At 38.6% G+C, this 133,511-nt stretch overlaps 3 protein-coding genes across 7 annotated transcripts; 1 reads left to right on the top strand and 2 right to left on the bottom strand.

Moving 5' to 3' along the window:
- Positions 1 to 17,225: 17,225 nt before the first annotated feature.
- On the bottom strand, positions 17,226 to 56,279 carry LOC104379684 (sodium channel protein type 5 subunit alpha-like). Its single transcript, XM_086614835.1, has 25 exons — positions 56,007 to 56,279; positions 54,460 to 54,578; positions 53,113 to 53,202; positions 51,926 to 52,054; positions 50,495 to 50,586; positions 48,133 to 48,375; positions 47,486 to 47,549; positions 46,707 to 46,851; positions 45,213 to 45,407; positions 43,338 to 43,529; positions 41,919 to 42,021; positions 40,019 to 40,254; positions 39,752 to 39,904; positions 37,645 to 37,998; positions 36,506 to 36,958; positions 32,970 to 33,081; positions 31,685 to 31,839; positions 28,183 to 28,390; positions 26,047 to 26,135; positions 25,258 to 25,512; positions 24,266 to 24,319; positions 23,239 to 23,380; positions 21,129 to 21,229; positions 20,062 to 20,326; positions 17,226 to 18,376 (listed from the first exon to the last, which is right to left on the bottom strand). Exons 1-25 carry the CDS (start codon positions 56,277 to 56,279, stop codon positions 17,226 to 17,228), a joined length of 5,373 nt encoding a protein of 1,790 aa, XP_086470961.1.
- Positions 56,280 to 71,573: 15,294 nt separating this feature from the next.
- Positions 71,574 to 98,202, top strand: WDR48 (WD repeat domain 48). Of its 5 annotated transcripts, XR_015222274.1 has the most exons (20): positions 71,574 to 71,630; positions 79,069 to 79,209; positions 80,266 to 80,344; positions 80,629 to 80,711; positions 80,830 to 80,959; positions 83,909 to 83,997; positions 84,860 to 84,961; positions 85,353 to 85,577; positions 86,977 to 87,051; positions 87,387 to 87,489; positions 87,800 to 87,897; positions 89,944 to 90,051; positions 90,466 to 90,562; positions 91,089 to 91,184; positions 93,394 to 93,499; positions 94,625 to 94,712; positions 95,288 to 95,364; positions 96,158 to 96,350; positions 97,146 to 97,333; positions 97,570 to 98,202. XR_015222274.1 is itself a non-coding variant. In XM_086615220.1 (19 exons), the coding sequence occupies exons 1-19, from the start codon at positions 71,583 to 71,585 to the stop codon at positions 97,239 to 97,241; spliced, it is 2,016 nt and encodes a 671-aa protein (XP_086471346.1). In that variant the 5' UTR covers positions 71,574 to 71,582; the 3' UTR covers positions 97,242 to 98,202. The 5 variants fall into 5 exon arrangements, 4 of the variants coding, with proteins under 4 accessions (XP_086471346.1, XP_086471344.1, XP_086471347.1 ...); XM_086615220.1 differs by having other exon boundaries at positions 80,647 to 80,711; positions 97,146 to 98,202; XM_086615218.1 differs by having other exon boundaries at positions 97,146 to 98,202.
- Positions 98,203 to 103,340: 5,138 nt separating this feature from the next.
- On the bottom strand, positions 103,341 to 112,524 carry GORASP1 (golgi reassembly stacking protein 1). The gene is made up of 9 exons (XM_086614670.1): positions 112,465 to 112,524; positions 110,166 to 110,246; positions 108,891 to 109,094; positions 108,127 to 108,213; positions 107,645 to 107,775; positions 106,937 to 107,078; positions 106,267 to 106,411; positions 105,774 to 105,929; positions 103,341 to 105,048 (listed from the first exon to the last, which is right to left on the bottom strand). The coding sequence occupies exons 1-9, from the start codon at positions 112,522 to 112,524 to the stop codon at positions 104,765 to 104,767; spliced, it is 1,290 nt and encodes a 429-aa protein (XP_086470796.1). The 3' UTR covers positions 103,341 to 104,764.
- Positions 112,525 to 133,511: the final 20,987 nt, after the last annotated feature.

Raw genomic sequence — 133,511 nt, 5'->3', positions numbered from 1 at the left:
TCTCGTAATATATTGAGACAAATACTATTTTATTTTCTGTTGAATTTGGGTTGGTTGCTATGGCATCCAGTCATTATTAGCCAGCTGGATTGAGTTGAATATAATGAACTACTAATTAAGTAATCAGCTCAAGGTACCGACCCTGCCTACAAGAGGCAGGCCATTTCCTCCTGGCTGTGGAAGGTGCAACAGTGTCCTTGGTGCTGCAGCCCAGGCTGGTGAGCAACAGGTTGCCAATCTCATTCTATCTTTAAAATTATGTTCTTTCAAAGTATGTAGGACTGATAAATGGGGGAAAGACATCATGATGGTACACCATGTCTCTAATTTTGATATGTTAGTGAAACATTGCTGTCTTTTGGCAAAGCTTTAGTTCATTAGGCTCCAAGTTTAATGAGAGTGTTACTGTAGGAAGTTAAACTATGTCTTGCATGCTTTGGACAGGGCACTTCACAGGAGGTTTAATTTCATGGGAAGAAACACACATGTAATGATTGAGAAGACTATTCACAAATGAAATTATTAAATATCGTGGCAAGTTAAAACAGATAAGAGATTTATTAATCTGGCTTCACAATTGTCACTACTATCATACTTTAAAATAACATTACTTACAAAAAGTAGCATGTTCAAATCAGTCATATGAATCTCAGACTTCATGACACAAATTCAATTATATTATCTCTTGTTCCCTGTAAGCTATCTGTCTGCTATAGGTCTTATATAGCTCTAAAACCATCTGACATTAGTTTTATGAAATTTCATCTGTTTGAAGCTTTGCTTAGGTTTCCATGAAGACGGGTAAAGTTCACCTCCTTTGTATAAACATTGGCACCTTTCATTCATATGGAAGGGACAGACAAAAAGTAAGGGTGACTTTAAAAGACATTTATGCCCTCCAAAGAAGCATACGGAGGCCCAATATGATTTCCACTGTCTGAAGGACGTTACAATCAATGTGATTTAAGCTTCTAAGCACCTTTAAGAATGCCACTATAAAGCATGTCTCACATCAGTGACGTAGATAGCTTTCACATACATCTTCAAAGCTAATTTACTTGGATTTCACCTGAAGTTATAAATGAAAAGCAGACTTGAAATTGCAGCTAGTCTTGGTTTCCTGCTTATTAGCTTTTCTCCTCTGCTTTGGGGAAAAGATAACCTGCCATTTCTCGACGCAAGAAGGAATTATTGTCATCGATGGGTGAAGAAAGCAGGAATGGCATCTCATGTTTATCTCGGACTTTCCCAGGTTCTCGTGCTAACCTTGAGATGGGTAAGTTACTTGTCAGCTCTGGCTCACACTGAATCAGAGATAAGTTTAGCTCTCAGTAGTTAGAAATACGCCAGGGTGTTTTCAAAGGGCACTTTCTTTTACAGGTTGCATTCAAGGTATATTCCTTGTGTGAACTGAGTTATCAAGAAACGTTGACCACTGTTGTGGCTTAACCTCAGCTGGCAACTGAGCTCCACACAGCCCCTCACTCACTCCCCCACAGTGGGATGGAGGAGAGAATCAGAAAAGTAAAAGTGAGAAGACTCGTGGGTTGAGATAAAAAAAAATTAATAGGTAAAGCAAAAGCTGCACACACAAGCAAAGCAAAACAAGGAATTCATTCCCTACTCCCCATGGGCAGGCAGTTGTTCAGCCATCTCCAGGAAAGCAGAGCTCCATCACACATGACAGTGACTTGGGAAGAAAAATGCCATCACTCCAAATGTCGCCCACTTTCTTCTTCTTCCCGCAGCTTTATACGCTGAGCATGATGTTATATGGTGTGGAATATCCCTTTGGTCATTTGGGGTCAGCTGTCCCAGCTGTGTCCTCTCCCAGCCTCCTTGCTGGTGGGGTGAGAAGCAGAAAAGGCCTTGGCTCTGTGTGAGCACTGCCCAGCAATAACAGAAACACCCCTGTGTTATCAACAGTTTCCAGCACAAATCTGAAACAGCCCCATACTAGCTACCATGGAGAAAATTAACTCTACCCCAGCCAAAACCAGCACAACTACTCATGGCAAAAAGGTAAGTAAATCAGTTCTAACATTCAACCAGTTCCACCCCAATGATTCCTTGCAAAAATGGGTGTCTTGTATCATCTGTGCTGTGAAGTGGCTTTGGGTCGGAACTCCCTGTGTAGCCTGCAAAAGGCAGCAAACACAGGAAAAATGGAGAAATGTTGAATTGCAGTAGCAGAACAAAGAGCACCTTGAGTTGAAGGTGAGACGACCAGCTGTCTAGGCTCCATTGACTGTGCTGATGAAATCTCCCCTGAGTACAAATAGGAATTTCGATGTGTTCTATCTCCTTTTAAATGCATGGGGAGGTAATAGAGATTCCCTGCTGGACAGGGAAGGGTGAGGCACCTTTGTGGTGACTTTACCTTCCCTGTCCAAAATTTGATCCTCATTTCTCCCGTTGTATGCCCAGCAAGGCTATTTGAGTCCCCGCTCCTCCACTAGAAGGAAAAATGAAGAACCTCCAACCTTAGCAAATTCAAGTCAGTAAGAGCAGCTGGAGGGAAATAAACCTCAAGCTAAAAGAGATTTGGAAAAGTATAAATGTAAATGCTCCTGTGACAAAATCTCAACCTTGCTAAAAGAAAAAGAGCCAAAAAACATCTGTTTGTAAAGAAAACATGGGGAAATAGTCTATAAAAAATCTAGGTGTTTAGAGGGAAAATGTATAGAGGTATTTTAAAAGCTGAGTAATATCTGCATTTGCAAATGACAGAAATGGCTTAATGCAAGTGGGCAAATATTTGATGTTAATGGATATTTGAACTTAATAAAAATTAATACTTAAAGACAAGTGAAATGTATTCATATGATGTATGTTTGCTATTAGAAAAGAAGAATATTCATTAAATATAAAGTAGTTCAATCTACTCTAAAGCTGAACAGTCAGTTTAAAGTGAGATTCAAATTGCCCTTCAGTTTTACTCTCCACAGTGTAGCGATAACTTTGGGGTAGTGAACACTTACTTAAAAATAGTACAAAATAATTTCATTTCTTAGTTCTTTTAAAAATAACCACCAATGTTTTTCTGTATGTTTCCTGACGATGCTGTAATTGGTTTGTGTGCACATACCTGTCCGTTATGATGAAATACGCTATTTCATATGGATTTAAGAATAATGAATGGATGGTAGATTGTGAAAAATTATATATCAGGTGCAGCAATCAGTCAGTACCTATCTAGGTTTTTACACAGATTCCATTGCTATAGTAACAAGGACACAATAGCAAATACAATAGCAGCTTTAAGTGGCAGAAAGCAGATGAGTTGCCACAAGTTCAACCATTTTTGCATGTATTTCTGGAATCTTACAATATCACCAGGTTTACTAAAGATTAATTTGTGCTCCTTTTTTGAGAAGTTAGGTGTGATTTGGAAATCTTAACTGTAAATTCTGTTCACTATCATCTTCCTTTAAGGAAACAGTTTGAGTTTTCATTTTGTAACCAATCCTTGTTTTTCATTTCATAAAGATGCATCGATCAGAACCGTTTCAGCTGCACAATGTGGGAGAAAGGAGATGAAAACCAAATAGAAAATGTTAATATCTAATGTGTAAAAATGACCTGAATTCTTCATTTGGAAAAGGAAAAACGTCAGTGTACCATTACCTTTTCTTCACTGTTGCTGACAATATTTCATGTCAAAATTCTTTGACAGATGTCAGATATTCGATGTAGCATTACATAACCATTCATTGAAAGACCCTACATGCTCTGAGCACCGTACCTATAACTAAAATAATAAATGATAGCTTTTTGATTGCAAGTACTGTGATTTCTAATGCCAATCAACAGAGACTGGAAAAAATCAGTTTTGCAACTTCGGTGTATGTACTATTTCAGTATAATCATTTCGGTTAATTTAGAATTTCTTAACCAATCCGGTTTTAAACGGATAAATTAGGGACTATATCACTCATCTTATGCTTTCTCTTTCCTAGAAAGAAATCACCCTGGTGAGATTTATAGAATAAAATTTCCATTTTTTTGGGTTGTGTGGTTGATTTTTTTCTGTCAATGAAATTATGGTGTGGAAACTAACCTCCAAAATGCGTAACTGTCAGCTCAGGAGCTATTGTTGTCTGTACAATGTTCCTGTGAATTCACAAAACTAGAACCTTTTAAGTGTTTTTTTTTTTTAATAATGTTTTTATAATACAACAGAGACTGAGCTTCTGGTCAAGAGGGGAAATCCTCATAAATTGCTGTTTATAGGATAAGTATTAACATATGTGGGATTTGCAGTCCAGTCTGAAACCAAGGAAATGATGCTGCAGAGAGCTTTTAGTGATTTATGAAGGCGTTTTACTGCACAGAGATTAGAATAGCTTTTATAATATATTATATTGCTGCTTTATTTTAAAAGAGGAGCTGAAGCCATTTTCTGATTCACATAATAGTGAAGTCTAAATGGTATAAAGTAGTTAATTGGTGTCTGTCAAAATAAAGACCTAGTATGAAGGAATCTCATTTCCTTTTATCAGAGAATGAAATTATATAAAAAAAAAATCATGGTGATGTAAAATTCAGACTCTTTTGAATGGATAATTGGTATTACAGAGTAACAGGAAATTGCTTTCTTTGTAAGTGTGTATTAAAATCATTCTGTTACATACAGTAATCTTCAGCTTTCTAAATGGTCCGATGCACACTTCAATCAGGAAAATTTGCTTATCTTCTGCTCAAATATGATTCTATGATTCTATGATTCAAATGGAAAAATATGGATTGCTCTTTTCTCTCTCCTCAGTGGTCTATCCAAATAATGCTAAGAGAATTTTGGTAGTGAAGTAAATCAAGTTAGAAAATTAATATTCCTAATACTGTTTCATCAAGCAGCATTAAGCATATCTAGAGATTTCCCTGGCTGTAGCAGACATTGGATATTTACTCTTCGGGAATTTTTTTTAATCCATTATATTTCTGGTTTTTATAAAGAAGTAAAACACAAAAGTCTGAGTATCTGATGTAAATCAGAGGCAACTTTAGTTAGCTGAAGATATGCCCTGCAATGAAGGTCCAGGCTGATAAGAACAAACTATAGCCTTCAGGAGCAGTCAATTTTAAGGACCTATACACAGAGTATGAGTGGACAAGCTATTTAATACGTAATAAGATGATTGACTAAAGCGTCTGCTTGGCAGAGGATGGTGATTTAGAGACTGTATTATTCATCAGATTGGAATAGCTGAAAAAAATTAGTGTCAAATACTGTTTAGAAAATGAGGTCTTCTTTTGTGTGCAAAATAGTTGAAAGATCTAAGCTGAGCAACCCCCAATAGCTCATTGTGCCAGCTCTGCACTTTGAACTACATCTTTTACCCATTCCACCTTATCTGGAAGAGAGAAGTCTGTCACCGCCTTCTATCTTCAACAGTTTTCTGCAGGAATTTCCACTTTTTCCGTTGTAATATTGATAATGTAATTCTGTGTTTATTACATGTTTCTGTGAATTCTTTCTTCACCTCTTACTTTGTCGTTTCCCATCTGATGATGACCTCACCGGCATTTGCAGTCTGGTAGAAGACAACTGAGCACACAGTATTTTTTTTTCTAATTTTTGCACATTTTCAGTTGATCTTTAAACTTCTTATGTAACAGGAAGAGTACGAGCAGAGACGAACTTCACTATCACAATGCTTTTCAACCTGGTATCTCAAAACAGTTGAAGAGCCCTAACCCTGCTGATTTGAATTGAGCATGTTCATCCCATGCCTAAGTCCTGTGATTGAGGGCCCAAAGAGCTGCTCTTTTGTATGGTCTACCAGTAAATCTAGGAACAGAAATTATTTGGGGAAGGAAGAGAAGTTTAATATACAAGGAGCTACATTAATCATAGGATAACTACATGGGCATTTGCAAACTGAGAAATTGTTGTGTTTTTTGAGCTGAAAAGTAATTCAATTTGATTATATTAAAAAATAATTAGTTACCTTTTTTAATATATGGGCATTATTTCTTTCATTAAATTATTTTTTAAAAGTTATGCTTATGTGGAAATTAAGATCTTTTAATATCAGGTATCAAGAACTTTCTTTAAAGAACAACAGGAAATTATTAATACAAATATACAGTGAAACCATTTGGTCATTTACTCAAAGGAATCTTCCTCCAGCTCTTTAATGGACTAATGCATGCTGAATCGTAATGGGGCTAATTTTTTTAACACCTACTTAAGGAGCAGATGCTGGGATGCCTGATTTTTTCCCTCTCTTGGGTCTAAAAAAGCAATATATTGCCTACATGAAAGCATCTGTGACACTTTGATAGATACAGTGAGCTGCAGCCAATGCATAATTGGATGATGCTAAGAGAAGTGTCTGAAATTGCCTCTCAGAAGACATGCTTTAAAAGTCCATCAAATTCAACGAACAGAATGCAGAAAAATCTAGGATTTGTTTCATCACTCATCTCAGCCTCATCTTTTAAAGCTAAAACTAGAGCTTTGAATTTGTGGAAATAAGAACGCGTGTTTGGAAGGTCAAAGGCGTCTTCTCCTTCTATTGAAATGTGTTATGTTCTAAGCATCTGCGCTTTCTCAGCCACAAGTATTTTTGCGTCAAAATAATACAAAGGCCAGAGGAAGCAATAATCTGAAATAACATCAATGTCTCACCTGTGATAGTCATCTAAATATTTCTTGCAACATGTGAGCTTCATTATCCCCAAAAGAAAAAATTCAAGCAATCTCTGTACTGCAGTTGGCACTTGTTGTAACATATCATAAATACACACGTTTCACATATAGATGAATAGATTCGAGGTTTTTTTTCCATGTAAATCAAATGTTCTGTAACTGAGGCCATACTTTTACATTGTATAAGCACTTTCATTCTTATTTACTTACAAGAATACAAACACATAAGTACCAGACATAAAACACACAGAGCACAAGATATTTAACATTGCATTAAAAAAAATTGTGGTCAGCAGCTCAATGACCAAGTGGAGACCAGTGACAAGTGTTGTTCTTCAGCTGTTGGTATTGGGGCTGGTGCTATTTAACATCTTTGTCAGCAACATGGACAGTGGGATTGAGTGCACCCTCAGCAAGTTTGCTGATGACACCAGGCTATGTCGTGTGGTCAACATGCTGGAGGGAAGAGATGCCATCCAGGGACCTTGAAAGGCTTCAGGGTTGGGCCCATGCAAACCTCACAAAGCTCAACAAGGCCAAGTGCAAGATCCTGCATGTGGGTCAGGGTTAGAGGTGGAGAATGGGTTGAGAGCAGCCCTGAGGAGAAGGACTTTGGGGTGTTGATTCATGAGAAGCTCAACATGAGCCGGCAATGTGCACTGGCAGCCCAGAAAGTGAATCGTATCCTGGGCTGCATCCAAAGAAACATGGCCAGCAGGTGGAGGGAGGTGATTCTGTCCCTCTACTCTGCTCTTGTGAGATCCCACCTGCATTCTGCTCTGGGGTCCCCAACACAAGAAGGACATGGAGCTGTTGGAGTGGGTCCAGAGGAGGGCCACAAAGATGATCCGAGGGCTGGGGCACCTCTCCTGTGAAGACAGGCTGAGAGAGTTGGGGCTGTTCAGCCTGGAGAAAAGAAGACTCCTGAGAGAAATTAAAGTCAAAAAGGAAAAAAGGTAGGAAGACAAAAGGTGAGAGAGAAAAGAAAGGAAGTGCTTGTATTTATCTACAAGTTTTATACAGCATCTTATTCAGTAACTGAAACTGAATTTAGTTTCTTTTTTCAGTGAGGGAGGTTGACATTTAACATAAAGAATCTTTTTCTTTCATCAGTTCATAGTGCCAGAAGTGGTGCATTGATTGGGGATTAATTTTTAAGGAAGCAAAATCTGATCTTTTTCACACAGAAAAAGGCTTTATAGCAACCATTATTTTGAAACATTAAAAACTTTTATTTGTGAGGTGTTTGGCCCATAAACACTCTTCGACTTAAAATCCAAGAAGCTAAAGGAATAGTGTTAATAGCTGGGTTTGATTACATCAAAAAATCTTAAAAGTATTTAGATTCACAGGAACATGCAAGCGTGCTTCCACTCTTCACCTACAACACTGGGAAACTGTAGGACTGTTTTTGTTTATTAACTGAGGTACGTATACCACGTGTCATCCAAATGCTAATTCTTTGGGAAGGGCAGACCTTCTTACAAGATTTCTGGGAATTTAATTCTCTTCCTGGAGTCTGAGGCCAGTCAGAGACTTTTCTCTCTACTGTGGTAAAGGATTTGGAAAGTCAACTTTGCATTTAGTAGGACTGACACCAGAAAAAGGACAGCAGCATTATAAACCCAGAAAATGTCTTTATGGTCTTCAACACATAGAAAGATGGAATAAGATGAAAACCTTACAAAAAGGTTGGAATGACATCTGGTTATGAAGAAAAGAGATTTACCTTCAGAAAGCCAGAAACTGTCTTGTGAGGAAATGGCTTATTATTCCACAGACATTTACAGTGATCCTCTTTGTTCAAATCTATGAAATACGGGCACTGCTTAACCGGATTTGAACCATTGCATTTTCCCATGAGAAATGGCTCGTTGGACAGTGTGCACTGTTATAACATGAGTGGGGCAATGATGTTCCACTTGGAAATTAAAGCCTCTGCCAATCAAGGTCACGGTTTTCTCCTTTACTACAGCTGGATGTAGTATTCAAATCCACTAATCAGCATCATCCAACCAGGAAATATGAAGACAGACTTCACTTTACTTCTTATATATTATTCATGGCATGCTATGAAATGTTATGAAGTTAATTTAATTGCACTGCAATTAAAATACCTGTTTCTGAATACATAGATAAACATACAAAATTTATTACCTTAAATGAAGATGGCTGTGGTTACTGTCTCTATAATCATTAAGATGAGCGAATAGGTTCTAAAATTGCAATCTTTTTCTTTTACCATTGCCACATCTTTAACAAATAGAAAAGTCTTTCTCTAAATGTTTGCTCATTTATATTCTTGACTCTTGATAATTGCAGAAAAAAGAACAGTCATGCCTTGTTGGCAGAGTCCAATACTCTCTGACCAGATCCTTTTAGATATTCCATGTGTGGAAGATGTGATGTTTAATATCAGATTTACTTATCTGAAGATATTTGATGTTGCATGGATCTTCTGATTTAGCACCATCATGATGCTGGGCATCTCCATCACTGGGAAGAAGCAGGTGGGTCGAAGCAGCTCAAGTCCATTGCTTTCATTGAAATTCTTTTGTTAGTTGTTCAGGTTTTATACTCTCTGTTGGGCTGAGCCATGTATGTGCTCCTGTCATGCTGTTCTCACTAACTCAAGGAGACATTCCCTTTTAATGAACTCAGGGAGAAACATTTACACCGCCAGCTGATCCACTCAACTGTTGAAATAGCCCATTGATCTACTTAACTGTTAATAGCTGGATATTTAAAACAAAGGCCACCCTTTCAGTCCCCTTAGCATAGAGATAAGTTGGCTTTCTTTGCAATAGCTTGTGGTCCATCACACCCCTAAGTTATTCCCTGAGCTTCTTGGGCACATCACTCTTGCGGGTCTCCTCTGAGCACTCTTCAATTGTAGCGCTTTATTGGGCAGTTATAGAAGAATAAAATACCTTTGCCCGGGACTGAAAATGGAGTAAATGGAGAAAATTGAATTGGGTGATATCAGTTCAAGAAGCAACAAGATTCTTCTTTTTGGAAGCCAGGTATATTCATGCATGTCACTGTGCACATAATGAAACAATGTAACATAACAAAACAAAATAAAACCAAGACAAATTTTAATTTTAAAAAACAGTTTCTATTTCATTTGAGATGGTATCGAGTTGAAGGAGAATAACAGTTTAAGCATTTTAAGCATTTATCGGTTTAAGCGTGTTTCAGGCTGAAACTCCAGGCTGTAAACTGATCAGAACATACTGTGTGCAAACATACTTTTAGATATAGTATTCTCAAATAAACACCAACTAGTCAGATAAGCAGCAGAATTAAGAAACCTCTAGTTTTTCCTATGACTTTGTATTTTGTTGGTGGATTCCCAGGTGTATAGGAAAGTGCTGCTTGCACTGACTTTATCCATGCTCGTACATTAATACTCTGTCTTTCCTATCTGGAGTTCTCGTGTGTTTGCCATCTGGATTATTGGCTGTTTGTTAAGGGATGAGCCCCCTGCTCAGGGGAAGGTAGGAGACCTTAACTGTTACTCATTATATTTCATGGTCTTGCAGACATTGCATATTCTGACTTTTTAACAGCTGGCAGGCACGTAATTTATGGGAGAAAGCTGAAGGTGAGCAGGGTGGATGTAACGGACGTAAGCACAAGTTTTATGCTGAACGGGATGTCAGAGAGCCTGAGAAATGAGTGATGGGCACTTACATACGTGTAGGGAGGAACTGAGTGCCACTCTCCAAAGATGCCATGGTGGGGTCTTGTCGCTGATATTTGGATTAAAACTTCCTGTTGTTTCACTGAAAAGGGGGATAAATTTTCTACAGATGCTGTTCAGAAGGGGAGGTGGGGAGGGGGGAAGCAGCAGCTGGAAATATTTTGGTGAATTTCTGTGCACATATTGAAGAATCTATCTTCTTACATGAACACAGATTTCTGGCTGCAACAGTTACAAGCTTCACTAGTAGTAGCAGTAAACAACACATCAAGTGAAGAACAAAAGGATGACTTCCTATTTGCCTCGTTACGGCTGTTATTACTCCAGCCATAGCCACACAAGAAATAGATAATTGAAGTAGTCCTATGAAATCTTTGCGGATAAATTCTGCAGAGAATGCTGAGACTGGTAGCATGGAAGGACCGCTATTAAAATACTATCATCTCCAGTTCTACTCTCTTAATTTCAAGAAGGGTATGAATTTATAAAAGAAAATTTACCTAAGAGTTGATCTTTGCAGTGACTACTTTGTCTTTGGGGACAAATTCTACCCAATGTTTTGGCAGCAAGGTAGAGTGGCTGTTATCTTAAGTCTAACCCACAAACCTCCAACCTTTGAATGCTCCTGTGTGAGTCCATATTCCCTGGAACCTGGAGAGAACAGGAAACTGCATTGTCCTCAATCTGCCCAGAACTCTAGCAGCTCTGCATTAAGGTAATGACTATAATCAAAACCAGCTTGGCCTGTCTTGCCTTAGCTCCATGGAACCATGAAGCAGAATACTGCAAGGGATTTGCCCAAACGGCTATATTTTCCTGAAGGGGTGCCAAAACATCTCTATTGCTCTTTCGAAAGTCTCTGTAGATCAATAAAACCACTTACTAAGTGATGCCTTCACATATTTTCTCTGTAGTTAGCAAAGAGCCTAAACTTGTGCCACCACATTCAGCTCTGAAAACACTCAGTATCTTTATCTAAATATATATAATGGATGCGGGTACTGAAGAAACTCCCAGAAAGAAATCTGATGTGATGTTGAAGAAGTTACAGACGACTAATCATTTGGTTCCCAGGGGCAGACAGATAAGAAACTTCTTCTTAATTTGCACTAATTTGTCACCCTCTCTTACAGGGAGACTAGAACTGCATACCCAAAATACTGATAGGTATAGACTCAGACTCTCAGATAATACAAATGGCTGTTGATTAATGTGAGTAAGTCCTGTTTAGCCATATTTAAGTTTGAAAAGTGGCTACTTCCATGGAATCAAAGAATAATTTAGATTGAATAAGAGCTCTGAAATTCAACTAACCCAACTCAAGGCAGATACACCTTCAAAGGCAGATACACCTTCAAAGGCAGATTCAAGTTTGCAGCTAGATTAGGCTGGTCAGTATCTTGTCCAGCCAAGTTCTGTATTTCTCCAAGGACAGAGATGCCACAACATCTCTTGGCAATTTGTTCCAAAGTTTATCCACCCTCACTGCAGATTTTTTTCCTAACATCTAATCAGAATTTCCCTTGTTGGAACTTGTGCCTGTTGACCCCTATCTGTATCACTGTGTACATCTGAGTTTGGCTCTCACTTCTCTACAACCACCCATTGGATAGTTGAAGTCAAAAGTGAGATTCATACTTTCACCTTTTCTTATTAAGACTGAACAAACCAATTTTTAAGCTTTTCCACATGTGTCATGTGTTCCAACATCCTGATGGTCCTCCACTGGACTTGCTCCAATATGTCTCTTGTTTTGAGGAGCCCAAAACGGGACAACACTCCAGTTGCATTAACTTGCAACAGACACGGAATTTGTTTCTTAATCATTTATGATTACCACTTGCTAGTAGAGCACTAGAAAGTTGTGGTTGAATTAGAAAAAACTGAGATAAACTGGGACAGTGTCTGCCTGTTTAAAGCAAAGCTTAGACTATTTTGTTGCCAGATTGAGGATGAAGTAGGAACTTTCCTTCTGTTCAAAGTATTAGAAATATTAGACATTTTGCCTTCCAGTGTAGATAGAATCATTTTTTCTGGGAAGTGCTTACGTATTTCTTATGAATATAAACCTCGAAAATACTGGTGGAGTCTTTTTTTATGATATAGTTTTCACTTCTGGAACTAAAATCTTCTATTCATTAGGTGGGCACGGAAAGCATAATGAATGTTCTTTTCAACCTTCCTAGATTTAGCAGGCAGTATGTGATTGCCAGTGATTCCTGAAGTGTGCAGGCAACATACCAGATAGTCCTTTCTCAAACAAAGTTCATCTCTTTTCCCCATCCATTTCCGTTCTCTTTTCCAGAACTACTATTCCCTGTTCAAGGTTTCTTTCGTACCAGCTGTTTCCAAACCATCAATCCGACCTTTTAGTTGTACTCATTTCTTGTTCTTCTAATCTCTAATTTCAGGCTATCCTCCTCTTTTTAGAAATTGATGACACTTAGGGACACCAAAGGGGAAGGATCATTAGGCTGTTATTTGGTTAGTCATCACAACCTGCAGCACTTTCTTACCTTTGTCTTGCATCTGTGATGAGACACTGTGATAAGTGAATTGGCTAATGGGATTGCTGATACACATTTTTAATTTCCTGTTATGTTTCTGTATCATTTTTGGTGTTGACGAAATGCAAGCTGGGCAATGACCTTTTATAATGCTACTAAAAATATTAATAACTATGAATTTGTGAATTCAGCAACTGTTAAGCTATTAAAACTGAAAAGCGATATCCAAACCCAGGAATAACTGAAGAAACCATCTGATTCGTTCAAATATGAGAAGAATGGAGAAGGGAGAGATGGCAGAAAGTCAAATATTTCTTCCTTCCACACCATTATCTACATGGAAGGGCCAAGTTAGTTAACATGGATGCAAGTTTTGGCTTGCACAGGCAGTCTTTGCACGGGCTTCTACCAGACAGACCTCACTGATATTAAACAGTAAAAAAGAAGGAGGCTGGGAAACCACGGAAAAGGCTCGCTGGAGTGAGACCTGCCCAAAACGTGGTGATCCTACCTGCCAGGACAGCAATACACTTGCTGAATTAGGTCTCAGTAACTACAATATACCTCTTAAGCTCTCCAAGGTATCTCCAAGGCAACTCCAAGGTGGAGGGGACCAATAGCTGGATCAGCAGATACTCTGGGATAGGGTCTAGAGTGTTCGTACCGAAGGCAGTCCATGTTCTGAGGAGCAAAAGAAATGCTCTGCATGTACCAGGCCCATTTTATTGTTCATCTCTCTGAAGCAACTGGCAGAACCTCTCTTTGGCAGGTGAGAGAGAGACTTCAGAAAAAGAGCCTGTAAAGTCCATCGAAGCAAGTCTGAGTCAGACTTGCTATTAGCTGACAGTAGTTAACAAGAGTATTTAAAAACAATTCTTCCATCTTTGTAACTTTTTTCCTAAATATTGAACAATTTGTTCTACTCAGTTTCTGTTTAATATGATAGACCTCTTCTCCATCATTTCCACTAATAATCCTGACCTCTGCCTAAAGCTGCAACAGTCATTGAATGTGCTGTTCTTATGGGAACGTTCACTCTAAATAGGAGTTAGAAAAGTGCATTTTGGCATGTCTTCTTGCATAACATAAGTTGCAGGGATTTCTCAAGCTGAGACAGAATGTTTACCTCACTGATGGCTTTGGAAAGTGACATTGCAGAGGACACACTTGTCAAGCACAATAACCTTTGTTAGGTTCAGGGAAAAGATGCCATGATGAGAAGCCCTTTCTGGTAAATTTCGAACAATTTAACTAATACGAGGCCTCTTTGAGTCCTGAAGAAACACTATGGATAGTGCAAACATTGCAAGGTTAGCACTAACTGAAGAGTTCCAGAAAGGAAAAGAACAGTTTCCACAAAACCTTTATGAAGCTTGTTGTCAAGGATACAGGGCTATCGCAAAACTAGGAGAAAACTCTTACTTACCAGTGGTCCATTGCTAACTACTTCTACACAAGAAAGTGATAAATGGAAATGTAATGGAGTTCTGCACCACCACTAAGGAGGCAATGTTGCTATGTCTTATATAGCTGGCCCACAAGAATTCACAGTGTTTCCTAACCAGAGAGATTCAACATTCCTTTGTTTTTGCTGTTCTCTGATTCAAGTGTCAAATTTTATAAAACAGAAAGGAATATTCTTTCACTAAGTTCCAAGCACGCCTGACCACCTCTCATGAAGATCACATACGTCCAGGCAGTTCCAGTGAAACTCTACGTTGCCTCAGCAGCTGAATTGGCTTTGGGGCAATTCTAGCACGAAGAAGCTGCAACAGCTGGATATCACCACTCTCCTTTCAACCCTGCAATACTGTGCTAAGGCTACTTTAATGCTTAAGCGATACCAAAAAAATTGGTAGGACTTTTAAATTTTACTGTGGTGAATTCAAGTGCTTTTGTGCTTTTCTGAGGTAAAATAATCACAAAGAATGTGTTTATGCCAAGCATGATTCTGTCCAGAATTGCTACCCCGATGTGTTGGTTTTGGCTGGGGTAGTTAATTTTCTCCACGATGTATCCCTTGTTTTGCTTTGCTTGAGGGCACAGCTTTTGCTTTATCTATTAAACTTTTTTTATCTCAAGCCACAAGTTTTCTCACTTTTAGCTCTCCCCCATCCCACCGGGGAGGAGCGAGCGAGCAGCTGTGCGGGGCTTAGGTGCTGACGGGGTTAAACCACGGCTCCCTGAAATGGAAATAAAGTGTTCACCTTGGAAATATTGCCAATTCTGGACCAGGACACAGCACCTGCTGTTGAACTCAAACATTTTAAATAGTAAAGATAAGACTAATTATTTTTTAAATTGACATTTTATTACACATTATTAGTGTTCAAAATTCTTTCAGCCATTCATATGGCTTTCCCAGTACTTTTCCAGTATGCAAGAACAAAGCACTCTTACCTCTTTTCTAACAAACATCTCTTGCTACAGTGATATAGAGTTATGATTGAAACTACCCTCCTGGAAGATCCAAGCACAGAGGAGAATGTTTTTTTCTTTGTGGGAGGCAGTGCTTCACAACCATTAAGGTCTGCCAGTCTGTCACATGCAAAAACCAGACCAGTCGGTGAACAAACACCTACTGAGAACTGTGGCTAGCTTGAGAGCTCAGGAGAGAAAAAAAAAAAAAAAAAAAAAGTTATGACATTATTTTCTGGAGTTATTTACAATTAATTTACTACCTCCGCATTGACTGCCTATATTCTAAAACTTAGTAAACGGTGCCATCTACTGGTGTCTGATCGCCGAAGAAAAGCTGTCAGCTCCTTCCAGCTCACAGCAAACAGAATAAGTAGTTTCACCTCAAAACCATCACGATGCACCACAGGCACAAAAGCAATCCAAGCTGGACAGAGGTAGGTCTCAAGCAGACCCACCAAGACTCTCTGCATCCTGCTGCCCAGTGCTGCTGGCACGGAGTGCAAATTTCTGAGTTATCCCAAGAGGTCTGCAGACCCTCTTCGTCAGCTTTTTACTGAACACAAGCTGGTTCTGCAAGTAAAAAGCTCGTTCACATCGTACTGTATCTGAACTCTCCAACTCCCACAAATAGCTTAGATTTGACTATATCTGTCACATTTTAATAGTATTTAACATGGGAAATGACACTAAAAATTGAAAAATTACCTCATTACTCCTCCTATTCTTGGCCTGAAAATGCTAAAGCTTTTCTGATTCCCTGTAAAAAGTAAAACGTTTTCAGTTCTCTTGTGGTAACAGGTAGTTATTTCTGGAAAATGGTATTACTGTGGTTTTACCTCTCTAATAACGGATTATGTCTGGTAAGAAACTGAAACTGAAGATACCTCTTACAAAACAGACAAAAATGTGTTAAGCATCTGAACTTTTTATTGAAGAATCTAAAATAGTCCTATTTCATTGGTAGTTCTGAGGCCACCATGACACTTCATGTGACCAACCTAAACTGCAAAAAAACCAGTAAAAGTAATCTTAATACACATTGTTCTTACATGTTTTTTTTTTTTTTTCGGAACCAATGAAATCAATATTTCCACTAACTTTAATAAATATTGTCTTGTAAGATATACCATGAACTCTTTTTCAGATTACTAAGAAATACTTTCCATGACATTTGGATGAAGTATAATGATGAAATTTTATGTACAATAATTCTCAGGATTTTCTGGAAACAACACCTCTTGTATTTCATTCTTAGATTTTGCTATTATCATCATAATTTTCATACACCGAATGATACAAAGAACAAATTATATGCAACTTTCAATCACAGACACCTGAGGACAATAAGTTAAATCTATTTAGGTGCATGTGGAAAGACACCTCAAAAATTCTGAAGCATAAACAAATCCATTCAAAGGCATTATGAGGAATATGGGTCCAAACAACACAGAAATTAATGGCTGATTATACTCAAGTGTCTTGAGTGAATGCTTTTACAGAAAATGTAGTAATTATTTCATTTTGCCAAAATAACCAATTTTTCAAACTAGGCTTTATTTCTAAAGAGATACACGTTGTTCTACAGCCTTGTGTGCTTTTAAATCATACTAAAGTTACAATGGATCTTGTACAGATTTCTTCTGTAAACACAGAAATATGAAGCAATGAAAAAAATGGCAGCTGTAAAAATGAACTCATCTACTCTAGTAGCTGAGGAAAAATATTCCATGGTTTGATTTTCCTCTAATATTTATGACATAGTTGTTCAAATCTTAATTTTTTTTAAAGAGCATTTGTAAAATTGAACAATCACAATACTTAAGGGCTGCCATCATTATTCTAAATTTAGAGTATTATGTTCTGGGATCAAAATATTTTCTCCATCTGAAAATAACAAGAATTCGTTTAATCAAAAATGCTGCAACCTGTGGCAACCTTATGCGTCCACGTTATCGCTGTCTGTTTCAGCAATACCCTCATAAAATAACGGGAGAGATATGGAAGATGTAGTCTGTGATTTATCTAGCTTCCTACCAGTATTTTCATCAAGCTTTGATGCAATAAGCCTTTCCTTCTCATGTGTTTCTTCTTCAAAGACAGCACTGTTATAATGTTTACGATGGCACAAGAAAGATTTATTTTTAAAAGAGCGCTGCTTCAAATACTTCCTGAAGGCCCTTTGAATAATCAGAGCCGATACCTCCTCTTGTTTTCTTTTAAGGGTAGTAGTAATTGGCTTGCAAGAATCTTTAGATGGATTGGCAGCCATAAATTTTTCTTCCATGTGTAATTCAAGACCACCCAAATCCCCAGATTCTCCTAAGACCCTTTTAGTGAAAGCAAGCAAGATATCCAAGCAGTGGATCTTATCTCCACTAACTATAGGGAGGTCCATCGATATGAGCTGGATTTTATTAGGCTTTGGAATACGTAAGGGTTCTGCCAGAGCATCTGCAAAGTCTGAAAGAGCAGAATATTCAATAAACTGTGTTGCCTGAGGATCAAAAATTCCCCAGGTCTCATAAAACATATCAAAGTCATCCTCACAAAGAGGATGCGTGCTTTCTTCAGTGGCAACATTGAAGTTCTCTAAAATGACGGCTATGTACATATTTACAACGATGAGAAATGATATAATGACATAGCTTACAAAAAAAAATATACCAACCTCCCTATTTGTGCAATTTTTTCTCTGGCTATCTGTTAAATTTAAGTTGGGAGCACACGAATTAGATCCTTTTAATATAGGGACCAAAAGACTATCCCATCCAGCTGATGTTGTAATTTGGAAGAGACAGAGCATGCTACTACCAAAGGTTTGAAAGTTGAAAAGGTTATTAATCCCACCTTCCCAGCTAAGACAGGCAAAGTTTGTCATGCCCACAATGGCATAAATGAACATAACTAGAAAAAGCAAAAGGCCGATGTTGAACAGTGCAGGAAGAGACATCAGTAACGCAAAAAGAAGAGTTCGAATTCCTCTAGCTTTTCGAATTAATCTCAGGATTCGGCCAATTCGTGTCAAACGGAAAATTCTCAGAAGTGCAGGAGGGAACAAAGTTTTCAAGCCTTCGGAAAGTCCGATACCTTTGAAATGAAAAAGAAAATAAAATGTTGTCAAGTCATATCAGTGAAATTCCCATTTATGTCCATTTTGTTACATTCTGTGCTTCAGGTGTTGAAAGTATCCTTGATCATATTAGATCACTTTCAACAAAAACATCATCAATACTGCAATTGCTTACACAAGAGCTTAGGAAAAGAAAGACAAATTGTAATGCAAGGGGCCTACAAGAAAGCTGGAGAGGGACTTTTTACAAGGGCATGGAGTAATAGGAAAAAGAGCAATGGATTTAAACTGAAAGAGGGGAGATTTAGATTAGATATAAGGAAGAAATTCTTCCCTCTGAGAGTGCTGAGGCACTGGAACAGGTTGCCCAGAGAAGCTGTGGATGCCCCATCCCTAGAAGTGTTCAAGGCCAGGGTGGATGAGGCTTTGAGCAACCTGGTGTAGTGGAAGGTTTCCCTGCCCATGGCAGGGGGGTTGGAACTAGATGAGCTTTGAGGTCCCTTCCAACCCTAAACATTCTATGACTCTATGATTCTATAATACCTTTAAATATTAAAGAGATATCAAGACTATGTATAGTTTGGAAACTGCATTCTCCCAGACTTCTCTAATTCAGTGGATGAAATTACACATTGTTCAAGTACTTAAAAAATCCTTTAAAATCCATTCAGTTCCTGTGCTGGAAGCTATGAGGCTTGTCTCCTAGCAGCTGTCTGACTGCTCCTTCTTCTACAGGCTTAAGCCACATGCTAAATTTGAGACTTTCATTAATGCTTAGTACTTGAATGACATCAGAGCAGAGCAAGAAGAAAATAAATAAAAACTATATTTCAGTATTCATCCTCCATCAAACCTCATTCTACGATCCTACTATAAGAGTAATGAGTACCTCCAGTGATACAGTAGTAATGCAAATGACTGCAAGCAGAAGACTTAAGAAGTCAGCATTTTTCTGGGTTGCATGGGATAACAAATGGGTACCGTGCTTAGCGACGAAGTAGAGAACTCAAATCAGTTTTTCTTTCCCATCTTTTATTCTATGATATAACCTGAGTCTGAACAGGAAGCATTGACCAATTAAACTGTACAAGAAACTAAAGCTATATATGACCCTTTATAGAGGAAACAATAAGCATCTAGTCTTATTTGGAAGGCAAAACAAAACCAAGCCACTTTTAACAAGACTTTCCACAGTCACAAATAGTGGCCCAGATTTAGAACAGTGCTGGGCAATTACATTTTCCTGAGCTTTCTAAATCAGTCCTCAGGATCTGCCTTCTTAAAAGAAAGTCCTGGAAAAGGAAATAAATCTTTCCCATTTTTCATACAAATGCATATTTAACTTGAATGTACTTTTACTGTGAAAACAGCAGTTAATGTGATTAGATGTAAAACAAAAGCATAAAAAAATTAAGATAACTTAGAAAAGACGTTACTGCATTAAACTCCTATTCTGTTAATTACTCAATAAAGTTCACACTTAAAAAAAAATTTGAAAACTATCCATTTACCTTTTAGTACTCTGCAGAAATATAAGGGGAAAAAATTATCCTTTTAGAAGGAATCACCTAGCACATAGTTTGAAAAAGTAAAACGGATCTGGAATTTGTTCATCATATATATTTAAGTGGTTAACTCATACTGAAATTTAGCTTAGTATTGGTAAGACATATTACCTGATCTAATAACAATTGATACTTACTAATTAGGGAAAAGACCACAACCGCTAAATCAAACATGTTCCAGCCACTGGTGAAGAAGTAATGTCTTAGGGCCAGTATTTTTATGACACATTCCCCAGTAAATACCGCCACAAAAAAATAGTTTATTTTATTAAGAACACTCTTGGTGCTACTCTGGTCATTTTCTGCCATCATAACAACCATGTTTAGACAGATGAATGTCACGACGACGATGTCAAATGCTTTGTGTGATACTATATCAAACAGTAATCCTTGGAACATGTTCTGTGGAGAGAACGAGAGAACTGCTTAATGCTTCTTCTAAGACCCAGGTTACATTCAGATCTCAATCAGTAATTTGTGCTTAGAAAGAGCATTTAAGAGAAAATAAGTTTAACAATAAGCTACAGAAGCATTTTTAGGTTATTTCTTGAGACCTTCAAAGAAAACACTCATACTTGGCTAACTATTTTCTGGTATCAGGCAATCACATTTCATTAGAAAAAAAAATATACAGCAGGAAAACATTCAGAGTACATTGTGATTGCTGTTTTAATAGAAATACTTATTGAAGCAGACACTAGAGGATAAGCAATTCTAATTAAAATGTCATAAGCAAGAAAAATTCTGAATAGTTACTATGTGAAGCCAAGCCTGGAATCAAATTTAAGAAACTATAAGAAATAAAGCATAAGATTATTTAAAAGTAATTAACAGCCATGGGGCATTGTACTACTCACTATTCATTCTCACCTGCAATAATCCAATCTGGTTGCAGAAGCAATGTCATGCAACTTAAGTAACCAAGATCATGTTCTGAATAGCAAATACTTAATATGAACCTTTTTAAATAGGTTGCACATTTGAATAGGTGATAAACAGGCTGTAAATTTCCTTAAATTAATACTCACAAAGAACGACTGCATTAGATGGAATTAAGAAAAAGAGAGTAAAATGTAAATAATACATTAAATGAAGACGATAACAGGCTCTAACATGAAGTTTATTTCCAGATGCCTGGCTACTGAGCTTAGATATGGTCACCATCTTTATATCTTCCATCATATTTTACTTAAGACAATCTCACCAATGGTCTTGGGATGGGTTTTTGAGGTTTCTTGGATTCAAGTTTTTTTAGGGCATTATAGTACTTTTTCTGTTCCTCAGTCAAAAATAGATCTTTTCCACCTAAGTAAAGGGAAAGAATACTGTTGTTCAGCTGAAGTTTAAGCAGTCAGTTAAATAAACACCAGCAAGTTTATGTAAAAAAAAAGTAAATTAACAGCTGTTGTGAGTGGGATCTAAGAGACCAGCAAGATAAAATGTGTCTTCATAACTTCTCCTTTTTTGCTTTTTCTTTGAAGAGATGTACTGCAAAAAGGTGATGAGGGTTTGATCATGAAAGTCCAGTCTAGTCAGTGTTCTGAGTCAGTTTCCTCAAATGTGAGAGACTTTCTGAAGTTTTACAAATCTGTTTCATGTTTTTAAAATAAGACTCACCAACAAGTAAAATATTTTCGATTTATATTTTTGAGAAAGGTAGGAACAAAGTATATTGCTGGGCTAGTAAGTAAACGGAAGGCTATGAATAAATATTTTGGGACCAAGTTCTATGGGGGATTCCCGATAATGAATTTCTGGTACTCATCTCATTACCATCTATGCCACCTGTATTCCTGAGCAATCACTTTGAACTGAGTGTTCAGGAGAAGCTGCTCATCATAAAAGCACTGAATCATTAGCATTTTGTAAAACAAACATGTAACTGTTCAGTAGGGCACCTGCACTTTGAATCACTCTGGCAAGATCTTCGAAAATTCAATTTCACTTCACGGTGCTGAATTTCAGTGAAAGTATCAAAGCAGCAGCAAAGAAATAAAAAAGAAAAAAACACCCACTTACAGCATATACTGAGAAAGGAAAAAATTGTTACATCCACATGGACTTGTAGTAAGTGCTCAGGCTCATAGTTAACCAGCATTGTATCCGTCTGTTGGGATTATTATAACTGGGAATTTGTTATAAAAGGAAATCATTAGAGTGAAGTTCTGTTGTTCCTCAACCCCCATATATCCTTTCTCTGTTCAAATGCAGAGAGCAGAAGAATATCTCGTGGGCCTTATTGCCATCCATCTCTACCAAGGGCAGTAATTCTCTGACACTTATAAGTGTATAAGTCAGTCTATGGAAATAATAAATGGATCCTGTACAGATTCTGTCTTCCAAACGTGAACTTTGAGATTGTAAACATCCTGTTGGGGTCTGGTTTTGTGGTATGTTTTTAATGAGCAAGATGATTATTTGTTTTAGGACTTCCAAGTGGGTTAATTGACTCAATTTCTCTTGATATTCTGGATATTTTAAACCCCTAAATGAATCAGGGAAAGCACTCAACAAATAAGCTTGGCACAAAGAAGCTGAAGTACCAGGGAAGGCTGACTGTTGCTTTTCTTCGGTTGTTGCATTTTCCATTCTAAGATTTTGCCTTCCATTCCTCACTGGATAAAAAGAACAGGGGATCTAACAACTACGAAGAGAAAAGTGGAAGCAGTCAGGGCTTTCTGGGCTTTAAGAAGACTTTAAATTTCTAGATGGTCTCTTCCTGGGGCCACGGCTTGGATTTTAATACACAGATTTTTAAAAATCCCAGTAAATTAATCTGTAGAGTCACTTTATCGACAACAGGATTTTTCAAATGTAGCTACTGCTAGAAAAAGTTCTGATTAACAAGATCTTTTCAAGTTTTTTTTACCAGCAAAGCAGTGGTTACTTCTCCCATGAGCAGTAGTGTTTCTTGATTATCCTTATCACATTTGTTAGGTGTTCACTCTTAGCAAAAAGGGTTATTCTGTTCTCAAAAGTAAATCTTCAAAAGCAGAAGAAAATAATTCCACTCTCCCGTAGCAAAGTCTATATAACTTTTCTTGGATTCTCTTTTCTAAAACTGCCCACTCCTTCCTCCTTGTCCTCCTCTTTAGACCAAATTACAGACTTAGTATGAATATAGAATTTACAGGAAAATTACTAATAGTTTTGAGGAAAAGGGGACTCCTGTTTTCAAAACTTGGTACCTAAATATTATTTTAAATTTTTCCAGTCAAATAGTTATCTGAAAATAGTAGATATTTAGATGTCAAACTAGCATTCACTTAATCAAATCGGGGTTACAAGAGACCCTGAATTAGCTCATGTAATACTTATCTTTTTCCTTTGTTGGTTAAAATTGCTGATAACCACTCCAATGAAAAGGTTCAGCATGAAGAAAGATCCAAAAATAATGAAAATTACAAAATACATATACATGGCTAAGAACGCTTCAAACTTTGGCTGTTGATCTCTCTGTTGAAAAAATAAAAACAGAAAAATAATATCGGTAAAATCGGATAATTACAGCTTTATCTTTCCAATTTATAATAAAAAAATCTTTTTATTGTCAGGAGTGATGAATTATTTCTACACATTTGAACCTTTATTTAGATCTCGAGCAAATACTCAAGTAATAAACAGAAGTGATACTGCGAATGCCTAGATTAGAAAAACAGCTCCGACTAAAAATAATGGTGAATTGTCATCCCCTTGAACGCCATCCCAAACAAGAAGCACTTTTAAAAAGCCAGCTCTCCATGATCGGCCCTACAAGGAATGAATTTTCTAATTAGCAGCTATTTCACTACATTCAAGAGTACAGCACTTGAACGAGTCAAGAAACTGCAAGTTACATTAAACACAGAAAAGTTGAAACACATTGTACTAGTGAGAGAGTGAGAAACAACACCTGGAAATGGGGAAGAAATACTAAGGATGTCAAATATAGGGAAGAAAATCTCCAGAAATAACTGCTAAAGATGCATGCCACTTTAATGCTACTGCACACACTCAAGAAAAAAGGAAATTTGCTTCAGAGGCACAGTCCCTCCAAGATCTTCTGAACTCTGTTCCCAAAACAGACTTGTCCAAAACTTGCAACATCTTGCCCTCTGCATTCTTGATGCAGTAAGTTTTTGTGCAGTGTCACTCTATTTTGACTGGGTTTTTTTGTGTCTAAGTTCCAGATACTTAGTATTCCAAGCATTATTGTCTCACTGCATAGCTCGAAGCATTCATCCACTTGTTTTTCTGACTTAATATTGCAAACAAAGTTGAAAAATTAATTGTATAGATTGTATAGATAGAAAAGGAAAGAAGGAAAGGGAAAAGAACTAAAATTCCATTTTAGTGACATACCCCACGTGAATCCACTGCTGCATACATGATTTCCATCCAACCTTTAAAAGTTGCCTGAAAAACACACATTCTTAAGGTTATTATCACTAAAATAAAAATAAATAAATAAATAAATAAGGTATTGCTAATACAAATGTGTTAAGAGTTATGGAAAAATGAGTAGTGTGCGATAAAAAATGTGCACCACTTCCAAAGATCTGCTTGGAAGCATGATTCACCAGAGTTTGGTAAAGAGGAAAAAAAAAAAAAATTATTTCCTGAAAACAAAAAAAGTTGTCACGAATCCTGTGAAATGTGTTTCAGTGTTAACTCTTGTGAAACTGAAATTTTTGTCAATTCCCTACTTTTTCAAAAAGTAATAAAAGTTTCAGCTTAACTAGTGAATATATCCTAAAAGGATAAAAACAATTTTTCTAAGACAACAGCAGATGATTCCTTCCTGCAATTTTTAGCAACTCTGCAGATCATAGAACACTCTGGAGGACACAGGGCAAAGGAATTCATCTAGAAAAGATACAGGGATAACAGCCACTTTTTAAAATGCTTTTCTCTCCTTTGTTGTGCTATTAGGGAGATCGATACATCAGCATCCCAATACTTCGTGACTTATATAATAAAAGAAAATATTGAAATAGACATAAACTGCAATGTGCTGCTTCTTTCTCATCCACTGAACTAAATTTTATGAAAGAAAAAGAGAATAACTTTAAATCTTGCAACATGCAGACTATTTCAGGCTTAGTGCGTTAATCAAAATTAAAACGAAATTGAAAAGCCACGAAACGCAATGCTTGATTTTAACACAAGGTTTCTGATGCTAAAGTGTTCTTCAGGAGGAACTGAGCAGCTTGTAGATAAGAAAAATATTTATGGAAGCTAAAAAAGTCCCAATTTCAGGGAGATAAATAGAAGCATAGTGGTGTCGCATGGTTGGGCTACTCAACATATATCCTTGAAGAAAACAAAACCGAAAATGTTTTTAGAGAACTTACCACTTGCAGAAGAGCCAAGTATCCCATCCCAACATTATCAAAGTTTACATCACTATTTGTCCATGTTCCATTATAGACAATACAACTACTTTTGTTCTCAATGTCTTCGGTATCTCCTTTCTCAAGTGTGCATTTCCAAAATTTTTTTCCAACTAATTTTACTCCTGCAATGTTAAATAGGAGCCAGAAGACAATACAGACGAGCAAAACGTTCACGATTGAGGGGATAGCTCCCAAGAGTGCATTCACAACAACCTTAAATAAACAAAATGAATGAAAAGAATGAATTATTCACATTCAATAGAACACTTTCCCAGAACAATACTTATTTTCCTTCTGTATCTATTGAATATTCTCACCCATATAAAAACTAGTAGATGACAAATTTAAAGCCAGCCTTCAATCCAACTTCAAGCTTGTTTTAACATGTAATGCTACAGTATCTATCTTGCCTTTTTGAGGAAGAGAAACAATTGGCAACCAGAATTATCCTTGGGTAAAAGAAATACATAAAACAAGATTATGAGCCTGTAGTAGCCCCAGGATCTAAAAATCAGGTATAGGGAAATGGGTTGTAGGATCTGCATTTACTACTTATTTTATTTGTATTCATAAATTTCCGTGAAAGTGTTAGGCATTATTTCAAAATAAGAACAATAAGGTGTAAGTAGGCAATCTGAACCATCCTAATGCCATCAAGACCCAAAACAGAGATTCAAGTTGTAATTTTCACAAAAACTTCAAAGGCAGCTATTACAAAATACACACCCCCCACCCCGATATCCTCACCTTTATCCCTTCAAATCTTGACAAAGCTCGTAGAGGCCTCAATGCTCTAAGAGTTCTGAGCGACTTCAGGGCACTCCCAGAGGAACAAGGTGATGTGTCTTTGGAAACAGTAGTTAATCCCCAGGAAACGAATGACAGCTGTGTTCATTGAATTGAAACTGAGATTATTAAATGGTACACAAAAAATCATTTTATTTGTGTCAGTAGACAATCAGAGGCTAAATGTTACAATATCTTTGACCAGTAAGTCAAATGCATAAAATACACATTCAAAGTTATAATATAATTTTACTTCACTCTTTCCTAATATTTTTCAAATAATGGAATTCTTTCATTCTAATTTGAAACACTTGTTTTTTCTTTTTTTTTTTTCAAAAACAGTTCATATAATATTTTAGAATGCTAATATAACAACCAAATTGGTAACTAAGGTAATTTCATACACTATAAGACGAGAGAGGATTATTCAAACAAATAATTCCCATTTTCTGCATAGTTATTCTCAGAGGTGTATACAGTAATTCCTTATCATATCTTAAGATGGTGATGTGCAAATAAAAAATATTTTTAAAAAGGTATCCATTCTTCATTCTAAATTTTCGTAAGAGAGAAAACGAACAGAAAACATTAGAAATAATTACAGATTTTTTAGAAATTTTTTAGATTAAGAAATATTTACAGATTTACTTTTTTTTACAGATTTTTTTTTTTTTTACGAACAGAAAACATTGAATGATTACAGATTTTTTCACTGTTCATGTTTTGTCTGTTCCTTCCTATTTGAATTTGTTGTCTCATTGTCTAGTCATTGGGTATTTTCATGCTTTTGCTCTGGTTTGGACATCACTGCTATTAATATTACAGAACTGTAATTGCTAAAGTCATGCTATATGACAAAGATGATCAGAGGGCTGGAGCACCTCTGCTATGAAGACAGGCTGCGAGAGTTGGGGCTGTTCAGCCTGGAGAAGAGAAGGCTCCAGGGTGATCTTATTGCAGCCTTCCAGTACCTAAAGGGGGCCTACAGGAAAGCTGGAGAGGGACTTTTTACAAGGGCGTGTAGTGATAGGACAAGGGGCAATGGATTTAAACTGAAAGAGGGGAGATTTAGGTTGGATATAAGAAACAAATTTTTCACTCTGAGAGTGGTGAGGCACTGGAACAGATTGCCCAGAGAAGTTGTGGATGCCCCATCCCTGGCAGTGTTCAAGGCCAGGCAGGAAGAGGCTTTGGGCAACCTGGTGTAGTGGAGGGTTTCCCTGCCCATGGCAGGGGGGTTGGAACTAGATGATCTTTAAGGTCCCTTCCAACCCTAACCATTCTATGATTCTATGATTCTATGATTCTTTGTAAATCGTCATAATATTAGATTTTCCTGTTGAAATTTCCTATTACTTCATAACTTTCAATGCTGACTATTCAGAAGCTATCAAATAGCTACTTTGATGTTACTGCAAGTCAGCTGTTTAGATGTCCTTATTTTAAAATATTTAACTTCAGTATCTTCCCAGTGCACCGTTGACATGCAAAAATATTTCATTATTATATGGCAAGATTCTATTATTTAACTTTTTCTGAATTCAGAATAAATATGTACGTACTGAACACTGCACCTCCTCCACCTCACTGTTAATGATTCCAGCACTTCTCTTTAAAGCCATATAAAGGATTGCTAGGATTTCTTTGGTTGCAAAGCAAAACATACTTTCCTATATCTTTAACTCTCTGGTAAATTATATTTCCAACAATACTTTTCAACTCCCTTTACCATCTAAATTTCTTCTACTTAAGGAAGCAACTATATTGTTTTCTATTTCTAAATGCCAGAGCTGCCAGCAGTTTCACATTTTTCTATATTGTCTTAATTAATTTACTATATTTTTATTTCTGATCGCTAATTGCACTCTCTACATTCAAAAAGGTTTTTATAACCCATGTGGTCCTCAATGACAGTGATAATTCATAAAATTTTGTTAAGCAACTTCTGATTATTATTTACAATTTCCATTTAAAATTTGTCCTAAAGTCTCTTTTGACTGCAATTATTTTTTTCAGTATTTGGAAACTGTATTTTACACCTCTATTTACTCATAGTCAGATTTTACCTGTAGATCTCTACAGGAAAAATATCAAAATTCAAAATGTAAGACAAGCCAAATAGAATACTTACACATACAATGATGAAGTCAAGCCAACACCAGGCATTTGTGAAATAACTGTGCAAACCATAAGCTACCCATTTCAGAAGCATCTCCAGAAAAAAGACGTAGGTAAATATTTTATCAGCATACTCTAGGAGTATTTTCACATTTTTTCTCTCCTGCAGGTGAATATCTTCAAATGCCTGGAATTTCAGAAGTCAGTTTTAAAACAGATCAGCGGTTTTATGGAAAACTTTTAAAATTGCACAAAAATACACAGTTTGGCTTATTATAACCATTTCATATTAAATTATGGTCAACTACCACTTGTTTTTTTATACTTAGAAGTAAAAACCTAAATTCTAAAATAAGTGCAATCTCATTTTCAGATTGGTTGAAAAATCACATCATTTCAGTTGGTTACGCTCAATGCTTCTTCAAAAAATATCTGCTGAGGGTTAATTGTGCCTACCAAAAATCTTGGCCTCCCAAGTTAGTGGAAAATTTTGAAGGTGTTGGTCTAAAATTCTTCATAATAAAGCTTAAATTAAATACATTAATCACCGTCTTTCAGACCTAGATCTTCCAAAGGAGTCATCTTTAGTCAGCCTGCAGAGTTGTAATACAGATACGAAAAAATACGACAAACACCTTATCTGGAACTGTTCATTCCTGGAGTTTCATGTTTTTTCACCTAAAGTTTGACATTACTTTGATGTCGATAAGGGCTTAGGAAAATTTTTTATTGATTGTTGTAGTTTACTTCATTGTTCACTGCATTTAATATATTTGCTGCCTTGCTAACTTATTTTAAGTTTTTGATAATGCAAATCTATTCCAAATTCATTTAACACCTTGTATTATTTCCTCACCAAGCCTCTGGCAATGTCTTTATTCTTCCTTTCATCCATTTCTCCCCTACCTTATAGCTCCATCTCCACTTCACTTCTCTTTTGCTGCCAACGTTTCTAATGATCCATACATCCATTTTCACCACCACTATTTCCCTGTTACAAATCCATGTCTGTCAATACTTCTGATTAAAATTTTTCTTACTTATGTAGACATATCAGAAGCCACCCTGCACCACACCCTTTCCTATACCCTACAATTCCTAGACATAAATCACTCAACCTCCTCTTGACTCCTTCCTTTTCATGCTGTCTCAAAATCTCAGTGTCTCTAGAGCGCATCAGAGCATTTAACAACTTCCTTTTCTCTTACTCACATTCAAATCTGTGTCCCCTTCTCTGACATTGTCTCTGCAGCTGCTAAATCTTTGTCTTATTTCTTGCCACGAGACAAGTAAAAAAGTTGAAATGAGAATTTTAAGAGTGTGTCCTCTGAAGAGGAATACACCATTTGACATCCTCAGGATGTCGAAACACAACGTCTTTATTTGATAGAAAAGCAAATGAGCATAGAAAGATCAATTCATTTGCCCAAAGCCACATGGCCATAGCCTGTGACAAAGGTCAGGAGCCAAACAGAGGGTGTCAAAGCTTTAATCCATATCCAGTTTCAATCTGTATCAGCGCTTCACTTCACAGCTCCTTACCTGACTGTGAAATCTCTTATTCTGTTATTATTTTTTAATAAGCTCATTGAAAGTCAACACCCTCTAAGGAAATAGCAGGCTGTGTCACATGGGAGACTGACCCAGTCGATCCACAGACCTTTGGTTGAAGGGAACATGGTAACAAAGACATGTCAAGGGTTTTGCAAGATTTAGCTCAGCTACAGCAGACCTTAACAGCCGCAAGTTACCAGCAGTCACATTAAACCATTAAATGTTTCTTGCAGAAACACCTGAGTGCCTCTGCTACGTGTCTCCAGCGCTCTGGGAGAAGATGATTATTTAGGTATTATAGCAGACCTGATCTGCTCCCCTGCATTTACGATATGCTACATATAGTCTAACAGGCCACTGACAAGGGGGAGCAGGAGCACAACCAGGTGTTAGATCAAGTGAGACCTGAAACAATAACGTAGCATCATTGCTGTGTTTCCATTTTATATTCCCACTGAAAAACCACAGGGCAGAGATGCTCCTATATATAGTTACCAACAATCTGTTAGAACTCATGTAGTTCTGCTCTGCAGTAATACTGCTTCTGGAGCTAAGTGGTCTTTGAAGCAGTGGTCATTCAACTGTGCTACAATTAGGAGAAATGTCTACAGAGCAGAGCCATCACTCTGTCCACAGGGCTCATAATTTGAAACCGAGAACTCCCAGCATTCATGTACTAAACCTATTTACCATTCCCTACCTTTTTTCTGAGCGAGTTTGATAATTAGCATTGTCTTTTTCACTGTTTAACCTGGGCTACCTTGATTTCCATCCACTAGTCAAATCACCCATTCAGACTTCTAATTACTAACTCTTCCTTTGCTCTGAGCACTGAGCCCTCACCACGTACTTTTCTATATGTTCTTTCTATGATCACCATCTCATTTAATTTGCTTCCAAGCCATGGACATGCCTGATGGTATGGTATCCCTTCATTCTAGCTGGTTCAGGAAATTCTATATCAGCAAACAACTTTATAAACAAACAGAAAATGGACAAGTCCCTTTTAGAAAGAGGACAACAGTATCTTAGAAATATGAAAGTTCTCAACATTACAATACATCTTTGATGAAAAGAAATCATTATAGTTTCGTTATTTTGCATCTGGATACTAAATAGTTTTGTGTTCAACTTAGCTAGATCCTACAGTACATTAAATAATAACTCAGTTTCCTTCCCTACTTCAGTTTGGTTCCACACAAGTACAGAGGAGCCCTCACTGGAATCCCAGGGAGTTCCCTTGGAGATTTTGCCACGGAAATTTTAAAGCAGACAGTTCAAATCTATGGTTCAGTGTACAACCTAAACTTGCACACAGAATAGATTTTATTTGGAAAATTCTGACAGCTACCATATAGATCACTTTCACACTAGTTAGTTATGTTCCCTCTGCAGTACCTGTTTTATTTAACAAATTACATTCAGTAGACCTAGTGAACACATTTTCAAATCCAATAAAACTTCCTTTATTCTTCAGTAGAAATGGATAGTCAGAGTAGTAATGAAATATTAAGTCACCGACCAGTTTACAGCCATCTTCACTTTCAGATTCTGATTATCTTAATGTTTGGGTGATTTAAAATCTAAATTTTTACTGAGCACTTAGTCTGCTTTACAATTTAAGAAGTACTTTTATGTTTTAAGCTTTCCTAAGTAATTTCAGACCCTGATTTAGCTTTCCAATTGAGCACACAAGTGTGTGAGGAGTTTCTTCAAGTTTCATGAAGAACTACAAAGACTATGATCCTATACATTTAAATATCTTATCCAAGTCAGGGAGAGCCTTATAACTTCTAAGGGATACGTTCATTATACTCTTGTCTCCCCCTGGGGAATGTGAGAGTAGAAGAAATAAACTAAATACAATAATATGATTATTTTCCTTCACTGACAAACATCAATTTGAAATTTGAGAAATTAAATTTACCAGTGCCACGCTGCTCAATATTATCATAAAAATTATAAAATTTTCAAACCAGCTATGTTTAACAATTCTGTAGCAGGTTTTTCTAAATTTCCACCACGTTCTGCCTGGAAATTTAGTGATATCCACTACACAACATGGGAAACATTGCACACAACCTGAAAAGAGAAAGAACAGTATATTGGTTCCATGGAAAATGTGGAGACATGTAAAAAGTGTAAGACATCTTAAAATGAAACAAAGAATATGCTGTTTTACCTGTGAGGTAATGTTGTGACTGAGAGCTAAAGAAAAGCCAAAATTTGTACGCTGAAATAATCTCTTTTCATAGAGCAACTCATACATGGAAAAACCAAAGAAGCTTTGTGCCCACAAGCCCTTCTGCAAGAATTTAGTCTAAAAAGCCATTACTTCTGTCTAATGCTAACTTCTATTTTATCTTTTGCATTTATTCTTTTTGTTTTGAAAAGAGGTATTACCTTACTAGTGGTTTAGTAAATTATTATTTTTACTGATTATTTCACTTGATTGCACTGCAGAAACACTACAACTAGATTCTCTGTTCGCTGTTTTGCACCAGAAACACACTTCATTAATCTGCAAAGGCAATCAAAGGTAGGTGTCCGCATTGGGACAATCCTCTGAATTCCATCAGCTGTATTGAGCAACCTGGTGTAGTGGAAGGTGTTGCTGCCCATGGCAGGGAGGTTGGAACTAGATGACCTTTGAGGTCCCTTCCAACCCAAACAATTCCATGATTCTATGGTTCTATTACCTCATTAGTCATTCACTGCACTGAGAGCTCAGACAAATTCAGTTGAAGTGCCATTTAAGATACCAGGTTCTGACACAGATATCCTAACTGACCTCTAGCTGTCCCATCAGAAGTGCTTTGAGTGCCTTTGCTCATATACAAATACCTACAGTACGATGCCTCAATGTAAGACTGAATCACACTCCAAAGACGGAATTTTGCTGCCTAAACATTGGGGTTTAGAACCATTTTAGGCCTCTTCAGATATTCTACAGCTTCTGTGACAGTTCTGCCAGCAGCTTAACGCAGCTGTCTTGCATCATCTCAGGCATCCCATATGGTACTAAATGCCTGTGTTCAGGCATCCCAACCCTGCTCCAGTTCTGTCCTGGCTTCAGGTGTATTACTTTGAGTTTTTATGTTTATAAACTAGTGTCACAGGCAAACAGTATCTGCCAATTTGGAAATGTTCCAAACAGATATCTTTGAATACTGGTTCATTTGGTGTCACTGCAACACATACAAGATTCTTACTTTTTGCAAAACAATCCTTAGGTAGGTGTGTCTTTTTAGGCTGGGAAAACAACTCCAGAAGAACAACTGGATCCACACTGCTGGTTTCAGAATAGCTACTGACATCACACTTCTGAGTGGGAGAAGGGCAAAGAAAAGAATTCATTTGTATTTCATTAATCAGGTTACCAGATTTAAAATAAATGAAACATATCACCATTGCCCCCTGCAAAAAAAATCTGCAGTGCATAAATTATCTTCATGTTGCTGAACTACCAAAATAAAATTACAAATAACAGCACAGAAAAGGCTAATTCCTACTCTTTTTTACCATGGCTTTAATTTAATGTTTCTTGGTTTCTTCTAGTCGTCTACACTTGACTTGCAGGAAGGAAAATGTTTAGAAACTATTGTATTATGCTACAACTTTACTTTAGAGAAAACTCTAATTTCTTCATGCGAATCCAATTCTCTCTTCATTTTCAGAGATACAAACTATGTCTCCAAAGGCTTAAAGATGGGAAGGCCTAGCAGGAAAGAAATGTACGTACGGTCTACACATATCAAAGAATTGTTGTTATTGTTAGGTAACCTACACACCTATAAAACTAAAGACAATAAGGAAAATAAATATAAAGAAAAAGGAATAAAGCAATCTATCAGCCATAAAGTGTAAGTGCCCTGTATGGCATGGAAAGGGAAGGCACGAGGATAGGGATAAGAATGAGAAGGCAGAAGAAGGGAGAATTGCCTCTGTTGACAGACACTAACCTAAGGTCCTAGGGAATCTTTAACATAGACAAAATTGCAATTATTTACATTCATTGGCATTTCATTATTTTTAACATTATATTTTTATATAAATATAATTAAATCATGTATAACAAGCAAAACTTCTGGCAACTTTATCTAAAGCCAGAAAATGCTAAACTGGTTTGACTTTTGGAGGTAGTAATCCAGAAAGTTGCTGAATTTCCATTTAATTTTCCAGGTCACTGGAGGCAAGCCATGATTCTTCAGCTTTTTTAATGTGGAACTGTACTGTATTAGAATAAGCTAATTTTCTGGACCAGAAAAAGCATGGTTGTTTTGGGAACCGTTTCTAGAGAACAAATTTTTTCATCCAAGGATGACAGCAAACAGAATTATCTATAAAAATTAATAGTATGTATCAGATATGTTTAAAGAAAGTGTGTTTCTTGATTAATTTCTGTTTACTTATTTTGTATAAAATAGTACATTAAGTTACAGTGTTGGCCATGGCTGTTTATGAGAGACAAACCTCCACTGTTTAAACTATTATTACCTCTAGAGAGATGTACCATCTTCACAAAGAATGCTTTTTGGAAACACCAGCTTGTGCTGTCATTGCTGAATAAGAGAACTGCTGTGACAATTTTCAGCTCTAGCATATTCTACAAGATGACAAATGTTATAATTACCTCTTTTTGCTCTTTCTTTTGATGTGTTTCTGAAAAGCCACTTATAGTTTCAGAAGTCCCAGAAATCTGACTGAAGCCGCTTAAACTCTGGCACTGCTCTCTATGTCTTAATCTGCCTCCCTGCAAGAAATAATGCAAAACAGTGGATTTTCCACATTTTCGTTCCTGGCAGTCATTCTTAAAAGTCAAAATTCTTTAACAGAATCTAAAGCTTCCTCAAAATTTAGCATGTTTGTCTTTTTACAGATAATTGAATTATATCCCTAAAAGGCATGTAAAAGAATGGTTTCTTCCTCGATTTCAAATACTGTGGCCCTGGGTTATACTGAGGAAAGGTATCATTCCTCGAGATCTTCTTTCAGCCCACTGATGGATTCCTTCATCCAATTCACTAAGTTCTGATGAACTGGCTCAGTAGCAAGTGTTGCAGCTGGACCCCAACAGTCGCGTGTTTCTAGTTCCAGGCAGAAGAGCCAAGTGATCCCAAACAGCTCTCAGTCCTTTTGTCAACACAAATTCCAAACAAGACCAGACTCCGCTGCAGCAGGGCAAGAGTTTCTGTCATCAAATACTATGGACAACATATTTTAAATATCCACAGATGATTCTAAGGTGATCTGCTTCTTTGAGAACTTGTCCAAAGATATTCAACTGATGATAACTCCTCTTATGACAAAACCACAGAAAACGGATCCTACCAGTCCACCTAGACACTGATCATATGACAATCCATCCAAAAATATCACCTGCTTTTGACATTTCTTCCACAGCAAAATACTAGGTAACTGCACTGTGAGCCCAAATACTTGTTCTGATGGATTTAGAATATAGTGATATCCCAGTCATAACACAACTGACACTCATAAAAGACAATCTTTAACAAGCTAATCTAGGTACAGTATAGTCATCAAAGCCTACTGCTCCACTTGAGCTTGCTGCTCACAAATTTGAATATATATTTTAGATGAGCAAAAATAAGGAAAGAAAATAATCAAGAAGGCAAAATGAGAGAAAACACGAAGCGCAAAAGCGAGCAACATACAAGTAATATGGACATGCAGCAAGGGACACTACTGAATGCAGTGAGGACACAAAGGGTTTTTAATTCAGTCGCTTGCCCTAAACTGCTCAGCGTCTTTTAAGATACTCAGGAGTACCTAAGACACACACATGGCATAGTTAAATACAGCACAGGATCTCCAGGAACTGACAGACAACTTTTTGGAGGTGCAATTAGAAGCCGCATGAGACAATCCAGCATCTCAATGGTATTCGACATCTATGAGGTGAGGAGTATGTGGAATCTTGAGATCCAGATATTTAAATGGAGTAATCTAATTGTGGCTGACACCTAGTGTCATCTGAGGTGTTTCTACACACCCCTGACCTCCAGATGCCAAAAAGAATTTCTATAGCTCCTGTGTCTTATTTGTCAGTCCCATGTCGATGTGACGGACACCTGAAGTATCTCAAATATCCCTAAATGTCTATGTACAGGCTAACGAATTGCACCATTACTGACTATCACGGCGGTATAGATGCATCACTCGCATGCAGGAATCTGTATTTAGGTATCTGTATTTAATTGCCTAAGACTTGAACTTAATCCTGCCCAATGCAACAAAATCAAGAGATATGAAGGGGAGTTCAAAGTATCATAGAGGTGAATAGGGGATTAAAAAACATTAAGAGTTTTCTTTTTTTTTTTTAAGGTTAAGCTTTTATTTGCATTCCCTTTGGATTCCATGTAACTGAGAAGCAACATGTGAGCAACACAAGAGGCCTGCCTTCCAAAAATGCCAGGTGCCATCAGTAAGGCAAAGGAGACAAAAAGAAAGAATGTCTGTCTTGATCAAACTTCATTTAGCAATTGACAGCAATAATGGAATCAAAACAGACAGAAGCAGAATTACGGCTATCAGTGAGGAGAATGATGAGAAAGTGGATATTCAACATCTCTGACTGAATAACTAAGACTATTTGGTAGCTCTTGTATTTTGAAGCTATTAGAAAAACAAAGAAAGTAAAATGACAGAAATGATAGAAGGGATAACGTTTACTGTTGAGTCTTCAAGATGCAAGTTATAATAATTTTTCAAACATTAGTTTTCTTACCTGTTTTCTGTATTCTGTTTCTGTACATATGCTGTGCTCATCATCACCTTCATCAGTGTAAATCTCTGCTACTGCAATAGGAACACAGGTACTAGGACTAGTTAAAAATTCTTCGTATTTCCTTGTTATTGAGGATCCTTCTTCAGTATTGTAATGCCCGATGTCAAAGCGATTGTTGTCCATGTCCTTTCTGACATCTCTCATGGCATAGTTATTTTCCTCTATGTCTTTGGCAGAAATTTTCACCGAAGTCTTCTTCTTGGCTGTTGTTTTGAGGCTTCGTTTCATCGTTTTGCCACAATGATCCAAAATTCTGCTTTTCACAGACTGCAGGCCCTTGCGAATCTGTGCGATGGCAATCTGACATTTAGTCATTTGTCCAGATTCCTCTTGTCCCATTGAGGAGTCAGTACTGAATGAGCTCAGCAGCAAGGCAATGAATAGGTTGAGCACCTTAAAATAGTTAAAGTAAGTTGGAGACACTACTACTAACAGAAAAGACATTTCAGAAAACCCTCCTTAGATAAAAAAATCCCAATATCACTTTCAGCAACCACTGCAATGAAATTATTTACTATTACATTGGTATAGTAATATAGTATGATATTGCTCCTTCTGGAAGGAAGGGCAAGAGTAAAAGGAAGGAAATGAGGGTTTGGGTATATGAAACATATTTTTACATGCTCTGATGTCCATAATATATGAGGAAGTAGGTATGTTGAAAAACAGCAGGCAAAGACAAATTTTAATAACACCCCCATCAAAAAGGATCTGGTATAGATCAACATACCAAGTAGGTGAAAAAGATTTTGCCTTCTAGTATATATTCATTAGATTTAGTATATGTCACTAGAAACCAGAAAATCTAGGTACTGTAAACATTTGATAACATAAGGATAAGTTGGTAAGCATTAAAAGCACTGAACAGTTTGGTTATTTGATCCTAGCAACACAAAAGATGAAGGCACCAAATTATCAAAAGCACTGCACTTCTATACTCTGGGTAGAAGGAATATTTTTTTGTACTTTGTAAGCAGCTATCTCTTGTATGAGATAAATCATAAAATTTGCCTCGGAACAAAAGATACCAGTGTAACTGAATGCATTCAGTAGGGACTGAAAAATAGCTTGAAACTCACCACCAGGTTTCCTATCACCAGGACTAGCAAGAAAATGGGAAGACATAGCTCTTTTCCAGCCACTTCCATACATTCCCACATGGTTTCAATCCATTCTCCACATAATATTCGGAATATAATCAGGAATGAATGACAAAAATCCTTCATATGCCAGCGTAAATGCTTACTGGATGTTATTTTACATTGATATGTACCATAATAACTGCCTAAAACCTGCATTCCTACTACAGCAAATATAAATACAGTGATGATCAAAACCAGAGTGAGGTTACCCAGGGCACCAACGGAGTTTATAATTATTTTCATAAGAGTATTTAAGGCTGGCCAGGACTTTGCCAATTTGAAGATCCTGAGCTGTAAGTAAAACACAAGAGAACAATGTGAGTGGCAGACACTGCATGGATAGCGCAGGACACATAAAAACCAGACCTTGCATTTATCATGCTGTATTTGCTTCAGTAACACCATCATAATTTTTCCCCCAAAGACAGGTTTTTAATTGCTCCTATCCAAAAGTGCTGTGCTTAAGCTTAGATGGTTAATGTTACTGAGAACAGAGAATTGTCAAAGGAAGCTTTCAAATTGTTTGTGCTAAGTCAGATACAACCATGTGTAAGTCTATTAGCATAATAGCAATAATAATAATAGTAATAATAATCAAGTGGCTTATCAGTACTTGGATGAGGCTTATGAAATGACTGCATTTTGGACTAAATCAAATGTAATGAGACAAAAATTGAAAAAATAATTTTTTCTGCCTCTCACTCAACAGACTTAAAATAGGATCTGAAAAGCCAGAAGGGATCTATTCTGTGCATCCTCTTGAGTAAAAAGGATGGTTTTAGTCAAATTAGCAGTCAGCACTGTTAAAATCTCTCAGTCATGAGACACAAGATGAAACAAAATTCAACTGAATTTCTAGGTGCAATGACTCTGAAAAACTACAAAGAATGTTAGAAGTAATTAGCAAATTTGGCATTCTAAATACACAATAAGGACGTAAGCAAAAAAGTAACATTACACATAGACATCTCAGAGCTACTCCTTCTTTTCTGTAAGATGGAGGAAAGCCTCCAGGAGACCTCAAGGACAAGTCTAAGACTTGAGGAAAGCTACGTTATTTCACAAATCTCAATGAAGGAATCTTTGCTATCCTAAAGCTCATGAAAACACACAGATAATATCTTTTCCTAATTGAAGATCCAGGGGCTGGAGCACCTCTGCTATGAAGACAGGCTGAGAGAGTTGGGGCTGTTCAGCCTGGAGAAGAGAAGGCTCCGGGGTGATCTTATAGCAGCTTTCCAGTATTTAAAGGGGGCCTACAGGAAAGCTGGAGAGGGACTTTTGACAAGGGCATGTAGTGATAGGACAAGGGGTAATGGGTTTAAATTGAAAGAGGGGAGATTTCTATTAGATATAAGGAAGAAATTCTTCACTCTGGAACAGGTTGCCCAGAGAAGTTGTGGATGCCCCATCCCTGGAAGTGTTCAAGGCCAGGTTGGATGAGGCTTTGCGCAACCTGGTGTAGTGGAGAGTGTCCCTGCCCATGGCAGGGGGGTTGAAACTAGATGATCTTTGAGGTCCCTTCCAACTCAAACCATTCTATGATTCTATGATTCTATACCTAATAGGGAACCAATGAAATCTCTGCTAGGTCAGGTCTCCAAGGGAGTGCACCGTGCCAGAGGACTTATAGTATCCAATATGCACAGTATAATAAACATATTGAATGTATTCTTTAATATTCATTTAATATTAACTCTAATGAAACACTCTGGCATCCAGAGGGACTTTGACAGGCTTGAGGGGTGGGCCTGTGTGAACCTCATGAAGTTCAACAAGGTCAGATTGGATGAGACTTTGAGCAACCTGGTGTAAGTGGAAGGTGTCCCTGCCCATGGCAGGGGGGTTGGAACTAGATGATCTTTGAGGTCCCTTCCAATCCAAACCAGTCTACTCTTCTATTATTCAGGCTGGCTTACTGTTTACTAACAAAGAGAACTGATTAAACAGATTCATCAGTAAAACAATTTGAGGGCATTTCACTGTCATCTTTTACAAAGCTATACAGATATGTACTTTTAAAAAAGAATAAAGAAATAATTACCAGCCTGAACGATGGCAAATTTTCTTTAAAGCTTATTAGGCCAATCATAACAACTATGCTATCAAAAATATTCCATTTTTGCTGAAAATAGTTGTAAGGATCTAGAGCGATAATTTTGAAGATCATTTCTGCTGTGAAGATCATGGTGAAGACCTGGAAATAGGAAAAAGAAACTCAGCAATGGAAAAGTATATCTCCTTATAGGACTGTCCTATTATAAATATGGGGTTATAACTCCATATCCACTCTAACACAGACCTAACTTACCTTGTCACTTACAGAAGTCATTTGGTTATTGAATGGTATGTCAGAGTACTCCAGAGCCATGAATATGGTATTCACGATAATGCAAACCATGATTAAGAGATCAACAAATGGATCCAAAATTACCAATTTCACTTTCTCTTTGACTGCTCTCCATAACGGACAACAATTCCAAATTAGGTACTTTTGAGCAAAAGGTTTCCATAATGAAGGGCATCTCAGTTTTGACTCTTGCAGTTCTAGATGACAAAGAGGGAAAGTCACATACAAACAACATTATGTGGAACTTCATAGTATGAAGAAAAAAAAAACAGTCATAGAAAAGATTGAAAAAAAAATCAATCTCGTGAGCAGAATGGCATCACTGAAAAAAAACTGTTTCACTCATTCTACACAAACTAATCACAGGCTATTTAAAGGTCACCATCAACAAATTTCATAATTACCGGAACAGGTGATATTACCCACCTCTTCATATGTTTATTAGACTATTGAAGGATGAGAAAGGATCTGCATTAAGGAGAAACAGCTTAACTATCTCCGGGAAAATTGACGACTTGTTTTCTGTGAGTTGCATCTTCACAGTCACAGATGCAGCATGGGTTGAAAAAAAGTCCAGGATAAAATGAAGAAGGGCATCTCCCATATCTGAGTGTCCATAGTTGAGAATAGGGTTATAAGATGAATCAAGTTGGAAGGGACCTCAGGAGATCTTTAGAACAACCACCTTCTCAAAGCAGGGTCAGCCATGAGGTCAGAGACTGCATAACCTGTTTGTCTGTCTGACTGTCCTTGTGATGAAAGCTTCTCCTTATAAAGAGTTTCAAGCTCTTTTTCAATTCATGTCTGTTGTCTCATCTTCCCACTGTGCACCAGTGTGAAGAGCCTGTCTCCATCTTCTTGATAATGTCTTCCTACACAGTGGAATGCTGATATTAATTTCCCCTCAAAACCTTCTCTCCAGGCTCACCAGCCCAGCACTCAGCAAGTGGTCCAGTCTCTGACTTGGTGGCCCTCTACCTATGTGGTCTACCAAGTGCTTAATAAAGGGTGATAATCACTTTTCTCCTGGCTATGCTCCTTTTACTATAGTCCAGGATGCTGTTACTCATTGCTGCTGCAAGAGCGTGTGGCTGGCTCATGCTCAGCTCACTGCCCATAAGGAAACACAGGGCCTTTCCTGCAGAGATGCTTCCCAGTCAGCCAGCTCCCAGCCTGTACCGTTGCAAGAGGTTCTTGCAGATCTGTAGAAGTTTACATTTGTTCTCGTTGAAGTTTCCTAGGTTCCTGTTGGCCCATTCCTCCAGCCTAAGTTCCTCTAGATGGGAGTTCTTACCTCCAGTGTATCAAGGAGTTCCCTCTTAATTTGGTGTCATCTGCAAAATTTAAGAGCAAGCCCTCTGTGGCCTCCTCTAGATCACTTAGGACAAGACTTATCCTAGGATACATCCCTGTGGTACTCTACTTGTTACCCGCCTCCGCATAGAATATGACCTGTTCACCAGACACTCGAAGACCAAACATCCAACCATTTTTTTGTCCCATTGGTTGTCCACCCATGGAGACCCTAACACCCTAACTTAAATGAAAAAATACTGTGGGAGACAGTGTTGAAAGCCTTGCTAAAGTCGAGGAAACAAAAACATTGCTCTCTCCTTATCCACAAACCCCAGTCATCTTATTGTACAGGGAAATCCAGTTGGTCAGGCATGATTTACCCTTGGTAATCACAAGTTACAATTGCAGTTACATGAGATACAAGAATATTTATTTTACGGAAATTTACAATTGATTGCAGCATAATTTCCCCTAGTGACTTTTCAAATAACACTGACTGTGACATTTTGATCTCTTAGGTCAAGTTACACAATCACCATAGGAAAAACACTAAAGAATTACTTACTCATATTATCTGTAATAACAGTGGCCGCACTCATTAACCTCTGCCTTCGAAAAGGATCATTAATAGAGTCCACTGACAATTCATAGGACAGCAGTATCTGCCTCTTTGGTTAGAAAGACAGAAGATAACATAACAAGGGAGTATGAACAAGCGGCAATATAAAAATTATGTCCATCGTAAGATAAATATGCCTTTCAAAACACACACTGTAACGAAACCTTGCCTTGCTGAAAGAATGTAAACCAAAACAATACAATATCATGTGTTTGCCTTTGAAGGCAAAGGACATTTCATCAAAATGTAATGTTTTTCAGTAAGTTGTTTCCTTCTGAAAATATCTAACAATAATAACAAAGCCACTATATAAGAAGTATAGAACCATTAACAGGGGAGCAAAGAAAAAAAATCATTCCATCTTTTCAGTGACTGATAAAAAGAACACTGATCATCTGTTTGAATAAATTATTGCCTATTTAACTATGAATTATTTATTATTAATAAATAAGAAATATTTATTTGTATTAAGAATAGTTATTTAGTGAATCAAAACTACCGGTTTTCCCAGCCCTATCAAACCTATTAAGATCTATACTAATATTGACGTGTCTAAAACTAGGAATGCGACTACTTTTGTTTTCCTTAGAAGTTACAAAATGTTAAACTCAGCGCTCCTGATGTGCACTGAAGAACAGACAAGCCCAAAGCAGTATCTTATGGGACACACTGAATGATTGTCAAATATTCAGTTCATGACACATGCAGACACTTGCAAAAAAAAATCTGCAGCACAATTCAGTTGCCTAAATCTAGGAATTTAGAAGCATTTGAGATGCCATAATGTATTTGAGATATCCACACAGTGCTGAAAGATGTGCCACAGGCACCAAAGATATCCAGGATATCTGTCCAAGAACATCTAAAATGCCACTAGATGCTTATAGTAGGACAACTGAATCACGTCTCTAACATTAGAAGTCTTCATACCAAAACGAATTCAACCCTAAACAGTTAGGCAAGAGAATTAGCTGTGTGTACAAAAACGAAAGGTTAGGTCATTAGGGAAATTCTAAAACTTACAGGATTTTTTATGTTTGTTTATGCAGAACAATAGAGATGACAACAGGTCTTACCACAGCTCAGGTGCAGAGGGCTATAACATGACATAAGTATGCTACTGGTGGCCACTTTGAACTTTCCTTTCAAGTCAATACAGTGCTGTCTCCCTCTGGTCCCAAAATCTAACTTTCAGACTGCTTTAAAAAATAAGCTAATCCAATGCATGCAAGAAGGAAAACAAACAAACAAACAAACAAACAAAAAGAAGTAAAAAAATTGCAAATAAAGAAAGCTTTTCTGCTTATCAAATTGTCATTATCACACACAAGTCTAATGAATATATCTTCTCTTTCAAATACTTACAAGCTTCTTGTGGCAGCGATCAGGCTGTGAATGAAATATTTGCTCCTCTTTGCCATGATCACTTAAAATTAAGCTTTGTCTTAAAATAGGTTCTTCTTTCTTCATCTCTTTTTCTTTTGAATTGTTCAAATCAGCATCTGACATTTCAGAGATGACATGTAAAGCCTTATTACCCTCTCCAGCAGCCAACATCTGTATAAGAAACAGCAAAAAGTTGATCTGTCAATACAAAGCAAATGGACTAGGATCATACACAGTTTAATTATTATGGTATCTGAATGCTTTGCACTGACAATTCTTACCTTTCAAATATTAAATTACTATAAAAAGATAGGAGTACAAAATACCATTCACAATACTGAAAGGAAAAGGGGATTATTTATCAGCTACTATAATTAAAGTTCATCCTTGCCACCTGGGATACTCTATTTTGTATCTGAATTACAGAATATTAAGGTGCATCCTTTTACTCTCCTTTTCTTGCTTTGGAAAGGACCTTGAGCACAAAGACAACAGAAGACTAAGGGCTCAAAATAAATCCTAAGATGTTAAACTTTTCCTAACTACTAAGCCTGTTGAAAGAAAAACAGAAGGAAGAAAAGCCTAAGTAAAGCTTGGCAAGCTGGAATTTTAGACAGAGAAACATTAAAGGCCTGTTGACAGCTGTAGAGGAGCAATTTGGCAAACCAGTGATGGCTTCCATTCAGCGATGAAATTGGATAGTTGCTTGAGAATATTTGTTTGCCGTCTTACAAGTCTGACTTTTCTGACTGTTAGCAGCAAAAAGTTAGAAGATAAAATATGTCTTACAGTAATTTTCAATCTATCTTGTTGCCTCAGCTAAGAGCTTCATTTCTCAGAAATAAAATAAAACCAAGGTGTTCCCTTGCCCTACAGGCCAAGGAATGAATGAATGCAGGCAATACCGTGCCAAAAGGAAACTGTGAAACTGTGTAGAAGCTCAATGTGTGTCTATTAGCTCTTCAAACCAACAGCAAAGGAACTAACGCAGTCTCTGGACAACCTTCTACATTGATATGGAACTAATGGCCTTAGCCTGACCAAAGACTATTCCTGCTCTTGCCAACTGGTAGACCTTCTGCATGCAATCACTCAAAAAGAGGCATGACACCCCTTACATAAGTGAGCACAGTGGCTCTCAGAAAGCTTGTATTTTTAACCAATCCTGACATCTGTCAGCATCAGAACTTCCAATCTCAAGGAACTGTAGAAATGACAATTTTTCTAATGGATGAAAATTTATCCACTCATTCCTCCTTCTTCAGACTACACAGAAATAGCAAGAAGAAATATCCAGAGAAAGGAATTTTTGTACACAGCAATAGTGGTAGTGTATAGGAATGTGGCAAACTACAAAGTGCAGGCATCTATGCAGTGCCCCAATAGCTATATACTTGCCAGTAAGCCATTTGTATGCAATGTGAGGTCTGCAAATCCTAAAGCTTGACATGATTTAAGTTGGACTCATGCTGTTTGCTTGTATCACAGAAATGTTTATACATACATTTAAATATATATATATAGACACACATATGTATTTATAAAAAGACAGAAAGAAAGAGAAATGAAGTGTGAAAAAGTACTGTAAGAAGCACGTTTGATAAAAAATTTCCGCAATTCACAAACAGAAGAGGGAAAAAAAAAAGAACCGTATATTATATATCACATATCATATACTATATATTATACATTATATACTATATATTACACATTATGCAGTATAGAGTGTACAGAGTATATAGTTATAGTATACAGTATATAGTATATGGTATATAGTGTATATTGTATTATATTATAATTATACATTACATTATAAATTACATATTATGTTATTATATATAACCATTTACAAACCTGTTCTTTCTCTAGAACTTGTTTGGCATCCTGAAGTAATTTTTCCTTTGCCTCTGTTTCAGCAAGAGTGGCTCTGTTTTGCTCGTCATATGCCATAGTTACCACAGCCAAGATCAGATTGAAGAGATAAAATGAGCATAAAAAGATGACTGCCAGAAAAAACAAAATGCTGCTCATTCCAGATGTACGGATAGTCTGTGTGGAAAAGATAAAGGTTGTAATAAATCCTTAATAAACTAACATTTACAATAGAACTTCCAACTAACTTTAAACAATTTATTTTCCTATACAATACAAAAGGTGAACATATTGTACTGTTTTCTTTAAACAACAGTAGGATCTACCTCTGGTCTAAGTTATATAGAAGGTTTAGAAATACATCTAGTCAGGAGTTCCCCTGGTCTACAAGTAAGTAAATTTCAGCTCTTAAAAACTTCTCTGTGATCATAAAATGTTTTCTCTTTATGTTACAGACCATGAAACATACATAATGATGTCATGTACTGAAGAAAAGAATTAACGAAATCCATTCTTAAAATTAAATTAAATATCTCCCAGCAAATCAGGCAAATGATCAGCAGAGTTTAAGCTAAGAGAAAACAACTTCAACTGTAAAGAAATACACTGTTGACTACAGAAGAAACTAATAAAACTCTGTAATAAGGACAAAAGCTAGGATTATCTAAACAATCATGAAGGATGCTATAATTAGTGAATCAGAGGCAACATTTAGATTGTTTATTCTTACATTTTTTAAATAGCAGCAGAGGACGTCTCAAAATTTAGCTCTGAGACATTCAAAACTAAAACCCACATGACCTCCAAATGCCAAAACCAGGATGTATCCATCCATTTAAAAAAAAAAATCTCAATCTCGGTTAAAAAAGTGAAAGTGGACCATACGAAAGTTATAGAACAAGGCAGAGGATAAATCCCAGCAGCAAAGTCACTGCATAGTTGTAAGGGATCCAGAGAGTTCTCTATATGCCATTTTTGTATCATTTTTGTCAAAAGACAATCCAAAAGTTATATCTAACTCTTGGAATCAAAAAATAAAGGCTCCAATTTTTTCAGTACCAGTTGTCAAAAATTATGTGAAATACAAGTGTGTATGTATTGGGTTGGTGAGGAGTCAGGAGTTAAAGGAAAAGAAACAGATTATGTTCCAAGTCTGCAGAAGCAGTGAGCTCACTAGCCAGATCTACTACACACCCCAGTCCTACTGTAGTTAAATATTAATATTTAACTATTAATCACTGACACCAGTGTGTTCCCCAGCAAAACTGTGAGCATTCAGAGCAGGATTACTCTCATACAATGTCACTTTCAGAAGGTGTCACGACTTAGTCACTTGAAGATACTCCCTTAATATTTACATTGATTTTAAAGAAATTTGGTATCAGTAATGTTAAAACAGATGCAGATTTTTCTAGTGGACACAAAGCTCTAAACTGCATGTCTGAAGTCATTCTAGCAGGTAACAAAAGTACCTACTTGTCTGTAGAGACGCTCCCAGGAATCCTGTGTCATCAGACGGAATAAAGAAAGGAAGGCCCAGCCAAAATTATCAAAACTCGTATAACCAAAGTCAGGATTCCTCCCAACCTTCTTGCAGCTATAGTTCTCTGGGCACTCTGTCCTAACCACACAAGAAATGTTAAACAATAATTACTTGCAGTATTAGATTGTACCTGAAAGCATCCAGCATACAACATCAAATATAGATTTGTTCAGTTTATCTGAAAGTCTGTTTCATTATTCCCCAATACAATTCTGCCAGAAGGGCTGATTTATATCAGACAATCCTAGAAAGCCATTTGTCTAGTCAAAGAAACTAGACAGAAACTCCAGTTCTGTCTAATATCTGACTAGACAGAAACTCTCCTCTGATACAGGATACAAGCACACAAATATATATAGAGGGGGAAAAAAATGGAAATATATTTGCTTTTAAATAAGTCACCAAGATGAGGAGAGGAGAGTTTATTAATATCTCACAATTCTTTACTGATCTGTTCCCCTCCTCCTTTATATCATTCTATATTACCATTTTACTACCAGTGGCTAGCAAAAAAGCATATATATAATTACATGCATCCTAGTACTTTACTTCATTCTTTTTCTGATGTGAAATATCTGGGTTTTAATTTAATAACACACACACACATTCCACCCTCCTGAAAAATCATCACCATTCCTTTAGGACAAGAATAAACCCACAGTACATCTGGTGGAAAAAATAAGAAAGTACTAAAATTGCTTTGTTCACTTACTGAGGATTTGAACTGAACCCACAGAGCAATATGTCAGAAGATTTATTCATTCTGTAGCAGATATCTAATAAAAAAAAAATCAAGGAATCATAAAATCAGAAGTTGTCAGTTCCTACAGCACTCTGACAGTAAACCATATATTATTGCACTTTAAAAAACAGCCTATTAGATCAAATCTCTGTGAAAGACTCCTTTCACAACAAAGGGCATATAGGGCTGTTTCTCAGAAGATCTGTCTCTATGGTAACTTTTTTTAAAAAAAATATTAACTGCATAACTAACAATGTAAGATTTTATTTGATCTCCAGTAAAACAAAAAAAAAAGAATCTCTGTGAGAAGTAGGCAAAATCCCTGAACAATATAGGTGAAGTGATGGAAATAATTCTCTGTGCAGTATCCCTAAAATTAAGATCCCCATGTGATGTGCATAGCTAAAGAAGCAAATGATTCTAGAAAAATCCGTCCCTTCTATCCCACAGACTGCTAATCTTTCTCAAAATCCCACATTCAATAACCTCACATTCAGTTGTCTCAGAGACTTTGTATTACTACTTCTACAAATGGAAGGACATACCTTCTTGTGAGAAATACCTGCAACTATATTTTAGCATCTCTATAAAAACCCAAGACATACATAGGAAGATACACAGACTATGTAAAGGGAAAAAAGAATAAAATTTACCTTGAGCATTTGCAACATATATCTTGGCATCCTTACATAACGTGTCGTTGTACGTAACGTTACTGAGGACACATTTGTATTTCAAATGGCCCATAAAAAGCTGGAGGCCTATTAGAGCAAATATACTCAAGCAAAAAACAGTCAAGATCAACACATCAGAAAGTTTCTTCACAGATTCAATAAGTGAATTTACGATGACTTTCAGACCTAGAAAAACAAGATTCGATAATAGGCAAAATGAGAAGAGGAATGCAGCAGCGTTCCCATACGACGATATACAACAGTTGCAAGCATGTTAAATACAATTAGTGCAAATGATTTTGTAACTTCAGAGTATTAAATTCAGAGTATTAAAACAAAGCACAGGAATGAGTAAAGTATTTTTACTTAAATTTCTAACCATAACTTATTTGGCTTTTACTTCCTTCTAACACTAATTTTGCTAACTCAAAAATTCTAAATTAAGATGGCATCTAAGCAAACTCTCAGGAGATTTAACGAATATGAATAGATTTCTGTGCTTGATTAACATTGAGTACTTCACATTGTGCCAAACACTGTACAATAAAGGACAGTTTCTGCTGACCTCAGGGAATTCTGTCTTAGAAGATAATGCCTTACAGATGTCACCAGTTGAAAAGAAAAAGAACTTTTATGACACTGGGAAGGGAACAAATATATGTTGGGGACCACCAAGCTGGAAAGCAGTTTGGTGGAAAAGGACCTGGGGGTCCTGGTGGACTTCAAGTTGAACATGAGCCAGCAATGCGTCCTTCTTACAAATAAGGTGAATGGTCTCCTGGGCTGCATTAGGCAAAGGATTGCCAGCAGGTCAAGGGAGGTGATCATTCCCCTCTACTCAGCACTGGTGAGGCCACACCTGGAACACTGGGTCCAGTTCTGGCCTTCCCAGTACAAGAGAGACATGGACATACCAAAAAGAGTTCATCAGAAAAGGGTCCAGCCAAGGACTGGAGCACCTCTCCCATGAGGAGAGGCTGAATGAGCTGGGAGTGTTCATCCTGGAGAGGGCTCAGGGAGGATCCATCAATGTATATAAATATCTGAAGGAAGGGTGTGAAGAGGATGGAGCCAGGCTCTTTTCAGTGATGCCCAGTGACAGCACCAGAGGCCATGGGCACAAACTGAAACACAGGTAGTTCCCTCTAAACATCAGGAAACACTTTCCTACTGTGAGAGCGACCGAGCACTGGCACAGGTTGCTCAGGGAGGTTTTAGAGTCTCCATCTTTGGAGATACTCAAAAGCTGTCTGGGCACAGTCCTGGGCAACCAGGTCTAGGTAGCCCTGCTTGACAGCAGAGGGGTTGAACCAGATGACCTCCAGAGGTCCCTTTCAACTTTAACCATTCTGGGATTCTGTGAAAAGGGGTTATATATAAAGTGAAAATCAATATTCTGGCACAACAACTGGATTTGAAATATGACATGGGCAGAGAGTGATATCCAGAATTTTTCTAGAAATCTTTCATAAGAAAAAAATAAAGTTACACTTAATCTCTGTTCTCCATGGTGAATATGAAAGGAGAAGTATTGACAGGTGGTTTTGACATAAAAATGAAACACATCCTATGTTTAATTCCTGCTATAGTTCCATAGCAAAACCAAAAATATATTTATAATTACATACAAATGGCAAAGTTAATATATATTATGACAATGGGATATACAGTCACTTACAGGTTTTCAAACAAGTTTTTGCAGTTAGATTCTGAAATTCATACTTTGGCATCCTAATTAGTGGAACAACTCACAAAAATATCAAATATCTGGATGGCATATGCAAAATACTTTTAATAAAAGTATTAAGCTCAATCCAGATAGTGGCTGCAGTCAGTAAGCAAACAAAACAAAACTCTGAAATATTGTGAAGGCAGCATTCTGGGAGATAAACCATAGAAGATTAAGCTAAGGAAGTATAACGTGAAACCAGAAATATCACGGTATAGCCATCATTATGGATAGGGTATAGCTATCATATTGGATGGGGTGTGCTGCTCAGGAAAGACAAAAGTAAAAAGACAAAGGCACTGGGCTAATTAAAATTGAACATTAGTGATGGGATAGAAAAAGCAGAAAATAAAAAAAAAAATTGCTTCCATCAAAATCATTTTGAGGAAAGATGATAAAAAATACTCTGTTAGGATGCTGCTGAGACTTACTACAGACTGCGAAACAGTCACACCTTGGGATCCCATTAACCATCACAAAAAGTGACCAGAGAACCGAAGACAAGAACAGGAGAGGAATTAGAAATAGCATACTGCTGAAGTGGAAAGAAAATTCCTAAAATGTGCTGTTCCTTACCTGGTATGACTGAAATGGCTTTCAAAGTCCTCAGTACCCGGAAAGTTCGAAGAGCTGAAATCTTGGCTGTACTTTTGCACATAGTAATGTACCTGTAAAGGCAAACCACCACGTAACTGAATGATAAAGATCCAGCTTTTCAGAACATATGCATATTGAGGAAAGCTAGAGAGGGGCTTTTTACAAGGGCATGGAGTAATAGGACAAGGGGCAATGGACTTAAGCTGAAAGAGGGAAGATTTTGATTAGATATAAGGAAGAAGTTCTTCACTCTGAGGGTGGTGAGGCACTGGAACAGGTTGCCCAGAGAAGCTGTGGTTGCCCCCTCCCTGGAAGTGTTCAAGGCCAGGTTGGATGAGGCTTTGAGCAACCTGGTGTAGTGGAGGGTGTCCCTGCCCATGGCAGGGGGGTTGGAACTAGATGATCTTTGAGGTCCCTTCCAACCCAAATCATTCTGTGATTCTATGATTCTATGAGCACATAGTAAGGAATAAGTTACAGAAAATAAATAGGTCGGATATGTCCTAAACTAGATGTCTAAAGTTAGGAATCTAAGTCCATTTCTAGGTATTGATATAAAGTAATGAGACTTTTGAATAGTGCCTCTGAAAAGAAACACAGTAAGTTTTTACTTAGTGTGGATTTGGATGCTTAACTTTCAAAGTGGTATCCATCAAAATGTCAAATAAATACAGAACCTTCAATGTCATAACCACACCCTCTCCAATTGAGGCTAATCTGATTTAGACTACGTGAAAGTATATGTTGCAGCTATCTCAAAACTATACAATACATACTATAGGAGAAGGGAGTTGAGCAAAACTAGGTTTACAATATGTTAATTCTGTACCATATGGCTGTCTTTCTAACTTTTATTCAACAACAAAGAAACTGAGTATTGAAACTAGTTTTGATTTAAGAATTTCAACAATTTGAAAATTTCAGAAAATGAGGATTGTAAGAGTTGCATATTTTATACAGCACTTTAACAGGTTACCTCATATTTTATAAGACTTCTTTCCTGTCAAAATGGAGATGAATTGTGATTCATCTGCTATTTATCACCATGTCATTCAACACCTTGTGACCCACTTTGGATCCTTCTCAAATACGTGTCATCTGATCCAGAGTACAACTAAGACAATATAAAGAGGCATGCTTGGTTTTGGCTGCCTATGCAATCACTTCTTGACAAAATTTAAATACACACTAAATTGAGAACAATCGAGCAGTTCTAAGATGAGTTTGCACTTAGGTATTGTTTTAAGGTCTATGATGATTCTTCTTGCAGATATGCAAAGGGTGATTCAACCACAGTAACTCTTAAGCAGGTAGGATGCCAACCACTCTAAAGAACTTCAGCAATATCAAACAGTATTTTATCTGCATGTTTATCCCTTGAGCGTAAAAGAACAACTGAGTTTTACTTACGTTATGACAATAACGACAAGATCCAAGCAGTTCCATGGATCTCGAAGAAAGGTAAATTCATTCCAAACCAACCCTCTTGCTACTACTTTTATCAATATTTCACCAGTATATACAGCAGTAAAAAAATATCTGAGAAGGAAAGTGTATATTAAAGTTACAGAAATCAAAATATTAATGAGACTGAGACACATTCAGGTGCATTTCTACCTTTTCTATGATTTGATCACTGGATAGAGATGAAGGTAGAAAACATGAAGTAAAATAGGACAGGTTCCATTACTTTCAGAAACATCATGGATATAAGAATTTGCCTTCCTCAATTTTAGTAAGATATCCATGTAAATCTATAATCACAAATGTTCACGTAAGCATGCCACACTATTTCTGGATGAAGGATAGTTCACATTTCCTTATGAAAAATTTTTAAGACTGTGTTTATGTTCTAAAGCAGGCTGGAAAATTTCAACATTTTGGCAGAAAAATAACAGCAAAGACTTATTTTAGTCTGTAAAGTTTGCACATTTTATACATTTAATCTGACAAATACTCTATAACTGAAAGAAATCCTACATAAAATTAAGCTATCATTATCACCACACTTATCTCAAAATAAGAGGAATTAAAATTATAGAACCTCTGAGGCCCCAGGCACATTTTCAAGATTTAATTCCATAACATTAAGTCAGGCTACACTGGGTACAGTGCACAATTACAAAAGGTACCAAGACATGGCTTTCTAATGTGAACAACTGAACTAGGGGTGTCCCTAGGAAACAGCAAGAAAGAATGGAATGAATATTTATCCCTTTATACTTTTTGCATGAGCTGGCCATAACAGACATTCAGGTTATTGCCTTAGAATGAGAGATATTAAGTTAGAATCCTGCTGCACAGTCTCTCTAAAACGCTAAATCTTCAGAAGGAAAAATGGGGCAATCTTTTATGTTACACCAGATGGCAAAATTAGCCAACGTAGAGAAAAAGGCATATGGTGTAATTCTCTAAGAGAAGGCACTGAAGTTCCACAGAAGACTGTAATATAACAATAATAATCCTAAATCTTCCTCAGAGGTCTGTCTGGGAATTTTCAAGCCCCAGAAGTAGATCATCACATTTTTTAAATTTTTCAGTCCAGCATGTTAACATCCTTAGAAAAAGAGTGAAAAAATGGCAATTGAGATACTTACTCAGTCCAGTTGAGTTCATCTGGAAGTTTACTTACAGCCATGGTAGCACAATTGAGTACCACAGTACACGTAATAAAGCCAACAAATAATGTGAATAATAAGTTAAGGAAAAAGTGCTATATTATAAAACAGTGACATTCAGAAAAGTTGCTGATTTACACAGAAAAATACAGCTATTTGAATAATTACTTTGATTTTTAATATGCTCAGGACTTTTCATGTGTTTTCCAATGAAACTGATGTCAGATCAAAATTCTGCTCAGCTGGGTGAACTTCATGATTTAAATATAACAATGAATTATCTGCATGTGGAGATAGTTTTGGAAGTTAGGACATTAGTGGGACATAGTATGCTTGACAGAAGAGATGAGGAACATAAATAAATGAAAAAAAATCAGAGTCCTCTGCTGTCTACTGTTATTTGAAACTTTAGAAACCTCCATTTCTTCCCAGTAGGAGCATGGAATAAAGAGAAATGGGCCACAACCTCATAACAAGGGGTTTTCAGCCTAAGAAAATCAGATGAAAAAGCTTAATTATCAATAAACAGTGTTCTTTGAAACTGAGAGTTCATATATACATTCTTACAAGAGACACCTACTTGTCACCTGATAAAAGTGGATGGTTTCATTTGAAAGTGGAGGGTTTATTTGAAGCTGAACAGCAAATTTAGTAATTTCTAATAGCATGAATACACATTCAAAGTCAGCTATAAGTTCCCACAAATGGACTTAATTCTAAAAATGAATAATTCCAAATGAAAACAGATGTTTGGCAGAAAGAGCAGAAACTACTCAGCCTACAGTTTTGCACCTGCATTCCTCCACGTTTTTACATTCTTCAAACTAAATTTATATTTTTGCAAAAGTATAAAAAATAAGTGCTCTTTAGAACTTTTCTAAACTTGTGTGTGAAATACATTTCTTAGGATAACATCAGAGTCCTTCAGCAAAGCATTGCTGTAAATAACATCCTTCACGTTTTAATAATTAAGGAGCTTTTTTCAAAAAAAAAAAAAAAGGTTTTTTTTTAAACTTAAGCTTGTCACCACGGTAGAGATTTAGAAAAAGTTCTGGAAAAGCATTAAAATATCATACGGTCATCTCTAAATTTTGTTTTGTAATAATATCTGCAAATCTGACTTTAAATATGAGCTTTTTGACATTTTTACTTGTACCAACACCAGTATATCTCAGCTGTTGTAAATCAAGAGTCAATATCACTTTTTAAAAATCTCTATCACAGTCATGCGCTTACATTTACTTTAATATGATCAGAAGAACAGAACGACAGAAAATGGTACAGTATACCTTAAAACTGAAATTAGGGAAACCAATAAAAGGATATATATGGATCAGAATTTTAATTGCTACTCTTCTGACTGGATTAAAAGGACCAAATATACACAAGGCAGGTGTGGCAGTAAACCGGAAAATAGTCCTCCTTTTATTTATCACCATAAAAGTCTATTAAAAAAAATAAATCATAGTATATGAAATATTGTAATGAAACAAAATTTTCCCCCAAAATTAAATGCCTGGGTTTTCAAATCTGCATCTAGGACTACATCTAACTGCAGTTATGAGTAAAGCTTTCCTGTATTTTTACTTGGAGCTGTGAGCTGATGATACTACATTTTGATAGACACCAGCTATATAAAAGTTCATTATTGCCTCTGAAGAAGAAGTAGGAACGGGAATGAATTTGAAGAGCAACTGGTCATATTCACTTGGTCAAAGTAATTAAAGGATACTTTTCTGGGACTGCAACAATGGTGTTAATCATACTCAACAGTACCTTACTCTTGGATAGTTTTGTAGGCTACAAAAGATTATTTACAAAATACATATTGTGTAGAACTGTCAAAATCCAGTCCAGTGAAAGCAAAAATTTTACTTTTGAAACATCTCTAAATTACCAAGTAACACTGTGAATTCCCTCTAAGCTACCTTAAGATCCATGCAGCTCAGTACTTTCAACATGACGTAAAAATGAAATTTCTTAAATCAAAAACACAGTTCAGTAACTTTTATCTAAATTTCATCAACTGAATCAGCCTTAGTTTCTCTTCATCAAGAATATCACTTTGATTACTTTGAGAAAAAAAATCCCTAGAAGAACAAAGCTTTCTGCATGTTTCTGATTAAATTTTTATACTCCAGTGACTTGCTGGTATTCATAGAAGACAGCGACATAGGACTGGATGGAACCTCCTGCTCTTCAGGTCAAGTCCTCCTCAATAGTAAGCAATCATACAATAGACATTTTGTTTAGAAGGGATTCCTAGAGCATCTACTTTACACGCTCTTATAGGCAACAACACAAAACACTTTTCAACAGCATGGAGCATATGCAATACAAATACAGTACAATAAACAAAGCTGATGAGATATAATAATAGAAAAAATAATTTATTATAATGAAAATACATGTTTTTGCTACACAGAGTGCTGGAAATATCTCAAATATATCTCCCTGAACTTGTATAATATTTGTAATTCAGCAAGAAACATCTGCAGTAAGTCAGCAATTCCAGCACTGTTTGACAGGCACTGCTTATGACAGTGAGTTCAGCCCCACAGACATCATGGAAGCTGCTCTGGAAAACAAAGCATCAGTTATCCCAGAATATATATCCTATCAAAGTTTATCTCTCGAGTGTATCATGTTTTCATAATCAATTCTGATTGCTGACTGGAACTTGAAATACCTTTTCTTTACATAATGTGGGGCATACCTTAGAACTCCTGCCCCAAAAAGCACTAGTAACATTCAAAGTTCTGTCTACAGAACAATCAAAAACCAGCATCTCCTGAATAGAGCTTTTACTATCTCTTAAGAGCTCAGCAGACAAAATTAAATAAATAAAAAAAAATGCTTTTGAAAGTTTTAACCTTGTGATCACTGTAGTATGGATCAAAATCTTCCAGGGGTTCCCCAATGAGCTCCACAGGAATATCCCCATACAGAGATGGCAGTTTTTTGCAGGTTTTCAGATCAAGCTGAGGAGTAAGTTTATTTTCCTCAACTCCTTGGTCCTTATTCTCCCGGTTAACTTTTCCTTGCTGCTTTTTTTTCTTAGCAATTCTTTCCTCGATTGCTGCCAAAGACTCATGTGTGAAACGTCGAAAGCTGTTAGTATCTGATGGCCAAAACCAGGGATCCATTTTCCCTTCTATGTGTTTGTTTCCAGTGCTAGAAGTAACTTAAAAGAGAAAATTATTGACAATTAGACAATAACAGAAATGCTACACAACTTAAAACCCACTAGATAGATTATTTCTTCCCTCTGTGAAACCCCATACGAAAGTGGAACAGCACAGCATAGCACAGTATAGAATAGAATAGAATAGACTCTGCCAGTTAGAAGGGACCAACAACCATCACCTAGTCCAACTGCCTGACCAATTCAGGACTGACCAAAGGTTAAAGCATGTTCCTAAGATCATTGTCCAAATGCTTCTTAAACACTGACAGGCTTGGGGCATCAACCACCTCTCCAGGAAGCCCAGTCCAGTCTTTGACCACACCCTGGATAAAGAATCATAGAAATTGAATCACAGAAGATCATAGAAATCAAAGAATCACAGAAATGCTTCCTAATGTCAAGTCTAAAACTCCCCTGGTGCCGCTTTGAACTATTCGCACACATGCTGACACTGGATACCAGGGAGAAGAGCTCAGCACCTCCCTCTCTACGTGGCCTCCTCAGGAACTGTAGAGAGCAATGAGGTCGCCCTTCAGCTGCCTTTTCACCAAACTAGACAAGCCCAACGTCCTCACCAGCTCCTCATAGGACATTCCTTCCAGCCCTGTCACCAACTTCATTGCCCTCCTCTGGATGCATGAAAGGACCTTCACATCCTTCTTAAATTGTGGGGCCCAGAACTGCACGCAGTGCTCAAGGTGAGGCTGCACCAACACCAAATGCAGCAGGATAATCCCCTTTTGACTGAAAAAAGATCTTTGACTGACAAAGATCATTGATTGATTCTGGATCCACTCTGTATAATTCAGGTTGCAGAAGAGATACTTCCTAGCCTTTCCAGCTAGGAAGTGACAAAATCACATCTCTGTCAGAACTCCGACAATCACCTAATCATTTCTTTCTGTAGCCGCCTATAGTATCAGCAGCCTTGCACCGTAGTTACTGAACCTCTGTACTTCCGGAAGCTAAGATGCGACTGAAAAAATCCTTGTGATCCAGATGACTAAAAAATTTTGAAAAGACAGAATGACTATTCAAAATTCCAGACGCTCAGCTAAACTCAGCCACCTCATCATAGGCTGCTGAACTAGCTAAATTTTTAAGTCAAGACACTAAGGTAAACTGTTACACTTAGAAATAATTTCAGTCTTTGCAACGGATAGAAAAGTCTTCCTAGTAAAAGATTCTGGTAGGGAAGCTACACAACAAGTCTTCTCAGAAGTAAGCTGAAGTACTACTGAATGGGATTTCTTCTAGAACCTGGGAGAACAATCTTGGATGTGTAAATACAAGTTAGTGTGGGGAAATCCTAATAATACGCTACCTAAAGCACGCTGCTGAAGACAAATACAAGGCTAGAGCCCAGATCTGTTAATTTCCAATAGAGGATATGTAAGAAATTTCCATTTAAATTAAATTAAGAAGTGCAAATCCTATGACAGGTTTTGATATCTCTGGTCCTATAGTAGAGAGTGGTACATCAGTAACAGATAAAAAGGCACTGGTGGGACCTTCAGTTACTAAAGGACCACTCTCTATAGGATCAGGGATCCAAAAATATGTCTTCAAATTCACCCTTTTTTTTAAGTAAAATGGAAATTATTTATTTTTCTCATCTTGAGATGAACTGAATTCAGTGCATCTAGCTAGCCACGGTTTTAGGTTAGTCTAACTGGCTTAACGCTGACTTTGAGAACGGTGGGAACGACACAGAATCTTTTTATGTCAACCCCTAAGAAATTCCAGATATGCTGACAAAATTTACTGAACAAATGATCCGCAAATTTTTAGAAAGAGATGAACAACAAGTCATGAAATTAAATGGACGCACAGCACTACTATAGTACAATTATCCATAAAAATTTCTTAAGAGAAAAGCTATCCTTTAGGACAATTTTTTCTAGAATAGCAAAGTACTGCCAAAAATGAGTCTATTAATACAATGTTTGACAAATTACAAAACACTCACCAGGGTAATGACTAATCACTAGAGATGATAACTAACAGATTCAGACTTTTAGAATGAAAAACAAAATACAAATTCAAGCCGAATACGCAACTCCTTAATTTGGTTCCGTTCATGTGAATTTCAGAACTCCATTCATCTCCCTAAAAGCAAGTAGATTTCCTTTTATACCCAGCAAGCTAACTGCAATAAAACTATTAACCATAAGATATTCAACAATTCATAAAAGAGGAATTTAAACGAATAGAACTGCTCAGAAAAACACTGATCAAAGTCAGGAAGGGGCATTTTTTGAGGAGGAGTTTCCCAAGTATAAAATAGGAAAACTAGTAGGAACATAAATAGAAAAATCTCCTTTTTTTGTGTTTCAATCTAGTTCTAGCATGTATATTAACCAACTCTGAGGCTCACATTATTTCTGTCCTCTCCCTTGTCAACGGCCATCCACTGAATATTTCCTGTGTGCACCTGATCTGAAAAAAATAAAGAATAAAGCATCTGTTTAGTTTGGGTTTAGTATATATTTAGTAGATTCTTTCACATGAGAATAAAGAATAAAAATGTGTCCCTGCAGTAGGATTTTGTTTGAAAGCATAAAATCAAATAACTATATGCTTACCATAGGTCAAGAAGTATCTTAAAATGAATGAAATAAAAAAATAATAAAACATGTAGCTATACTTACCACGAGATTCACCACGACAGGACTGGAATTATTAAAATCTATGCTCTAGTCAGAGCCCTGTTTCTTTTTCAGCACTTATCCACAGCATTTCCAAAAAGCCTGTTTTGACCAATCTGTGTATTTGTCAAAAGCCATTTTAAGGGAGCATTTACAAAACCATATTTTAATAAATCTTGTAGATAGTTCAGACAATGACAATAACAAAACACTCAGAACCAGATATTTCCAAGTAGTTCATGAAGGATTACTTAACCACACATAAGTGCATACATCACATACAATTCTGGTTCATGGAACAAGATGGCCTTTTCAGCGGTATCAACAAAATCAGTAGCCTTGTTAGTACCCTAAAAATACACAAATTTATATTAACACATAGGCTAGATGTACAGAAACACAAAGATGTTATGGTTGGATATAGCCTGTAGTCAAAGACATCTTTGTTGAGGTCCCGCATGTGAACAAGGCATCCTAACTTGATTAGTCAGTGGATATCTAGTGGCACGCATAGTCAGAGAAGGCTGTAGAGATATTCAAATGATCAAAGGGACACAGCTACTTTAAAATCGTCTAAAATTCCAGTGACAACATTAACCAAATCTCCACTGACTGTAATGGGAGATTAAACACCTAGATCACAGCCAGCCAGCTGCACTCAGACACCTAAATATAGGTATCAATCTTGCACTGAATCATTCCATAGCTGCCAAAATTTTCCTCACTGTTAAACAGGGATGTCTAACACTCCGGAGTCACCTTTCTATATGACCCACAAGACCAGAACCAGATGTCAGCAAAACCAATGGTCTGCAGTAGCTATTTCAGATTTCAAAGTTTACATTCCATCAGTTCATCATATACAACAGGAAACGCTGATCTGAAAATTTTAAATATTGTAAGCATCTCCAAGTTCATCATCACCATGGATGCACTAGACATGTATAGCATCATGAATGCCCATTATTAAAAATACTAACTTATATTCCACAAAAAAGGTGATTAAAAAAGGAATCAAAACACTATTTTATATGTAGCTCAAATATTTTTCTAATAGATGAACTACTGTTCATCTGTAATAAGAAAAAATGAGAAAGCAGCTCACAGCGACACCTTACAAAATAGGCTAGGAATCCTCTCTTTTCTGTGTTGTATAATACTTTGCAAAAAGCTACTGCTATTACTTACTCAGTTTCAATAAAGAGAAAATAATTCTGCTCTCTGATCACCACTTTCTTCTATTTCACTACCAATAATTATCCACAGATTTAACAGATTTTAGTCCTTTGTAAAATCAAACTTGGACATTTTATTGGACTACTGCTATTTCTAAAACACATGGTCATTTCTTCCACCTAGCACTTTGTCTTTTCCACTCTTCACTTCTCAATCCCACTCCCTGCCCCAACAAAAACTTTGGATAAATATCTAACAGTGGTGGTGTTTTTTTAAAAACGGATGTAATATAAAAAGTTATTCACAATATCAATATCAACATAATATAATAAAATCTTTTCATTCATTGCCTCTGAAATCAGAAATGTATGCAACAGGCTACACTGTGCATTACTTAAATATCCTGAAAAAACTCACTCACTAGCATTTTTGTGAGAAAAACACTCCAGATTTATGTAAGTAAAGAAATTCCACCATGTCAAAATAAGTATAACTCAGATCAGATAGTAATAAAGCCAATTTGAGGACCACTCAAATGGCATAAGCCGATAAAACAAAGCAAGCAGACAAAATGTAGTCAGTAATTAATATGAGAAATATAATAATGTTTAGTAAAATGTTATACCACCACATGTAAACTAAAGGAAGAGCTGCATTTTTACAGCAATATAGTAGTTCTACATTAAAGGCACATTCTCTTATGCATATGCTACCTGTACCTAAAATCAAACCACATCTGAGACTCAAAAGCATGTGTGAATGTATTTTTTTATATATATACATACATGTATACATCGATCCCTGAATGTTTTGATCAAACATACATAGATGTAAATTAAGAAAATTAGCAATTGAGATTTCTCATAGTATACAAACACTTAGCAAAACCAAAGTACTTACAACATCCCCTTCCAAATGAAAAACCTTCACATTGATTTCTTAAGCTAATTCCGGCTAGCTTGTATCTTCAAAGACACAGAAAGTCTTCATTTTCTCACCTTCACCATTCCAACCAAAAAAACATCCTATCTACCTAGCTAGCTCCCATGCAGAAAGTTTTCTTTTGTATTGGGATGCCTGGGGAGGGACAGAGGGAGGAGCTTGGTTGCTCTTCTGACAGTAATAAATGAAATTTTGTGATCTCACTGGGAACACTGTAAAAAATGAGAAAGAGCACAAGTGGTACTTTTGAAGAATAGTCACCTGAACATTAATAAATTATTTTCTTTCTGCTGAAATCGTAGTTACATTTATTAAAAGCAAAGAGGGTGGTTTTTTTTCAATTGGAAATGTATATATGTAAAAACCTATGAAAGCAAAAGTTGTCCAGCTTCACATTTAATTCTGAGGTTTTAACCAGACGAACCTTCCAGCACACATTAAATAACGGCACAGATTTTGCCTTCCATTCAAAGTTTTTGGTTAGAAATTTGAGTTACATATTACTGGTTTTCATGCCTTAATTTTTATTTTTTATTATTTCCAGGTTACGATGTATGCTCACTGTACCTTGTAAAGAAAAAATCTCAAAGTCAAATACACTATTTCATATATGCAAGATCAGAGTCCAAAAAACATTCAATACCACATTATGCTGTAACTTCTGTTAAAACATACAAACCTTGTTTCAGCAAAATAGAAACCACAACATTTACCCACGTATCTGAAATCACTTATATTTACTAAAATAAAAGCTATGTACAAAACAGATACTGGATATAACAGGTATAAATTAATGGTAAGCCCTACTGCTAAGTACAGTTTTTCCTCTTACAGTTACATCAACAGAACCCTTTACAGTCCAAAAATTATTTTACCCTTCATTGGGTAGACTCTAAATCTTTCCTATCATTTTTCCCGAACATAAGCGTTACTGTGGGTTTTGCTGGAAGAATTCTACTGAAGAAACTATGCTGTCCTTAAAAGCCAGGCAACCCTAATGCGTGCAAACAGAAAAACAATTGTGATCGAACACTTTAGTTGATAGGTACCATCAGCAAAGCAAACAACTAAAGATGGTTTTAAAGAAATAAAACACTAAGTGTTCTGTGATGCAAGCAACAATAAGCCATTTTAAGTTCCAGTGTAGGTTATTTTTCCAGAAAGCAATAGCATGTTCTCAGGACAAGTTCAATTAAGAGAGTGGAATTTTAAAGATCAGTAAAGCACCATTCTATAATGGCATTATTATCTGCTAGGGTCAAAAGCAGCCACATTTCTAATGCTGCCCCAGCTAGTACCACTAAATACAAAAAAAGATCCTTACCTGGACGCATTTTTTCTGCTGTATCTTCTTCATCAACCTGTCCCTGTGAAAAACGGGGCACAGGGAGTAAAGACAGAACACAAAGGAGCAAAAAGAGTTGCCCTCCTCTGCCCTTTTTACACGATATAGTATCTACAACCAGAAAAGAGGAAGGCATGGAAAACAACAAGATTTTTATCTGTAGCTGTTGAAAGAAAGCCTTAGGACTTTCAGCTAAGAGCAAAACATTTAGACAAGTAACTTTTGTGTTACGATGTGAAATTTATTTTCTCCTATTAGGAGAGCAGTTTCTTAAAGAGGGGGGTGGAGATGGGGCAGAAAACTAGCTTCACAGTAAGAACATTGTTTTCTTCCCAGTTTCATTCATTATCCCTCAGTATAACAAAAAAAAAAAAAGAAAAAAAAGCTGAAGTTTAACAATAAAAAGATAACGTTCATTATAGACATGACTAACTGTTAATTTAGTCACAATGTTCTTGACACGGAACTGTCTCTTCCATTAACTACAAAGTAGAGCACTCTTCTTTTCCCTTTTTATTGCCGGAGCACGAGAAAAATATTTTTTCTTGGTAGCATTAGTACACCACCATTAGTCTAATGACTAAGAGTGTGCAGATGTCATGAGCTGAAAAAACAGACCTTTGCATAATTACATGTATCTTGTGACCGTGCCACAACTCTAGATGCTGCTTCAAATTACTGACCAGATAAATATGGTCATTAAAGATATCAAGGCATTTGACAGTTCATGCACATTGCATGACTCTCTTATCCTCAAATGCTATCCACCCGCCTCATCTGCTAGCTTCTCTCTGCTGAGAAATACTCCGTGGTATAATCCTAGAAATCTCTGTCTCCGATATTCAGTGAGATAATAGCAAACAATGCGTGCCTCTGTCTTAGAGGGAAAAGGGCTCATAAAAGGTTTCTCTTCCTATTTTTCCCATTTATAGGAATGAGACTGCTCTTTAAGTTCCTAACAAGTTCAGCATGTTTTCCTATGTGATTGGGACCTTCCCTCAACAGCTCACTGACCAGGGAACCCCTGCTATACATGAGAAGTCTGAAATTCAGAGGATTGAAAACCTGATCCTTCTCACTACATCCCCCTTTAAGATTCATCTCTATCTTTAAGATAGCATGTCTATAATTGGCTAAAATTACAAGATGGATACGATACCAGATGGATTCAAGAGGGAATGGAACTTAAATTGCAAACAAATAAGTCACTATCGTCAACTGGTGTATCTGTAAATCTAATTCTGAAATTCGTATACTGACTTATTCAATATCCTCCCTGTGTATTATCCACACAACACCCCTGCACAGAAAGTTAAAAAGTGTTTTGCAGAGAGAAAACAAACACATTTATCAAAAATTCAATTGAAAAAAATCAATATTGCTTTACTTACATGCTAAAAACATGTAATAACTGCAACCGTAATAGTTGGAAGGAAAATTACTCGGGCCCGAGGAAGACATTCTGTATTTTCAAGAAATGGATCCTGCAAAACAAAAGTCACACAACACATAACTAGACCGTGGCACCCACTGAGGAAGAACTCTATTGAATTTGATATAAAGTAGCTTTTGATTGTTTTAATTCAAGTTAAGATTCTCACAGAGACTAATCACAGCTGCTAATTACACTGCCCATTAGTTGACACTGACTATAAGTGATTCTAAAACAAATAAGGTGATGCCAATGATTCCCCATTAGAATCTGCAAATGCAAACAACTGTTTCACACAGAAAACCCCACGAAACACAGAAAATTCAACTGTGCACTCAACGGCAAATAGGTATGAACACAGACATCAAAACACTCTCCTGAAGGCAAAATTCTCAATCTCTGGAGAGCAGGGAATGGAAATCATTTCAGATGGAACACAGAAACGATATATTTTTAGTCTCTTTAAAGATAACACCACCACAGGAATACAGCATGTCTCTTTTGGGCATAATAAAATAAACACAAATCATAGTCATAGCAAAAAGCTGATATGAACAGAAATCAGAATCATCATTTTTGCCTCCCTCCCATATGCAATGAAAAAGGTTTTCCAAGTAACTTAAGAGTTAAAAATAAACAGTTCCTCCTCATTAATGTAACTTTCTGAAATTTGGTAAACTGCATAACTGACATCATGACAGAGAGAATATCTCAATAGAAAATCCTGGTTTTTATACGTTAAGAATCTCATTTTCTCTTAAGCCCTCAAATCTTCACGCTGCCCTGGAGCAACAGCGCTATACGCAGATTTTCAGAGCGCAAACCACCTGGTTTCCCTGTCTCTGCTTGAAACAGAATTATCACTGATCGGTGCCTGGGAAAGTTTTTCTGCTTTTGTGTACTTTTTTTGGCACTTCAGCCAACCTTTTGCGGGACAGCTCCATGACAGCAACACGGCACACACGGATGTAACTGCACAATCCAACAAACAAACGCTGAAAGTCAAAACTAGTACCAGAACAATGCGAGAACACTTGTGGCCTTCTCAAGTACTCAAAATCATTAATGTTTGATTACATTAAACCTGCATTTTCTGATCCCCACTTAGTTCTAGATACATACGTGCAGTTTGAGAATCGACAGAATATTTCCATGGGAATATTTCCATGTCCCACACGACATCCTTATCTCTAAAGTGGAAAGATGTGGTTTTGATGGATGGACCACTCGGTGGATAAGGAATTGGCTGGATGGTTGCTCTCAAAGAGTTGTGGTCAACGGTTCAATGTCCACGTGGAGGCCAGTGACGAGTGGTGTTCCTCAGGGGTCGGTACTGGGACCAGTGCTATTTAACATCTTTGTTGGAGGCATGGACAGTGGGATTGAGTGCACCCTCAGCAAGTTTGCAGATGACACCAAGTTGTGTGGTGTTGTGGACACGCTGGAGGGAAGAGATGCCATCCAGAGGGACCTTGACAGGCTGGAGAGATGGGCCTGTGAGAACTTCATGAAGTTCAACAAGACCAAGTGCAAGGTCCTGTACATGGGTCGGGACAATCCCAAGCACAAGTACAGGCTGGGCCGAGGATGGATTGAGAGCAGCCCTGAGGAAAAGGACTTGGGAGTGCTGGTTGATGAGAAGCTCAACATGAGCCGGCAATGTGCGCTGGCAGCCCAGAAAGCCAACCGTGTCCTGGGCTGTATCAAAAGGAGCGTGGCCAGCAGGTCGAGGGAAGTGATTCTGCCCCTCTTCTCTGCTCTCCTGAGACCCCACCTGGAATACTGCGTTCAGCTCTGGAGTCCCCAACATAAGAAGGACATGGAGCTGCTGGAACGAGTCCAGAGAAGGGCCACGAAGATGATCAGAGGGCTGTAGCACCTCTCCTATGAAGACAGGCTGAGAGAGTTGGGGCTGTTCAGCCTGAAGAAGAGAAGGCTCCAGGGTGATCTTATAGCAGCTTTCCAGTACCTAAAGGGGGTCTACAGGAAAGCTGAAGAGGGACTTTTTACAAGGGCCTGTAGTGATAGGACAAGGGGCAATGGATTTAAACTGAAAGAGGGCAGATTTAGGTTAGATATAAGGAAGAAATTTTTTACATTGAGGGTGGTGAGCTACTGGAACAGGTTGCCCAGAGAAGCCGTAGATGCCCCATCCCTGGCAGTGTTCAAGACCAGGTTGGATGAGGCTTTGGGCAACCTGGTGTAGTGGAGGATTTCCCTGCCCATGGCAGGGGAGTTGGAACTAGATGATCTTTGAGGTCCCTTCCAACCCTAACCATGCTATGATTCTACGATTCTATGATTCTATGACAATATTTCTTTCTAACAGGTATTTGGAGCACTATAACATGCTGCTGATGCTTATAGCTCATAAATTATATTTCTTACAAGTTTATGTAATAGAGGCAGTTCATTACTCAGCAATAAAATTTCATACTCCTTGGTAAATCAAGCATTTCATCAGATACGCTTGCAACGATAATTATTTGCAGAGATTTCTGTTTACTACAGCTGCAACTTCAGAGAATTTGCGATCTTGCCACATCCACAATTTGGGAAATACTACAACGTATCATTAAGAGCTATCTCTAAATAATGCACACACATTTATTACAACGTAAACTCAAATGCATCCATCATGGGTTGAATTAATTCAGCGGCTGGCCAGATGCTTCAGGATTCTCCTTAATTTCAAGACCTAGATGAGATTCCAGGAATGTCTCTCATAAAATATCATATCCTCAGAACAAGGTTAATATAGGACAGCAGGCAAAAAGAAAAGCAGTGGGGAAATATATCTCCTTTGTTATACTTGGAATGCAGAATAACTAAATATTCTGTATACAAAAAAACCAAAACCAACACACAGAGAGAAACTACTGTATTATAGAGAATATCTAAAGGCATGAGTCTGTCACTGAGAAAAAATTAGGGGCTCTGGCTAAAAAGTATCTTTGAGATAAACTGAAGATGTGCCCAAACCCCTCTTAGAAAAGAATCTAACAGTGTAAAGTACATGATGTATTTAGCAAGATAATAATTCATATTATCGCCATTTACCTTTTTGCATGCTAGACGACAAAATAAGAAGTCGCACGGACATGAAATTTGGTATTTGGTAAATAGCTAATTGGCTTTACAGAATAACAGGAAATAGCTTTTATGGTAAGTACACATTACACTCACTGTTACACAAAGTAGCTTTCTGCCTAATGACCTAATGTACACTGAATAAGGCTGAAAATTAGCTCAGTGCCTGAAGTTCGAGTTATTCCATCTGTTTCTTCTCAGTATCCTGAAAAACAGCATTAGCATTTTTGAAGCATTTTATGTTTCTCAAAAGTAAGATACTAAGAGCTTGCAAAATATTGCTACTACAGTCTCTGAGAGATTTCCAGCATTTCTGATGCAATCATGCTAACACAGTGTTTTCCTGAAGTCTCACCTTCTATTGCATGGCTCCAAACACAACCATAAAATGACAAATGCAAGAGCTCTAGCAAAGACTGAGCCATTTGGTTCACACCTATTTCTCAGTGTAGTTCCCCGTGAGATCACAGACTAAACTTCAACACGTCAAGAACGCAACTCGGAACAATCATGTAACACCAAACAGCTGTACAAATTAAAAACCAACGAACGAATCATGTATGCCAGTGAACTACAATACGGTATTTAACAGTTGGATTAATGCAAGAAAACAAATTCAAAACAAAGTTAATGCCAAACTAATAATTTATCTCCTTTCTTCAAAGCCTTCTTGATTTCAGTTCTATCGATCCCTTCTCTCCAGCTGGCTTGGGTATCTGACTGAAAATTTAGTTTCTTCCTTTGCTTCCAGTTCCCATCACACTGGATCCCCTACTTATAATAAATGGCAGTCGATAACAATGTATGTGGTCATCGTTTTGCTACTGCATCTGCAGAGCCCCCTGCTCACACGTGGAACAGTCGCGATGCACACTCAGACATGCCGACCACCTTAGAGACTCAAGGAACGCTCCCACTCCTTTGTACCAGTGGAGAAACTAACGCCTCATCCAGCAGTCAGAAGTCCATGATTGTACACTCATTTGCAGTATTTGTTGTTAAGATTCCTACAACTATTCCCTCGTTGTAAAAGGTGAGAGAAAAATAATGCAGAAAGTCTGAGGACCTGCCTGACTGTCATCTAAAATCATAACTTTATTCCAGATGATATTCCACAATCCTCCAGGGCTGGCAATGTGCGCTGGCAGCCCAGAAAGCCAACTGTGTCCTGGGCTGCATCCAAAGAAACATGGCCAGCAGGTCGAGGGAAGTAATTCTGCCCCTCTACTCTGCTCTCGTGAGACCCCACCTGGAATACTGTGTTCAGCTCTGGAGTCCCCAGCACAAGAAGGACATGGAGCTGCTGGAACGAGTCCAGAGGAGGGCCAAGAAGATGATCAGAGGGCTGGAGTACCTCTACTATGAAGACAGGCTGAGAGAGTTGGGGCTGTTCAGCCTGGAGAAGAGAAGGCTCCAGGGTGATCTTACAGCAGCCTTCCAGTACTTAAAGGGGGCCTACAGGAAAGCTGGAGAGGGACTTTTTACAAGGGTGTGTAGTGATAGGACAAGGGGCAATGGCTTTAAACTGAAAGAGGGGAGATTTCGACTAGATCTAAGGAAGAAATTTTTCATTTTGAGGGTGACGAGGCACTGGAACAGGTTGCTCAGAGAAGCCGTAGATGCCCCATCCCCGGAGGTGTTCAAGGCCAGATTGGATGAGGCTTTGGGCAACCTGGTGTAGTGGAAAGTCTCCCTGCCAATGGCAGGGGGATCGGAACTAGATGATCTTTGAGGTCCCTTCCAATCCTAACCATTCTATGACTATGATTCTATGATCATCTTTGTAAATTTAAAATTTAATTTGTTTATGGACAGAGTACCTTTGCTTTTTACATTATTATGCAATTTAAAAGTTGGTTTTCTTCTTTTTTGTCCATCAAATAAGTTTTTGTGGATAGTCACTGCTATCAATATTTATAACACAGTGTTTCTTCAACCTTTCAGATTAACAGTTCATTACTTGAAAGAGAAAAGTAGTACGGTGATCCCTTTGTATCACAGAATCATTGTGGTTGGAAGGGATCTCTGGAGATTGCCTAGTCCAACAAAGATCGTATTTACTGAGGGCTGCTAAAAATGTGAGTATTATAATAGTGATAATTTTCTATTTTCTGTGTGTATCTTTATCAAGCCTGAACTAAAGACAATATTATACAAAAAAATACTGTAAGTAAGATTTTCTTTGTTATGCAGTAAACCTTTCAGCCTTTCATCATGTTTGTGTCATTTTAGGAAAGTGCTAAGATGATCTAGTTTATAATGTTAGTTGTTTGATTTCAGCAGAGAAGGAACATGATGTATATAAGAATCCAGGGATTATTTTTCAGTTTTGCTGAAAATCTCATCATCTTTGGCTAAACTGTGAATTTCTGAGAACACTAGAGTGAGCAAACAGCTGTTGAGCCAAAAAGGAAGTGGTGGCGAACCGAACATGTCTCAGGAGAGCAGCCAGGATGTTGAGATAAGGAGAGAAGTAAGGATAGAAATGCCTGGAATGTGTGTTGGGTGAGCAGTCATTGTAATAAGCCCAAAGCCTCATCCAACCTGGCCTTGAACACTTCCAGGGATGGGGCATCCACAACTTCTCTGGGCAACCTGTTCCAGTGCCTCACCACCCTCATTGTAAAAAATATCTTCCTTATATCTAATTTAAATCTACCCTCTTTCATTTTAAAGCCATTGCCCCTTGTCTTATCACTACACACTCTCGTCAAAAGTCCCTCTCCAGCTTGCTTGTAGGCCCTCTTTAGGTACTGGAAGGCTGCTCTAAGATCTCCCCAAAGCCTTCTCTTCTCCAGGCTGAACAACCCAACTCTCTCAGCCTGTTTTCGTAGACCTTGGATCATCTTTGTGGCCCTCCTCTGGGCCTGCTCCAACAGCTCCATGATGACTGCCCTTGAAGTCTCAATATTAACTTTACTAAATTAATAATCCCTTGATTATGCATAATGAAATTATGATCAGGGTTTATAAATGAAATTATTTTTTCATTTTATCAAAGAATAACACAAAAATAATATAATAATTTTAGTATCTTTAAGAGAATACAAGAAATTACTTTGAAGTATCCATGAAAATTATTGTGTTATGAAAAGAAGTTCTCAACCTCTTAATGGACTAATGCATACTGAAATGTACTAAGGCACTTTGCTCAGTATTTACTTACAGAGAAAACTTCACGCTGTCTCATTCTTTGCCAGTCCAGAAACCAATAAAATTACACACTTTATGCATGACAGTGTTTGAAACACTTTGACAATTACCCTTAGCCTGAAGCCAGTGCACAACTAAACTGTGAACAAACAAACAAAAAAAAGCCTTAATTTTATCTTTGAAAAAAAAAAGACATTTATTAAATAATAAATGCATTTCACATTTGTCTTAGGAGATGTCTTAGACCACATTTTTCCCACTGCTGTAACAAGATAAAATAGTAGAAATACTGCAGTTAAGGAAGGACTTTGGGCAAGGTAGATCTCATTTAAGAACTACACCCTCCACTTGCAGCTGCGATGAGCACACTGTGCATTCAGCAACACTAGAAAATGGGACGTGTATCAAAATAAGCAAAGCTGAAATTAGCAGACCTAAATGACCATTATGCCTTCTACTTATCATTGCAACCAGCCTCGAACAACAATGTGAATACCTTCTTACAAGGGTATGTCGTGATAGGACAAGGGGCAATGGATTTAAACTGATAGAGGGGAGATTTAGATTGGATATCAGGAAGAAATTTTTACTCAGAGGGTGGTGAGGCACTGGAACAGGTTGTTCAGAGGAGTTGTGGATGTCCCATCCCTGGAAGGATGAGGCCAGGTTGGATGAGGCTTTGGGCAACCTGGTGTAGTGGAGTGTGTCTCTGCCCATGGCAGGGGGGTTGGAACTGGATGGCTTTTGAGGTGCTTTCCAACCCAAACCGTTCTATGATTCTATGAATGTATCTTTTTTTCCTTATCTCTTTACACATTTTTTCCTCGTCTCTTTACACATTTTTTCCTCTCACAGTAATTTTTTTCCAGTCATTAAGTATTAGCACCTTTATTGTTCTATCATAATGCAGTGACCAGTGTAACAAAAAAGCGTGCCAAGGAGACAGTCCTGTACACAGCTTCAAACAGATCCTCCCCCAGGACATGGTCACTGCTGCAGCCGAACACTTTTTGCTTTAACGGTTACAGTGCCAGAGAGGTATCTGGGAGGAGGGGGGGGCACCGCGAAGACACCCCAGGAGCAGCAGCCCGGACACGAATACATCCCCAACCCTTCAGCAGAGAGACTGCAGCCATCGCACCCTGAAAACAACATGGCGGAGGCGGAGACGCGGGGAAGGGCGAGTACTGGCCCCGCCCCGGCCCCGCCCACTTCGACCATTTCCTAGCAACGCCTCAGCCGGGGACCGCCCCCACCCCCTGGCCCCGCCCCTTAGGGCGTTTCCTAGCGACGCCTCAGCCCCTCCCCCGGCCCCGCCCCTGACCCGGCCCCGCCCCCTCCGGCCGTTCCCTAGCAACGCCTCAGCCGGGGACCGCCCCCGCCCACCTCGCGACGCGGGCTCGGCGAGGAGCAGGGGTGCGACTTCCGGGCCGTCTCGCCCTCCTCGGAAATGACATCAGAGTGTCAACATGCAAGATGGCGGCGCATCATCGGCAGAACACGGCGGGGCGGCGGAAAGTGCAGGTGAGGGCGAAGCGGGGCCCGGCGGGCTGCGGGGAGGCGCGGCGCCGCGGCCCGGCTCGGCTCGGCTCGGCCCGGTCCGGCAGGAGGAGGACGGGTGGCGGCGAGGCGGAGCGCGGCCCGGCAGTGGGGCGGCGGCGGGAGGGCGGTGAGCGGGCGGGGGCGGCGGGGGGCAATGGGAGGGCACCGGGACGAGGAGGGCTCCGCTCAGGGACGCTGCCGTCCGGCTCTGAGGGGCTGTGGCACCGGCCGTTCCGAGCGAGGGGAGGGGTTGGGGGTTTCCATGGCAACGCTGTCGCCTTCTTCCCTTTGCCAACAGCACTGAGGTGAGGGGGAAGAATCCCTCATCCCGCTCCAGCGGTGCTCCCCCACCTTCACTGGGGTCCGCGGAGGGAGCGGGCGGCTGCCCTGGGCACCGCGGCCCGGCTGGCCGGGGGGAGCGGGCGCTGCCGCCGCCCCCGCCGAACGGGGTCAGTGTCCGCGGCCCGGCGGAGGCAGAGCTGAACCGCCCGTCTGCCCTTTCCGCCTCCGGTCAGCGCTTCTTAAAGAGAGACCGTGGCGTGGGTGCAAACACTCTCAGCTCACCTGAGAGCGATCACACCTCCTGGTGTAGGCTCATATGTAGCTACGAGTCCACTGTTGTAGCCATGGTGGAGCCTGGAATTGCTGAAACGCGCATAAAAAGTCAAGACTCTTAAACCATAAAAGCCATGAAAATGGTTTTACTATGGTCCTCGACTTTTTTGTTCTTGTTTGTGGTACTACCAGCACTTTAAACGTTTTTACAGCTTTCACTGTGGAAAAGATTTAATGCTTTGTCAATCTGCAAAGCCGCCTACCTCTAGTGGCAAGTCCAACTTTCATCTGTATCAATCCACTGTCATCAAAAGAAATATTGATTAAGCCTGAAATAGCATTAGGATCCTTCCAAACAGAGGTGGGTTTGGTTTTGGAACACATCTTTTGTGTTTTATCGCACAAGGGAATGTGCACTTCTTTATAGCCTTTAGTGTTTCTCGTGGTTAAGGTAAGCACTCAGTCAATACTGCATAAAGAATTCCCTTGTCCTACCAAAAAAATCCTCCGACATATTTAAAATACAAAGAATCCAAAATATAATAATCCCTTTATTGACTTCATTGCCTGTGCCATAAACAAGTTTTTTCTGTTTACCCTCCTAAGGATTCGGATTTTATGATAACTAGGCATTTCTTTGATGTAGTCCTATTTTTTTGTGAAGTATTATTTCCCTGACATCAAAGAGTACATTGTTTCCCTTTTCACTACTACATTCCTTTTCCAAACATCACTTAGCTGTATTTACAGGTGGATTTGTGCTGGTTTATGTTGTCATCTTTTCCGCTTCCATTGTATTATGTGATTATTTTTTTTCACTTCGTGTCCTGCTACACTGACCTGTGTCTCAGCCGGTACGTTCTAAATCTATATCATAAGCATATAGAAAGCCTGGAGTAGAAGCAGCCAGGTATTTTCTTGTGCCCTTATTATTTAATCTGCTTGGTTAGAGACAGGGTTTTGTTCACGTAATGGAATTCTAAATGGCTGTCGTATCCATCAGCCACTGATGGAAAGTTAAAACCACTAATGATTTGTTTCCTAGTGGCTGAGCATTTAGAGTGCTGCTACACCAAGCTTTATAGAGAGAGAGAGGAGGAAAAATTTCTCCCAAACCTATGAGGCTAGGGGAAGAATCTTTATAAAAAAACACCTCTCGGGCATGGAGGAACTTGGTTCCTTACATGGCAGAAGAGCTGGTTGAAGCTTATGGAAATCAGAACTATTATTATCTTGGATACACCTGTTTTACTGGTAAGCAGAACCATCCAAAACAGTCAGTTTAGGGTGCTTTTGCATATAATTATATGTTTATAAGGGTTTCATCAGAATAGATGGTTTAGGCCTCAAAATAAATTCCATGCATAAAAAGAGGTAAGAAGTTTAATTATTTAAATATGTGTCAGGTGTTTGAAACAGAATCATAGAAGTGTTTGGGTTGGAAGGGACCGCAAAGATCGTCTAGTTCCAACCCCCCTGCCATGGCCAGGGACACCCTCCACTACACCAGGTTGCTCAAAGCCTCATCCAACCTGGCCTTGAACACTTCCAGGGATGGGGCATCCACAGCTTCTCTGGGCAATCTGTTCCAGTGCCTCACCACTCTCAGAGGGAAGAATTTCTTCCTTATATCTAATCTAAATCTGCCCTCTTTCAGTTTAAAGCCATTTCCCCTTGTCCTATCACTACACACCCTTGTAAAAAGTCCCTCTCCAGCTTTCCTGTAGGCCTCCTTTAAGTACTGGAAGGCTGCTGTAAGATCACCCTGGAGCCTGCCACATCCAGCGGCAGGGTGTTGGTGTTTCTTGTGCATGTCTGCAGACCACACAGTGGTAAGGTGGTCTGGTTTGGGGATGGAACGGGGACACAGAGGTGTGGCAGATGCTCCGGTGTGATGACCAACAGTTGGCCACTTGCTGTTGTGTCTTACTGTGAATTAAGTCAAGATGAAGCCACTTTTCAGCGGGTGGCTTAAAGTAGCCGCCCTTGAGGGGCTGTGTTTTAACTGCTCTCCGAAACTTGCTGCCTGGCCGGAGTAAAGTCTCCCCCACACTCAAAACCTGTGGACAGAACTCGGGAATTTTGCTGTAAGTGCTTTGGATCAGCATCTTTCTTACACAGTTCTTGAAGGAATTTTAAGTCCTTTTTGTCTTTAAGTCTTATGCAAGATAAGAAGATCTTTTTGCACTGACTTTGTCATAATTATGCACTAATACTACATTATAACAGCAAGTAGAATGTAGTGAAAGAAAAAATCTGTGCATTTAGAAAATACTTCGGCTACTGATTTTGTTAATAGTACCACTTACTAAAAGCACACTAGATTTTGTATACTGTATCTTATTATGTTTTATAGCTATAATATTTCTATATTTTATATATAATGAATATATAAATTATATTTATAAATGGTATATTTTATATATAATACTTAAGCAAACAAATAGCCAGTAAGTTGTTTCCATTGTAAAAGGATTAAATGAGCTTCTTAATGCCTTCCATTACTTTTTTTGTGACCTAGAGCACCTAATAAGAGTTCAAATATCAATATGTTTTGAATTTAAAAACTGTGCTACCAGGATACTAAGGCAATAGATTTTTAATTTTTATTCCTTGGTGGTTGACTGCTGCTTCTCTGATTTTTTGATGCAATTTGTGTCAGATCTCATGGAATCCTTTCAATGATTTTGACAAATACCACTTTTAAAATTGCTTACAGTAGCGTTTGTGTCTCTGAAGTTTTTTCTCTACTTGCTGACAAGGAATGAGTGTCGTCAGAGCTTGTCTGTTCACTGTTTCCTCCACCACGATGGTGCGGTAGTATTTTTAAAAGCAGATTCTACCCATCTATTAAGACAAAATCTGTTATAAGGCGTATGATTTAGCAAGGTTAACAAGATCTTGGATCAGCTGAAACGCTCACACGTAAAGGAAACGCGTCGTAGATCCTGTAAGAAATTCATTTGTCTTCATGTGGTGAAACGTGTCTGTTGACAGTAGCTTTATCTCTGGAGCTCTCAGGCAGTCATTAAAATTATTAGTTCTGATCCACTTAGGCTACTGAATCCCATAAATTCTTTATAATGAGGGTCTATCAACTTGTAATGTTTGTGCACTGCTGCAGTGAAAGATTCTTAGTTGTTACGAGAGTTCATAAAAGCTACAGCAATGTAAATATAAAAGCCCTTGGTCATTATTGAAATATTTCATATCCCACAAATCTCACCCCTCCCAGACCATCATGGCCATAAAATGGGTGTGATCTATATCAACATCATTATTGTCTTCATGATTTGCAACTGACTTTTGAATCAACACGATGAACAGAGCGGAAGCATGCTCCCAGTCTGCCCTGTTTGAAGGGAATGCCGCTTGGTGCTCGGAGTCGTAACTCCCTGGGGATCTTCACAGTCCTCTCCAGACAGGATGCGGTACCTTATCCGGAGCGATCAAGATGTGTGTGCTGCGGGTCAGAGTTGAATTTTATCACAGCAGTTTCTTCTCAGCCAAAAGCCTGTTGTTTTAAAATTTTTTAGATGTGTGGGTGTACACACCTACTTAATTATATATTTATATTTTTGTTGTTTCTTTGTATAACTACTATATTTACTAATAGCTCTTATATTTTTATACTCAGTGATACTCAAATGTAAAAAAAACCCAAACAAAAATAAAAAAACTTTCTGACCCTTTTCCCCCGAAATAAGAATATAATGGAGAACCAGATGTGGATTATGAGCAGTCTTCCTCTGTTCATCTTAGCGAACTTTTGGGTTTAGTGAACTCACCTGCTACCCTCCACTCTACACAAGTGTCAGGTCTTTCAAATCAAGTTTCTTTTGCTTTTATTGATTTATTTTAAGTTCCCTGTGTTGAGAGGCATTTCAACACCTTTTCAACAGATTTTGTGGGATCCTTAATTTGACCCTGTTTGTGTTAATATGTAATTAGTGTATTTGAACACAAGCCTGGATGCTTCTGGTGTAACACCTCTCTTTCTAAAAGGGTCCATGTGGTGTGCAGGAAATGTCTTCTGAGGTTATTTTTAGTTCAGCCACATATTCTGTGTGTCTTATTTTTTTTAATATATAAAATCTTTATTTCAGTCTCAGTGACTGGTTTGCAAGAGAGGACCAGTTAAGGTTTTTTGTTTTGGATGAAAATAAAAAAATTATTAAGTATTTTCAATGTATGCACCTGACAGTTACTAGGATGTCATTAGGCTTCCAGTGAGAGTCAGAGAGTCCACTTTTGTGCCATAGTGATCGTGTTCCGTTCATATTTTGTTCATGAAAAGTGGTTTGTCTTGTCCTTACCTCTCCACTCAAACAGCAGTTCAAATTCATTTTGAAATGTTGGTGTGGTGTCCAATAAGTCTCTTACAGTTAGAAAGGAAGATGATGTTCTATTTAATGCTGATCTGATACTGAGATCTAGCATTCACTCTTAGATGTACCACAGACTTGTTAACCCTGAAACAATATAATTTCTGTCTTTGTCTCACTTCTCTTAAAATGCAAACAATACTTGCCAAGTACCTTATGTACTCGAGTAAGCCACCATTTGCTTTTTTGCATTTTTAAGATAGCTATTTATGGCTGTTCTTTACTTGAACTCCTGTAAATTAAGAAATTAACATTATGATGAACAAAAAAAAACCCTTAAAATTCTTGAGCGACTAACATAGTTTGACAGTCTCATTTATGAGGGGAATTAAAGAGGTAGCTCTGTATTATACTGGAAAATATAACAAATATGATGGGTGACTGATGAAAGAGGAAGAAATCCAAGAATTGAACTAAAAAAATGTCCTGCTAGCAGTTTGGAGAAGCAACAGCTGAAGGGCACCTGCTGATCTTGAGTCTGACACTATATTTCAGGAAGAGATTGTTCTCCCTAGTAACTAACATAAAATCTGATCTACTGACCTTCAGGTTTTGACATCCCTTTAATTAGTGTCTTATCTACTCACGCTTAGTGTTTTTAACTGAACATTTTCATTGGATTTATTCAAAGAGTAGAAAGCAGTGTGAATTCGATGGCCATCCCTTTGCCTTGTGTCACATTAGACCTTGACTTTGTAACGTTCTTTTAATCAAGTAGTCTGCGTGGGTCTTCTGGCAGTGTAGACATGACATGATCAGGTCCAAGTGAGGAGCTGAACATACATCTTGCACTCTGCATCGGAAAAAAAAACCCAAAAACTTCCAAGTATTTAAAGTGTTTAAACATAACACTGTTATACGTGGTTGGTGGTGTCTTCTCTTAGTAATGTCTCTGAAGCTGTGTGTAGGCAGAGACTTGAGCATGGATAGCAAGAATGTTATGGATGAGTCTGGAATGGGTGAGAGAATCCGAGAATGTTGGAAACTAGGACACAATATGAAATTGGGTGGAAGAGCTGTGACTTTACAAGAACTATCAGTGTCTAACAAAGACTGTGAGCAAGAAGAGCTTTAAGAGCATTGGGACGTAACATACTAAATGCAGTAAATGGACTTGTGGAATGGTAATGGAGAGTATTAAGGCAGAAGGATTCAGGAGGCTTTTAATTTCGATCCTCCAGTGTTGGTCTGTAGAGCTCTTGCAGTGGAGAATCGGGCTCAGCACGTGCTTTCCAGAAGCATCGGTTCTCTTGCTCTGCTGCACTGGGATGGGGTAGTTCACTTGGGATGTTGCCCACATTCACTAAATACACCTGATGGTTCTTGTGGTCTAGAATCTGGGACGCTGTAAAGTATTTCTTCAGTGATAAGGACCACTGAACGTTTTGCCTAAGTCATTGGTTTTATTTGGTGTGACTGAGATCTGATCTGGAAAACATTTTCTTTCTACTGCGATAATGCAGCTATCAGAGTGAAAAATCACTTTCCGATCTCTAGCCCAAGACTACTCTTTAAAAACGTTTTCAAAACACTGGTACTTATGTATCCAAATAATTCCTGCTATGGGAAGATTGGATTATACTAAGCCTAAAATTTTACCTTGTTATTCTGATGATGTTTTTCCGAATCTGGGAAGAAGCAGCTTCCCTTCCTTTTCTCTACGTGTGAGGCCTTTCCTTACAGTAATGCACAAACTCTGTGTAAACCCTGGGATCAGGCGAGATGCAGCGCAGTGTGAACGGGGTAGCTCTGAAGAAACTGCAGTGCTTGTAATTGTGTTTACTGAACAGTAATAATGGAGAGTGCTGTAGCCTTTGCAGTATGTCTCATTAAATCTTCTGCTAGTGTTTCTGAACAAAACACTAAAATAACCTGTGCACATGGTACTGTCAAATACAGAAGGAAAGAAACTAAATGAATAATTTATCTGTCTGAAAGAGCAATAAATATTTGTGCTTCTTGTTATATTAGAAAGTACGTAGTCTTAAAAAAAAAATGGTTTCAAAATAATAGCAACACCTGAAATAGATACGTAGAATTTGTATCTGCCATCTTTCAGTGTTCCGTAATCCTTGGTGAACATATCCTCTGCCTTGTGATTCTGGGAAATACTGTCAGCCCAGCTATAGAAGCTAAGAACTGAGACACAAACCCAGGGTCTTGTCTGGGATCACCCAGAATATCTGTGCAGAGCAGGGACTTGAACTAAGGATTCTCTAGATCTAAGCTTGAGTTGTGATGATTAAATAATCCTTTGGGCTCCAGTTCTAGCACTGCCGATATCTTCTCTATGATTCTTCCCCATTTTCAGGTGGGAGGAATGACTGAGGGAACTCTCAAACTGACAGACTTATTTAATGCTTGTAAAGCTCTTAGTATTTTCTGTTGGAGAAGCTCACAAAGATGAAGTTAGACGCTGGCATTTTATGGCCAAGTCAATATCTTAATACCATAATTGAGTTTGTGTAAATGTGTTTTAGGTCTCCTATGTGATTAGGGATGAAGTGGAGAAGTATAACCGGAATGGAGTAAATGCACTTCAGCTGGATCCAGCACTAAATAGACTCTTCACAGCAGGCCGGGACTCTATTATAAGGATATGGAGTGTCAATCAGCACAAGGTAAGTCCAGAGAGGGTTCCTGCATCTGAACTGACTTTTTTCCAAGTTATCCTGCCAGTAAGCTGCCAGCAGGTATACACCTGGTACTGCTTTTTAACAGCTGCCAGTTATTATGATAGGAAAATAATTTTGATATTACTCATACTGTAATAAAATATGTGGGATTTTACAAACCTGCATTTGGGCTTATCCTGCAAAGAACTAGTCACAGCTGAGAAAATGTTAAATACAGAATGATGTCATTTCCAGTGATAAAGGAGACGTAAATACAGTCACTAGGACTGTGTGTGTTCTATGAGTTATGAACGTACATTTTGATGGATTGTTAACTTTGGTCAATGAATATTTTATACATTCTGATATTTTGGCAGAATCTTAAGTCATCTTCTTCCCTTTATTGTTATCTTTACTTTGAAGGAAAAAAGAAAGCATTGATCAGGCTTTCTTGGTCTTTCACCATTGTGTTTGATCTAATAACTAAAGAAAGTTCATTAAAAGACTGTGTTGTATTGAGGAGAGAGAACTAAATTAGTAGTCACAGAATCACAGAAGGGTTAAGGTTGGAAAGGACCTCTACAGGTCATCTGCTCCAACCCTCCTATCAAGCAGGGCTACCTAGAGCTGGTCGCCCAGGACTGTTTCTAGACAGATTTTGAGTATCTCCAAGGATGGAGACTCCACAACCTCTCTGGGCAACCTGTGCCAGTGCTCAGTCACCCTCGCAGTAGAAAAGTGTTTCCTGATGTTCAGTGAGAACCTCCTGTGTTTCAGCTTGTGCCCATGGCCTCTGGTCCTGTCACTGGGCACCACTGCAAAGAGCCTGGCTCTCCCTTTTTCACACCCTCCTTTCACGGATTTACATACATTGATGAGATTCCCCCTCCCCCACCAAAGCTTCTTCCACAAAAAAATTCTGGAGTAGTGATTTCAAGCAACTCTACGTTAGGCAACTTTTGATCCATTTGAAGATTGAAGAAGATGTCACAGCAGGGTCTGATAGTCACAATCTTTTCCATTTCTGAAGAGATCTTATAAACTTTTCTTCTTAATTTGCAGCAAGACCCGTATATAGCATCTATGGAACATCACACAGACTGGGTAAATGATATTGTGCTCTGCTGCAATGGTAAAACTTGTAAGTACTTCAATGTTTGAGCACCATAGCATTCAGAAATTGTGTATAAGAGTGTATTATCTACTGCTTTAATTATTTTCCATCTTTTCTCAGCATGTGAAGTGAATTTCTGTGATGTTTATTGTAAATTGGGTAAATCGTGTAAGGAGGTGTTTTACTGAAAATTTAAATGTGTTTAGATATGATTCTTGTAATCTTTTGAAAAGAAAATTAACAAGTAGTATGAATATACTCTAAATAATATATAAATCATTAAAGTTTACTCTTTATTCTTTCCAATTTAGTGATATCTGCTTCTTCAGATACTACTGTTAAAGTGTGGAATGCACATAAGGGATTTTGCATGTCAACACTAAGGACACATAAGGTGAAAAACATTGTCTGTAAATACTGTCTGTTATCACTGACAGTCTTTTAAATATCAACATGTAGACTTCAGATGGATAATGCTGTCGATTCATGTTGTTATATTTACTTGATTGCAGGATTATGTGAAAGCCTTAGCCTATGCAAAAGATAAAGAACTGGTAGCATCTGCCGGGCTGGACAGACAGATATTCCTCTGGGATGTAAATACTCTGACAGCACTGACTGCCTCAAATAACACCGTAACAAGTAGGTAACTTAGCAAGGAAGGCAAATGCAATGCATTTTTTTGAGTAGCACAATCTGTGAGATCAGTTTAAGACTGTAGATACCAATTTCTGCGTGTACCAGAAGAATAAAGTCATTAGATAAATTTAAATTAAAAAATGTGCAAAGTAATACTAAGCACTAATTACATGTAAGGATAGCATGCCAGTTAGATACTAGAATGCAGAGGGAGACTCTCCATAGATTCTGCTCATCAGGGCTAATCCTTAATGTCATCATCATCTTTTAAGAAGTGGTCTGTCCTGCTTTGCTGTCCCAGTAAAGACATTATAATAAATTAAGAGATCTCTCCCCTTAGAGTGATTCCAGCACCGCTTTCTTAGAATAGTCAAGTTAGAGCTGGTTAAGCTGCTCTTCTGGGAAGTATGACAGCAGTCTTCAAGTTCAGTTAGATTTAATTGCTCAAGTAAACAACTGAAATCTGGGTCATCAGCATCCTGGTTTGGCATTGACTATTTTATAAGGTATTTTTTCAGAACAGGAGATCTAGTTTGACTGCAGTGTGTTTTGCTGCTTGTAGGTAGGTTGGAAAAACAGTGTTCAAAGTGACTGATCTCTTCCATTTTATACTTAAGGTTGGATACATGTCTAAACAGTAGCAGAGTCATTGGCAAAGAACATGCCATCTCGCTACGCTGCCGCACTTGAATTTTCTAAATAAGACTACTTGCTTCCTCATTCGTAGGTTAGGAGTGACTCAAGAAAAATCTGCCAAAGTAAAGTTTGGAATTGGCACAAGAGCCTTTTGAGAAGTTTCAGTTATATGTGATTCAGTAAATAAGAGACAGGCGCGTAGTTGTTTTGGTGTGGTTTTTTGAGTTACTGTTGTGGCTAATTCTGAAAGGTGTTTTGATTTTATGGATTTGGTAGCTTCCTAAACTGAAGGTGCATCTGGTGGGCAGAACTGTCAGTTTTGCATTTGTTCTGTCTACAGGACTTTTAAATTCCAGTATAGCCTTATTCTGGCATGCCTGTGTAGCCTTCAGGAGAGAGGTGGCTTCTAGTGAGCTGTGTTGAACTGCAGGGTAGTATTGGTGTGGCACATGACTGCACGTAACTAAGGGGTTTTACCTTATATTTCCCAGAAGTTTTATTTCACTGAAAGTACAATTATTTTATCACCAAACTTTGCTGATAAGTGTAAGCTATGCTATCTTCTGGTTGAACAGAGAGTCTTTGAATGAAGAATTCATTTGCTGGCTCTCAGGAAGTTCAGTTTTGGGGGGAGGAAGAAAAAAGGGTTTCTTGAACACCACAACAGTGATACAGAACCTATATGATTCCACGGAATTGTAATTGGAAGATGGGGAGTACTGAGCTTGTTTTGAGCCCAAGATCAAACGGAAGTGGAGGCGTTACCTCTAAGATGACAGAAATAAATTTGCATTTCTAGAGTTAGAACATGAATGCTTCGTGAGGGGGAGGAAGGTGAAGTGAGGGAGTTGTTCCTTCTTTCTAGTGCTCCCAACTAACAGTGTTTCTGTTGGAAAGAACACGGTACATGTCCTTAAAGAAGCTGGTTTTCCTCAGTCCTTTCAAACAACATTGATTTTTTTCAAAGTGCAAATGAAGATTGTTCTTGTGCATTAATTTCCCGTCTGATTACAGGGAAGCAATATACACAAGCCAACGTGAAAAGGAAGCCTGTTTTTAGAGAGTCTCTCAGTCAGCATAGCCATAATTTAAATTAAGTAGACAGATTTTGCTTTTGAGAGGTAGCTCCTTCCAGAAGAGGGTGGAGTCGAGCTTTGCTTTTGTTCTTGCATAAATTTTGCCTTTGTACACTGAAGATTCTCTCTTGCATTCCTAATGTCCAGCTTGTGATTAACTCTGTACATTATCCTTTCGTAAATGACTATGGTTGTTGGACAGTGGGTTTTCAGTTCTACTTTTTGCCTTCAGCTGTTCTCTGGGGACAGTGTAAGACTGTCACTTTATTTTGGGTACAAATCATAGATTTCATTTGAAAGCTCACATTTGGATAGCCATAGCTAGTGGTTCAGAGGACCCTGAAGTAAACCCGCATAAGTCTTCCACTGTTGCAAAATGTTTATGATATTGGGTCACAAATAGCATGTCAGAAACTCATTTCCATAATATACATAAATCATTATATAAAGTTCCACATTTTTGCTGGCAGTACAGTTTGTTGCTATTCTTGGCCTTTTTGGCATACTGATCGTATGGTTTTGAGGCTTGATGAAATAAATGCCTTATGGCACTTTCTGAATAGATCATTTTCATTTGCTGTGTCTGTGCTTTTCCCAGTTGAGGGATTGGTACTTTAATTACTGTCCAAAAGTAGGTTAGGCTAGAAGGTACAGAATTCCTCAACTCTGGCAGTTGTGTTGCTAAGGAATTGCCATATGGTTTTCCCAAACACAGAGGTAGCATCTGTGCTCAAGTAACACATTTCAGCACTGCACTGTAACTTTAGTTCTCTGCTGAATGAAGAGAAGAGCCTTTAATATATAATGTAGGATTTTACTGCTGCTTGGCTTGGAAAAAAATCTCTGCACTTAATCCAAATGTTATGTATTATAAGATCACGTAGAAGTATCATTCTCTAGTAAAGCAGTTGAGAAGAGCAAGAGCACCTTGATGGTCCTGGCACTGAATTGTGGTGCCAAAAGGGCACCAGGACTGTAATGACCATGATTCTGAGGGGTTACTTCGTTTTTGTGTAGCGGTAGATTAAGAATTGGGATGGGACTTTCCCAGCAATATGCTGTCTATAGTCTGTCTTTTTTTCTTTTTTTTTGAAAGAAACTCTATATATGGGGTAGAGTGGCACTATTTTCATGGATCAAAGGGTATTAAAATACCCTAAAATGCAATTTTTGAGTGAATAAATGTTTTTTTTCAAATGACAGCATTAAAATTGAAAATGTAAATTTTGTTTTGAAATAGCTTCTTCCCTGAGTGGGAACAAAGACTCTATCTACAGCCTTGCAATGAATCAAATGGGAACAGTTATTGTATCAGGGTCCACTGAAAAGGTAAGAAGAAATCCGGTAAGGTTCATTTCCACTTCAGTTCAAAGACAATTTTATGCATGTTCAATGTCATGTCTGTAGCAGCTTTTGTGTTTTTAATAGTGAAGGTAGACACTTTTTTTTAAGCGGGAGCGTAAATGTAGGATGCAAATACCGGACTCAGTCTCATGATGTGTATATATCCATATAGCTTTAGTACACAGAAGAGACAATCAACTCATCTTGTGTAACACTCTCTCAGAGATCATTACATTTCACCACAGTAGCTCTGATTTTGGGGGCACATTACTCAGGTGATTATAAAAACTGAAGCAGTTGGTAAGAAAGGAGTGGTGCCAGCAATTTGTAAGACCCCTGTGGGAGGTAGGAAATGAAGTGACCTAGTGAAGTTTAAGTGTTCCCAAGAAATAGCCCATGCTCTTTGTTGTAGAAGAAGGTGAAACACCCCAAACTCCCCTGCAAGTTGTTTTTTTTTTTTACCTAATCTATCCTTGAGAGAATTTTATTTCCAAGCCAATAGGATATACCAGTGAAGCAACCGAGAGGATTCTCAGAATCTTTTTTTTTACCAATATTACACTATCCTGTTTCCAGTCACTTCAATTTTTCTTAATTTCTTAAGAAGACAGAAAAGGCTAGAACAAATGAAATTAAAATGAAACAAAGAAAATCATATCTGATTGTTAGAGGTGCATAAGATCTAGTTATGTCTGTGTCTTTCTAATGAAGTGTGTTTTTGGTGATGAATGTCTGCATGTTCAAAATAAGAGTCAGTTTATTTGGAAAGGCTTAATTTTCTGTAGAGAAAATGCATAGATGGGAAGAATGATGTTCATACTAGTTATCCAAAATCTTATTTACATAGGTTCTGAGAGTGTGGGATCCGAGAACTTGTGCAAAACTAATGAAACTCAAAGGGCACACGGACAATGTAAAAGCTTTGCTGTTGAACAGAGATGGCACCCAGGTATGTGCTCTAACTTGAGACAAAGGCATTTTACAGAACGCAGAAATGTCGTTAGTCTTTTTCAATATAATAACTATTTTATGTCATTGATTACAAAAGATAGCTTAGCAAATATTTTACAGATATTTAGTGATTAAGGCAGGGAGGCTGGTGGGTGAAAGCTCTGTTTTATTAACAGGTCCATCTAGGTATGGAGGGGGTGGTTCACAAAAAATGGCTGGAAATTGTGACTAGATTCATTGACTGCCTACCTTCATGAGCACCATCTTAATGGAAAAATATAACCACAAGAATTATGGAAGCTCTTTATGGAAAAAATTATTTAAATGATGTAAAATGAAAGAAATTATTCAAATACTTGCTTGATTTATGTACAATTGTTGTTGCTCAGTGTCTTTCAGGCAGCTCTGATGGGACTATCCGCCTGTGGTCCCTTGGGCAGCAGAGATGTATAGCCACATATCGAGTCCATGATGAAGGTGTTTGGGCTCTGCAGGTCAATGAAGCCTTCACTCATGTTTATTCAGGAGGAAGAGACAGGAAGATTTATTGTACAGATTTACGAAATCCTGATATCCGTGTGCTAATCTGTGAAGAAAAGGCACCAGTTCTTAAGGTAATTGATTTTTAATTCAGAAAATCACAGAATAGTTAAGCTTGGAAGCGACCTCTGGAGGTCATCGGGCCCAATACCCCTGCTCAAGCAAGGCCACCTAGAGCGGGTTGCCCAGACTGTGTCCAGGTGGCTTTTGAATATCTCTAATGACGGAGACTTCACAACCCCTCTGGGCAACCTGTTCCATTGCTCAGTCACCCTCACAGTACGAAAGTGTAATTGTGTTGCGTGTTGTCTGCTGAAATAGTGGCTTGAGGTATAAGCTGGTAAGAGAATGCATGTTGGGTAAGAAGTGTTTACTACTTCACATCTTCAGTATATTGGCTTTGCCTCCTAAATTACGTCCGAGACCTAATTGCCTGAAGAAGACAAATGACAGGCAGCTACCTAAAATATGCAAATTCAAATATTACTGAAATTCAATATGCTTAAAACATGAAAAGTTTTTTCCCCAACTGTAGCGTGGTTTTAAGAAACTAAGCTGGCATTGCCAAGGCTTTGGACAAAAATGAGTGTTTCCTAGCAGTGATACACATGCACAGGACTATGAGCATGCATGCTCATGGGAACCAGGTGTAAAATTTATTGTGGGTTTTTTGAACACTTAAAGACGATGTTTTCTTAACAAGAAAACTGCATGCACAAGTCTGAGTCTTCTGAAGAGACTGCTTTTTGGATTTTTTTTTTTTGCTCTCTGTAGCCTGGATGACATAACCTTGGAACATGTAGGTGTACAAGGAATGTGCAACTGAAACAGATACCAGTATATAAGAAATCTATCTTTCCTTGTGAGTGAACTCTGTTGGCTTAGTATGTTAAGATAAAGTCCTGGGTATATTAATGTAGTTTTGAAAAATCTGAGAAATTTCAGTTCAAAATAAAAAGTGAGAACTGTGGTCAGCTGTACAACGATCAGAGGGGGGTCTCTAATATCTTAACTACAGTGATTCATTATTGTCCAAGAAATGTAACAGCAGAGTGAAACATAGAAAGTTCTGCTTTTTAATTAGTACAAAACTTCTTGCATTCTCTTTTTAATCATGTGAGTATTTGAATGCAAAGCAATTCAGAAAATATTGTGCTTATCAAACTGTTCATTAGACAAGATTGTATCATGCTAGAAGCAACTTTAAATACCAGGTGTTTAGATACATTGCATCCACTGTTCTTCATGTCCAGACTTTATTTGTTAAATATTTGAAACGATTTCTCTGGAGTTTCAAAAATTGCAGCTTAGTTATTTTCCATTTAAACTTTGTATTTCTTTAGTAAACTGAAAGTAGTGCTGTTTCTGAGATACATCCAAGTATGGGAGCAGGTCTACACAGAGCAAATATTAATTCAGCAAAGGAAAATTAAGTTAAATGTGGCTGAAAGTGTCTGTGATTTCATTATTTAGATGGAACTTGATAGATCAGCTGATCCTCCTCCAGCACTTTGGGTTGCAACAACTAAATCCTCTGTGAATAAATGGGTAAGTGATATATTTTACACTCTGTGAATTCAATTAAGTAGTCATGGTATTTGCAGTCTTGATTTGGGAACTGTTGGACTGTTGCTCACAATTTGGCTGTGACTTGGTATGATCTGTAAGCTCTCTTAAAAAAAAAAAAACAACTTAAAATGCTAGCATTGAAATTGATCAAAAAACATTAAGCTTTTAATTATTTTGCTATATATTTATGCTGCTTTTAGAAATAAATTATCTTACTCAGCACTGCATGGTTAGCATCTAAATAGCATGAACTGGCAGTTTGTTACAGTTTATAGATTATTATGAATGTGTTGTTATTTTGTTTCTTTCTTTAGACTTTGAAGGGAATTCATAATTTTAGAGCATCTGGAGATTATGATAATGATTGTACCAATCCTATACCACCCCTATGTACACAGCCTGACCAAGTTATAAAAGGTAAACAGCTGTTTTCCAGAGTCCCTCATAAAATCTGTTATCATTAGCAGAAATGGTGAATCTTTAAGACTGGCTCAAGTTTTTAGATACTTGATACTAAGATTTCTACCAAAACAAAGACAATCTAGTTATTATCTGCCTAGTGTTAGTTACAGTGAAAGTAGTGTTTAAACCTTGGTGATACCCAAGTCTTACTTAAAATAGTGAAACCAAAAAGCAATCACTCATGTTGTGTTATACCATTTAATTTAATGTGATATTAGGAAAACAAAAATCACTGTAATGACTCTAATTCTTGTTTGTTTGCTAGGGGGTGCTAGTATTATTCAGTGCCACATTCTTAACGACAAGAGACACATATTAACCAAAGACACAAATAATAATGTGGCATACTGGGATGTCTTGAAGGTAAGTATATAATTTCAGATTAACCATCTACTGTTGGATGATTAATTATTTTGTACCTTTTTTTATATACTTTTTTAATTCCTGAGGTTCCTATGGTTGAAAGTAAGTCATCTTTCTGTCCCAAGACATAATGCAAAGATTGCTTTTTGAGAGGGAGGGAGCATTTCTGAGCTTTTCTGCATCTTTGCTTGACTTGAGGCTGACATCTTCATTCGCCTGAATTCAGTGAAGTACTGACAATGAAGTACTGAAGGCACTGGAACAGGTTTCCCACAGAAGTTGGGGGTGCCCCATCCCTGGAAGTGTTCAAGGCCAGGTTGAATGAGGCTTTGGCAACCTGGTGTGGTGGAAGGTGTCCCTGCCCATGGCAGGGGGTTTGGAACTAGATGATCTTTGAGGTCCCTTCCAACCCAAACCATTCTATGACATCTTCATTCACCTGGAATTCAGACCCTTGAATTCTCTCCTGAAAGGAGTAATGTTTGTTTTGATTGAGTTTGTTTTCGAAGAAGGCTTGCAGATGCCCATGGGCATATCCACCTAATGTGGTACGGAATAGCGTTAAGGAAGCTTAGCCTGCAAAAGGGAAACCTGTGCTTCAGGTCTCGCTGCAAACCCGCGGATCCCAAGCGTGCGTGCTGACTAGTAGTCTGCGAGGTAGTCTGAGAGCGTGAACTGACTGCTTCCCTTGTTAGCTGGCAAGATAGCAGGCAGGAAAGCAGGACTGGAAGGAAAATCAGGAGAAGGAAGCATGGCTCCCGCCTAGTGTCGCTTGCTCCTGTGAGGAGAGGCTTGGCGTGGCATTTCTTTAACTTGCTGTACCCAATGATTGATCAGAGGAGAGGGAAAAGAGTGCAGAGAGAAAGGACTAGAATCTCAAATCAGAGAGATGGTCAGCAATTTCTTCTCTTGCAAAACCCTGTGTGAAATTCTAAATCTTTCCTTCATCTTGAGCTACGCAGTGTTCCAGCCAAGATTCAGTAATGCAGCAAAGCACACTCAGCTATCCTACTGAGTTACTGACTGAAATGGGAAAGGAGGGAATTAAATTGGAGAATGTAGATTTGTACTGAAAATGATCTAGATTGCTTTTGTGGAAAAGCGAATAGCTTCTCTTTCTTTTGGTTTACAGTTGGTAAATACTTAAGTACAGTGCTAGATCTCAAACTCAAATCACTAGTGTTAATTTGTACTTCCCTTCAATTCTCTTTCTCTTAAATACGTTTAAATACGAACTCACTTTAGAGATGGGGTTACTTGCCAGGTCAAAGTGTCATCTTATGTGTAGGATGACTGCACTCTAAAGCTGAGACTATTGAGGAGACTGGAAGAAAAGCGGGAGGTTTTTCTTTTCAGTAGCTACACCCTTCAGTCTTCGCTTCCAGTAACTTTTCCTGGATTTTGAGGAAATCAGTCTTGCAGGGTTACAATCCTTAGACTTTGCTTAAAGCATGTGTTTCAGGTTTCAGGATGATTCTGCAAGTGGATTACAAGAATTTGGGTATTAACAGACTTACTTGGGGAAAATAAAAGTATAAAATAAAACAGATAAACTGAAATGGGAAAAAAGAATCTGCACACAAATTCACTCACTGCTGCTCCCATTGCAGTAGTTGAGCTGAATTTGTTGCTAGATTTGCAACAAATATTGATGTTTGATGGAGAGTTGTACTGAAATATTGATACTGATGGGGAGAAGAATGACAGAGGATGATGCTAGAAGACAGCTCTCTACTCAATAATAGGGAAAGTGGGTTTTGTTAATGTGAAGTAATACTTCCATACCTCTCCACTGGCTTGATGCTACTACCTCAGAAATAAATAATAAATAAAACCTCCAAAAATTACTTACCACATAAACTATTGTTCAATTTTTTGAGAAAAATTTGAACAATTAACTTGTGTGTTTCTGGACTCCAGCACTCACGGAGAAATCAGAAGTTGTAATCATTCCAAGTGTATATGAAAGTCAAGTAAAAGATCTGAGATGTTGATATGACTCAATGCTTGAAATTTAAAAGCTTGTGTATTTCTTTTGGTGTACAGGCATGTAAAGTTGAAGACCTTGGGAAAGTAGATTTTGAAGAAGAAATTAAGAAGAGGTTTAAAATGGTGTACGTGCCAAACTGGTTCTCAGTAGACTTAAAAACTGGGGTGAGATACAACTCCTAAATCTGTTGTTCTAATGTCATGTTTTATGTATTTTCTTATACTGTTTGTTCACAAAGGTTTTAGTGTGTTATAGGTTTTGAAGAATGGTCATCACTTACCTGATAGGTTGGATTTATTTTGAAGCAAACCAGCAAGTTTTACCTCTGTTCTTAATAATCTGAATAACAGATGTTTTTTGTATTGTTTGTTTTTTTTTTTTTTTCTGATGATATGGTCAGTTTAAATCCACCAGTACCAATTCTGAATTAATACAGTTTGGTAAACAAAGAGTGCTATCATGCATCTAGAAATCCTTTGTTTTGTATTCCCAGCTAAGTATGAACAAAATAAATTTATAGTCTTGTTTAATACAAAACAACTATTGCATTCCTCTTCCTGGTGGTCTTTTTCCAACAGATGTTGACAATTACTTTGGATGAAAGTGACTGCTTTGCAGCCTGGGTTTCAGCAAAGGATGCTGGATTTAGCAGTCCAGATGGTTCTGATCCAAAATGTAAGTTTTTAGTAATATTAGTGTTCTGTTGAGACAAAAAAGCAGAATAAATTCCAGTATTTGTGTTTCAAAGTATTCCAGTGCCAGATACGTCAGTAGCTGGTTGGATTTTAGGGCTTATTTTCTGGAGACTAAATTCTACAGAGAATTCTCCAGTGAGAATGTTTGCTTTTTTTCTGAAACATTTTCAGTCACGTTCAGGTTTTCTATTTAACTTGGTTTTAGACATTTAGAAGCAAAAGGGAAAAATGAATATTCTTGAACTTGGAACTATTACCACATCTAGAGAACGTTACAGCATGTGAGTCATCCAACAGTAGCGATTCTAAAACGAGCTTTTTCTGAAAGATGGTAACATACAGCTCTGAGAGTGTGATAAGCAGATTTCTGTGCCCAGAAGTAGTTTGTTTTGGGAACAGAACTCCTCGAACTTTTGGGAATGTTTTCAGCTGTGGGGCAAATGTAAAACATTATGATGCCAATGGTTTTTATGTAACTGAAGTCCTACCTTGCTGTGTCTTGACAGTAAACCTTGGAGGGCTTCTGCTACAAGCACTCCTAGAGTATTGGCCTAGAACACACATCAATCCGATGGATGAGGAAGAAAACGAAATAAATCATGGTTCGTATTTTAGTATTTTCCTTTTTTAGGCTTTGTTCATGCATTCTGTTTGTTTATATTTCTGTTTCTTTAACAGATACAACTTGAATTGCTGTCTTTTAACTGTCTCTGAATGCATTATAGACTTTCATGGTTTTTAATGCTTTTAAATTTGCTTTACACCAAAATTCACTGAGTAGCTTCCTTCTTCTGAAAGTGTCCGTAAAAATCTTACAGAACTCTGGTCCATAAAAAAAGTAGGTGAATAGATGATTCTAAAGTTACAGAAGCATGATGCCTTGATGAATAACAATTACTGGCAAAACTAAGGCTTGACTTGGAAAAGAAACAGCCTAGATAATGACAGCAAAGAGCAATGGTTCAGTTATTCAACATTAGCCAGTATTCTCTTGACATAATTCCAATTTGGTTCTAGTTATTATGAACAATATAAAAGAAATAAAATGTATTTATTTTATTATTAGGAAAAAATATATTCAGTGGATATTAGATTAATACATGGGGTAAATCTATACAAAACCACTGTGTAGCATGGTGGTTTAAGGTAATAATGCTAAGTCTAATCATGCACAGCTACGTAAAATATAAGATAGTGGCTGAACTTGGCAGAACAAAAGACTGTATAACTCCTAAATTTGTGTATTATTTTGAAATGAATTAAACCCAGATTAGAATTGACGGAAAAGTCTTACCTTTGGCGATTAAGAAATTACTTTCTACAAATAATGTAATTAAGAAAACTGTAAGTTCAGCAATATCTTGCCATTTTGTGACAAAGATTGTGCCAAGAGTTAGCTACTTTCTTCTTTCAAACATGATCTCCATGGAGGGTTACAGCACTTGGCAGGCTTTTCTGGATAAAGTTGCTGATTCTCTTCCTTTCGTGTGTTGGCAGTGTGCAGCTTGAAAGCTAGACAGTGGAAACTGTTTATGGGAACTAGAACTTCCATAAATATGGGAAGTAGAACTCAGTATTGTCGGAACGCTGATGCTGTGCTGCTTGTTTCTGTGAATGGTTGTGAGTTAATGGAACATTTAGGATATTCACTACAGGATCCGTTTTCCTTTTCCCTTGCAAAAGTAACAATTAAGAACTGACACTGAAGGGTGACTTAAGATAAAGTGTAGCTGTTGGACAGTGACGTGTGTAAAGAGACCAGAACTGAACTTCACGTTCTGTATGTGTGTGTGTGTGTGCAGTGTGGTTCCTCTCAGTTAACAGAACTGTTGTGAAGAAATCTTTGGAACTGTAGGATTTTTCACTTGCGCTAACTTCAGTATCCTATTTATCCCTTCTAATAGAGAATAGGTTTTCTTTTTTTGGTTTCTTTGCTTGATGCATTTTTTTACCTTTCTTTCACTACATGTATTGCTGGTCAGAAAGCTGAGGAATTATTCATCTTGTGAGACTATGCCATTAAAATTTCTTATATTGCTTGAATTCAACATCGTGTTCAAATACAGTAATTAGATGCTGCAATGTAATCAAGATGATCTTTCTCAAGTGAAAGGAAGGCACCTAAATACTTGTATATAGTGTTTCGAGATACCTGAATGATGACTAGAAGCTGTGCTCTTCAAGTGGTGCATAAATAGTGCTGATTTTTCTTTAATCATATCCTAAGCATCTGATGTGGAATCAGGTTCTTCAGTGTTTGAAGACCGTACTGCTATAACTAGCTAAAAATAAATTGAATTTAGAATGCAGTAACTTCAAGGAAATGTGAGTCTGAGCTTTGCTGGTTAACTGTTTTGACATCTGAGAAATCCAGGCAGAAGAGCAAAGCTAACATCCTTCAGAGTTCTGTACTGTCAGTGTAGGGGGGGAAAATAGTCTCGTCTCAGCAGAATCGCTTTCTTTGTTTTCTAATATTATTATTGCACAGTTGACAAATCCTCAGAATTCTGTTAAGGAACTAGAGAAAACTAGTAATCAGGTTTTGGCTCATGAGCTCTATTGCCCTTTTCTTAAAGGCTTTTGAAATAGGCCTTCCACAAACCTGTATTGATCTCATTACTCTCTAGTATTCCTTCTAATGTACTTGCTGTGTGTTGAAAATTGGGATTTCCTTGGGTTTTGTGAAGCTTGTGGTTTTGTTAATTTATGAAATACATCAGGTGTAGATAGAAAAGACACTTTTGGGTCTATGTATACCCAATTTTTAAGGCCTAGTGCACTCTCACTGTTGTGTATATTTTTTCCCAACAGTGAATGGTGAGCAGGAGAACAGAGTCCAGAAAGGAAACGGATACTTCCAAGTGCCACCACACACACCGGTTATTTTTGGTGAGGCTGGAGGACGCACTTTGTTCAGGTATAAAGACTCAGGAGTGTAAATTCAGTGGCTAAACAGCCACTTCCTTTATGCAAGCAGAAATGGTTCCAAAATGTAATACTTACATCGGTTTTGTGCTGCACATTCAAGACTCACCCTTGACAGGCACAATAAGCAGCTGTTAATGATAATTTCGCATTGTCCAACTGAGTGTGTGAGTTTCAACATCAACAAGGTGTGGGGTTTTACAGTCCTACAGTTGTTCTTAATTGTATGTGATAGCTTTGAGGTCTTTTTGGGTGCCCTCTTCCTGCAGACTGGTCAGCTGAACTTAGTTTTGGAATGAAATTGTGCTACTTCACATTCTTGTAGAACTTCTCTTATGGGTCTGTTGTGCTGGTCTTTGAGCATTAATGACTCAGAGAGGAGATCCTGCTCACTAGAGAGTTGGTTTCTGCTCCTGAAGGTGTAGTTGATGACCCATTAGAAGGTCCTCAGCTCTGTGTATGTACTGATTACCCTTCTATTTCTTTTCATTCTGCTTTGAAAAGCCTGTGATGTAGGATACATCAGAGACAGTTTAATAGTGCTGCAAATAAAATGCCAAGCTTTCAAATACTGTGAAACGTTTACTATTTACTGACATAGTGGATTTTAAATTTGAGGGGTGGGGGATGTTTGATTTCTTGTTTTTGTTTCCCAGGAGGAATAGGCCCAAAATCTATTCTTAAAATTGGTTTTATTCTTTCCATTTGATGAGAGCTTAGCAGACGCTTTACCTGCAAAGCTCATTTTTTCCAGGCAGAAAATAATTGTTTTAAGTCAGGTGCCTTTCCCCTTCTCCTGTCAGTTTTGTGCTTCAGCACTCAATATATGCAATCCATGAGCACAGTTAGTTTTTAAATTCCTCTGTATCATAGTCTATGGTCTCCTGAGACACCTCCCTGTTTGTGCTTTAGGGATCTGTCTTCTTCCTGCAATTACTTTTTCTGATCTTTACAGAAAATACATGATTGCTTCCTCAATAAGTTTGATGATGTGAAGGACCAGCTAACTAAGTCCAAGCTCCTTGCCCATTAAAAGGGCAAGTCCTCTCCTGAAAGCTTTTTAGTGCACATTACAATAATTGTTTTCATTCACAAAGGTTATTTCTGTATGTCTTAGGTTGTTATGTCGGGATTCAGGTGGTGAAACTGAATCTATGCTTCTTAATGAAACTGTGCCACAATGGGTGATTGACATCACTGTGGATGTGAGTACCAGTGCAGAGAGTTTGCTTTTTTATTGTTTGTTGTTTGTTTTTTTTTTTAAGGTCAACTACAAATTTTTTAACTGTACAGAATCTGAAATGGCATTTTAAATTTTTATATTTAAAATAAGTGATCTCAAGCTCTATATTCAAGAACCCTTTGAGATTTATTATTTTTGATGTGTCCAGTTAAGGTATTTTTGCTCACTTTCTTTTGACAGAAAGTCTTAGAAAAAGATTCAAAGCACTATGCATAATTGGTATCCTTTTTGAGTGTGGAGCTCAGGAACAGAGAATGCTCTTCATATCGCTGCAGTCTTTTGATGCTATCTAATTGCCTTTGAAATAAATGATAATTTATATTCAAAAGCTAGATATAATACATTCATATCATCTAAATTGACGTATGTCAGGAGTATGAGTAATTTAGAAGTTGGCTGTGGTGGTTATGTTGATGAGGAATCTCTCTTGGTTTTTGATAATTAGGAGCTGAATATACTTCACATACCAGCTGATGAAGATAGGAGCTGATAACAGTTCTTCCTAAAATAACACTTTTCAAATTTGTTTCCTTCTAGAAAAATATGCCCAAATTCAATAAGATTCCCTTCTACCTCCAACCTCATTCATCATCAGGGGCAAAAACTCTAAAAAAGTAAGCAATGCATATATGAATTATTTTATTGTTATTGTTGTTACTATTAATAATAATATTATATGCTAATAATATATATATTGTATTTCCTGTTTCTAATTGTGACAAATAATAGGTTTTTGAAAGGAAAAAGTACAAAAACTGACAATAGGGAATGCAAGATAGTCTGCCCATCACATTAGCTATAACTGGGAGCTATATAGGTCAGAAATCAAAGCAGGTCCTCAGATATTAAGTCACTGTCATATAGACAATGTGCTTACAGTTTATATGCAACAATTTGGGGTATTTTCTACAAATGCCTGGTTCCTCTTTAAGTCTTGTTCAATTCTTTACATCAGAGACAATTTGTGAAGAGGAGCTTCATAGACTTTTTGTGCACTTTGTGGAAAAACTGCTGCTGCTTTGTACTTTAGAATGCCCTTCTGTGAACATAGGGTGAACAGGATACTCTGGCTTACCTCTTTTGTTACTCCATAAGCTCTATCCTTCTCATGCTAATCCCTTTTCTATTGAAAGAATGAGGGTTGTGTACAATTAGTCTTCATCTAAGGTTTGATTTTTAGTTTAGTTTTTTGAATATCTTACTGTGTTCCTACTGCTCTGTGAATCTTTGGATAAATAGCTGATGTGATCATGGTATTCTGGACGATCCTGATAATTTACCATTAAACTTATTATATAAAGAGCTTATCTGTGTACTTGCATAGTTTGCTATAGATTAAGGTATTCTGAAGAGGAGAAGTACAGTTTCTCAAGTTTTTTCCTGCCAAACTTTGCTTACCTTATTTAGAGACCGACTGTCGGCAAGTGATATGCTTCAGGTGAGAAAAGTGATGGAACACGTGTATGAGAAAATCATAAACTTGGATAATGAGTCTCAGACAACTAGCTCTTCCAATAACGAAAAGGCAGGAGAACAAGAAAAAGAGGAGGACATTGCTGTGCTAGCAGAGGAGAAGATTGAACTTCTGTGCCAGGACCAGGTAAGTTAGTTGGGTGTTTTAGCCTGGGAACAAAGCATTGTCTACCAATGAATCAGTTGTGAATTTCTGAATACTGAGCTCGAAATATGCTGCAGATTATCTGTTACCTTTAAAACTAAGTAAATGTTTTCACTGGAACAGGTTGCCCAGAGAAGTTGTGGATGCCCCATCCCTGGAGGTGTTCAGGCCAGGTTGCACGAGGCTTTGGGCAACCTGGTGTAGTGGAGAGTGTCCCTGCCTGTGGCAGGGGGGTTGGAACTAGATGATCTTTGAGGTCCCTTCCAACCCAAACCATTCTATGATTCTATGATTCTATGATCATATTAACTGACTGCTGACACAAGTTCAGACAGTTGCAGACAGCTGGATCAAAGAATTTCTGTAGTACACATGTTTAATTTGGTTCTAACCAGTAGACTTTGTAGGATTACTTACTCATACTCAACATATGGACCGAATACAATTCCATGGAGTTCCATTTCTAGCAATTTTTGAATTAATTCTACATTTCTAGCAGAGTTTAAAATTTGTCCAAAACCATGAATTGTCTGTTAAGTGTAATGAGTGTATGCAGATTGAGGAGGTGTTTGCAATATGAAGTTACATGTTACATTGGTAAAATTTTTCAGCAAGGCAGCAGGTTTACTTGCTGGTTTAAAAATGTGAGCCTTTGCATGGTTCATCTTTGACACCAGTTCACCTATAGGACTGTTTTGCCCAACCGGAGTATCTTACCTTTGAATTTCTGACCATCTAGCAGATTTGTAGAATAAAAGGTGAATTTTTCCTCTTTAGGTTTTGGATCCGAATATGGACCTTCGAACTGTAAAGCACTTCATTTGGAAGAGTGGTGGTGATCTGACGCTTCATTATCGCCAGAAATCAACGTGAAGGGAGTGGTGGACCCAAGTGGTTACTTATTTACTTGACCATGCTGTACTGGTTCCAAGAGTAGTGCTATAGAAGCCCACTGAACCCCTAAGGTAGATGAGACTTCTAATGACTCAGTATGGATGGAAGGTATACGTTTAATTGAAGTGACTAATAGCTCTGTAATATAGAGGAAAAAAAATCTATATGACTTAAACTAAAGTTTGTCCTAGTCTCAGCCAATGAGATGGGGAGTCCCTGAGTGGTTTGTGTTGTGTGAGGTGTACAGAGAACGGATGATAATCCAGTGCAGACTTTTGCTTCCTCCTTTTCGCTTTTGTTTTTCCAGAACACAATGTCCTCATCTCCTCATGCTTGATATGAAACCATTTTGGCCACATTAGTCGCTGTGTTCACAAGGTAGTTCAGAACTGCACACAAGGTATTTTTAGTACATTCCATTCATAAAGTTCCTACAGTGATTTCTCACAGGTTACTCAGACATTTCTACCACTTAAAGAAATTTGGGAAAGAAAAGCGACAGAAAACAAGTATTGCACACCTGAAAGCATCGGCCCATTGAATTGCAGTTGAAGGGTTGACATTAGACTTGTGTTGATCCTGCAACTCCAACTGTTGCTTTAGGGAGCTTGTTGGCACGGAGAGTAAGAACACTAGATAAATATTGTAGCCAGGTCTGTCCAGTGATGCTGTGCATCGTAACGGAGCGAACGTGCTTTGCAGCAACTCACAGGGATTTTGTTTGTTTGTTTTTAAATATGTATAACTACTTCCTGCACTGTGTCCTAGATGTTCTAAAGACACACTAGTCTAATTTTTGGTAACCGTGCTCCAAAACTACGTGACGTTTTGTTAAAACTTCACACCATTCTGAAAATAACTTCATATGTTTAATGTTAAAGTTTAGAAACTTCTCAGCAGATTTCATATTCATGATATAAAAATACTTGTTCTTCTTTTCCGAGGTTTTATATGCAGTTGTTCTTTTCTTATGGATTTATGCGGATCTTCTTTTCACTGTCGTTTCTGAAAATCTGTTGACTGTCATAGACTCATAGTAGTCTTTTGTAGAGTTTAACTTATTGGGGGGAGGGGGTAAAGGCATTTCAACTTTTCGTGAGAAAATGCGGGGCTGTCCCAGAAAACCATTTGTAGCCAGAACAAATTCTAAATCCTCATAAAGAAATTGTGTAAAAACGACTCTTGTCTGAAGCAGAAGCACAAGTGCCTTTTAAGGGCAGTATATTATTCGAGTTTCTTCAGGAGACATATGCTCTTGCCCTTCCTGTATCTTGCTATCAAGATTTAGGTTGAGGCCTAAAGAAAGTCCCAATAAATTATATTACTGGGATTGTATTGGTCAAACAAAAAGTGAAATATTTTTCATCGTACTTTATTTGAAAAAAATAGTCAAATCATTACCTTCTGCACTCTAACTTAGCTAAACAAACTCATTGCTTAAACAAAAAAATATGGTTCAGAACTAAGCTAGCATATCTTTTTCCCTGTCTCTTGAGTCAGTTTCAGTTTTAATCCCCATTTCTGTGTATGCTCAGTTTGACATAGTCGTGCTATAATTGCACATTTTTAGTGACATTTGTGAATTAAATGGTTAAACAGAACTATAACTTTTATTCATAAATTGTCCTGACTTGTATTTATTAATAGCAGGGGTCTATGCTTCTTCCAATAGGCACCATTTGGTTTGGTTTTTTTCCTTGTTGTCTTGCTGTCCTGTTGTATACATTGGAATTACTCCCAGTAGTTTTGTTTGAAATCAGCCAAGGTTGCAATTTTTCTTCTTCTTCTTCCCACTTCTCCCCCCCGCCGCCCCCCCCGCCATCCCAAAAACGCAGTTTCAGGAAAGATTGACAGAAGAGTCTGCAATGCCAGAAGGGTAAATGATGTTTCATAGTTGTATAGAATAAAAGACTTTAGTTAAAATATTTTCCAGTTGTTTTGTGTATTGGATCTATTATGCAATTTTAGAGCCTGGACCATTGCCACTTACTGGTTGTACTACAGAGGACTTCAGAGTCCTTTGAAGCCTCAAGTCATGGAATGGCTGAAGAAATGACAGTGCCTTAACAAAATCCCTTCAAGATGATCTTGTGATATGGTTGGATATAAGAATTCCTACACAAGAAGGACATGGAGCTGCTGGAGTGGGTCCAGAGGAGGGCCATGAAGATGATCCGAGAGCTGGAGCACCTCTGCTATGGAGACAGGCTGAGAGAGTTGGGGCTGTTCAGCCTGGAGAAGAGAAGGCTCCGGGGTGATCTTATTGCAGCCTTCCAGTACTTAAAGGGGGCCTATAGGAAAGCTGGAGAGGGACTTTTTACAAGGGCGTGTAGTGATAGGACAAGGGGCAATGGATTTAAACTGAAAGAGGGGAGATTTAGATTGCATATAAGGAAGAAATTTTTTACAATGAGGCTGGTGAGGCACTGGAACAGGTTGCCCAGAGAAGCTGTAGGTGCCCCATGCCTGGAAGTGTTCAAGGCCAGGTTGGATGAGGCTTTGGGCAACCTGGTGTAGTGGAGGGTGTCCCTGCCCATGGCAGGGGGGTTGGAACTAGATGATCTTTGAGGTCCCTTCCAACCCAAACCATTCTATGATTCTATGAATTTAGCAGGTGTGCAAGCCTTCAAACACGAGCTCTGAGATCCTGTTGAGGTGGAGAATGTGTTCCAGCAATGCTCTTCGCACGGGCAGCACGTGCCTTTGTACCTTGAAAACGTTTTGTGCTACAAGTGACTCGTGCCAGTTGACGCTGAGTTTTCTGGATGTGGAAAGGTTGTAGCCCTGTAAGAGACACATGGGAAGCCAAGACTGGGTTTCCTAATGCTGAAAATCCTGGTGGAGAATACTCAAAACCTTTCCTGTGGGGACTGTCAACAACTGGGCTGCTCTCAGAAAGGACACAGTAATTCAGTGGCCAGATGTGTTCCTGGAGATTCCCAGCATCCATCTTAGATGGAGTGTCAAGTAAGAGGAGTTTGGTGGTTTGTTTTGGATTTTTTTGCTACTCGCTTTTACTTTCTGTCACTTTTTCTGGAATTTTGCTGTCTGTAAGAGTCCTGAAGGCCAAAGCAGGAGAGGCCCCTGCAAGGCATAAGGAATTAACATGGGAGTCGCAGCTCGTTGGGGCACTGCCAACAGAGAGAGACTTCCAGTCTGCCATAATCATAGGAAAGAACATTGATTTGAAGAAGTTTCTTTAATTTCCAAATTTGTAATGCAAAGGAGTTGTAAACCTAGTATTTGGAAGTGTAACCTGTCTCCTGGAAAAAAAATTTGTCTATGACAGGCAAATTATTTTTTTCTCTTCAGGTGGGGTAGTGCTGGGAACAGGAGAGCACGGCTCAGTAGTTACAGCTGAAGTGTTGTTTTGGGAAGAGAAGAACTACTTGAAGGATTTAGCGTTAACTTTTAGAAAGTGGTGGGAAAACAAGGGATTTGGGACTTTCTGGTTTGATTTTCCATATTCCCTGGGAGATGAGCAACCAGGGGACTGACGGTGCGCTCCTCGGTCAGCCTTGAGCAGAAAAGGGTGGAGAGCTGTTCGGAGAACAGCTGTCCCGTGGTTCGGGTCACGCAAGCTGAAGTGCGGGCATCTGCTAAACATATTGATCCGAGATCTGCTGACTCGGGAGCGAGGGAAGTTGCAGAGGTCAGTGTGCTGAGATGAATTCGAGTGGAGGTGCCAGGGAAAGGGAGAGAATGTGTTTGCCAAAGGTGAAGGCATAGAGTGACTGTTAACACGCGAATCCAGTTACAGTGCTCCAAACTTTGACCGGTACGTTACACCAAGGTATTACTTTTTCTTTCACAGAGGACCCATTTGATTCAAACTCTATCCCTAGAAATTTCTGGAACTTGACATTTGGCATCGAACTTTAGGCACGTGATCCTACACTTGTAGATGTGCTGATGGCTCCTGAACGGAGCCAGGTGGAGTTACCACCCAGCTAGACAACAGAACAGTTAAAATATCAGGAAAGTGATTGACTAAAATAGTTTCCTGTGCTGTGTGGGGGAGGCTTCTGGCAGCAGCTGTACAAACACCATGCTGACCGGAGGTACTGGTTAGAGACTGGGTGGGACATGCCCCAGTCTCTCCCCGAGGTGCTCTAGCCATCTTTTTCATGGGAATGTGAATGCTTAATTACTTTTTGTAGCTTAGAAATGTAACTTAAACCAAACAATTGCTTTGAGATCGCCTTCAGCGACCAGTACAAATCAGTGTTTGCTTAAGGCAAAAGCAGAGGGAGGATGTGTGGACAGTGGTGGCAAGGCCCAGGAAATAACAGATTAGCACAGGCAAACCCAATGCAGTGAGTAGCCTGCAGCTGCTTTGACTTAGCAGCCAGAGGCAGTGGTGCCTGGTTCATTCGTAACTGCTTGGAGGTGAAACTATTTGCCCAGTTATGGGGGAAGATGGAGAAAGGTAAGGGTGCGGAGGGGAATGCTGAGTTAAGGGTGGTGAGGCACTGGAACAGGTTGCCCAGAGAAGTTGTGGCTGCCCCATCCCTGGAAGTGTTCAAGGCCAGGTTGGATGAGGCTTTGCGCAACCTGGTGTAGTGGAGGGTGTCCCTGCCCATGGCAGGGGGGGTTGGAACTAGATGATCTTTGAGGTCCCTTCCAACCCAAACCATTCTGTGATTTATTTACACATTCACGTTCAGCTTTTGTGCATGCAGAAGAAATACTGCTGTCAGGTTTACAGAAGCAAACCAGGTAATACACAGCTCTCCTGCTGACCTGGAAGCAGTTCCTGCTTGGGACAGCACCTGAATAATTGTTGGGATTTTTTTTAAACAAATTTTTTTCAAATCCTAAATACAAAAGTGGATGATTCAAGCTATTTCAGTCAAAGATAGCTCTGTCTTCCACAGACATTCTACTTGTTTCAGGCTAATGTAAAACATTACCTTTTTTATTGCAGAACTAGTGTATGTTCACAGGCATTATGAGGTACAGTTCATTCTCTTCCTGAATTTTCCTTAAATCGAGGTGGCAGCAGCAGTGAGATAATCACAAACTCAAGTTTTTAGCACATAGTCAATCAGAGAGGATGGCTCACCCACTGCCTGCGCTTGCGGCAACAGCAGGAAGGCAAGGCAGGAGGCCTGTGGCCCCAGGAGAACTGGATCCTGCCTGGATCCAGCCACTCTCAGGAGATTCTGCCACTCTTTTTAGGTTACATTCTGAAACCTAAGAAATTAATCAGCTTTCTCACTTCTGCACCCATGAGTAAAAGAGTACTTTCTCCTTCTCTGTTTCAGCAAGGAGGTTGCTTCAGGCACCTCAACAGGTAGTTTCCAAACTGTCAATAGAAAAGGAATTTGAGGAGGTTAAACTCTTTACCTCATTTAGCATTTAAATGATTAAATTATAGGTTAGGAAAATACATACTACTGCCACAGAGGTTTAACTATTTGGTTTTCTAAACAGGTATTTGAGACCATGGTTCATTTGGATGTTATGAAAAAAGATCCAAGCCTTCCTAAACATGAACCTGCTCCCCACCTCCCCTTCCAAGAGCCAGTTAACATAAACCAGGCTGGACACAGCCAGCCGTGGAGTGTTAAGCCATTTATTACTGTGACAGCTGAAATTTGGTATGAGTTTTGATGTTCCCTGCTCTTAAATTTCTAAAGGGTGCTTATAGTGCAGCATCACTTACTACCAGCTTAAAAACAGTTGTGACAGAGTTGTGAGACTAGAAACAGTCCTAAATAAACAACCACAAAAAACCAAATACATCACCTAGATGTCTTCAGTCATCAGGCTCTGAGATCAAACAAACTTACCAATAGCTTAAATTGCATTTATTTTTAGTGTTTGGCTGTTCCTTCTTGTAGCAGTCAGTTGGGGGAAGAGAAGAGGAAATTTATTTTAACAACATAGGAAAAAAATCTGTTCACTATTAAGACCATTTAGCAGACTAGAGTTCAAATATCTTAATTCTACTACCCGCAGTTAGGGCTTAACCCATCCTTCTTTAAAGCAGAAGTACTTTGACCATCCTGTTCAGAGGTACTGTATTTTATGAGAAAACAGTATTTAAGGTTAAATCAAGAGAGATAAAGAGATAAATAGAGATAAAAGAACACTACGGACAGGTTTTATGTCAGAGTACGCTCATCTGAAGACCTCATGTTGCAACTTTGCCTGCACCCATTTTGCTGAAGCTGAGCTGTCACGGGCAAATCCCTGTGACCCAAACTCCCCATCCAGTGTCCTTGTTACTGGATTTCAGCTTAGTCTGGCATTTCACTTACTGACCTCCATGGAGCACGATGGAGAAACAGCTCAGGACACAGGGAAAAGGAAATTAGACAATACTATGCTAAATGAGCATACTCTAGTTCATAGCTTATGCACACACCTAACCTTGTACTCCATTCTCTCAATTTATGAAGGATTTTCACCTCAATAACCGTACCAGCTCTAGTGAAGTGATTCCCAATCAGCAGCTTTAAAATTCTACGATAAATCGCTGCCCTGAGGGGTATAAAAACACCCGTGTTTCTTTTGTGTTTACTATTACATTCAGAAGCTATCTGAGGACAAGTACAAACAAAATAAAAAAGCTGCAAAAGCAAGAGATGTTGCTGCACTAACGTGTTCTATCCCCATGTCTTAATGAGTTGTATAAAACCAGAAATGGGTAGATGGAGAAGCACAACTCAAGAAAAGCTATTTCTCTGTCACTACAGAAACCAAAACATACTCCACTCCACTGAAAAGGTTAATCACCCTGAAAACACACAGGCCGGACTTAAGTCAAAGATGATTTTATGTCAAATAACCATCATTTCCCCTGCATTTTTTTTTTTAAACTGTGAGACCACACTTGAAGAGCTGAAGTGAATGACAGGACCCACCCACACGATTTTGTCCTATCTATATGTTCAAACCATATGGTACTTCCTTTCCTGCAAAAGTAGCTGTAGAGAAGGTACATTAATGCTGTTACAGACAGGGGACCCTAAAACAAGAAAAATAGCAGTTTGCAGAGTAGTAAGTAGGAATAAAGATATCTTGGGGTAGGAAATGCCTTGAAAGTCACATGGCCTGTCAAACTGCCGTGTACCATTAGAAAAACTTTCCAGCAAATCAAAATCATAATTTTTTTTTTTTCATGCCATCAGTCATACTGAGAGAATCATCATTAAGTGTCACTGTTCAGGCAGAGTGCCCTCATAAATACATTCAGAAGCACTTGTAGGCAAATGTGAATTCAGGAACTTGATGTTTTGCCAGACTCCAACTTGTTTCTGCATTAATTTCTCCATTAATTTGGTGATTCTGGACAGCATTCGAAGTTTGAACACAGATCAATCCATTAAACAATGATTGGAAAAGGCAATAGGATATGAGTGTCATATTACTTCTTTTATAATATTGTCTACACTAACAAAATAGAATAACTGTTATTTTTTCAAGATCAGAAAAATATTCCAAGCTGTAGTATTGCAGCATTTGGCAGTCTGTAAACAAAAGCACCATCTATTTCACTCATAATCTTGTGCAGCTTCTTCCTTTTTCTGTTCACATGCTGGTTCATCACCTGGTTTCACCGCAGGAGTGGTTAACGAGCTTTCAATACTGCTTGAGAGCAGCTTTGCTTCTTGGTTATTGGGATCAGTTCCTAGTGGTGTTTTTGAAGAAATTTCATTAGGAAGAGCAAAAGAAGGTAAAGGTGGAATTGAAGACAGTAGGTCATCCAACTTGGGCTGCTTGACTGAGCCTTCAGAATACACGGTTACATCTTCAGGGTCCAAAGGTGTGGCATGTTCTGGGAAATGGAAATAGTTTGTAAAAAAACAAAAACTGTCAGGCTAACAGACAGTGCCTCTAGTTACCATATGTCTAGAAAATCATCTTGAATGAGATACCTCGTACAGGCACATAACCAGATTCAAAGCTGCCAAGTATGTGGGCTGTGTCTACTCAGTTCTCCCCAAATCCAGGAAACCTGATGGTGCAAGTAGGTTTTTAAGAGACCACGAACCATTTGGTCTGCTATATTCTCATGCTAGGGATGTTTTATTTTGTGTTACAGCTCTTACCCACACCACCTTTCAAAAGGGAAAGGCATCCATAATGGGAAGATTTTTATTTTTTTTAATAGAAAAGTCACTATGAAGATGACTGCAATTTCATTTTTACTTTACAACTGTGAAGACAAGCTGTGGTACAAAAATTCATTTACACTGATTTTAGAAATACCTACTTTTAAGGTCAGTTCAATTTGGATCATCAACATTTTCATTTAAAGACAAGGACACACATTCTATAATCTATAGATCTTTTTTAATTCTATAAAAAAGCTTACTCATTTTTGTCCACTTCTATACCTGATTTCTGCTACTTTTCCCATCTCATTTTAGCCCATCCTCTTTCTGATTTTTCTTAAAATCAGCTTATTTCCAAAAAGAACAATACTGTTAATGCAGGTATGAGTTGGAGCCATTCCAGAAATCAGGTCAGAGGCTTAAAGGAAATCTTGAATTCACTTACCAAAATAAGCAGAAGCTTCATTGTTCAATGTTAACTTTTCAGTGCCTACTAAAGCATCTGCTGCTGGCACGGTGAAGGGGGCAGATGAAGACATGCTGGGCACTTTTGTTAAGTCAGTTAGTTCAGGAAATGAAATACCAGACATATCTAGAAATCCTGAAGGAGAAAGTGCTGTTTTAGATATAACACAAAATTCTAGATTCAAAAAGACATGTTCTATCCAGACTGAAGTTGGTGACGTGCCCTCCCAGCTAAACGCAAATAAATTTAACCTAAAAGTTAGCTGACATCGGTGGAAAGACTTTTACAGAATGTTAACCTCAGTCAGGCTCACAGTACCCAAATTCTACGGGTCTGAAATCCACTGAAGTAAGAAACTTTAAGGAAAACAACCACCAATGGTCACAGTTCTGCATTTAAATCTCAAACTTGTTTAAGACCTTGTTAGTTTACTTAGCTGTAAATTGTTGAAAAAACACCTCAGATAATATACCTGGATCCATAACTCTCTGCAGAGGGGGAGGAGGAGAAAGTGAGCTTTCTGGTGAATAGCCACTCATTTCTTGATCTGTGGAATGATCCGAGTTCATAACTATATCAGAGTTGTCACTCTGAGAAGTAGGTGCCAATAATGGAGTCTGGAATAACACAATAAGAAGGAAAAGCATCTTTATTATACTGGAAGCTTCACCTAAAGATGACCTTCCTATGAAAGCATTCTGCCTCAGTCCCCAAATACACCAATTCGGAGAGAACCTATGATGCTAAAACTGACAGTCAAGCCACTGATCGGGACGTGTTCCAATGTAGCCTCTTTTAAAGCCAGTAAATTCTTGGAACAGTCCATACTTAATTCGTGCAGGTGTATTTTATTTCCTAGTAAGCAGGGTATTCTAATGGGATTTGTATTGACTGACACAGCTGTTGTATGCAAGTCTTCAAAACAGGAAGAAAATATTTGGCAAAAATTTGTATCAGCCAACACGGGTGACCTGTCATCTGCTCAGCATCACCAGCTCTCACTTTCCCTTCACCTAACTCCACTTCATTCAAGCAAAATTGTATCCTGCGCTCAAATATACTGTATTACCAACGTTACAACAAGTAGAAAATTTGGAAACTCCAGAGAATGTGCCAGAGATGCGAACTTCTTTCTTGCGTACCTCTGTGTAACCATTAGTAGATGGTACTGGAGTTCCAGCTTCTGGTAAGGGCGAAGGTGGTTTGCTTTCTGCCTTCTTCTTAGCTACTGTAGACTGTGTTGGAATTCTGTGCAAATAGCCATATCCAATACCACATCCTAAACTGTACCAGAAAAGTAAAACAAGACTTTAAAAAAGGTCTTCTTAACAAAGCTAGTAAGTGTTTTAAATTTTGACTCTTTAAAGAGTTTGGGTCTTTAATCTACAGCAAGAAACACCTACCTACAAGAATCATTTCTCTTACAGTGCTCAAGGAGCACTCTGCAATTGCCATTGAGCCATAGATAGCTTAGCTTTCAGTTAATTATTTTTTATATCTTTACAAAACTTATGATCTGACCCGATCTGGATTTTCTTCTTGCTGTAACCGACTGCTTTGACTGTGAGAACGTAGCTAGAGACTCTTCTACTGGGGATGTCAACACAGGTTTTGCCATTGGTTTCAGCTCAAACAGGATTAGATCCACAACATTCCTAATTCCAAGCTATTTTTTTTCATGAAAGATGAACAGTTTTGTGTGACAAGTGTCAAGAAAACAAGGCTTAACTTGAAAACAACAAGCTGTAATCAATAATAATAATAATAATAATAATAATACTCTTAACAGGAGCTCATTTACAGTGAATATTGAACCTTTCCTCAGCCAGTGACTGTCCGGAGATCAGTACCTTCCTTCTCCACCCCAAGCTCCATTGGGAGTCACAACTACCTCTCGAATGGAATCTGCTTCAGTGTTATAAACCATCAGCTTCAGTGGCTTCCCCTCATGGGATTCAATCAGTGAAAAGAAATCCTCTGACTAAGAAAAAACAAAAAGTAGTAGTTATTACACTTGAATGTGTAAGACAAAGAGCTGGAAGCAAGTTAGCATTTTACACAGTTACTTACTTCAACATCGGGTATTAAAAACCCAGAGACTAAAACTCACTAGTGTAGTTTGATCTTTAGGGGCAAATTTTATTGCCAGATTGAAAAAAGATGTTTACCTCAACCGTAAAGTATCTGTCATAAACATCAACCTCCCCAAATCCCCTCAAAAATATCCCCATACATTTGATGTACGTGCAATTAGATTTTTCTTTAAAAGAACAAACTCTACAACATACATTTGGCAGGCACGAAGACAATCATTGCTTGAAGGAACACCTACCTCCTGAAGAACCTGATCAGATCCAACAATGTAGTCAGTGTAGGGCTGGAGACCAGCTACAGCAGCAGGAGATGCAGGTTCAACATCCTGTGAAAGAAGGATACGTTGTCACGTGCACTTACAGCAGGACAAACTACCCCAAGATCACAAAGGAAACCTGACACCGAAAACAACAGAAGAAAAGAACACTTCCTTTACGGGACAAAACAGAAGACCTTGAGCAGTCTACGTCTAGGTGTGACATCTTGTAAAACACACTGAATAAGAAAGTTCGAGATGCTACCAATGCAAAATGGGATACTCTGAAGATGTTGAGAAGTTATATTTCTTTATTTAAACAACCAGAAACATAACAAAAGATCACGTCAGTCTTTCCTAGGCTCTTCTACTCTCCCTCTTAAAATATTTTTGGTGCTTTTTGCAACACTAATATTACTTTGATGAAGTTTAGCCAACACAGAGACATCTATTGAGTGAGAATCCTTTTTGCTTTTGCCATTGATTCTTGACCATAAGGTGACAAAACCTTCTCCCCATCACACACTGTTTGGGACTGGGATAGAGTGGGTTGGTTGGGATGGAGTTAGTTTTCTTTGTAGCAACAGGCAACATGACCAGTCACGTGCTACTTGTCCCTATTCACACAGCTCAAACTTGAAGACTGTGTTCCCTTCTCCTGTGTATTGTATCTGTATCGTACTTCTCCTTACAAGTTACTTCAAAACAAGGTTGTATGAATGAGCCACTGAAGAATTCTGTCTCACCAAAACATGCCACACGTGTTCATTGGCTCCCTGGAAACTGCAGAACCTCACGCTGGCTCCAAGGAGACCTTGTCCTCCCCACATGTTACTGGGGATCACCTCCACCTCTCTCATTTTCATTGTTTTGATGTTATACACCTCCAGCTTCACTGCTTTTTCAACATTTGCCTTCAGCAGATCTTTCAACATATTGTTTTCTTTATTCTGTAGAGCGCAGAAAGAGAGAGACGATTAATATGATTTCTATTTGCACCTGTATCATAGACGTCATGCCTGTGGCAGAATTAGAACACAAAGAACCAAAACTGTCAAACATTGAGCTGGCTCTGTGTTTCATGATCAGTCCCAGCAGTTCACTTTTCGTTTATTAGAAAGAAGTCAGTGCTGTCAGCTCACGTCCCTTTACGTAAGGACTCGCTATTACCCCGTTTCATCGCTTACATTCCTGTTCTTCATAACTGCTATTAAATACCAGCAATATTAGATCTCAACTACGTAGTCTAACAACAAGCAGCAACATTTTACTTCATGCCCCTGATCCCAGTCCTTATTCAGTAACCCTTCAGAGTCACTGCAAATCGACTGTGAAAGGACAGATGATCTGGGAGCAGCTTAGAGAACTCTTCATTATTTCTGTCATGTTAAAAGATTAAATGATCTTCCACCAAAATCTACTATTATAACAATCACTTGCAGAAAGATACCTCCACTAATAAATGCAAGACAAACTTCATGGATTCAGCTTGTGTGTAGCTAGGGTGAAGCGTACAGCCAAAGCTGTGAGCCTTTAAAGCAAAAAAAAAACCCACCAAACCAAAACTCACCTTTTCTCTCATAACTCAACATACAGGCACTGTGTTCCCAGTCTAAAAGCATAAGCAGGCAGGCTATGATTCTTTTTCATGGTGTATCAAATGTTGAAACCAGTTTGTTTAAACAAATGTTGAGCTCTTACCATTGACTCACCAGTCCAATATTCACCTTGTGGCAGAAAATACGCATGAATGACTAATATAATAAACATTGTGTTAAATCTGTTAAGAAGCTAAGCTGACTAAAGGCATAAATAAGACTCCTTCCTCAAATTTGGATCCAACCAGAGAGAAGTCTTTGAACACCACCAAATTTACTTTGCCATTTTAATGCCATATACAATGTCCAATATGGAAAGTTTTCTTTACCGCGACAGCTTTGGTGTCTACCTTTCATCACTGCAACACTCACATTTCATTCAGGGGAAACAAAACCACACCAATAAAATCATTGAAAGCTTACAAGCCTAGTGTGTCCTATGGCAATGATGAAATCAAAGAAAGGTTCCAGTCCTCCTTGTTGAGCTGGGGAGTTTTCCTGAACCTGCAAAACACATGTTTCATTTTTATTATACACTGATCTCCAGTTACGTTCAGAGACACTGTTAATCTTTACACTTGATTCAATATTTGCTTTTGAGTTGAGCCAGGGATGAGATACCAAAGGACAGACTTCGGGAAGCAGTCCACAACTGTGAACCTACTTTTATAAACCTATGAACAACAAGTGTCCAAATTAAGCTGCAAAAAACAGGTTTTGAACCCCATACAAAACAAGTATTGTGATTCAGAATGCACAGCACAGAATTATTAAACACTGAAGAGCTTGGAGAAGTGCTTAGTTTTCAAAGTGCTGCTTCAAGAGTTTCTTCCATGCTACTAATAGCCTGAGCACATCGAGAGCCTGCAATTACACCACAGCCATTTTTTACACGAACACAATTTACAGTTAGGTTCCCACAATTTACAGCACCTTAGAAGAGGAACTCGTACGAGTAAGCTACAGACACATGGCTAACCACAAGTACCAGTCCAGAAGGTTGCCACCACTTACAAAGGACTCATAAGAAACCAGAGTTGCAACATGTCCATTTCATTATAAGCAAGTTATCATAAAACACATGTAAGAAAGAAATAAAATGAATTCATACCAGGAAAAATCCTACCAGAAATTACCCAGAACTTGATACACGCAGTGTATGAGAGTACAGTATACTCAAGGTATACTAACAAAGCAACATAATATGAAGGGACCCCTTGCAAACACGCTAACAGGCCACGCTGCCTGTAACTTTACTTTTTGTGAACCCAGCAGAACAGCCCATAACCTGCAACATATTCGACTCCTGAAAGCCACCCCGCAATGTAAGAGCTAAGTTGGAACCCGTGCATCATCCAAACTAAAAGGTTCATTGCTAAAAATGCTCCCTCTTATATTTGGGCTTGTGTTACCAAACTATATTTTAGTATTTCTTTGAAATAAAATTGTATTGGGGCTTTTACTGGCATAACTATCTGTGCCAGTTATAAAACATATGTAATAGGATAGTTACTTCAGCAAAGGCTTTTAGAGCCAAATAAAGCCATGTTTTACTATTAAACAGCCAAGACTGACCATTGTAACTACAACTGGAGTAGGAAGCATTAACTTGCATTACAACCCTGAACTGCATCCAAAGCAAATGGTCAGCTTATACTGAACCAAGCTGAAGGGTAAAAAAAGTTTACCGCACATCCCAATTCTAAATAAAATACAAGAAGCCTTACAATGAAACAAACATGTAACGCAATGTCCAGGATGAAAACATACACAAAGAGAAGTACATGGAAGTTATTACGGAGCTCGTGATGTTGCTCAGATGTCTAAAAGCCATACGGTTTCCCACACAAAGCCGTAAGTTGTAAAAAAAAAAAAAGCCTGTAGTATTTGGTTTTCAAAATGACACCATATCAAAAGCTGCATGAATCCCCCGGAGAAAAAAATTGCTTTGTCTCCTGCATACCGTAGGTCACCAAAATCCTTCTCCAGCACAGAAAATCGAGCAGTATCCTGCACTTCATATAAAAGGAGGAGACATTTCACGACCAACAGCCATTTCTGATGGAGCCACCTCAGTTAAGGAGACAGACGAAAGCAGTTACACGGCAACACTGGTACCCTGAACACATCTGGCGATGTTCAGGATGGTAAAGTTGAAAGCGGCACGTGGCAATGACACTTCCACTCTTATTTCAGGGAAGAAGAACATCAACTAAACGAAAGGACACCTCTGCCCCATCCCTGGAGGTGTTCAAGGCCAGGTTGGCTGAGGCTTTGGGCAACCTGGTGTGGTGGAGGGTGTCCCTGCCCATGGCAGGGGGGTTGGAACTGGATGATCTTTGAGGTCCCTTCCCACCCAAACCATTCCGAGATTCCATCTGCAAGCTCCGAGGTACGCGCTTAAACCAACGCCGTGCAGACACTTTGCCGGAGGCGTTACAACAAACCCGCACCTCCGTACAGCGCTGCGAGACGCGGTCCCTCGGGAAAACTCCGGCCGGAGCGGGAATTAAACCCCGGCCTCCCCTGCCGCCGTGGCGTTCCCGGGAAGGAGCCAACAGGTGCGCACCGGGGAGCTCACGGCCGCCGCCCCGCACCGGGCTCGGCCTCCCCGGGCCGCCGCGGGGGCAGCAGGACCCCGCGCCCCGCCGGACCCCGCCTCAGCGCCCGCCGCCCCTCAGCCTGCGCAGAAACCGCCCCCCGGGCGCGGCGGCCGCCTCACCCCGTGCACGTGGAAGCCCTCGGCGCCGCCGGGCACCCCGGCGCTGGCGCCCAGCCCCATGCCCGATGCCCGCCGCCGCCGGGGCGCTCAGGCGGCACCGACCGGCATCGGCCGCCGCGCCGCTCCCTCCGCTGAGGGCGCCGCAGGCCTGAGCAAGCGAGCGCCGAGCGCAGCGCCCGCCACGCGGCGAAGAGGAGCGGGCGTGCGGCTCGACTGCGCTCCCTGCCGGCCTGGCGCGGCGCGTGACGGCGGAGGGGGCGGGGCGCGCGCCGCGGGGGCTCCCGGGCTTTCGCTGATCAATTCCTTGGGTTTTGGGGTTTTTTTTGTGTGTTTTTTTGTTTGTTTGTTTGTTTGTTTGTTTGTTTTTCACGTATATCCGTACAAACCTCTGTAAAACACGACTGAGAGCCGTTTGCAAACCGTACCCCCGGTGGTGTCATCCGGAAAGAGGTTATTGGTTTTTCCCGGTACCGAATTCCCACGTGTCCGCAGGGCGGGCGTTCCTGCTCCGGCCCTTTCCGTCGGCGCGTGGCGGGCGTTAGGCGCCAGAAAAGCGTTTCCGCCAGCTCAGACCGTTCGCAGACTTCGGAGCAGCAAACCAGTTGCTGCTTGTCGAGACACAGGCAGCCTCGTGTGTAGGCAATTATTAAGAAATAATAGTTCTTAATAAATAATATTACTGTAATAATTATTATTTATTATCATTGCTGTAATAGTTGCTACTTACTATAAACTTAATATTCCATTCCCCTGAAATTTCATACCTGTTCCACGCTGTTTTGCTTAGGATTAATTCTTCTGATTCCGCCTTTAATTCATTAATGGAAAAGTTCTGAAAGTTTTCAAAGAGAGAGGAATAATTTGAAGCATTATCATATTAGTGTGGTTAAAGTGCCAGTTGTATTTCCTGCTTGAGAACTTTCATTACAGAATACAAGTATCCATTTTAGTAAAAGTCCTCGGTAGTTACTGCTCTCACCTCTGAGATGTCATGTTTCCGAAGGATCCATCCACATAATTCCAGTGATTCAAGGGTGAGATGTAAAAGACAGAAGAGAAAAAAAAGCTGCTTTCTCCATCCTCTGCCTTGCCTTCCAAGTAAAACTCTTAAATTCCCTGCCACTTCAGTAACCATTTATGCTGAAAGCCATACATAATGGCTCATTTTTTTCCAAAGAAAGACTAGGATATTCTCAGAAGCCTTTCTAAGTGACTTTTTTCCAGCATTAGCTCTAAGCTGTGATTGCAGACCCGTTCATCGCATTCACTGAGCATATGGTAGAACTGCATTTAATTATTCAGGAAAACCAAAATTGTGTCAAACATATTTCTGTGTTTCCTGCTACATATTCAGGAATGTTATCACATAATTATATTTTTTGTTTTCTCTTCTTAAGAACGTCTTTTATGCCAGGTGTGTCAATGAAGAACTGCATTGTTGGCCATGTAATTGTATCTCTACACGTAATAGAAATATGAAATCTTTCTTCAGACATAACAAAAATAGATGCCAGAGAAGAGAGTCTGATCCCAGTATAAAATGAATACCCAGAAAATACAAGACCGTAGCAAAAAAAGTCTACAGGAATTATTTGCATTTGTGTTTACCATGGTAGACAGGGAGGAAGTTCCCATCCCCAAACCTTTCTTTGTGGGGATCTCGTCAGAGCTTAAATTGTCTTAAATTAAGGTGAAGATCAAAGAGACGATGGAACAGACAAAATGAACAGCAATAGTTTGCAGGAATAGGTGGTGCTTACCCCATCTCTTCACAGAGACTCAGGAATGAGATAGCACGCCTACAATCTTCTTGCTGCAGGGGACTAGAGAGTAGCAAATACTCTGGTTTTAAAAAAGGATTCTATTTGAGATCTGAAGAGGAGGTCTGTAAGCCTCTGTCAACAAAGTAATAGAAACTATAATTAATAATATTTTTAGTGGGTACCTGAGTACTATGTTCCTGGGAACAGTCAACGTGGCTCTGATAAAGGGATGTCCTGTCTCACACATTTATTGGAGATCCTAAGGGCATTAACAAACATACAGAAAGGAGCGATCCAGTTGTTTTGATTTCAAAAAATCCCTTATCAAAGCTTTATCAAGAGCTTATGAAGGAAACAAAGCAGCAATACTGTAAGTTATCTTTATGATATGAATGATTACTGCTTGGAAAGATCATACAAAGAGTTATAAAAAAAAACCAACAAAACCAACCACAGCTAGACTCTGCTTTTCTATATATTCTAAAAGTTCTGGAAAAAGAGATAAGCAGTGAGATGGCAAAATATACCGACGTCACAGAATTATTCAGAATAGCAAAACTAAAGAGCAATTGCAGAACTGCAGAAGGATCTTAGAACATTTGGTGGGCAATAAAAACCCACAAGTATAATTAAGTATAAATAAAACCATAAAATGATACATGTGGGGAAAAATCCTGACTAATTCCACCTGTGAGATAGTGGGCTTTGAGCTGTTCAGCAAGTCTGAAGTGAGATCTAGAGTTTGCAAAGTATCATTTCAGAAATCAGAAATAGCCAAAAAGCAAATCCACTAGTAAGAACTCTCAGGAAAACAATGGAGACTAAGAAAGAGGACATTGTTGAACTACTGTATAAATTCATAGTTTTCCCACATCTTGTCCTTCCATTAAAAAAAAAACAAAAAACAAAAAACAGAAATGGGAAAGCTTGAAAAAGGGCAGCAGCAATGATTAAAGGTATCACTGGTTACCACTTGTGGAGTGGTAAGTAAACCAGAGCTTTTCCATTTAGAAGAGTGACGATTTAAGAAAAAATGTGCTATAAAACCATTTATGCTATGGGGAGAGTAGTCAGGAGTTGAATGTTTGCTCTCTTTCAATTTAATAACAAGGGAACTGCTGACACTATGAGGGCACACATTCAAAGTAAGAAAAAGGAGGTGAATTTTCATGTAACAGTTAATCGAGTTCTGCAACTCTCTACCACAGGAGATTGCCATGCCAAGAGTTTATCTGGACCCAAGGAAGCAGTGGGCAAGTTCACTGAAGAAGAACCTGAGGAGGGCCAGTAAGTGCACAGAAACCAACACAACACAAGATCTTTCCTGCGCTGAAGCCATCTGAAAACTGGGAGCCTGTCCGAAGGAAGTGCCATCTACACTCGTCCCAATCTTGGTCTTTGCTAAGTGCTTTAAAGCTGCTGTTGCAGGTCGAGAGCGGGCTGGATGCAGCTTTGGTTTGACTCGACACTGCTGTTCTCAGTGCTAACGCTCATAGTCATTACTCCTTGCTCTTACGTGTTGTTTCCAAAGCTGTTGAAGAAACATAGAATCATAGAATCATAGCATGGTTTGGGTTGGAAGGGACCTCAAAGATCATCTAGTTCCAACCCCCCTGCCATGGGCAGGGACACCCTCCAATACACCAGGCTGCCCAAAGCCTCATCCAGCCTGGCCTTGAACACTTCCAGGGATGGGACATCTACAACTTCTCTGGGCAACCTGTTCCAGTGCCTCACCACCCTCTGAGTGAAACATTTCTTCCTTATATCCAATCTAAATCTCCCCTCTTTCAGTTTAAATCCATTGCCCCTTGTCCTATCACTACACACCCTTGTAAAAAGTCCTTCTCCAGCTTTCCTGTAGGCCCCTTTAGGTACTGGAAGGCTGCTATAAGATCACCCCTGAGCCTTCTCTTCTCCAGGCTGAATAACCCCAACTCTCTCAGCCTGTCTTCATAGCAGAGGTGCTCCAGCCCTCTGATCATCTTCGTGGCCCTGCTCTGGACCTGCTCCAGCAGCTCCATGTCCTTCTTGTGTTGGGGACTCCAGAGCTGAACGCAGTATTCCAGGTGGGGTCTCACGAGAGCAGAGTAGAGGGGCAGAATCCCCTCCCTCGACCTGCTGGCCACTCTCCTTTTGATGCAGCCCAGGACACGTTTGGCTTTCTGGGCTGCCAGCACACATTGCCGGCTCATGTTGAGCTTCTCATCCGCCAGCACTCCCAAGTCCTTTTCCTCTGGGCTGCTCTCAATCCATTCTCCACCCAGCCTGTACTTGTGCTTGGGATTGCCCCGACCCACGTGTGTGCACTGAGAATAACTCTAGTGATAGAATATGTGAATGAAACAAACTGCGTAGTTAAATGGTAACTCAGAGTTAATTTATGCAAGTAACTAGTTAAGTGACTGCTAAAAACATCACGATCAACTATCCATCTGCAATATCTCTGCTGGTGAAATGCAAGGGGCCATCTTACAGTTAGGAGAAGCCAGAAAGAACCATTCTTGTATGTCATTGTGTTGTCTTTTGGAACTCATTTGTGCACACAAAAGGTATGAAAACATAGGCAAGGGTTTTTTCTCCTCATGCCATTTCCTCTTAGATATCGTCACAAGTTTCAGCAGTCAGCAACTTGGCAATACATCAGCCCACCGTTTCATCCACTTATCCAGTTTAAATAAGGAGTTGTAGAACGAAACAAATCAAGGATAAATGTAGGCATGTTTTAAGTAATATTTTGTCTAATTTGCTGAATAGAATAGTACCAAAAATAGTGCTGCTGTCGCTAGAATTACTGGAAGAATTTAGTCTAACCTGGACCATTCATTTGTAACACATTTTTGTTTATTTTGAAAGATAACTTAGCTCATGTTTATTCAACACTTAAGCAGTGCTTGCATATTCAGTTTGTCAACTTATACGAAGCTCAGAGACTTACATAAATTATTGAACAACAGCATTGCACAGCAGAATGTGTAGCGATCACATTATAGTATTCTCATGAAGATGATAAATTGAGTTTTATTTCCATATATCTACCTTGAAGGTGATTCCATGCTGCACTAGAGATTTATTTTGACTAGTTGCTTAGGTGTTTCTGGAACATCAGCACAAGAGTATTTCAGACACTAGAGAACAGAAACTAGTAGCTATTTTTTCCATCACAGTTAATAAATTTTAAGAATACAAAGACGCTGAAAGACACAAAACACTTGCAGCTCACATGAGAGCGACCCAAAGTTCCCCAGCAGCTGGGACTGAGCTGAGGTTCCGTACAAGGTAGTGGGAGATTTACATTCTGTATCAGTGGAGAATTGTATATTGTTTTTCAGTGTGCCTTTGTACAAAAATAATTCATTTTTAAAAGATAAATTCTTTAAAGGAGAAAAATTTACTAATTTACCTTCCAATCTGGCAAATGCAAAACAATTTTGACTTAGTCACACAATCTGAAAAGTTACCTACCTATGTGTTTCAAGGATTAAGAGACTTGTTTCATTTGACATTTTTGTCGTTGCATGACTTTTAAAAATGTAACACATTTAGCACGTTTTTGTTTGGATATTTTTTTTAGATAGTGAAGCTGGTTTAGAGCTGGAAAACAAACAGGAAATATTCAGGGACTAATGAATTATGAAAGAATATTTTAATGGCTAATGGATAAAAATAATGAAGGACTTGACAGAATGCTGAAAATGTCTCCTGGATCTAGAGAGGTAGCGTGGAAGTGGTATTTCATCCATAACAAAACAGAATTTCTCACTATTTAAAAAGTAAAATGAGATCATCAGGCTTTTGGCCAAATATAAGAAAATATAAATATGCAAAACCTAATGTATGCTATATCTAAGTTTATAATTATCTAGATTACATTTCTTGTTTGATATAAAATCTGAGAAAATTCATTGTTTTTAAAATTTTTTTTTAGTGGGTATTTCTACAATAATCCAAAACTTTTTCTGATGAGGAGGAATGTTTATATTTTTCTACAGTGGGAAAGTAAAACAAAGGTTGAGAGTAAAACTGTTTCATCAAGTCTGCTTACATTTGGTTGTAACTTTGGAATTACTTTGATGTGATCATATGCCAGAGGCAAGAAGTCTGGAATTAAAAGGCTTTCTGAACAGGTCTTACAGACTGCTCCACTAAGAGGCGAATCCTGACCTACTGAAAAAGAGGTTCAAGGAGTCAAGAAGAGTTTCAAGGTGCTTCTTCCTGTATTTCTTTCTGCGATTATTCTTCCCTCGTGAATTGTGTTACACAGGAAACAGACTTCATTTCAAAGAGTTCCTGAAAATATATGAAGAGGACCGTCCAGTCTCATCTGTGACACTGCGAAGGTTACTGACCTGCATATTGATGTCATTAAACCTAGTTCCTCCATAACTGGTGGATGAAAATTGTTGTCAAGTGTCCTAGTAAATACTTTTTGAAATCTTGCTTTTAAAATTTTATTCTATTAATTGCATGTTAGTCAGTGAAAATAAGATTGTATTATCCTTAGTAAATGGCTAAGACATATTTTACGCATTGTCCATAATACTTTGTCAACAGACAATTTTCCTTTTATAATAAAGTCAGTACGTGATAAAAACTAGCTAACTGGTGATGCAAGGTTAAAATCATGACAACTGGCAGGTCGTTAGAAATATATTCTGATTGTTATAAGGCTTTAAGCAGCTAGAAATAATGCAGTGTTATGGCATTTTCACACAATGATACCTATATGACGTCTTTTCAAAATTCAGCTTTTGCAGATACTGGATTTTGAAAGAAATGTCATTTATCATTCATGGTAATGGAACTAAAACAATGTAATACGGAACTGACATTCTGCGGAGTACTGTAAACTTCAAAAGTTTATTTTTCTTTGTATGCTTAGCGATTACAGCTTGCTTACAATATCAGTCTTTTTTAAAGGTTCCTGTGTAAATGAGTTGATATAAGAAATGTGTCCTGACCCTTCTAAAATACATTTAGATATGTAGAGGTAGTAGAAAAAGCTGCAGCTGAGTTAGTCATAGGTTCCTTTTTTTCAATCAGTGGAGAAAACCAGGCACTTCTCAGCTGTAGCTCTTATAATTAAGGGTTTCTCATCCCCATTGTACAAATAATTGTTCAGTACAGCAGAAGAATTGTGTAGTGCGAATAAAGATCTTTTGCCTCTTTCAGAACTGTTTTCTGTAGAACTCATCAGAAATTATTAAGGGGTAAACATTCAAATTCCTGATTTAAGAGGAGTAAATGTTTTCAAATATTAACCGTCTGAACTCGGTAAGCTTTGAAGCAAGCTTGCAATTCAGACCAAATTCTGTGAATGTGTTTAGTCAGTTTTTAAAAATGAAGAATTATGAAAAATATTAATGGAAGATTAGTTCTTCGCTCATTATCAGTACAAAATATTTGTATAATAACATGCCTGTAATAAATTTTAAGATCATCAAAGAAGTTGACCTGAAACAAGCAGTAATATTTTGGTCAAAGTAATTTGGAATAGGAACTAAGCATTACTGAGGACAGATTAGAGAGGAAGAGCATCTAGTATATCAAACCTGTCTAAACTGCATTTTCTTGAAGAGATTAATTTAATCTTCAACTTGTGCAGATGATTTACAAGACACTTATTGTCCTGAAAAAGTGGTTTTGTCCATCTCTTAAAGATGCTGAACTTACTTCAAAAGATGCATTTTAATGCTTGATCTGTTTTGAAAAAAGTGAACTTCACATCGAGTTGGAAACTACTTGATGGCAGTTTTGTTGTCCTTGGTGGAATAGTGCTTATTTTTAAAGATGTCTACATAATGCAAACGCAGACAAATGTCTACAAATGTCCTAATTCATTTGCTTAAACATGAGTTTTCAGTGCCAGCTGAGACACCTTCGGGTACTTGAGAAATCAGAACAAGACTGGTATAACACATGAATGACAGGGTACTAGTGCCTTTCTGGAACGGTACCTGATAGCGAGATGAGATACTACATGGCATCTCAGATGGCAGAAGACAGCTATGTGCAGGTAAATGACTTGAGCCTTAGGTGTCAAAGCTCTCAAGATAGTCCATGGAGGTCTAGGCAATGGAGAATTGTTCAGCTCACCTAAAGTAGACACCTACATTAAGTCAGATCAACAGCGTAGTAGACTCCTTTGACCGTGCTGGCTAGAGGTTGATTCACTTGTCTGGACTAGACAGCTACTGCTATTTGTGGCAGCCTAGTGTATTGGACATCAGTGTTAGGGCCTGAGTGCCTTCCTCTTCTAGCTGACTAAGCCAACAAATCCGGATCAGGGCCACAATCCGAGACTGGGTGCAGATGTAGCTGCTGCACTGCTGTGGTGAAGCTCAGGCTGGGGCTGGTGGTAAAGCCTCAGCTTAAAAGCAGCTCCCAAGGGAAGGAGGAGGCACACCCTCACTTCAGATACTTCAGGGGTTCTCCAGGGACACTAGATGCCAACGTGTGAGCAGTTGAATTTAGTCCTGAATGATCGTGTATCTGACAAGATTATCCACTTCACTGGCAACTATTAATAAACTGGCCAGATCTTCAGACATCCTTGTTTATACCTCTTTGAAGACATGGACAGGATGCTCATGAACAGGAATTCTGAAAGCAGTTATCCCTATAACAATGATAAGACAGCGTTTTCATATGTACATCATAGAATCGTAGAATCATAGAATCATAGAATCATAGAATGGTTCGGGTTGGAAGGAATCTCAAAGATCGTCTAGTTCCAACCCCCCTGCCATGGGCAGGGAAACCCTCCACTACACCAGGTTGCTCAAAGCCTCATGCAACCTGGCCTTGAACACTTCCAGGGATGGGGCATCTACAACTTCTCTGGGCAACCTGTTCCAGTGCCTCACCACCCTCAGAGTAAATAATTTCTTCCTTATATCTAATCTAAATCTTCCCTCTTTCAGTTTAAATCCATTGCCCCTTGGCCTATCACTACATGCCCTTGTAAAAAGTCCCTCTCCAGCTTTCTTGTAGGCCCCCTTCAGGTACTGGAAGACTGCAATAAGATCATACATAAAATATATAAATGATCATCACCTTGTTAACAGTATCACCTTTTCAGAACTTTTAAAGAATTAAATCTTGCAAGCCTGGAGAAGCATAAATAAATATATTTCTACACATAAAAGTTGCCAGACAGAGGCAAGGGTTTAGCTGTACCCAGTTTTGTGGATTTTGTTGTGCTAGTGTGTTTCAAGTTCCCTCTTGTATTCACGAGAGAGAATTTCCATTTAATATAAATAACATATAAATGTTCACTGTTAAAGAAAGCTTTGGTGTTTCCAAAGCTCTAGAGTGCAGCTAAGTTTAGAATAGCTGTATAGCATAACATGTGTTTAATAATCTTATTTTTCTTACTACTGAGACTTGCAGAGACTAAGAAATTCTTTTGTCTCCGTTACTGTACCAGGGTGCCAGTGCTGTCACGACTGCTTGGGTGGGTAGGCGAAGGTATTTGCTGGACAAACAGAGCTCTTGGAAGTGTTCCAGCGTTTAAGCCGTGCTGCTTGATGAAGGAGCAGGTTAACTGCGTTGATAGCCACTAAGCGGTAACGCAGTCATCAGCAAACTGAAATAACTCGGGTAGTGTTTGGATTAAGTTACCTCAAAGCGTCAGAAGTGAATGGGTCTCCCACAGAATCACAGAAGGGTTGAGGTTGGAAAGGACCTCTGGAGGTCATCTGGTCCAACCCCAGTGCTCAGGCAGGGCTGTCTGGAGCCAATTGCCCAGGACAATGTCTAGACATAGGCCCTATGTCAGACTGTCAGCCCAGAGAGGACGTGCCAGGTATTCTGGGGCACTTAAAGCGGCTATATAAGCCTATGTTTAAGTGACTGAGTCACTGCCAAGGCTGTCTAAAGAGGGTGAGCTGGTTAACTCTTTAGGCTTCAGGCCTCTTATCATCTTTGTAACCGCATGCCGGAGTTGTTCCGATATACAAATGTTTTCCTTTCATTGTGGAGCACAGAACTGGACACTACTCTGGGGATGCAGTCTAACAGCTGCTGAACAGAGAGGGACAATTACTTCCCTTGAGCAGCTGGCTACACTCTGGCTAATTCAGCCCAACACGTGGTAGGCTTTATTTGCTGCAAGGGCTCACTGCTGGCTCATGTTCAACTTGTTGTTCCTCTTCTGCAGAGCTGCTTTCTAGCCAGTCATCCCCCAGCCTGCACAGCTGCATGTGGTTTCTCCATCCCAGAGGCAGGACTTTGCTTTTGGCTTTGTCAAACTCCGGGAGGTTTATACCAGCCCCTTTCCAGCCTGTCCACGTCTCTCTGTTTCCTCCAATGTATCGATCTCTTCCCTGGTTGGGTAATATCTGCAAATTTGATGGAGAACACTCTATCCCATCATCCAGATCATTAATAAAGATATTGAACAGTTTTGACCTGAGGCATGCCACTGGTAATTGGCACAATTGACCTGACGATCCACCTGTTCACTTTATTATTTAGTCTTTCAGTCTGTATGTCACCAATTTGGCTATAAGGATTAGCAGGAGACTATGTTATGGGCTTTGCTACAGTTGAGATGATGCGCAAAATCCACTGCTGTCCTCCTATCCAGCCAGCCAGTCATCTTATCATGGAAGGCAATTAAATTGGTCAGATGCTGTTTTCCCTTGGTAAATCCATACTGGCTGATCTCAATCACCTTTTTTGTCCTTCAGGTGGCTGGAAATGACTTTAAGGAGTATTTGTGCCATAACCTTCTCAACAAGTGAGGTTAGGCTGACCAGCGTGTGCATCCTGGGGTCTTCAATGTCGAAGATGATTGTGATATTGTGCCTTTTTATATCTCCTGGTTGTTGTCTCTAAGATGATAGAGTGTTATGAAGTGGTAGGTAGCTGCCAATGGAGTCAGGCTGGGAACAGGTGGTACCAGGATGCTCAGTCTATCTGTCCAGATGTTCTCCAGCCAGCCACTCCTGCCTCTACCCTGGCTGTGGAAGCAGATTTGACTTACAGTATGGTCACAACAAATGGGTTTGGTTTGCTGTCTTGTTCCAGCTGCAATAAAAAAGCCCAGGGCTGCTCAAAAGGTGCTTCCAAACAGCACGGGTGACAGGATTTCCATATGTTATCCCTTTTCCTATTTCTTGATCCTAGTTTTTGCCACCTTTGTACCTCCCTTTCTTTAACCTAGTCTTATCTCCTCACTACTTTTTCCCCATTGGTCTCAGTTTTGCTACATCCACAAACTTACTTGTTGTTTCTGATAGAATCATAGAATGGTTAGGGTTGGAAGGGACCTTAAAGATCATCTAGTTCCAACTCCCCTGCCATGGGCAGGGAAACCCTCCACTACACCAGGTTGCTCAAAGCCTCGTCCAGCCTGGCCTTGAATGCTTCCAGGGATGGGGCATCCACAACTTCTCTGGGCAACCTGTTCCAGTGCCTCACCACCCTCTGAGTGAAACATTTCTTCCTTATATCCAATCTAAATCTCCCCTCTTTCAGTTTGAATCCATTGCCCCTTGTCCTATCACTACATGCTCTTGTAAAAATTCCCTCTTCAGCTTTCCTGTAGGCCCCTTTAGGTACTGGAAGGCTGCAATAAGATCACCCCGGAGCCTTCTCTTCTCCATGCTGAACAGCCCCAACTCTCTCAGCCTGTCTTCATAGCAGAGGTGCTCCAGCCCTCTGATCATCTTTGTGGCTTCCTCTGGACCCGCTCCAGCAGCTCCGTGTCCTTCTTGTGTTGCGGACTCCAGAGCTGAACACAGTACTGCAGGTGAGGTCTCACGAGAGCAGAGCAGAGGGGCAGAATCACTTCCCTCGACCTGCTGGCCACACTTCTTTTGATGCAGCCCAGGGTACAGTTGCCTTTCTGGGCTGCCAGCGCACATTGCCGGCTCATGTTGAGCCTCTCATCCACCAGCACTCCCAAGTCCTTTTCCTCAGGGCTGCTCTCAATCCATTCTCCGCCCAGCCTGTACTTGTGCTTGGGATTGCCCCGACCCACGTGCAGGACCTTGCACTTGGCCTTGTTGAACTTCATGAGGTTCTCACAGGCCCACCTCTCCAGCCTGTCAAGGTCCCTCTGGATGGCATCCCTTCCCTCCAGCGTGTCCACAACACCACACAGCTTGGTGTCATCTGCAAACTTGCTGAGGGTGCACTCGATACCACTGTCCATGTCACCAACAAAGATGTTAAATAGCCATTACCTAGGCCTTATGTGGAATCTCTGATACATTTAACCTGGTGCTGTTGGCCTTGCAAGATTCTGCTCCGCAAAAAAGTCCTCAGTGCTCCCCTTCCATTATCTGTGGAGGCCAGCTGTTTCTCATGCAGCTCCCTGTGAACCACCTGCAAAATTCAGGCATCCCTCGTGGCCTTATCTGTAACTTTTGTCAGTTTCTCACACTGTTATCATGCCTGACAGTTTTTGATGTCATGTCCAGTCCATGTCCCGATGTGTTCCATGTGCTGTTGAGTTAGCTTATACGATATGGCAGGAGAACCCCAATTATGTCGTCTCAGAATTAGACACCCTGCTGTGGCTCCTCCTGGGGCATTCATGGGTGAGCCATCAGCCCCCTGGTCTGTGGATGAAGTCTGTCATCAAGAGTCAAGAGGGAAGGCTGAAATATTTTTTTTATTTTTCAAAACTATAGAATTACCATAGATGAATTCTTAAATCGTACTTCTGACATTTGAATGGAATAGGAACCAAAAAGGAACGTGAATGCAAAAAGGAAATAGTCCTGTTAGTCATTTTTGTACTTATTTATCATTCAATAAAGTGTATCAAATTGAAAAATATTTTAAAATCCATGTATAATATAGTAAATAATCAGAAAAGAGTATCATACTACAAATGTAAAAATCAGGTCACACTTACAACAAAGAGAATTGCTCAGGTGCGGTTTTCTACTCGCAGTAAAGGCTGGTTCTTAAAGCCCAAAATATTGGTTTGGAAAAACTCCCACTTACATTTGTGAATGCTTGATTCTCAGGGCCATTAACTGGCAAAAAATAGCATTGAATTAGGTCTGAATTCCATCTGCCCTTTTACTGAGAGCTAATGGTGTGCAACATATTACAAGCTTTAATGTCTCCAAGCACACGCAGCTTCATTTAAATAGAACTGCTGTTAACATTTTCCAAGATTACACTGATTTTTGAAGAGCAGCCATCTTCTTATTATGTGTATTTTTCTTCCTCCATGTTTCCTCTGGTTGTTTATTCATCACAGAAATAATGTTATCCCTGTCACCTCAGATAATTAATGATGCACAGAAAAATCAGTAAAGAATATCATTGCCTGATTGTTCATAATTACTTGGATACTGCAATAGCTGTGCTAATGGGGAAATCTATCTTTGGCGTAATTATAAAATTAGATTGAAATTGCATTGGAAAAAATTGATCTGCTTTGCTTCTGTCTTCTATGATAGAACTCAGTAGAGAGAAAATAAGAGGCTCTTGACACTTATTAAAATTGTTATCTAAATACTTCATTTTTAATTACTTCTTATTTTCTCAGACAATGCTGAAGGTGGCCTATTTTAATTTGGGTGATTGATTGTCAAGATCCAATAACTGTTTTCCCAGTCTACACAATAGCACACTGTTTTTACGGCAAAATACTACTAATGAAATCACTGGCATCATAGGTTGGCATCACCAAAATTTTTCCAGAAAAAGTCACAGAAAAGGAGTGAAGTAATGGAATGATGAAAATTAGAGATCTGTATCCCTCAAATGCAGTCTTTATAGGACAGAAAAGTATTCAATCTATACACACGTACGAAAGTAGCAGAAATGTTTGCTTTTTGTGGGTAATGGTACGCCAAAGTGGTGACCTTGATCCGTCTCTTATAGTGTGACAACTAAGGATGGGTTTGGAACTCTGTCTTCCTAAAAAAAGTGGAAATGTCCCACATGCTTTATGGTATGGTAATTATCAGTTCTTTTATTATGTATTCTGATAATTTTTAAAAGAGCTACATTTGGAATATTGTTTAATGCCACCTCGTATGTAGGGCTTGTTATTTGTGCCTCTCCTTTTATTTTTAGAAGTTTTTATCTTCTAGCTTGTCCTGGGTTTGGCTGGGAAAGGGTTAACTTTTTCAAGGGAAGCTGAGAGAAGACACACTGGAGGCAACTGACCCAGCTTGGCCAGTGGGCTAGTCAATCCCATGTGACATCATGCTCAGAGTATATATTGGGGGAGGTAGCCAGGGGAGGGGGTTCCCTTCACGGGTTGGGAGCAGGCTGAGTTCAGGGTTCTGCTGGTGAGAAGTTGTAGCCATTGTTTTGTATTGTTCTTGTGAGAGTATTATTGTACTTAGTTATCCCTTCTCCATTTTCTCCTATTGAGCTATTAAATTGCCCTCATCTCAGCCCACTGGTTTTGCCCCTTTCTTCCTGATCATCTCCTTCTCACCCCATCAAGGAGTGATGAAACTCATCAAAATGTAAGAACTCTGTTTTCTTAATTTAACCTACAAAGTTGTCCCCTTCTGGGTGAAATCCAGGATTTCTCAGGACTTCCTGAGGTGTCATGTATAGAATATGAATAGATCTGAGGTTTTCTGGAAGAGCTTTCCTCTTCAGGAGGCTGGAAATGTTAGCAGTGTCTGAATTCTTTTGGGCTCTGCGGCTCTGCCACTATTTCTTTTAAAAACCTTACCCCGTTCCCAAGAGATAAGCAGTATTGCTGTATCGCATTAATTACAGCCCCTAAATAAAAAAAAAAATATTAAAAAAGTATGATTTAAGTCAGTATTTAAATTTTGCCAGATTTGAAAGCAGATTTGAGTTATTGTAAGGTTGAGATAAAATGTGCTTTATTGCTTTATAATTTTTAGGTAACTTTTCAGCTTTTCAGATTAGTTGATTTGCTGAGAAGTGGTAAACTTTTTCTTTGAAACAGTGAAGAAACATGATCGTTTTGAAACCTGGATATAACTAATGCAAAGGACTCTGCTGCTGGTAAGGCATGCAAAGGAATGTTTGTGGATTTTGGATTTTCAGAGCAGGGCTGCAGAACCCCTGTGCAGCTTATGCGACAGCTTTGAGGCTCAGTTTGTTAAATGTTATTTCTTCATGTGCACATAAATGAAACTAGCATTTTCAGATTTGCTTCTAAATTAGAGCTGGTGAAAATACAAACTTCTTGATAGGCCAAGACTTCTTTTGGAAAGTACTGGAGTGTGAAGATGGGGGAAGCTGTGTGTCCGGTGAAATAAGGTACTTCAAATAGAAGAGAAGTGTGTTGATTTGAAAGTATCAACTTCAGATACTTCAGAGCTTCGATTCTAAGTAATCCCCCATCTGAAAAAATCAGGAGACAAATCCTGTCTTAAATTATTTCAGTAAGCCAAGATTCTGCCCAAGATGTTTTTGTATAGTGTAGTCAGTAAGAGAATTCAAATAAGTCCTGTAACATACTGTAAAAGGCACCTGTTTATTTTGGGGATCTCAAAACATTTTCTATACATTTATGTTATACACATGACCTATATTCTACAAATGTGGGCTTTTGCCCATTTTTCAGTTGTATTTGTAAGTCCAGGTAGTTCTTAGTCTACTTTCTGACTTTAGAGCTTTTGAGCATTTGGCTTTAAAATAAGAGATTATAATTACAGGGTTTCACATCTAATGTGTATCTGTAAATGGTATATCAAAATACAATTAATCAAAACTAATTGGAACTCTATCATCAATCTGATAGTGGGACATTTTCTTTTCCTTTTACTGTGTAATGCAGAATACACAAGCCAAAATTGTTTGTAACTGGAATCTATTTAACTTAATGTTTTTAATGATTTCTCTATGATTTGATTGCTCAGGGTAGGTCTCCACACATTTAAGCAACTGGTATGTGTTAAATATGTGAAAACACAGTAAACAGTATATGGCACAGATCTTTCAGCCTGCACTGGACTGTCTTTGCAGCACTGAATGAAAAACTTAATAAAATGTTCATTCTGTGGATGTGCAATTTTTTTACTTCTGAGCATTGGTGTCTAACTTTATGATACAGATTTGGGCACTTGCTGTGCCAAATGGGAAGGTCCTGCTCTTCCTCCTTTACCATATGGTGTCTCCTGCTTCTTTGCACAGGCTCTGAGGATCATCTGATTCTGTGCCTGTGTGATTCTGCTTTCTAAAAGGACAGAGGAATAGCCAGAAAAAATACGAATGTATTTTCCCTGGGTTAGTGAATCAAATCATTTTATCATGGGAAGGGAAAAGCTCCAGAGCTCAAGGCAAGGGAGGACCTTGTTGCCAGGAACAGAGTGATAACAAGTCACTTTTTTCTTGTAGCAACAAGCTGTTAGAGCAGCTAAACCATATCCATAACATTACCCCTGGCACAGCTGATGGAGCTTCCCCGATCGTCTGTTTTCAGCTATGTAAGTACCCGGAACTGGAGAGCACATGAGCCAATACCCTAAAGCTGTATGCTACTCTAATTATAAATTATCCTTGCCAGTTGCTCAAAGGGGTTCTTTCTAGACCTCAGTTGTTAAAGGAAATGCTGTTCTTTACCAATATTGCTCTTCATTATTTTATTTGTCACCATCACCGTGGTGCAGGTGCATCTTTGTGAATTGTGTTCAACAATGTAGTTAACATCTGGCACCAGCCATCTCTTCTGTCGCTCACTGTTTCATAAAGGGAACGTTGTGCATTTAGCAGAGCTCGCGCTTTTGCTAGGATTTCAGGGTGAGAGTGAGAGCATCAACTTTGACATTTAAGGTAGAAGTCTGGAGAAATACAAGCATCTGTGTCCCAGAGAGGGATTTGAATTGACAGGTTTCCAGCAACACATACCATTGACAGAGTTGAAATTCATTCAGCACCTAAAGAAAAGTACTTCGTTAAGTGCAGAAGCACTCTTTGTCTAAGCATATAAGCAGAAACTAGGTACTTAAGCAGTCATGATTCAATGCAAGAGTTTTGGTGCTTGGGGAAAAGTAAACAAACTCATTCTCTTCCAGGGCTAACTTCCTTCTTCATTAGCAGAGTTTTCATGGTTGGTGCCTGATTTGGCTCCTTTGTTAAGTGGTTGATTTTGCATTAATCTCTGCATCAGAACTGGCAAGCGCATGATCTGTAAAACTGTAAGAACTGTGAAGCTATAAATGAAAGAATGGCATATAGAAAACCTGTACATCCATCAATATATTATGAAACATAATTAAACACCCAGCTGAAGAATTCATACACTTCTGGTTTATAGGTATATAAATGTATGCTTACTGCAAATATTTCAAAATTCTGTTTTTCTAAAAACACTTTTTCATGGTGCTTTTTATAGGTAAATATGGAAATTTCATTTTGAGAAGATTGATCACCCACTATTCTTTTCAGGTTGGCACATGGGACAATCTAATCAAGTTCTGAGATACTTTAACAAAGCTAGGAGTGACTGGGCCAGAGAGCTATCAACAATATGACTGGGATTTGTCTAAATCCTCTTGGAATTTGGCTCTTCATATGCGCATGACTGCAACTTTTCTGACAGATTTTTTATAACTTATGGAAGTGATTTTTCTGCTCTGATGAGCTTCCTTCTATTGTTTGAGTTAAGACTGCATTCCTGAGCAATACTTCGTCTCTATCAAATCCAAGACTTCTACCTGTAGGGATGTCTGTAAGGTAGGCTGGCTGCTGTCTTGAGGTTTTCCTGTGTGTTTTCATTTAATTGTCAAGTACAGCACCTTTTGTAGAGTCCTTTTCAAGGCCTAAACCTAGTTCTTACACTCTGCAAAAGACTAATTTGATTCACCACTTTCAATGAGTTATCTTGTTATTCTCCAGGGAGAGAACAATATACCACCATTGTCTCAGCAGCCAGAGTTTTCAAAAAGGTGATACTGCTTGTCAGAAACTTGAGAGTGAAAAAGAGTAGTTGTTTCACTTTACATCAGCAGCAGGCTTAAAAAGGAGGCATCTGGACAAAGTTTCAGATGACAAAAAAATGCATTCTGAGTCTGTTAGTAAATCAAATGGGTGGTACCAGTTCTTTGTTTCTGAGTCCAGCTGGCAAAACATGGCTCACATCCATGTGATTAAAATCTTTCACCTCTAAACCAGAGTGTGTGAATCCCAGTTGCCTACTGGCATTGTTCCTGGCCCATGTTATACACTAAAACGTGACCAGGAATTGCCTGAGACTGTGGTGGCTGGTATGCAGCAAAACTACACCAGGAACTGTGCAAATAATTTCACAGTATAGACAACAGAAGGTATGGCCTCAGATGAGGTTTCTCAGGGCTTTTTTTTTTTTCTCACTCAGCATTTTCTCACAACGTAGCAGTTTCCACAGAAGTCTGACCCAAGGTTGCAGCTCCACTGTGTCAGAGCTGACCCTGAACACGGGCAGGTGAACACCCAGGGGGTGTGAGGACAGGCTGCAGCACCTGCTGCTACACTCAGGACCCTTGCCAAGTGGGGTTTGCCAGTAGAGTTTCAGCTGATCCTACTCTTGGCCAAGGACCTTCTTCTGTTTTAAGGATATCCAGTGAGTCCAAGAGCCCTGCCCTTCCTTCCACATCTTCTTGTAGTTGCTTCAGACCAGAATCACCATCCCAGGCTCTGCCATCCCTGTTTAATGGTGCTTGTGTTGGTTGTCCTTCTGGATGAGACCGCACCTGCAACTTTTCAGCAAGGGAAATTCTGATCCTCAGTCAAAAATTGCTCTGCTGTGCATCTGAGTACACAACACTCGACAACTGCTGTTGTCTCAGATGTTTTTATCAGTTTGGCTGAAATACTAGGCACTGTCAGCCTAGTTAACCGAAGCTAAACTAGATGGGCATCTCCACCAACCAGTTGTGAATACTCAGCATCCACAAGTGGAGGCACTCAGCCTTTTTCTGCTTTTTATGTTGAGTTTCCTGAAATTGGCTGAAATTCTGTTCTTTGAGATATGTTTTTGTATGTCTATTCCTACATCTCTTTGCTTTTTTTTTGCTAAGTGTTTTTCCAGAAATTCTGATGTTGAGAGAAACAGATGTTATGGAGTGTGTGTCCCTTTCTTGTTACACCAGCATAAATGACATGAGAAAGAAGAAACGAGGGAAAATAGAGGAGGGTGCCTTATAGGTATCCTCTGTGCATACTACTAAGAAAAATAATTGTCAGTCTTGAGTACATGAACATACATGCAGGAAAAGCAAGAATGTAAATATTGGCAACACACTTAGAAATAGATATAGAATATTAATATCTAACTGCTCTTTTTTTACAATGTCTTTTCATTTTAAAAATAAAGGAAAATGTAGATCTTCTGAAAACTTCCATGCTTTCCAGACCTGGAGTAGGATGAAATGAGCTACAGAACAGGTGTGCAAATAGTAGCAGTTTAAGGTGATTAATTTCTAGTCTGGGAAACAGTGTGATTTATGAGATATTTAGAAAAACAAATACATAACTACTCTGTTTACATATGGGGTAGTTAAATTTTATAGACAAAGATGCATATTGCTTTGTATTAGTCACTATTTGAGAAACTAAGAAATACCATATAGAATTTAGTGTTAACAGTAATTTAGATGAGAAGGAAGCTGTGCAAAAGGGTGTAAAACCAGCAGAAATATTATTAAAGTTTTGTCCTTGTTCAGAAGAGGGCCAAAATCAGCTAAAGATGTTACAGAACTACTATTTAATGGCCACTACAGGTGTATGCAATGCAGAAAAAGCTCTCAGTGGTTTTGCAGAAAAGGCAAAAAGTGAGGTGAGAATTCTTAAGATCTTTTCTTACACATTCCTTCCTGTTATAAATCCTAATAGTCTCCTGCTTTGCTTTTTCACCTGTTTTTTCTCCACAATAAATAGCATTTTCTTCTTAATTTTAAACGAAAAGCTTTGAAATTAAATTAATAAGCATATTAAAATACTTAAATATGAATCTTTACTACTTTTTTCCATGTTGGGTAAGGAGTAAAAGAGACAGAATGTAGGCTATTTATCTTGTACTTTTCCCTCTTTACTTAAGGTCAAATTGAACTTTTCCAGTAAACACACTGGGTGAGATTCTGATGCCATTGATACTAAACTTTTCCATTGATTTCAGTGGAGGTAGGAGTACCACTATTTGTAAAGCTTCATAGATTATTTTTTCTAAAGCATACAGTTTATTTGCATGTAGAAAATCACACCCATAATTCTTAAGAGCTGTGAAAACTGTGGATATCAGTGTACTGCTTGCTATCACAACGGTTACTTAAAAAAATGAAACGAGAAATTGAATTACGTACTTAACGTTCTGCAGAATCTGGAGGCAAGATCTGGCTGCTCTGCGGTTAAAAGTATTTAAAAAGGACATTATTTCTCAAGACTTACTCTTTCTGTTCTGTGATGTGCATAAATAATTTGAATTATTGACATTTTTCTCTTTTCCCAAGGTATTCAGTATAGTCAAATCAATATTGGGAAATAGCACTGTGAATTTGTATGCCCTAACATAAAGATTTCACTTATAAATTCATCTATATTATGACCTCCTAGGAACCTGCCTGTAGGAATTCAGGTGCAAGATAAAAAGATGAAAGTGCAGGTGTATGTTCAGTGTTTTTTAATGCTATATTGGGTGTTTACTATAAATTGCAGTACTGAGGTTTATTTCACAATCTGTTAACGACCCATCTGGTTTTGCATAAGCTTTTTGTAATACAACAGTGCAAGGTATGATACGACCTCTAGCGTACTAAGGGAGATCGCTGTAATTAATGTGGTTTATATTTTCTTAGAAGAAAAGTGTTCAAAGTATTTTGGCAATGGCCCAACCCCACGTGATACTTAAAACAGACCACTAAGGCCAGAATTCAACTAAAACAATCAGCAAAAGTAAACTGGACGTTGTCAGATGTTGCTCAGACTGAACGAACCCTGAAGTGGCAGTAAATTGGATTTATCATTTTCAAACATCCTTTACCTGCCCAGACGGTGCAGAAAGGTTTTCAATAAAACCAGTAAGACTGTCATAGGCAGTAGTCTGTGTTAAGGACATTATAAGACCTGCCATCTCTGCCAGCCTCCAGCACCCAAGGTGTCTCCTGCCCAGCTGCTTGAGCCCAGTCTGGTCCACTCTCACTGGGAACACTGGGCCCTAGTACCTGCTGTATGATCACCCACTTGCCAGCTTGTCCACGTTGCTTGTCCTACACAGCCCCCTTGAATACCCCAAATCCTCAAGTTCATCTTCTTTTTCTTTCTTATCAGTTGCACCATCTGGGTTATCTCACTATAAAGCTCTGCCTATAGTTCCTTAATGACCCACTAGGTACTGTCTAGAGA

The sequence above is a fragment of the Tauraco erythrolophus genome, chromosome 7, assembly GCF_009769465.1.
Source record: "Tauraco erythrolophus isolate bTauEry1 chromosome 7, bTauEry1.pri, whole genome shotgun sequence".
Classification (NCBI taxonomy): domain Eukaryota; kingdom Metazoa; phylum Chordata; class Aves; order Musophagiformes; family Musophagidae; genus Tauraco; species Tauraco erythrolophus.
The sequence above is the reverse complement of the archived record's forward strand: the minus strand, read 5'-3'. Positions and strand labels throughout refer to the sequence as shown.

What these genes read in the sequence shown, in the direction of transcription:
- WDR48 (XM_086615218.1), top strand. Translation starts at nt 71,583, where the DNA reads ATGGCGGCGCATCATCGGCAGAACACGGCGGGGCGGCGGAAAGTGCAG. An exon ending in CAGTAGACTTAAAAACTGGG is followed by an intron (nt 90,052 to 90,465) that starts GTGAGATACAAC and finishes TTTTTCCAACAG; the next exon opens with ATGTTGACAATTACTTTGGA. An exon ending in AGATGGTTCTGATCCAAAAT is followed by an intron (nt 90,563 to 91,088) that starts GTAAGTTTTTAG and finishes GTGTCTTGACAG; the next exon opens with TAAACCTTGGAGGGCTTCTG.
- LOC104379684 (XM_086614835.1), bottom strand. Translation starts at nt 56,279, where the DNA reads ATGGATCCCTGGTTTTGGCCATCAGATACTAACAGCTTTCGACGTTTC. An exon ending in GATGAACTCAACTGGACTGA is followed by an intron (nt 52,055 to 53,112) that starts GTAAGTATCTCA and finishes TTTCCTTCTCAG; the next exon opens with ATATTTTTTTACTGCTGTAT. An exon ending in TGGTGATAGGAAACCTGGTG is followed by an intron (nt 36,959 to 37,644) that starts GTGAGTTTCAAG and finishes AACTATTTTAAG; the next exon opens with GTGCTCAACCTATTCATTGC.
- GORASP1 (XM_086614670.1), bottom strand. Translation starts at nt 112,524, where the DNA reads ATGGGGCTGGGCGCCAGCGCCGGGGTGCCCGGCGGCGCCGAGGGCTTC. An exon ending in AACACGTGTGGCATGTTTTG is followed by an intron (nt 108,214 to 108,890) that starts GTGAGACAGAAT and finishes CTTCTTTCACAG; the next exon opens with GATGTTGAACCTGCATCTCC. An exon ending in GCAGAGAGTTATGGATCCAG is followed by an intron (nt 105,930 to 106,266) that starts GTATATTATCTG and finishes TTTCTCCTTCAG; the next exon opens with GATTTCTAGATATGTCTGGT.